Source organism: Mirounga leonina, unplaced genomic scaffold, assembly GCF_011800145.1.
Source record: "Mirounga leonina isolate KUSES-001 unplaced genomic scaffold, KU_Mleo_1.0 Mir_82, whole genome shotgun sequence".
NCBI classification, from domain to species: Eukaryota; Metazoa; Chordata; class Mammalia; order Carnivora; family Phocidae; genus Mirounga; species Mirounga leonina.
The window spans coordinates 26543571-26658489 of NW_023270825.1; the positions used below are offsets into that span (position 1 = coordinate 26543571).

General features: G+C 38.5%; 1 protein-coding gene and 1 pseudogene across 4 annotated transcripts; one reads left to right on the forward strand and one right to left on the reverse strand.

Moving 5' to 3' along the window:
• Positions 1 to 19372: 19372 nt before the first annotated feature.
• Positions 19373 to 95823, reverse strand: YLPM1 (YLP motif containing 1). 4 transcript variants are annotated; one of them, XM_034992614.1, is made up of 21 exons: positions 94802 to 95823; positions 85980 to 86216; positions 84858 to 85037; positions 83118 to 84112; positions 64897 to 67017; positions 62184 to 62304; positions 55231 to 55651; positions 55025 to 55117; positions 53419 to 53533; positions 52804 to 52922; positions 51398 to 51552; positions 49648 to 49710; positions 49235 to 49354; positions 48812 to 48988; positions 48649 to 48732; positions 48279 to 48362; positions 44326 to 44406; positions 41129 to 41180; positions 35963 to 36093; positions 21725 to 21907; positions 19373 to 21399 (listed from the first exon to the last, which is right to left on the reverse strand). In XM_034992614.1, exons 1-20 carry the CDS (start codon positions 95672 to 95674, stop codon positions 21761 to 21763), a joined length of 6369 nt encoding a protein of 2122 aa, XP_034848505.1. In that variant the 5' UTR covers positions 95675 to 95823; the 3' UTR covers positions 19373 to 21399; positions 21725 to 21760. The 4 variants fall into 4 exon arrangements, 3 of the variants coding, with proteins under 3 accessions (XP_034848505.1, XP_034848504.1, XP_034848506.1); XM_034992613.1 differs by having other exon boundaries at positions 53419 to 53614; positions 94802 to 95674; XM_034992615.1 differs by lacking the exon at positions 94802 to 95823 and adding an exon at positions 90060 to 90264 and having other exon boundaries at positions 20984 to 21399; positions 53419 to 53614.
• LOC118002458 lies at positions 56122 to 57893 on the forward strand (annotated as a pseudogene).
• Positions 95824 to 114919: the final 19096 nt, after the last annotated feature.

Genomic DNA, 114919 nt, shown 5'->3' on the forward strand with positions numbered 1-114919 from the left:
CCCTGGGAACTTGCCAGCATCTCTGTATCTGTAAAGCCAGGTTGTGAGGATTAAAAGATACTCTGTCCTAAAGTACTCTATGAACTGTTACTCACTACACAAATGTTAGTTTTCTCTCCCCTTGGCTTTCAGATAAAGTTATCTCGTGTGTGTGTGTGTGTGTGTGCGTGCGTGTGTTTTATTTTTTTTTTTACAAATTGCTGGTTTTCGTTACCTATTTATCGAGCTCCACTTTGCTAGACACTTTCAAATACATTACCTTTAAGCTTTTCACTCTCAAAAGTAGATATTCTCTTCATTTGAAAAATAACCAAACCCAAGTTTGAGAACTGTGAGGTAACCTGCCAGAGTATAAGGCTAAGGCGTTTGGAAACTCAGCAGGGATGGTCAGGAACATGGAGGAACCTAAGCCCTTCTGATGCCAGACTACATGTGGGACCACCTCCTGCTGCTTTTCGTGATCTCAAACAGGCCACCGTCCCCAGGAAGCATCCAGCCCTGATGGGGCACTGTCATCTGACTCCCCCTGCCTAGTACTCAGGAATGCTTCATCACCCAGGATTTCCACTGATCATGCCAGCATGCCCAAAGCAAACTTGCTGCCGGACTTGAGTGTTGCTGTTCATTCATTCATCTGCTGGGGGTTTATCAGCGGGACAACCCAACTAGGCTCTAGAAGATCAGTGCAATTGATGCCCCAACCTCTTAATGTGCAGAAGAAACTAAACTTCAGACTTGGAAGCTGGAAGGGGCCTCAGGGAATTATCTGGCCCACCATGCTGAAGTTAGGAAGGAGGGAACTGAGGTCCAGACAGTCCACTGGCACAGCCTGTGCAGAGTCTCACAGATGATGAATGGCATCACTGGGAGGAACGCAGCATCACACACAGAAAGAGAAATTGTCCCACTCCATAAGAAAACCACAGGCCATGGTCACCTTCCAGATTAAGGAATTCATGAAATCAACATTTTTTCTTCCCCTACTGGCTCAACACAAATTGTGACTTACTCTGAGCGTATAGGCAAGACCTGTGCCAAGCTGAGTAACTGCATCTGTCTTCTACACTGGTCAGGGCCACGTCTTGTAAGCACTGCAAAGGTGTGCAGGCTGGGGGGGCCACACAGAGCTCAGGGCCTGTCATTCTGATTAAGGGATGTCTGTGACTTCTTTAGCTTACTTCTTCCCCATCTACATAAAACAAGTTTCTATATTCAACTACCCCCACTTCCTTGACTTTTTGGGTGGGCTGGATCAGAGGCAATAAAAATCCCTAAATTATTGCTAGATGTATCAATATAAAAAGGTATGAAAATTGACTTTCTTTTGAATTTTCTCCTACTTCAAACAGCTGAGAAGAAAACCAAAACAGATGGATTCAGCCCAAACCAATCGTTTCAGGTTGCTTTAAGGTTATTTGTAAACGTCCTTCAATATATCCAGTTGCACTGAGACGATCTTTGCCATATTTTCTCCCACAATGTTCCCTTCAAAAATGAAGCAATCTCCAAACCTAAGTTTAGAAGTAGGCGAGCACTGAGTATCCTGAGCAAGGGCAGTTATCTATGGTTGGAGATGGCAGAAGAACCCACTATCCAGCGTGCTACTACATAGCTCTTGAAGATATTCCTGGGAAACAATTCCAAGTTCACATGATTGTCTGATACAGAGCAGCCATTTTCTGTCCCAAACCTGAAATTCATTAGCGTGTGCTTGAAAGATTAAACTAAGCCACCTCCAGGGCAGTGAACCTTGTCCCAGGGACCAATTAGATGAAATGTACAAGCTCAAATTGAAAACATTTGTGTACTACAGTCCTTCCAGAAGTGTTCTCTAACCACTGACCTAAACACAGAAGAATGTATAAATATACATGCTCTGCCAACACAAGAATTATAATTTTTTTATATTTTTGTTTCTACCAAGTATTTCTCTGTTGGGAACACATTCTGAGCTGGTTGTTAAGTTCTTTTAGCTGTCATAACATTACCAAAGATCTGGCCATTCTTTCCACTAAGGTATATGTGGGCACTATTTTCTCCCAAATTAGACATTTTCAAAGTCTGGTCAAACACTGCATAATTGTCTAATCCTTCGATGGTAGACAGAAGGACCTGGACTGTGGTTTATGACGATGGCACTATTAGGGAGTTAATGCCCAATTAGCGACTAAGAGCAGGTAGTTAGTTGGCTATTGCATGCAGGAAAAGGTTCACTAGGAACCTTATTGCAAACATGGCTTCATATATATACACAGCTCCAAACTAGATCTGCACAGTGGGGACAAAGGCACTTCCTGGGCATATGGACGGTGCCTGAACTGTTTCCTTTCCATCCAAGGAAGGCCAAAGCATACAGGGCTGAGGGAACAAAGCCCTCTTTAATAAGGTTCTGCACCTCAGCCCCTTCACTTTATGGAGGTCCGCGGGTCCACTCTAAAAAAAACCCCTGTCTTTGTTTTTAGTAACAAAATACAGAATCATCAGAAAAAATAATTTAAAATAAGACTTCTATGGCATAACTTTATATGTACCTTTAGAAAATATTTCTTTTAAAATCCTTATAAAATTAGCTAAAATTATGGTAACGAGTTTCCTAAAGTCCTATATATTCTAGATTTTCATAGTCTTTGATTCTAGCTCTTTTCTTTATAGTTTTGACTCTTTGCTCTGTAAAGTAGATCAAAAGTTTCATGTTACATGCATTCAAAACAAAATAGAAATTTTAAAAACCCTTTGATGTTTTTTATACACACTCTATTAGGCATTTGCATAGATGTCACATAATGCAAGATCATTTTCTCAGGACTGAGAAAATAAAAAAACAATAATGAAAGAGGGATGGGTAGGACAGAGATAAAGAACAGGTTGGCTAAAATAAGTTACAGTTCTATCAGGCTGATGATTAAATTATGCACATTTAAATTCAAGGAGTGCTCTACAATTCTTAACAATTGTTTCTGGGCTTGATGCTTTGGGGAGAACATAAGCTTGTGAAAATAGAGCAAATATAATACTTCTCATGAAAGTATAAAAATATTCTTGGTCAGATTTAAGTATATATAACACACACTGTAAAGAATCAGCTCTGATTATCTATTTCAGAGTATTAATAATACATGGTGTATCTCTGAGGTAGATGATACTTACAATTAAAAAATATGTATAGTGCTCACCTGTGGAAAAAGATAATTCATGAGTATTTTTCAGGGGTGCACAGTTCCTATCGACCAAGAAGGAACTCTCCCAGACTATACAAATCTAAGTATGCAGGAGTTGAATGCTCAGTCATAAAAACAACAACACAACAACCCCCAAACCCCAGATGTTAGTTTCCAGAAGAAGAAGGGAATGTCTGAGGAAACACTGAGGGCAGGTAGGCATAATGAAAACAGTAAGAGAACATCCACCCCAAGCCTTACCAGTTCACACATCTACCCACTCTCTGAGGAATCTGCCTCCTCCTTCACCAAGAGTCTTCCGGGTTGTTCAGTTTCTCACAATTTCACCCCTTTATGCTCACAGACTTGCTTTGTTATTTCCAAATTCTCCAGTCACCCCTCAAACACACATCAGGTCCTAGTCTTCCCTTTGAACCACCCCTCCCCTCCATTTACTGACTTCTGTGGCTCAGACTCCTATTCCTTGATAACCACTTCTGGCCTGGAAATTTAGCTTTGGGCAAGAATGCTGTCTCTACCCTAACCTTTTCCCCACCTTATCCTCAGGGATCTGATCTGTCACCCCCCCCCCCCCAACCCCTTCACTTTCCTCTCCACCAATACCTTTCTTAAGAAGAGTACTTCAGTTAAGTGCATGAGCCCTGGAGCCTGGTTTCATCCCGGATGAAACCAGGCTCAAGTACCTACCAGCTATGGATCTCTGCAAGTTACTCTCTTGGCCTCAGCTTTCTCATCTGTAAAATAGAGATAATAAAATAGTACCTACCTCACAGTACTGTTCAAAGGTTTAGGTAAAATAATACACGTGAAATTCTCCTGCCCATCCCTAGTGCACAGAATGATGTTAGCTTCTATTATTACTTAGCAGTCCTGAACTGTTAGCAAAGCCAGGAATTTGCACTGCTTTACAGTGGAAAAAGAATTCTTAGCTTAAGAACGGCACTGATGTGTGATGTTATGGATATAAGACATATTCTGAATTTTGTTTTTATTATAACCATGCAGTAAAATGCACAAATATCTGTGGTGACAGCACAAAACTAAGCTTTAAACTGAGATGTTACTGTTTTCTGAGAGGGAAAGGAAATCCAGCTAAAAAAGCCTTGTACTATAAAGTCTGTATGCATTCCCTCATTTACTCTATAACAATCTTATGCTGACGTGTCTACTTGGCACCTGACATAACTACTATTGCTATTGGCTGGTTGGTTACTAAAGGCTTGTCTTTTACAGGCTGATACATTACAGTCTGACACCCTCTTAACTATAAGCTTAGTGACTAATGCAGTATTTCTAAAATTATTCAACTTGCCATCTTTAACAACTGTTTTTGGGGGCTGTATCAATGTCCATTGAATAGGCTGTGTGGCTTGAATATTTTCTTGATTAACTCCTGTACAGTTGTTCAAAACATCTTTGCAGGTGTTCCACTCCTTAAAAAGTTGGATGGGTTTATAAGGGGAGCATATACTGACACAACCATGTTTTCCCTCTCCTAACGTTTAAAATCTATGTTCAGGATCACATTTCCATAAAGGTAAGCTTGCGTCTTTATTGCAAATAATCTGGCCCCTTTTCTGTTGTGTTTTTTTTTTTTTTTTCATTTTATAGTCGTTAATGTTGATGACCTTCCTCCTCTGCTTTTTCATGAATGTGGGTTGGTGATTATCTTTTTCAGAATATTTAAGACTCTTAATGTTTTTTGGCTACTCTGTTCCTAAATAAATTGACTTTTTCAAATCCAGTGTTATGAGACATTGGGATTACCAATTTGATGCTTTGCTGAATTCTTACTATATTAAATCCCTAACAAAAACCCCACAATTATGCCTGGTGGCATGTATTCTTTATAAATACCCTAAAGCTGCTTTTGCCCAAGATTACTATCTTGATGTTTAGACGCTTCATTTCTCATCACCTACCCCATTACTTCATCAGAGCCGAGCTTACTGGACCAACCAGAATTTTCCAACCAACCAACTCCAGAACTCTTCTCTCCTTTAGAACTCTTGCTAAAAATGGTGTCAGAAATAAGTTTCCAAGAAAGACTGGGGTACAGGTATTAGAACAAAGCACACATATAAGTAGTTTTGCTAGATTGTAGATTTATCAGCAAATCCTGGAAACAAAAAGTTTAATGACACAGAATTTACATTCCTAAACACCTTAGTTTTGATATACTAGGTGCAAAGACAATTAAGATCTTCATGCCATGTAAATGGTAGATAGGATTATATATCCTTAAGCTTTGGAGACAGCAGTTACCTACAAAACACAAGTGAGGCGGAGTTTAATATATTGACAGTGCTGAGAAGATGCTATTGACTCTTTCCATTTCTTTATTACAGAATCATACCTGTTCACTTCAAACACATCAGGGCATTTCTCCGGGGGGCAGTCTTCTGTTTCAGGAACTACACAAATGCACCATTTATTGAGCAAGTCTCAGATGTTCTAAAGCTTAGCAGAGAAGGAACTTTCTAGCATTCAGTCCATTGCTGTTGTGCCAGAATTGGTGGATTTGCCCCCAAAATAAAGACCAATAACAGATTTTTATGTTTGGGCGTATAAATTTATCATTTCACTTCCTTCACATGAAGTGTTGGTTTACCTCCTTAAAACACAGTCCTTGATAAATACACCTTTAATGATGATTACATTAAAAAAGTCACTTTCTGTTGCAAAAACTAAGCTACCTACCTCCACAAAGCAGTAGTCCCCCAACATACGAAGTCCTGAACTCAAGCTGGTATGGGACTGCAAGCAAAGTGATTCATTCCATACCCCTTAATAGTTCTTCAAACCCCACATGGAGCACAGTATCTTGACTACAGTGGTGTTACATGAAGCTATGCATGATAACATTGCACAGAACCAGATACACACACACACATACACGCACGCACACACACACACACACGTGCTTTTAAAACTAAAAATCTGAGTAAGCTCTGTGGAGTATTCCAATGTCAATATCTTAGTTTTGAGACATCTCTGATTTACAGATTTTACCATAGGGGCAGACTTGGTTAAGGATGCATGAGAACTTCCCTGCATCCTATGTAACTTTTTTTTTTTGTAACTTCCTATGAATCTATAATTATTTCAAGATACAAAGTTAAAAAAAAACACACACACACACACACAACCCGTGTAGAATCAGACTCTTTGATAGAGTTCTACTGAAAGCCTGATGTCTCCTAAGAAAGAAGCAAATAAAAGTCCACGCCACCATAAATGAGTGCTTTTATAAGGACATTTAAAACCACAAATAGGGCGCCTGGGTGGCTCAGTTGGTTAGGTGACTGCCTTCGGCTCAGGTCATGATCCTGGAGTCCCGGGATTGAGTCCCGCATCGGGCTCCCTGCTCGGCGGGGAGTCTGCTTCTCCCTCTGACCCTCCTCCCTCTCATGCTCTCTGTCTCTCATTCTCTCTCTCTCAAATAAATAAATAAAATCTTAAAAAAAAAATAAAAATAAAACCACAAATAACTAATTATCTTAAATACCAAAGCAGGTTAATTTAATAAGATACATTCTACCTTCTTGATTAAATATCAATTTTCATTTTGTTAGGGTTTATTTGGTTTTGTTCTGCGTACACAGATAATTAGAACTATCAGCTAATTCTGCTCTCCTCGGAATCAGAAGAATCATAGAAAAATAGCTTGTCCCGCCTACCCAATGCACTTGTCTTCTCCCATCTATGACTCCTCTATAAATCAATCTTCTCTAAACTTTCCAGTTTAAATAACATTGTACCACAACTCACTTCTATTGTTAGGAACCTTCACCACAACTGGAAATGTTGTGGCTTGTTTTCAGGCCCAGGGGCACATATATGTTTCACATTTAAATCTTGGCTTAATTTGCTCCCAGGAAGCCAGATTCTCCATGTGCCTCGACTGTTTGTCTATCAAGCACCTTTGGAAATTGCATTAACTTTCAAGCTATATGGATTTTATTTTGCACTTAAGGAGTTTCATTAATTGTTACTGTTATTAACAAGTATCCTTCCAACAACTCCAACATCTTCCACACCTGCAAGTACTAACAGACCAGGGCCTTTGGAAATTATGATTACTGAACTTACCTTTAGATGGAGATGGAATAAAATTAAACTTCTCCTTTGGCCCTCTGGTTCTCAAACTTGGCTGCACACTGGAACTACCTGGTGGGCTTTAAAATTACCAATGTGGAGGCACCTGGATGGCTCAGCCAGTTAAGCGTCTGCCTTTGGCTCAGGTCATGATGCTAGGACCCTGCATCAAGCCCCGCATTGGACTCTCCACTCAGTGGGGAGCCTGCTTCTCCCTCTCCCTCTGCCTGCTGCTCCACCTGCCTGTACTCTCTCTCTAATAAATAAATAAAATCTTTAAAAATAATAATAAAATCTTTAGGGCTAACTTACATTTAAAAAATAAAAATAGAAATTACCAATGTGGGGGTGCCTAGCTGTCTCAGTCAGTAGAACATATGACTCTTCATCTCAGGATCATGAGTTCAAGCCCCACATTCGGTGTAGACATTGCTAAAAAAATAAACTTTAAGGGATGCCTGGATGGCTCAATTGGTTAAGTATCTGACTTTGGCTTGGGTCACAATCTCAGGGTCCCAGGATGGAGCCCTGCATTGGGCTCCCTGCTCAGCAAGGAGTCTGCTTCTCCCTCTCCCTCTGCCCCTCTGCCCCTCTGCCCACTCATGCTCGCTCTCCCTCAAATAAATAAAATCTTAAAAAAAAACTTAAGGGGGCGCCTGGGTGGGTCAGTCAGTTAAGCATCTGCCTTTGGCTCCAGTCATGATCCCAGGGTCCTGGGATCAAGCCCCATATTAGGCTCCCTGCTCAATGGGGAGTCCGCTTCTCCTTCTCCCTCTGCCTGCCGCTCTCCCTGCTTGTGCTCTCTCAAATAATAAAATCTTAAAAAAAAACTTAAAAAACTTTTTTTTTTTTTAAATTACTGATGCCTGAGTCCTACCTCTAGACTCTTAATTGTATAAGGTATATGTATCTTGAGCCTTGGGAGTTTTAATAGATTCCCCAGGTAATTCTTATATGTAAAGCTTTATAACTAACTGCTCTACCATACAGCTTTTCACATGGAGCGCTGTTTATATTTCGCTGTTCTTCCAAACACACATACATAGAGAGTACTCCTATGTTCAAGTGCTTATGGAATCTAAGCAATTATTCAACTAGAACCTTACCAACTCTTGGTTTAAGGCCACCATAGTCAATACGCTTCCCTGACAATAAACTTTAGGAATGCCTTCCAGAGAGTCCCTATCGACACACTCAGATTCACATCTAGTGAAAGCAGAAGGCTCTTATCAAAAACAGAACATCCTCAAAGTATATCCTTTAAAAAAAAAAAAAAAAGATTGAGTCGTGTTCACAGCAAAATCAAGCAGAAGATACATAGATTTCCCATATATTACCTGCCTCCATATAAGCACAGGCTCCCTCATTAACATCCCCACCAGAGTGCTGTATTTGTCACAACTGGTGAAACTACATTGATACATCAGCATCACTCCAAGTCCATAGTCTTCCTTAGGGTTCACTCTTGGTGCTGTACATTCTGAGTTTGAACAAGTGTAAATGACACGTACCCACCATTACAGTATCATACAGAGTAGTTTCACTGCCCTAAAAACCTCTCCCTTCTAACTAATCCCTAACAACAACTAATCTCTAAGGTCCTCATAGTGTTGCCTTTTCCAGAATGTTGACATTTTCCACTATGTCATATAGTTGGGATTAAATAATGTGTAGTGTGTGATTCTTCTTTCATTTATTAATATGCATTTAAGTTTCTTCCATGTCTTTTGATGGCTTGACAGCTCATTTCTTTTTAGTGTTGAGTAATATCCCATTGTTTGGATGTACCACAGTTTACTTATCCTTTCACCAACTTAAAGACATCTTGGTTACTTCCAAATTTTGGCAATTATGAATAGAGCTGCTATAAACATCCATGTTCAGGTTACTGTATAGCCATAGTTTTCATCTCCCTTAGGTAAATACCAAGGAGTGTGATTCCTGGATTATATGGTAAGAATATGTTTATTTTTCCAAGAAACTGCCAAACTGTCTTCCAGAGTGGAAGTATCCACGTTGCATTCTTATCAGCAATGAATAAGAGTTCCTATTGCTGCCCATCCTTACCAGCATTTGGTGTCATCGATGATCTAGATTTTGGACATTCTAATGGTATATGTGTTGATTTCATTTGCATTTCCCTGGAGACATATGATATGAAGCATCTTTCATATGCTTATTTGCCAACTGTATATCTTTTTGATGACTGATATGTTAAATTCTTTGGCCAATTTTAAGTTGGGTTTTCCTATTCTTGAGTTTTAAGAGTTCTTTGTATATTTTGGATAATAGTCCTTTATCAGATATGTATTTTGCACATATTTTCTCCCAGTCTGTGGCCTGTCTTTTAATTCTCTTGAAAGTGTCTTTCATAGAGAAATTTTAATTTGAATCAAGTCCAACCTATCAATTTTTTCTTTCATGGGTTGTCTTTGGTGATCTAAAAAATCACCACCAAACTCAAAGTCATTTAGGTTTACTCCTCCTATGTTATCTTCTAAGCGCTTTATAGTTTTACATTTTACACTTAGTTCTATGATCCATTTTAAGTTAACTTTTGTAAAGGGTATAACGTCTGTGTCCAGATTCAACTTATTTGCATATTGATGTCCAGTTGTTCTGGCACCATTTGTTGAAAATACTATCTTTGCGGGCACCTGGGTGGCTCAGTTGGTTAAGTGTCTACCTTCAGGTCAGATCATGATCCTGGGGTCCTGGGATAGAGTTCCATATCAGGCTCCCTGCTCAGCAGGGAGTCTGCTTCTCCCTCTCCCTCTGCTTCTCCCCCCGCCTGTGCTCTCTCTCTCAAACAAATAAATAAATCTTTAAATAAATAAATAAATAAATCTTTAACAAAAATACTGTCTTTGCTCCACTGTATTGCTTTTGCTCTTTTATCAAAGATCAGTTGATTATATTTATATGAGTCTACATTGGGATCTCATTTCTGTTTCCTTTATTTATGCCTATTGTCTTTTTTGTCTGTTTTTGTCTTGATTACTATAGCTCTATAGTAAGTCATGAAGTCAGGTAACATCAGTCCTTCAATTTTGTTTTTTCAATATTGTGTTGGCTATCCTGGATCTCTTGCCTTTCCCTATAAACTTTAGAATCAGTTTGTGAATATCCACAAAAAAACTTGCTGGGATTCTGACTGGGATTGCATTGAATCTATAGATCAATTTGGGAAGAATTGACATCTTGACAATATTGAGTCTTCCTATCCATGAACATGGATTATCTCTGCATTTATTTAGTTCTTCGATTTCTTTCATCAGAGTTTTGTAATTTTCCTAATATGGATCTTGTACACATCTTGTTAGATTTGTACATGAGTATTTTGTTGTTAGGGGTACTAATATAAATGGTATTGTTTTAAATTTCAAGTTTCACTTGTTTATTGCTGGTACATAGGGAAGCAATTGACTTTTATATATTAACCTTGTATCCTGTAACCCTGCTATATATATTAGTTCCAGGAGTTTGTTGATTCGTTCGGATTTTCTACATAAATGATAGTATCTTCTGCAAACAAAGGCAGTTTTATTTCTTCCATTCCAATCTGCGTATCTTTTCTTTCCTTTACTTGTCTTATTGCATTATCCAGGACTTCCAATACAATTTTGAAAAGCAGTGGAGAAGGGACATCTTTGCCTTGTTCCTGATCTTAGTAGGAAAGCTTCAAGTTTCTCACCATTAAATATGATGAAATATGTTAGCTGTAGGTTTTTTATAGTTATTCTTTATCAAGTTAAGGAAGTTCCCCTCTATTCCTATTTCACTAAAGGTTTTTTTTTTTTTTTTTATCATGAATGGGTGTTGGATTTTGTCTAGTGTTTCTTTTATATCTGTTTATATGATGTGATTTTTCTTCTTTAGCCTGTTGTGATGAACATGAACTAATTTTTGAATGTTGAATCATATCTTGCATACCATCCCACTTGGCCGTGGTGCATAATTCTTTTTATACATTGTTGGATTCATACATCATACATCATACAATGTTGGATACATTGTTGGATTTGCTAATATTTTGTTAGGGATTTTTGCATATACGTTCATGAGAAATCTGTAGTCTGCAGTTTTCCTTTCTTGTAATGTCTTCGGTTTTGATAATCAGGAGAATGATGGCCTCACAGAATGAGTTAGGGAATATTCCCTTTGCTTCCATCTTCTGAAAGTGATCATAGGAAATTGGTATAATTTCTTCCTAAAGTGTTTGATAGAAATCCCAGTAAACCCATCTAGGCCTGGTGCTTTTTGTTTTTGAAGGTTGGTAAGTATTGATTTGATTTCTTTAATAGATACAGACCTATTCAAATTGTCTTTTTTTCTTTTATGAGTTTTGGTGTCTTTCATGTAACTGGTCTATTTCATCTAGGTTATCAAATTTGTGGGCAGAGTTGTTCATAGTATTCATTTGCTATCCTTTTAACGTCTATGGGCTCTTTAGTGATGTCCCCTCTTTCATTTCTGGTATTAGTTATTTGTGTAAAGAACATTCTTTTTAAGTTTATTATTTATTCAAGTAATCTCTACACCCAATACGGGGCTCAAACTCATGACCCTGAGACCAAGTGGCACGTTCCTCCGACTGAGCCAGCTGGGCACTCCAAGAATGTTCTTTTAATAAAACTTTTAATACCTAAAAAAAATGAACTAGATTCTCTCATGTCAAGTGGGTATTCCAGATTTGACCAAACTAATACTTTTTTTTTTTTAAGTGAGGGTACGGTATCAAACCTGTATTTTCCAGGATTATTCAAACTAGTATTAAAGATGTGTGATGTGAGAAAATATTTTCATAGCACCTGTGGATCCAGTCGTCATAATTCCAAACGGAGAAGAGAAAGAGTTGGAAAAAAGAACTTCACGATTAAGAGAGATAATCTTCTCAACTGAAAATTTAATTTCCCTACCATTGAAACACAGTACCTATTCCCAAAAGCTTAATAGTCTTGACCTATGTATGGCTACTACCTTGAACCTATTTTGCTTATCCTTATCAATTCCAAATTTATTCAAAAGACTGAATTCAAATGAGAGCAGCATAAAAAACTGGATTTTAAAGTACTAAGAAAAAGAATTTTTGATATCCCAGCCATTAAGTTAGGACTCTTTCTAAAACATACATACAGATAATTATTAGGAGGACATAAAAGGAGAAATTGTTTCCCTATGGCCCAATAATTAAATTCTTCTGTATTTTCCCTGAAAATTTTGAAACTATGCCCCAAAAGGGCATTTACAAGAATGCTCAATGTAACATTGTCATGACAGTGAAAAGCTGTCACAAATAAGAGAAATAATCTGTTATATAGATATCATGGAATACACACATACACACATGTATATTTATGTGTGTGTGTGTGTGTATACACACAGACAAAAGGGGTCTGCAGACAACATGTAAAGAATATCACTCATGTAAAAAAAAAATAAAACTATATCCTTACAGGTACATATATATGTATATAAATGCACAGAAAAAGATTTAGAAAGCCACATACCAAAATGATAACAGTAATTATCTCCAAGATTTTAAAATATTTGTTGCTTAATGGGGTTTTAGTATCTGTAGTATTTTTTTTTTTTAATAATGAGAATGAATGAATTCATATTTTATGGCTGGAATAAATGTGAAAAAGATAATGCCCCAAAACATACTTTAAGAAATCAAACATAGCAAAAGTATACCCACCTTGACACTGACAGGTACCAACAAAGAAGCTTTAATGACATCCATCCTCTTTCCCCAGTAGAAATAGTAGAAAGCAATGGAGAGTTATAAGGAGGACATTCTGGTCAAATTCACAGCTGGGTATGGCTGCTCAGCCGCTCTGCTTAACCAAAGGGAATTCTTGCTGTCTTCTTTCTCTGGGACAAGTGTGTGCACACTATTTAATTGTGCATACACAGGTGCTTACCTGCCATCTTGATGAATGGAGGCATGGAAAGGATGTCACCCAAGGAGGATGCAATATACATGCATCCATGTGCCAGCAAGCAATGAACAAAAAATAACTTATTGCAAATTCAACATCAGTGTATTATGTATGTATTGCTATCTGGCTAAGTGAAAACAGAATTATTTACTCCAAAATATCAGTTACAAGGTACTGGTCAAAACATTTACATGCAATCTATGTACTATAACCTGATGTTTCCTCTCCTATGGACACCTTCTTTACAGTAATCATCTTTCATTTGTCTTTTATGATATACGTAAGAAGTCCCAAAATGATGGCCTGTAGGTAATATGTGGCCTCCAGCTGGCTTGATTTGCCACTACTCTATTGTCCTCATCATATTTTGAAAAGACTGCATCTCATAAAAATCCAGCTTTCCACTTTTATCTTCATCTGGTTACATCTGGTTTACCTTGCTTCATGGCAACCACTGTCTGGAGAAGAACAATCTCATTGAGATAGGGCAAGCACTCTGCATCTTCTCAGTCCCCACCATGCCCTACTGCCTCCCAGGCTGAGAGCCAGTTGCCATTATCATTCTGCTTCCACTGCTGATTTTCTCACAGTAGAGTTAAGAAGAAAATGAACACTTGTACTTTTATCTCTACCAAATGTGGGAAAAGTAAAGATACATAGTGTAGAATGTTTTGAGAAAAACTGGAAAGAGAACATTTTTCCCATGAGAATGAAGAATATTCCTACAGGTCTAATTTGCAAACAAAGTATGTTCCTGATGAAAGAATAGAACATGCCATTATGGAACTACTGACCAATTCTCTCACTTATGTCTTCTTGTCCATAGCAGGCATTTGAACTTGTGATGCGTGGCTTATGTAACACTTACAGAAATGCCACCAACTGGAAGATACAGAGGCAGTGAAAAAGCAAACTCAAGAATTGGAGTACTGTGAATTACACATATGTTTACTTATATTAATTAACTTTATATTTAAATCCATCACACCAAATCTAAATATGCTTGTTGAGCACCAGCTGTACATAACAGGTACTGCATATTAGGTGTTATAAGGATGGAAGAGGAGCAAAAATATAGTGCTTACCCTCTAGGAGTTTGCATTTGGGAATGGGAAGGGATGGGGAAGAAGGACAAGACAGGCATATAAGTTACTCTACTAGAAAGATAAACTAAAAGGAGATCATAGATCTATGGATGGACACTTCTGTTGCTTCCATATCTTGGCTAATATAAATAATGCTACAATAAACACAGGGGTGCATACATCTTTCCTTTTTTTGGGGGGGTAAATACCCAGTAGTAGAATCACTGGGTCATTTGATAATTATATTTTTAGTTTTTTGAGGGGCCTCCAAAGTCTTTTTCTACAGTGGCTGCACCAATTTGCATTCTCATCAACAATAAGGTGCTAATAATGTTGTTCGGTGACAGATGGTGACCACAATTACTGTGGTGAGCACTGAGTAATGTATGGAACTGTTGCATCATTATATTATACACCTGAAACTGTGGATATTAATTCTACTTAAAAAAATTAAATACCTGAAAGCCACATGCAAAAAAGAAAAAAAGAGATCACAGGGCAAATCAAGCAAAACCCTGTGAGAGCTGGAAGGAGGGAGCAAACCAGGAGGATCAGGGAGAGCATAGCTTCAGGGAGAAAGGAGCATGTGAGCTGGGCCTTAAGACACAATTCCTAAAGGAAACGGGAAATTTGAGGGAAAGCTGAGGGTACAGTAAATCACACAGTGTGCCTGCAGTGTAGTGTACGTGTGGTAAGAAGAGTGGAAGAGGAAGCTGGCAAAGTCGCTGGGATCATGTTACTGACAGACTTGACTGCCAAGCTGATGACTTGTCCTTAATAAGAGGGGTAATAGGGAACTTCCAAGTGAAAGAGGTTAAGATGCTTGTCATTGGAGCTAGAGCAAATAGGCTAGTTACACTACATAAGAAATTACAAATTACAGAAAATAAAACGTAAAACATGATTTCCTTTCCCCTGTTCTTACACAATAATTACTCATCAAATTTTAAACTGTGATTAAAAAGAGGTATCAAACAACCTAACAAGTAACACATGAGACCCCAAGTGTATAGTTATACTTGTGGGAGTGCAAGGGAGATGGTTTCAGAGGTAACCAACTGAATTATGTTGTTCCTGATATATTTACACGTGAATGTACTTCCAGGTCCACAGAAGTTAGAAAACACACACATGTGCACATGCATGCAACACACACACTAGTGGAGCATTCACCACCCTAGAACTTATGAAGGCCTCAGAGAGAAGGGATCATAGTTAAGGGGAAAAAAAGTGCCAGGTGACCAGGAAACCCAAGTTCCAGCCTTGCTTTGCCACCAAGTAACCGTAGACTTTGAGCAAGTAATTTCTCTTCTTTCAGCCTTAGAAACTTCCATCTCTGAAATGAAGGAATTTGACAGGAATGAGCCCTAAGGTCTTTCCAACTTCTCCTCTAAGTATCAAGAGTTCCAAACTGGCAGCCTTCAAGTCAGAAATGGCAGGCAAACTGCTCAGGCCAAAGCATTTGCAAAAAAACGCAACCAACCAAACCAAAACCAGAATAAGTTCTTAGTGTCCAAACACTGATTTCACATAAAAGCCCAGATTTTGCACTTTTCTCGAAAACCCAGAAAATCGGGCAACAAGCACCCACATCCCTACATGGCCACAGTCTGCTGTGGCTGAGCAGGCGCTGCCTCCCCTTTGACCAGACCTACCTTGTTCTCCAGCTTGCCAGTCTCCACCCTCTGACTCACTCCTTTGTTACCTGTCCAACTGAGTTAAGTGTGTGGCTACTGCCACGCTCATGGGAGACATCTCCTCTATTCACTCAAGAGATACATGAGCCATGCACCGAGCTAGCTAGATGCTGTAAAAGAAATAAACATTAGACATATCTAAGAATTAGAACTCTCCATCAGAAATAATAGGTGTGAGAGGGATTTCAAGTTATGGTGGAAGAGATTACTTCAATTCTTGAAATACAGGAAAAGGATCTGCAATCTAGATCAATATTGTCAAAACAAGAATGTGCATATTTGGTAGAAAGTGTAAGCTTCTTAAGTAGAAGACTCAAAGCCAAGTCCTTCCCTATATAATAAACCATTAAATCTACAAGCTCTTCATAGGATCACAGATGCAAGGTCCTGCTGGCAGGCAGAGGGCTGTGCATAACTGCAGAAGCTCAGCTCCACTCAAGAGGATGCTCATTGACTATGGTTTAACGTGAAAGCAATGGAGCCTGAGAACAGAACCAGATCAGTCACTGAGGTGCATAAATATCCAGATACAGAGGACGGTGGCCTAAGGATTTAACTTTCAGTCATGTGTGGACGAGGGACTCATCAGAGTCTCTGGCCCTCTAAGATGCATCATGATTCTTTGCTTTGTCAGAATCCTATCATGCAGGATTTTCCAGGAAATAAGATCTGCCTTTGTCATTTCATTATGGCATTTCTCTTGATAGTTCACCCCTCTGCTGTGCTGGCTCTTAAGCACCTGTCACCCTCTGAAGATGTTTATGTAAAGGATGCCATTGCTACTGTTCCTTCATTGCTAGAAATTAGGCAAGCACAGGAAGTGGCAGAGTGACGATGATGTATGAAATTCAAACTTTATAAGAGCAAAAGACAGCACGGATATCCATCAACAGAAACCTGGTATGTTAAATCGCATGATACGGTATTCTGCAGCTGTAAAAGGAAAAAGGGATGGAATGCTACTGAGCAATACAAAGGAACAAAGTACTGATACACACGACAACTTGAATGAATGCCAAGAGAATTACGCCATGTAAAAAAAGGCCAAAAGTCTAATCCCAAAAGGTTACATCTTAAACGATTTCACTTATATAACATTTTTTAAATGATACAATTACAAAAATGGAGAACAGATTAATGGTTGCCCCTAGAGATGGGGAGGTGTATGTGGAAGATGGGGGTGGATACACAAACCTACACATGTGATAAAACTGTATAGCGATATACCTACACAATATATATTCCATGCCATGAAAAGAACAGAAATATAAGTGAAGCAATTGCTTAAAATTTTTCAGTAAAGCTCCTTATAATACAAAGGTACCTATGGGAAATTAGGGAGGGGGGGGAGAGAGGAGGAAGAAAAAGGAGAGGATAGAAGAGAGAGGGAGAGAAGAGGAGGAGGGGGAATATTCCGAGAATGGGAATGTTCTATACACAAAATCTGAATGACCTCTAAGACACACTATTAAAAGAAAATGGAAAAATATGGTGGTTTGCGTAGCACTCTACCATTTGAGTAAACAAAAACAAAAATGTTAATACTTAATGTTTATCCACAGAATTTTTCTGAAAGGAAACAAAAGAAACAGGCAACACTGGTTACCTCTATTGATGGGATGTGGGAGGCTCAGGGTTGAGATGGGAGACTTTAACACATAGCCCTTGAACCTTCTGAATTTTATACCACATGGATGTATTACTTATTCATAAAATTACCATTTTCTTTTTCAATATATGAAAATCAAAGCAAATCCATGCTTCAGCGTCTTCACCTTTGTACACACCTGTGGTCTGGCCACTGCTTTCTGTTATTACTTATCCCCTCTGGGTACTTAGTACTTAGCCTTTGTACCTAAGCCTCTTAAGACGCCATACTGGTTCTGAAGATCAGTTTCACAGCTTACCTGAAAATGCTTCTGAATTATTACTCTTCCAACACACACACGCGCGCACACACACACACGCTGCACTATTTCATATGACATAGCTCGATCTATAGTAGCTGACTATAAAAGATGACAATGATCTTCAAGCCAAGTGAAAATTTTAGATTTCAAAAGCAAAAAAAGGAACAAGTCCAAAAGTAATAACGACGATGATGACAGCTACCAGTTTTTTACCTTTTAGTCTGTGCTTGGTACTGGGCCAAGCGGCTGACGAGCATCATCTCAATTTACTCCTCACAGCAACCTTTGCTAGGTAAGTTTTGTTACGTTCACTATATAGATGAGGAAATGGAAGCTCAGGTAGTTTAAATTATTTGCTTAAGGTCACATAACTTCTGAGAGAGGAACTTGAACTTGTACCAGGGTCTGTCAATACTAACAATGAGGAATCATTCTTCTGTGGCTTAGTAAAATTCACCTCAGTTTTGGTAGCTCTAAACTGTATCTGAAACAACCATACAGTCTCTTTGTAGCTGACAACTTGTTACTTTTACAGTCCTACCAATAAGCCAGGCTCTAGACACCAATATTACCAAAATACCTGCAATTTGCACAGTCAGCAGGATAAAATACTTAACATAAAAGCTGAGACACCTCCGAAGTAAGAAAACCTAGGTTGAAATTTTTAGTCAATCCAATTCAGAATTTAATACTTGGTTTACCCAAACAACCACCAGAATTCTTTCACAAAGGAAAGAAATCCCACCAGAAAATTTAAGACTTTTGTCTCAGTCAATAAACTTCTGAATTAATCATTGTTATCTAAATCAAATATAACTTCTTGAAAATTATGTGCATCAAACAAGTGTCAACAAACAGACTACTGTGTATAATTTATGGCTTTTGATCTTGTAATCAGTCACAATGTATTTTGAATAGGCCAACTTACCCCTAAATAAAATATTTTCTAAATAGAAAAAATTTCTGCATCTCATCAAGCAGAGCTGAATCACTAAAGTGAGATTTTTCACATTTAGTTTAAAAGATGTGAAACATTAAAGATACCAGGAACTTTCCCCAACACCAGATTATTCTGTATTAAGACACAACACAGGATTTTAAATCAACTTAATGTGATTAAAATAAAAAATTTAAAACACATACCATGCAGTTTTCTGAGATAAGGGAAACAATGTTAATAAAACAACAGTAAAATGCTAGCAAATAAACGGAACCCAAGCTTGGTCTTCTGTATTCCAAGGACATCTCTTAATAAACTTAAAATATTTGTGTTATCAAGGCATTTTCTACCCATACTAAATTTCTCTAAGTTATCCTTGGGCTTTCTAGTCTATTCTCTGTCTAGTGGCAATGCAAATTCAAGAATTTTTTAATAGTCCCATTAGACTAACAAAGTCAAATATCAACTGACAGTCTCTATTACTTTCTTTTTGGGGACTAATCTTTTTTTCATTAATCTTCTTTCATTGAGGTTATTTTGTTAGACCAACTTTCTAAAGTAGCCAACATTCTATGTTCATCCCCTAAGGTCATGTTAATCTGTATCTTCCAAAAACCAGCAGAGGCCATTTCTGACTCTGTTCCCTCTTCCCTATCCCCTTTGGTATAAGATCACAGACACAAAGCCATGGCTGCAACGCAAAAATACAGCAGATTTAAAGTGATTCTTGAGTTATTACCACTTATTTCATTGGCATTCTGAATACTGTTAGAACTTAAAAAGGTTAAGAAAACTAAAGTAAAATATCCTCTATATGCTTCCATTGTCTTCTGAACTAGAGAACACATTCTGGAAATACTGTTTTTGTTAAGACCAGACATTTGGTAGATTCAAGTGGGTCTCTGTACAAACAATAATTCTATTGGCTATCTTGTGATGTACCTTCATTCAACATCATAAAAGCAGCTGAGAAAGATGGGTACATAGAGGTGTACTGTCGGCCAATAAGCAACGAGAGTAGCTTGTTAAATACTACAGACAGTGGAAGTTATCTAATGTAGGAAATTATACATTCAATATTGACTTGTTAATGATCTCAAAGCCTCTTACATGTAAACATTCAGAACTTCGAGAAGATAGAACAGAAAGTTGTTAGGATTCCCATTAGTCTTCAGTACTGTAATTTCACATTCTTGAACCCAAAGTTATACTATTTGAATGCTAATAAATATAATTTCTGGTCACACAGTACTTAATGTAGGTCATAAAATTAAAAGGTTTTTGTCCATAGCCCAAAAGTGAATATTTCAAAATATTCAAGCCTTTTGTGAACAAATTTACACTTGCTGAGTTGGATTACAAAGTGGAAACGGTGTGTGAGGAAGAAAGCTCCTCTCTGTCTTCTCTCATGTTAGAAAATGACGTTTTTTTCTTTGCAGAATGGAAAAGGGAAAAGAGGTTTTGTTGCTTTTAAAATGGAATGATATTTGGGTTTTAGCTCTGTGCATTTCTAGGTTCCACCCGGTACTATCCACGAGAGAGGAAATTCTGTGCAGAAGTCCACGCTTTCCAATAACGAGCAATCTGGGAAGAACCTGAAAACTTGACAGGCTTAGAGGCTGCCTGCCAGAGGGCTGCACATCTCCGTACTCGTTCTCCCCTGCAATCTTGATGAAAACATCAACCATTCAAGTTTAGCAATAAGGCAACAAACTCCTGAGTTCTATGGAGTACATCAGTTCTGCCCACCAGGAATCAAAGCCAGATGAGGGAAAAATCAAAACATAACATAGCATGAGGGGAGAAAGTGAAAAGAGGGAGGAACAACAAGAGGATCAAAAAAATAAAACAATAAAACATCATGCTATAGAACTGATGTACTCCAGGGAACCACTGAATATTTGCAATTGTCTCTACTGGTCTTCAACACGCAAAGACAGAGAACGAAATCAGCTATCAAAGATCACTGAGCCTTCCTTGTGTTTACAATATGTGCTATGGAATCACTAAGCTATATAACATTCATCAGGAAAGAGATTTTGGGATGTTCGGCTAGCACGTAATTAGAACACACCATATTAAAAAAGCAATAAAAAGTAAAATTAAGAAAACAAGAGAAAGGGGCCCATGCTGTATAGCCCATGAATCTCATCGGCTTTATCGTGAAAGTTTATTGTTTTTAATCCTAGTACAATCAGCTACCAGTTACATACAGTAAAAAACAAAAACAGCCACAAAGCAATGATGATAGAGATAGTCTGTGACATTGTACAGCGGAGGAAATATTTTCTGTTGGAATCCTCCAGCAGACCCCCACCTGGCTTCAGCAGTTAAGCTATCACTCCCTCCCTCCCCAAAATAGTTAAAAAGAAAAATTAATGTCTTGCTTGGGTATAGCAAGATTCTAAGACCTCTTGGGGACACTGGAGAACTTTAAAAAAACTAAAGTGGTAGAAACAAAACAAAAACTGAAACGTGGAAGGCAAGGTGACACACAACGAAGCTCCATGAGGCCGTGGCTTCAGATCACCTCAAAGCGAACCACCTGGAAAGAAAAGAAAAGGCTGTCATACCACGAAACAGCATGCACAAAGTTCAGATGCCAGTATCTCATCACTCCACTCCTCCTCAAATCTACAGACTCCAAGCTTTTCTCAAGTCTTATATTAAGGGAGCCAGGTTGCAGAAAATTGCTCCCTTTTCCAACACCCTGCATTGTAAATGTTGGCAAGTAGCACATACTTACTCTGTTAAGAACCAGAAAATAATACAAGAAGAGAAGCATTTTTAGCAAAGCATGCTGTCTCCTTTATCTCAAACCCTTCAAAACAACCACACAGTAGGCTATTTATATGACTGTGCAATCTTACCTTAGAGGAACAATGACTCCGTTCAAAAACTAAGTATCATATATATTTGGTTCGATTGAGGGCTTTTTCAGCCAGGTGACCACTTTCATCTGTGATCTTCTCCCAATCAGTCTGTCCGACCACAAAACCTATGGCCCTTTTCCTATCTGCGTCCTTCTTTTCTTCCAAGTCTGCCCATCTCACCTAAAAAGAACACAGCGTTAGGTTGGGCTTTAGGAAAAATCAATATGCAACGAGCTTCTTCACTCTCTCGATAGTCTAAGGGGTAGGATAACTAATCTGAAACTAAGAGATAAAAACATTAGGAATTAACTGGGGAGAAGTGGAGAAAGCCATGTATCTTAAGGTACAGAAAGAAAATTCTCTGGTCAGTCACCAAGTCCTAACCCTTCCAGCTCCTGAACAGTTCAGCTCTCAGCTCAGTCCTGGCACCTCCATTTCCTCTGTCCCTCCTTTCTGGTTCGCTGATCTTATTTTTCCCTCTGCCTAGTCTTCCTACCTTACATGCTCACTCCCTCCAATCCATTCTGCCAGAGTGATCCCCAAATACACACTGTTGTGACTCTCACCTGCTTTAAATCCTTCCCCTGCCTAAAGAATAAAATCCAAGCACACAGGTCCCTCTGGATCTGGCCCTGTCTACTCTCCAGTGGCATTTCTGGGCAGTGCCTACAGCCTTTTATATAAGCAGTACAAAATTACTTCTAGCTCTCAGAGCACACTGGGCCATTTACCATCTCTGTAATCGTGCATATACTAGTCTCCTTCCTGAAATGTCTTTGCCTTAACCCTGTCCACCTGCTGTGAGTCTAGTCATCAACCACTGCTTTATCTTTCTTGTTCTTTGCCAATCAAATAATTAATCAATCATTGCTTCCTTAGAGCTACTTCTGGATTTTGACATGTTTACTTTTCAACTTTCACACTATATTGCAATGATCTATTTATAGACCTGTCTTCCCTAACAGACTATAAATACCTTAGATCAGTGGACTTTTATTTATCTCTACACAATAAATATTTCTTAAAATCTAATCTTAGAAAATAGGAAGCCGGTATTACTATTTTCATTCATGAGATAAAGAGATGAAGAGATGGACTCAACTGCTGGCATTTATGAAAATACATAGATTTTAACTACAAATACATAGATCAGGGATATTTCCCATTGGTTGGTATTCTGATATTTTTAGAATGTAAGCAGATACATTTTGAATTTTAGTAACATATCAAACATAGAGTCTTATATTAACAATTAAAAAAATAAGCAGACATATTCTGCAAAAGTTGAAATACTTAAGGAGAAACTATGAAACTGTGGACATAGCACCGTCTACAGAGATTGTTTTTTTTTTTTAAGATTTATTTATTTGAGAGAGAAAGAACAAATGCACATGTGGGAGGGGCATGGAGAGGGAGAGAGAATTTTTTCTTTCTTTCTTTCTTTTTTTTTTAAAGATTTTATTTATTTATTTGACAGAGAGAGCGAGAGAAGGAACACAAGCAGGGGGTAGTGGGAGAGGGAGAAGCAGGCTTGCCGCTGAGCAGGGAGCTCGATGTGGGGTTCGATCCCAGGACTCTGGGTTCATGACCTGAGCCGAAGGCAGATGCCCAATGACTGAGCCACCGAGGTGCCCCAGGACAGAGAATTTCAAGCAGACTCTGCACTGAGCATGGAGCCTGACATGGGGCTCGATCTCACAATCCTGAGATCATGACCTGAGCCGAAACCAAGAGTTGGATGCTTAACTGACTGTACCACCCATGTGCCCCCAAGACTGTATCTTAAATATAGCTTGTGATTTATTATCTGTGACAAGGAAAGAAAACCAGAGCACGCATACTCCATGTTCTTCACACTGGACACAGAAATGCATTACTGCTCTTAGAGGTACACTGACCTTCCCTATTATCATTTATAGGACTGGTAATGAAAGGACTAGGCTTCTCCAAAGAGCACCCACTTGGTCAAAGAGAAGATACGTAGTAACAGGAGTGGGAAAAATTGATAACACAACTCTTCAAAAAAAATTTTTTTTTGAAGATTTTACTTATTTATTTGACAGAGAGAGAGAGAACACAAGCAGGGGGAGGGGCAGAGGGAGAGGGAGAAGCAGGCTCCCCGCTGAGCAGGGAGCCTGATGCAGGGCTTGATCTCAGGACCCTGAGATCATGACCTGAGCCGAAGGCAGACACTTAACTGACTGAGCTACCCAGGTGCCCCAACACCCAACTCTTTTTAAAGTAGATTTTTAGTGTGTAGAAAACCTAAATTTCCTTCATGGACTTTAGTTAAAAAAAAAAAAAAAGCCTAAATCTTAAATAATGTGGCCTTTTGTATACAGAGATCTCTGGGCTTTCGGCTACATATTTATGCTCATTGTATTTATTTTGATAGATTCATACACTCTCTCAGTTGCCCTTGGGATCAAGGGGACACATTTTAGCAAAAGATGATTATGGTTAAGGAGGATGAAGGATGGACAGATTGTGGCCACTGAGGAAAGAAATGGTAACTAGTCCACAGTACATCCTTAGCACAGAGTTAAACATACTGGTCAATCTCACCCTGAATAAACTAAGAGCTAACTTTTAAGTCTGCAGCTTACATTAAGTCTTTAAAACTCAGATAAAATAAAGAACATAGGATTAGAAGAAAAAGTATGTAATTTTTTTTTAAGTTTTTTTATTTATTTTTTTTAAAGATTTTATTTATTTATTCATGAGAGACAGAGAGAGAGAGAGGCAGAGGGAGAAGCAGGCTCCCAAGGAGCAGGGAGCCTGATGCGGGACTCGATCCCAGGACTCTGGGATCATGACCTGAGCTGAAGGCAGACACTTAACCATCTGAGCCACCCAGGCGCCCAAAAGTATGTAATTTTTTTAAACAATTTTATTTATTTATTTGACAGACAGAGAGAGACAGGGAGAGAGGGAACATAAGCAGTGGGAGAGGGAGAAGCAGGCCCCGTGCCGAGCACGGAGCCTGATGCGGGGCTTGATCCCAGGACCCAGGGACCATGACCCGAGCCGAAGGCAGACACTCAATGACTGAGCCACCCAGGCGCCCCAACACCCAACTCTTTTTAAAGTAGATTTTTAGTGTGTAGAAAACCTAATTATTTAAATATTATTGCTTATTTTTTAAATAAGCAATATGTTTTGGCATAAATGCCCACAATTTTAAGTTGAAATTAAAATATTTTGGAAACTACTGTATTTTGTTCATATCTCTAATATACACTGGTGCTATATTAACATTATTTATTTACATCTTGGACTCTCCACTTAAAGGTCTGCTCTTTAAGAGGCCTCATCCACAGACCTGACACACACTCAACACTGTCGAATGAATGAATGATTACCAAAACACTAAATATATCAGGGGCAGAATAATGACTTTCAACTTGAAATGGTTTCTTTCTTTTTTTTTTTTTTAAGATTTTATTTATTTGACAGGGGGAGTGTGAAAGGGAGAAGCAGGCCCCCTGCTGAGCAGGGAGCCCGATGCGGGGCTCAATCTCAGGACCCTAGAATCATGACCTGAGCCGAAGGCGGACACTTAACGACTGAGCCACTCAGGCGCCCCTTGAAATGGTTTCTTTCTTTTTTTTTTTTTAAAAGATTTTATTTTATTTATTTGACAGAGAGAGAGAGAGACAGCTAGAGAGGGAACACAAGCAGGGGGAGTGGGAGAGGGAGAAGCAGGCTCCCGGCCGAGCAAAGAGCCTGATGCGGGGCTCGATCCCAGGACCCTGGGATCATGACCTGAGCCGAAGGCAGATGCTTAACGACTGAGCCACCCAGGTGCCCCGAAATGGTTTCTTAAATGTCGGTGTCTCTCCTAATCTTCCTAGAGGTACTTTAACTGAGACTTTACCTTTTTTTTTTTTTTTTTTTTTTTGCCATTTATCTTAACCATTAAAAAAATGTGTAATACAGAAAAGTCTTGACTAACACTCAAAGGTTTGAGGTACATACGTTTCAGCCATTGTCACTAAAAATATTTCTAAAATGTGTGAGTCCCACAAACAAGGGAACTGCTCACGTTCCAGTCATCAAAGAAACACAAAGTCCACTTAAGCTACCATTTTATGCTCAACTAAGCAACTGAAAAATTTTTTTTAAAAGATTTTATTTTTTGACAGAGAGAGTCAGCAAGAGAGGGAACACAAGCAGGAGGAGTGGGAGAGGGGGAAGCAGGCTTCCCACCGAGCAGGGAGCCCGTTGCAGGGCTTGATCCCAGGACCCTGGGATCATGACCTGAGCCGAAGGCAGATGCTTAACGACTGAGTCACCCACGCACCCCTTAAGCGACTGAAATTTTTAAAAAATAAACTATATTTTAAAAATCTAGCCATTTTGGTAAAATTCTAGTATGATCAACCCTACAGAACTACCTTTTTGTTATAGTGGACATTAATCCTAGGAACCTGCCTGGTATTTGTAAAAAACTCAATTATAGAGAAAGCAAGAGACCCCAGGAAAGGAACAGTTATGAATTCTGCATTCGTTGCCACCTGCAGGATCTCCTTGTTGTCTGGTGTTGATTTTGGTGAGTGGTTTTAGAGTTAAAAACTATTTGAAATGAGGATGTGAGGCAGGGGAGGAGAGTCAAAGATAAGCCACTTCAAAGAACTAGGATGTGGGGGTTAAGAAGATGGCAGCAAAGTAGGCTTGCCTTGGCCCACAAATAAAACTAGGTAACTATCAAATCATCCTAAATACCCCAGAAATCGATCTGAAGACTGGCGAACAAGCTGCACACTAAAGGTAGAGAAGAGGCCACACTGAAGAAGGTAGAAAGTGTGGAAAGGCGGTTTGGGAGAGAAACAGATGGTGGCTGCTGTGGCCGGGAGGGAAGAACGAATCCCCATAGTAATTGCCTTGGAAAGCAAGAGGGGCTGAATTTCATGACTTCTGGCAACCAGCGGAGAGTTTTAAAGGTCAGCAGGCTTGGCTGGGAGAGAGCCCTGAGGGCATTGCCCTGCTCTTGGAGAGAAGGAAGGCAAACATACAGCATGGAAACAGCAATCTGAAGAGTGCCTGTGGCATACAGTGGGAAGGTTATTTGCTCATCTTGGAGCACATCCTGGAGAGACAGCATTCACAGAGAGAGAACCCTCTGGAAACAAAGGAACCGGCCAGCGCCGTTTCCCTCCCCAGCGCCATTTCCCTCCCCTGTCCCTTAGCATAAGCACAGGACTACCTGGGCTACTGAGCCCCCCAGTCCCTCCACCGCGTGCACTCTGCTGGAATTGCCTCTCCCACTCACACTAGCCTCAGTTCCAGTGAGCGGAAACCCTCTCCCAGAAGACTGAACCAAACCCTTGCTCATACTGCCATCTCCTGAGGAGGGAGTTTTGCAGAGCTTCAGTTCTGGCAGTGGTGGCGACAGGTCTCACTTCACAAACAGACCAGAGCACACCTAGTTAAAATGTACCACATTCAGGCCAGGGACCAAACACTGCCCACAACTGGCAAAGAGCCTCTGCAGATAACTGGCCTGAAGGATGAAATGACCAGGAAAAAAGAGCATATGCAGCATACACTCCCAGAACTGCCAGGCCCTGGAGAACAGGGGACACCACAGAACAGGGCACTACAGGACCTCTTCTTCATAAGGCCATTACCCTCAAGAATGAGAGATGTAGCTGACTTTGCTAACACACAGAAAGAGGCACAGAGACTTAGACAAAATGAGAAGACAGAAATTTATCTCAAATGAAAGAACAAGGATACAGCCAGAAATCTAAGCAAAACAGATATAAGTAACATGCCTGATAAAGAATTTAAAGTAATGATCATTAGATACTCACTGGACCAGAGGAAAGAATTGAGGACATCAGTGAGACCCTTAACAGAGACAGAGAAAGAATAACATAGCAAAGATAAAGAGTACAATAAATGAAATGAGAAACATGCTTGAGGGAATGAACAGCAGGATGGAAGAAGCAAAAGAACGAATTAGTGATCTAAGGAGACAGAGTAATGGAAAGTAATCAGGCTGAACAAAGGAGAGAAAAAAGAATTATGCAAAATGAAAACAGTCTTAGGGAACTCAGTGACTCTATCAAATGTAGTAACATTCTTTTTTTTTTTTTTTAAAGATTTTATTTATTTATTTGAGAGAGAGAGTGAGAGAGAGAAAGAGCACAAGAGGGGGGAGCGGGAGAGGGAGAAGCAGACTCCCCACCGAGCAGGGAGCCCGATGCGGGACTCGATCCCAGGACTCCAGGATCATGACCTGAGCCGAAGGCAGTCACTTAACCAACTGAGCCACCCAGGCACCCCAAATGTAGTAACATTCTTATTATAGGAGTCCCAGAAGAAGAAGACAGAAAAGGGAGACAGAAAATTTATTTGAAGACATAATAGCTGAAAACTTCCCTAATCTGGGGCAGGAACTCAGTGACTCTATCAAATGTAGTCACATTCTTATTATAGAAGTCCCAGAAGAAGAAGACAGAATAAGGGGACAGAAAATTTATTTGAAGACATAATAGCTGAAAACTTCCCTAATCTGGGGAAGGAAACATATTCAGATCCAGGAAGCACAAAGAACTTCCATCAAAAATCAATAAAAGCCGATCCACACCAAGACATATTGTAATTAAACTGGCAAAATATAATAATAAAGAAAAAGTCTTAAAAAGAGCAAGACAAAAGAAGGCAGTAACTAACAAGGGAAAACTCATAAGGCTAGCAGGAGATTTTTCAGCAGAAACTTTTCAAGCCAGAAGGGAGTGGCATGATACATTCAAAGTGCTAAATGGGAAAAATCTGCAGCCAAGAGCACGCTATCCAGCAAGGCTATCATTCAGAAAAGAAGGACAGACAAAGAGTTTCCCAGACAAACAAAAACAAGGGAGTTCATGATCACTAAACCAGCCCTGGTTTAGTGATTTCTATTTAACAGAAATATTAAAGGGGACTCTGAGTGGAAAGAAGAGACCCAAAGTGACAGCATAAGGGTAGGAAACACAAAAGCAGTAAAAATGAATATTTCTGTTAAAAATCAGTCAAGGAACTCACAAAATAAAAGGATGTAAAATATAACAACAAATATTTAAAATGTGGGGAGGAGAGGTGAAAAGAATGGGTTCAAACTTAAATGACCATTAACTTAATATAGACTGCTATATGCAGAAGAGGTTATAAACAAACCTAATGGTAACCATATATCAAAAACCACTAATAAATACACAAAGAATGAAGAGAAATAAATCAAATATATCACTAAAGAATCAGCAAACCATGAAAGAGAGAAAAGAAAGGATCAGAGACTATCTCCAGAAACAATCACAAAACAAAAAATAAAATGACAACAAATACATATTTATCAATAATTACATTGAATGTAAATGGACTAAATGCTCCAATCAAAAGACATATGGTGATGGAATGGATAAAAAAAAAAATGAGACCCATCTATATGCTGCCTACAAGACACTCATTTTAGACCTAAGGAAACCTGCAGATTGAAAGTGAAGAGATACAGAAATATCTATCCTGCAAATGGATGTTAAAAGAAAGCCAGAGTAGCAATACTTAAATTGGACAAAATAGACTTTAAAACAAAGACTGTAACAAGAGACAAAGAAGGACACAATATAGGAATGAAAGGGACAATCCAACAAGAAGATATAACAATTGTCAATATTTATGCACCCAACAAGGGAGCACCTAAATACATAAAACAGTTAATAATAAACATTAAGGAACTAATCAATAACACAGTAATAGTAGGGACTTTTTAACACCCCATAAATATCAATAGATAGATCATCTAAACAGAAAATCAACAAAGAAACAATGGCTTTGAATGGCACTCTGGAACAGATGGATTTAACAGATATATTCAGAATATTCCATCCTAAAACAGCAGAATATACATTCTTTTCAAGTGCATAGGGCACATTCTCCAGAAGAGATCACATATTTAGCCCACAAAACAAGCCTCAACAAGCTTCAACAAATTCAAGATCACAGTCACCACACATCTTTTCTGACCACAATACTATGAAACTAAAAGTCAACCACAAGAAAAAATCTGGAAAGAGCACAAATATGTGGAGGTTAAATAACGTGCTACTAAACAATGAATGGGTCAAATAGGAAATAAAAGAAGAAATTTTAAAAGTACATGGAAGCAAACCAATGAAAACGAAAATACAACAGTCCAAAACCTCTGGGATACAGCAAAAGTGGTTCTAAGAGGTTAGTACAGAGCATTACAGACATACCTCAAGAAGCAAGAAAAATCTCAAATAAACAACCTAACCTGACACCTAAAGAAGCTAGGAAAAAAAGAACAAACAAAACCTAAAACCAGAAGAAGAAAGGAAATAATAAACATGAGAGCAGAAATAAATGATATAGAAACTAAAAAAACAATAGAAAAGATCAATGAAACCAGGAGCTGGTTCAATATCAATCAGTATCAATTAAATTGACAAACCTCTAGCCAGACTTAACAAATAAAAAAAGGAGAAAGGACTCAATAAAATCACAAACAAGAGAGGAGAAATAACAACCAGCACCAAAGAAATACAAATAATTATAAGTGAATATTATGAAAAACTATATGCCAACAAATTGGACAACCTAGAAGAAGAAGTGGATAAATTCCTAGAAACATATAAACTACCAAAAGTGAAACAGGAAGTGACAGAAAATTTGAACAGATTGATAACCAGCAAAGAAAAGGAATCAGTAATCAAAAAACTCCCAACAAACAGAAGTCCAGGACCAGATGGCTTCACAGGCAAGTTCTACGAAACACTTAAAAGTTAATAACTATTTTTCTCAAACTATTCCAAAAAAATAGAAAAGGAAAACTTCCAAATTCATTCTATGAGGCAGCATTATCCTCATAACAAAACTGGAGAAAGACACCACTAAAAAAGAGAACTACAGGCCAATATCCCTGATGAACATAGACGTAAAATTTTCAACAAAATACTAGCAAACTGAATCCAACAACACATTAAAAAAATCATTCACCACAATCTAGTGGGATTTATTCCTGGGTTGCCAGGATGGTTCATATATGCAAATCAATCAACATCACATCATATGATCATTTCAACAGATGCAGAAAAAGCATTTGACAAAGTACAACATCCATTTATGATAAAAACCCTCAACAAAGTAGGTTTAGAGGGAACATACCGCAACATAATAAAGGTCATATATGAAAAACCCACAGCCAATATCATCCTTAATGGGAAAAAAGGGGGAGCTCTTTCCCTAAGGTCAGAAACAAGACAAGGATATTCACTCTCACCACTTTTATTCAACACAGTACTGGAAGTCCTAGCCACAGCAATCAGACAACAAAAAGAAATAAAAGGCATCCAAGTCAATAAGTAAGCAGTAAAACTTTCACTATTTGCAGACAACATGATACTACGTAAAGAAAATCTGAAAGACTCCACCAAAAAACTGCTAAACGAATTTAGTAAATTCTCAGGATACAAAATCAATGTGCAGAAATCCGTTACATTTCTATACACCAATAATGAAGCTGCAGAAAAAGAAATTAAGAAAACAATCCCATTTACAACTGCACCAAAAATAATCAGACACCCAGGAATAAACCTAACCAAAGAAGTGAAAGACCCAGTGTACTCTGAAAACTATAAAACACTGATGAAAGAAATTGAAGATGACACAAAGAAATGGGAAGACATTCCAATTCTCATGGGTTGGAAGAACAAATCTTGTTAAAATGTCTATACCCGGGGCGCCTGGGTGGCTCAGCCGGTTAAGCGTCTGCCTTCGGCTCAGGTCATGATCCCGGGGTCCTGGGATCGAGCCCCGCATCGGGCTCCCTGCTCCGCGGGAAGCCTGCTTCTCCCTCTCCCACTCCCCCTGCTCGTGTTCCCTCTCTCACTGTGTCTCTCTCTCTCAAATAAATAAATAAAATCTTAAAAAAAAAAAAATGTCTATACCCAAAGCAATCTACACATTTAATGCAATCCCTATCAAAATACCAACATCATTTTTCACAGAACTAGAACAATTCTAAAATTTGTATGGAACCACAAAAGATCCCAAATAGCCAAAGCAATCTTGAAAAAGCAAAAGCAAAGCAAAGCTGGAGGCATCACAATTCTGGACTTCAAGTTACATTAAAGCTGCAGTAATCAAAACAGTATGGTACTGGCACAAAAAGAGACACACAGATCAATGGGACAGAACAGAAAACCCAGAAATGAACCTACAAGTATATGGTCAATTAATCTTCAACAAAGCAGGAAAGAATATCCAATGAGAAAAAGACAGTTTCTTCAACAAATGGTGTTGGGAAAACTGGACAGCAACATGTAAAAGAAAGAAACTGGACCATGTTTCATATACAAAAATAAATTCAAAATGAATTGAAGATCTAAATGTGAGACCCGAAACCATAAAAATCCTAGAACAGAACACAGGTAGTAACTTCTATGACATGGGCTGTAGCAACCTCTTCCTATGTCTTCTGAGGCAAGGGAAACAAAAGCAAAAATAAACTACTGGGACTACATTAAAGCAAAAAGTCTGCACAGCAAAGGAAAAAATCAACAAAACTAAAAGACAACCTATGGAATGGGAGAAGATATTTGCAAATGACATATCCAATTAAGGGTTAGTATCCAAAATATATAAAGAACTTATAAAACTCAACACCCCAAAAACAAATAATCCAATTAGAACATAGGCAGAAGGTATGAACAGACATTTCTCCAAAGACACACAGATGGCCAACAGACACATGAAAAGATGCTCATCATCACTTATCACCAGGGAAATGCAAATAAAAACTATAATGAGGTATCACCTCATACCTGTCAGAATGGCTAAAATCAACAGCACAAGAAACAGCAGGTGTTGGCAAGGATGTGGAGAAAAAGGAACACTCATACACTATTGGTGGGAATGCAAGCTGGTGCAGCCACTGTGAAAAACAGTATGGAGGTTCCTCAAAAGTTAAAAATACAACGACTCTATGATCTGGCAATCGCACTACTGGGTATTTACCCAAAGAATACAAAAACACTAATTCAAAGGGATACATGTACTTCTATATTTATAGCAGTATTATTTACAATAACCAAATTATGGAAGCAGCCTAAGTGTCCATGAATTAATCAGTGGATAAAGATGTGGCGTGTGTGTGTGTGTGTATAATATGCGTGTGTGTATATATATAATGCTAAGCGAAATAAGTCAATCAGAGAAAGACAAATATCATAATGATTTTACTCATATGTGGAATTTAAAAAACAAGATAAATGATCAAAGGGGAAAAAAGAGAGACAAATCAAGAAACAGACTCTTGGAGCACCTGGGTGGCTAAGTCAGTTAGGTACCCGACTGTTGGTTTTGGTTCGGGTCATAATCTCATGGGTCCTGAGATCGAGCCCTGCATTGGGCTCTATGCTCAGCAGAGAGTCTGCTTGAGATTCTCTCCCTATTCCTCTGCCCCTCCCCCCAGCTTGTGCTCTTTCTCTCTCTCAAATAAATAAAATCTTAAAAAAAAAAAAGAGAAAGAAGAAAGAAAAGAAGAGAGAAAGAAAGAGAGAAAGAGAGAGAGAAAGAGAGAGAGAAAGAGAGAAAGAGAGAAAGAGAGAAAGAGAGAAAGAGAGAAAGAGAGAAAGAGAGAAAGAAAGAAAGAAAGAAAGAGAGAAAGAAAGAAAGAAAGAAAGAAAGAGACTCTTAAAAGTATGAAGGACAAACTGATGATTACCAGAGGGGAGTGAGCAGGGGGATGGATGAAACAGTCAATGGGGATTAAGGAGTGCACTTGTCATGATGAGCACAAGCTATTGTATGGAAGTATTGAATTACTACATTGTACACCTAAAACTAATATAACACTGTATGTTAACTAACTGGAATTAAAATAAAAACTTAAAAAAAAAAAAAAAAAAGAACTAGGATGTGCACAGCTTAATTCTTTGTCCACCCAGCTTACAAAGTAAATTATATGGGATCACATACTCCGTAGAGTAATAGTTATTTGACTAAAAATAAACTAGAGAAAAATATTTCTCATTTGAGATTATTCACTGTTACTGAACTATGCCAAATTATTATTCCCAAGGAGGAGCTATTTCTACTTCTATTGCCCCAACCTTTAGACTGGAATAGGAGGAATCCACACAGGTAGAGCCCTGGGTGGAGGTGGGCACACACAGAAGGCCCCCCCATCTCCCTTTATCCTCCTCTCAAGTCACATGGACAAGGGTGGGCCTAGGGACTGTCTGAAGTATTAAAAGAGCTTGGAAAACTGGAGTTCTTTGTAATGTTATCCAGTGTAATGAAGTGTTACTGGCATTTTTATTCCCCTTCAATAAATACTCTTTCAATATTAAAAGTACTGAAGAAATTCATAAAAAAGAAATGATGTGTAAAGATAAAGAAGTGATACACAGCTTCATCTTAATTAAGGAAATGCAAACAGATCCCATTTTTGTCTTACCTATCAAACTGTCAAAAGTTTAAAAGTTTGATAATAAGCACCTTTGGTCCAAGTGTGGAAAAACAGGCATTTACTTACATGTGGGTGTATAAACAGGTGTAACCTTTTTGGAAAAAAAGTTCACAGTATTTGTCAAAATGATATATCATACTCTATAAGATTGCAGCTTTAGTGCTAACTATCTACCCTAGGGATATACTTTTAAAACGATGGCAAGAACAGGGCACTGGGTGGCTCAGTTGGTTAAGCAACTGCCTTCAGCTCGGGTCGTGATCCTGGAGTCCTGGGATCGAGTCCCGCATCGGGCTCCCCGCTCAGTGGAGAGTCTGCTTCTCCCTCTGACCCTCTCCCCTCTCATGCTCTCTCTCACATAAATAAATAAAATCTTTGAGAAGAAGAAGGAAAAAAAAAAAAACAAAAAACGATGCCAAGAACAGATGCACCATGACTTTCACCATGGTTATTTATAGTAACAATACAGTGAAAACAGCATCAGTATCCACCAATAAGGGACCTGATAAATAATTGTACAACCAAACAATGGCATATTATGCAGCTATTTAAAAAGAATGGTAGGTCTGTATACACTTATATAGAAAGATCAAGACAAATTAGCTAGAAAAGGCTTATCCAGATCATATATAATATGATCTTTTTTTACTTCGTTATTTTGTTTTAAAGGATATACACAAAGGTCACTTTTCCTGAATTTGATGTCTATGTGGAAGGCCTACGCAGTGTTTTGGTTACATTTCTCTGCTCCTTTTCACAGCAAAACTTCATCAAAAAGGTGTCTCCATTTGTTCTATATTTCATTTCTTATTACTTCTTTAGTCTGCTCCAAACTGGCTTGTGCCCTTCAACTCTCTAAGAAAACTTGACTGATTATTGATCGATCATCAATGATCTCCACGTTGCCAAATCTAAGAGTCATTTCTGTGCTCCCAATTTACTTGCCCTCTCTGTATCATTTAACAACTGACCACTCTTTACTTCTTGAAACATTTACCTCTACCTGAATTTCTAAATTTTAAGGTCCTGTGTCTTATTATCATTTCTAACTTAAATGGTCCCTCACTGACCTCATTTTTTAGTCTCAAACTGGACTCCCCCAGTTTTCTCTGAGTCAGTAAAGGGCACCCGACACATGGAGTGCTTATGGCCAGAACCCTGAAGATTCACCTTTGGTTCCATCCACTCCTGGACCCTCTATACCTAATCCATTAAGAAATCCCGCAGATCCTTGGGGCGCCTGGGTGTCTCAGTCGGTTTAGCGTCCCACTCCTGATTTCAGCTCAGGTTATGACCTCAGGGTTGTGGGATCAAGCCCCTCGTCGTTGGGCTCTGTGCTCAGCGGGGAGTCTTCTTGAGATTCTCTCTCTCCCTCTGCCCGTCCCCTGCCCTTGCTCACTCTCTCTCACAAAAATAAATAAATCTTAAAAAAAAAAAAAAAAGAACTCCACAGATTCTCTTTCTGCACCTGGCTATTCTGCCCCATGACAAAACAGCACAAGGGGCCATTTCAAATTCCGTTAAGGTTGACAACATGCTGGCCATGAGATTCTCTTCTCCATTTGTGAAGTTACCTGTACATTTTAATCTGATCATTTGTAAGGTCTGACTCCTTTTTTTTGATCTGTAATATGATACAGTATAAACTAAATCACTCTACAAAATAGCATTCATATTCTTATCTGCCTGTAACTTTCTAAAACCAGATGCCTAAAGGAGCCCTTCATCTAATGGCAATTATTGACAAAGTCTCTTACTCTCTTCTTCCCAGGTTCAGAAGCACGAGTGTCATAATCATCAGGGAGCTGAAGATAGTCCTCCATTCTGCTGGCAATTGCTTCCCAGTCACGCTTCCTTTTAGTACCAGTTCTCAAGCCATCCAACTTGTCTGAGGGACAAACACAGAGCCGCAGCATTAAGGAAGAGTGTGAGTTTGCATACAACACACAAACAAAGGAAAAGAAGTCTGGAACACTGTCAGAGGGCAGATCCACATTTTTGAGCAGCACCACTTGCAGATCCCAACTATCTTCGTGGCTGAGATAATAGTTCTGTGCAATTTCCATTGTTTATTTGGTGTTCACACTGGCAGGCATTACATTACAATGTTAAGTCACAAATACGGGTAGAGCAAGAAAAGTCACTTGTCTCCTGGCCTCCCACCCCACCAAATCACACTTCAGCTCTCATGTTCTGAAGGAAAATGCGAAGACGGGTTTTTCTAAAAGCTATTTCTTCCACTCTTTTTTTTTTTTCTTTAACACAATATTAACACCACCCATTTGATCTGCAACCACGTGTGATACTGTGTCATATGAAAAGTAAGTAGTACCAACAACTTAATGAGCCAAGCTAATGTTTAAAAAGGTTTTAGATTAATAGCTCCTTGGGATTTTGACCAGTGTGCGAGGATTCGCCATGAGTTAATGTTTCTGAGTAAGTTGATTGTACAAATCACATTCTTTGGTTATACTATGAAGTGCTATTGACCATCCTGAGGCTAAGAGCTAGTCAGTCCAAGTGACCAGATCTAAATTTTCTTTCTGAATCCTCAATTTGAGAGGGCTAGGCTTCCCAAGGGCCCCAAACTGTAACTAATTAAATGAAGAGAGATTGTGGATTCAGAAATTATGAGACAGGAGTTTAGGTGTCTTCAAGAACAAGCAATGAAAATGTGTAGTCATTTTTAATTGGTTGTTAATACTGATTTTGAATTCCCTATGTGAAATATGAGTTATATATATTTTTAGCTACATTGAAGCACTAAACTTTTGAATCATCTGTGATTATATACACACACTATTATTAAGCAGGTCAATAAAAGAAAACCTAAAAATGTCAGAAATACACAATAACCACACTTCATTAAACTCCATAGAGGGTGCAGGGTGTATATATGATAAAAATCTGTTAGGCACCAAGTTGGGGAGAACTTGATATGAAAAGGAAAGTACAATGGAAGCAGTGGCAGGAGAGAGGGTGAGTTTATGCTTCAAATGTAAAAGATTCACACACAACTAATTGTACCATACCATACAGGCTTAAAAAACCAGTAAGATTTCACATACTTGGCAAAGCTTTTATTTCCTAAAACCCTCCCCCATAAAAGCAGTATTACTGAAAAATCTTCAAGCAAACTACAACACTTTACAAAACTCAATAAATTTTAATCATCACTTTGGAAAAACTTTTAACATGGATGAGTTCAACACAAACAGTTTCCTAATCTCCTCTGTAAATCACATGCTATACCAAATGGCTCTATCTTCATGTGTATGACAGGCCGTATTATACAGATTCTTAAGGAAGTGATCTCCTGAGTGCACAGGGACGAATATTATGGTATTAGAAAACCAATGAAGTCCCACAAACAATAAAACTGTTCTAGTTCCACAGCATACAGTATTACTAGAAGAGTAGGAAGCTCTAACACACTTAGTAAATAAACCTCAGAGGATTTCCAAACTTAAGATCAACTTTGACATTAACATATTTCAAAGGAAAAAATTCATATCTGAATTCCAAGAATAGAGCATGGCCAAGGCAGCAATGCAGAAGGGCAAGTGTGAAAACTGCAAGAACATTTCCTCAGACACTGGGTATGTGACAGGAGTTACAGACCAGGAGTCCCATATTTGCAACATGGAGGATCAGAAGAGCATGTACTTCTAGTCTGAACACCCTTGTTTGTAATGTTTAATTTGAAATTTCATTGTGCACAGCATGTTTAAAGCTTCCTTCTTGGGGCTGAAGAAAGGTTCATACCTCTTCCACATGGCATCCTGAAAACCCAAACACACAGATGTATGGCATAAGGTGAGGGAAGAGGAATCTGGGGTGTTAATTACAGAAGACGGCTGGTGTCCCATACACCCATACTAATGATTTTCAGAGGTTTGAATTTCAAAAGATGAAGTTTTAAGATGAAGATGAAGGTCTAAACATCCAACCTGGGAGGGTCGCAGAATTTTCCCACATCTTCAGAACAGTAAATATTATACAGTACAACCGAAAGTTTTTGCAGATACATCTATGCATTTTCTAAACATAAATGGTGTTTCTGAAAATTTGTTCATGGTAAACATACAAGGGTTATGTGCCTATATGAATAACTGCATTCCAACTGTTAAGAGATGAAACTGCCTGACATGTAGAAGGCTAATACACAATAACCGATAAGCAGAGACAAATGACAGATGAGAAAAGCAAAAGTACTTGGTATGGAGAAACCTACATTAGGATAACACTCTCAAACCTTCTTTTGGTTTCTCACAATTTGAGAAACCAAAATTGTATCGTCCGAATTTAAGTAGCTTCAATGCCGAATCTGAGTATCTGATGTGGCATGTTAACACCCACCCTTGTATTAGGGTGCCTGTGTCCCAGCTGAGAAGGGGCCAGTCAGGGGCAACTGGAGTGGGCCACAGGCAGCCGTTAACAACTCCACAACACCCATGCCAGATGTATTTCAGGCCAGTTCTGAACCTTTCTATAATTACACCACTTCTGATGTAACACTCAAACACCGGCTGAACTGCACACTGCACTTAATGAACACAGATCAAGAATCTGCAATGAGATTTAACCAGCTGTACGAAAGGTAGACAAGTACTTTCTCATTGGCAGACTCATTTGTGAATCAAAACTCCCCAGGTACAGATTTAGCTCTTCTGGCTCAATGTGTGACACTGATGAAGCTTAGTATGTTTCCATTTCGCATAATCATGTTACCAAAAGTAATTTAAGAATGTTGGTGAAGTACTCAGAAAAATTAATTGTACCTGGTAATCAAATCTATTGAATTTGTTATGATAAGGAAGGCACCATAAATAGGTTAATTCTCTGATGAAGCGCCTCATGTTTTAGAGAAGAATCTTCGTCTCATTTGGCTACATGGACCAATCTCAAAGAAGCAAGCACTTTCAAGAATGCTCACACTCATTTTGCCTTCCTCCACAGGTAGATTAGCTCTCAAGATAACAGAGTGGTACAAAGTGTCGGTCTTTGTCTGAAACATCACTGTCACTCTTACTAAAACAACAGCAGCAGCAACAGCAAACATGGTGGGTTTATATTCTAGATTCATTACTAGACCTTCAGTGCCTTTAACTGAAATGGTTTATTTAACAAATCCATTGCTGGAATTAATTGCCTAACACTCTTTCATTAAGATGGACTGAATTTGCATAAAATGCATTTTCTGAGAAGCAAATGGTAGACAGGCCAGAATTTTTTCCAGAAATCAAGAAGAAGTTTAATATCATATTTTCTTGAATACTCATCACAGCTAAACTCCATTTTCCTTTCTCTTTAGAAATTAGAAAGAAAAACAGAAAATGGACTGGCTTGAGTTTAAAAAAGCATTATCATAGATCATATGTTACATGATGCCTCTGAACATTATGTGCTTAGCTAAAATATTGATCACTTTAACAATCCTCTTGTCTCTTTATTTATGATCTCTTTTTGCCCCAAAAGGTAATTGCTACTTAGAGAACCAGAAGAGGGAAATGATGTTACAGTATTACAGGTTATTCTCAAAATATAGTATAGAACTTCAAACAGACTTAATCTAATATCAAAATGAACATTATCTAAAGCATTATTATTTAAAAAGTAATTTGTGATTATTATTTTCCCTCACATTTAATTGCACTTAAACATTTACAAATGCTTTAAAAGTTTAGAGGAAGAGATCACTAAGATTTCCCAAAGAGGGAAGACTAGTTTAAGAATATGTCAGTAAGCACATATAATGTTCACCTGCCACACATCAGAAAAAAATCCTAGACTTTATATCAAAACACCTATCCCAATAATGGAGTAATACTAAAGTTTATGGAACTACCTTTTACATAGGACCTAGTAAACATCAATTGCTAACATGATCAGTTGGGCAAAATAAAAGGCAGAAACTTATGCAACTTGTGTAAAATGCACTCCTCTTACATCAGAAACACAATGTATCCCAAACAGTGAAGCAGCTAAATGACTCAGATTTGTTCTATGAACTTAAGATATTTAGATGGTTACTTCAGTTTTAGAGTAACAGCATGATACTAGAAGAGAAACACAGAGACCGACGGTTATACTTCGTACATTAGTAGGGTCAATCTTCCAAAAAGTCCTTATCTCATTTTTTTTAGATTATTTATTAATACATCTTAGTCAATGTAATAAATGATTCTCTTTAAGTGAGGTGGGGAAAAAAAGAAAAGAAAAAACGTTTTGCAATTATTACCATGAAATATTAGAGGAAAATCCACTGGATATGTTTGATTTTCTGCTTGACAGACAACCTCACATTAAGCAACTCCAACTTTTGATTTAGACAGTAATTTTAACCAGTTTACCTTATAATCTGCCACTTAAAACAAGTTGAAGGAAAGAATCTTATAAAGTAGGCTCCTCAAAAACCTGAATAACATACCTACCTCCCCCCACCCAGAAACTCTTATTATACAAGGAAAATAACTGCCTTTTAATGAATGTTTAAACTTCAATATTTATTATGATTACTACTATTATTTCCCAAAGTATTCATAATCAGGTTCAGCTTTGGACTGCAGTTAAATATTCTTTTAAAAAAGCAGAAATCTCATCAGCACTAACATTTCTAATTAATATAACAGAATGGATTTTAGAAGTGACAATATTTTATTGCTGAATTCAGCACACTTCCGCTTACTCTAAAACCTTGAAGTGATAGTGAAGGCAATTCTTGTAAATACTCTTCTTTCACTCTGTCACAAGATATAACTAGTTAAACTGAAAGCTAGCGAAATAGACTGAGGATGTAAGGTAGGCCAAAAATCTTGGTTTAAAGCAGAAATTTGGGGAAATTTGTTCTTCTTACAGCAGAAAGATCTATGACCATTACCATCAGGTATCACATATAAAAACAGGAAAAAGGAGATACCCACCTAGCTTGGCCTCAGATGTGTCCATCTCCCATTTGCTTTTCGGAATGTAACCCTAAATCGCACACAGAGAGAAGCTCGAAGGGTTAGAAAGAGACACATACATGCATATCACTGTTGAACTGGAAAAGCATTAAAACTGGGAACGGATTCAGTTTCCACTCACTAGTTTTATATATATATATGTGTATATATATATCCTTAGGGAAAACACGTTCTCATTATCTCTGAAGAAACTGAATTACCCAATTCACCCAACTTCACTGCCCGGATTTCAGAGTAGTCACTTCAAAATAGTATCATGAAGGCGCTTTGAGGCAGCTACAGTTCGGGACACACAGTTGTAGTCCGAACAACAGCTGGACAGCAAATATGGTGAGGACGTACGGTCGTTACTGTGCTAGTATTAATACCATTCAGAGTAGCAGAGGATTTATAATAACTAGCTATTTTTCTAAATACAACTGCGATTCTCAAGTGATAGTAGCCATGAGGTACAAAGAGTGTTCTTCAAGACAGCTACTTTATATTGCAGTGTAATTTTCAGTACTCGAAAGAAGAAAACATGGTATCACTGAACACAACTATGAAGTTCCAACTTCATTTAAAAATGACTCAACCCATTTACCGGTTAGATCTTACAAAGGCTGTTTTTTACTGAATCAATGTGACAGCATTTCTTTTTCATTGGTTGGAACCTAGATTATTATTTTCAATGTCTTTTAAAATGACATTTTCCTAATACATGAAAAACCAGAAATCTCCACAGGCAATTTACATTTTATTTAGTAAAAAAAAAGACCTGGGTGGTTTATTTCAAACAAAGTCCCATACGATTTTCAAATTTCCCAATATACCTATTTAACTATGTAGTAATCCTTTCGGCTTATTCACCTAGCAAGTGTACGGTTATGATTCCTCTTTTCCTTCACTTGGACTCTGTTCTCTATTAGATCCTAACATACAGAACTTTAATATTAGGGCTTATTATATAGAACAGATTCATCACAGGTGTCAGCATCTTCTTTTAAGAATCAGTGTCTCTACTCTTGGGAATATCCAAGTTCATGGAACAGACTGACACAAAGGGAGGCTGGAAAGGATGCTGAACGCTTCATGACAATAGCTGCTGGGTAAGAGTACTGGAGCATCAGAGTTCTTCCAGGAAACCTATAGGTGTGGTACACTTCTAGTCTTTAAGCCAGACTAATAATTCGCTTTCAACTTATTAGGTAGTACTTCAGGTTACAAATCATACCATCTTTCCCAAATACATTTCTAGAACAAACCAAGACAAAGCTATGCTGAAATGATGGCGCTAAACGTACTGATGAGATCTGTACAAGTGATATCTCAGAAATCACCTGAAAACCTTGAGCAGCACTAGAATAACATATTTATAGATTCTGAATCATATCTACTAGGTTCACTGAAGCGCTAAAGAAGGAAAAATATCATACCAATGATCCCCCAAAAGGATTCTCTTAACCAAGAAAAGTTTAGATTCCGCCCAGTTGCAGTCATCAGTACAAAGCAGAAAATGCAAAGTTTATTGAGAATTCCATTAAAATGGTCTGAATGACATTAGACTTGCTCTTAACCCTTTGGTTAAAATTCTCCAAGAATCTTTTACTCTTGGAATAGAACCCAATAGTAGAAGACCTGGATTCAGCATTTTTGAATGGGTTAAGAGAAGTTTTATAAAGATAAGCAAAATGAGTATATTAATTTCCTCCTGCTGGAACCACCCTGTTCTTCCTTAAAACTGTATCATCTTCTCACTGGTTGAAATGTTAGGCCACTTGGAAATAAAAGAGATAGTCCAGCAGGGTAGAGTTCTAAGGCTTCCTTGCCATGTTTTTTGATGTAATAATAGAGTATTACAGTGTGTTTCACTTTTCAAAATAAGTAGCACATTCAATTAAAAGTTCCGAGCTTTGACCTACACCTAAACAAGTCAGATGTTATGAACCATATCCTGAACTGAAATCTCCACAAAAGGAAGACGGAGCTTCAGAAAGCTAACATTATAGACTTCTCACATGATCTTTCTAGTACACACGCTGCAAGTAGCTGAAGAGGTCATTAGCCATATTCCAGAACAGCGTGGGCCTTTAAATGAACTTCCTGCCTACATTTTAGATCATATATATCAAAAAAAAAACAACCTAATTAAGAAAAAAAATTTTGTTTAAAGAAAAAACATACTGAGACTCAAATGCAATTAACTTTAAAGCTTATTTTTTAATCCGCATATGAAATCTAGGAATGTAGAGGTTGACACCATCTCTATGTACACACAGTTTCTTTTCAGAGTCCTCTATATCACACATGGGTTTGATGGGACCACTCCTTAGAGAGTCTGTATTCTCTAGGGTAGGAATCAGGGTTCTCGCTTTGTACATTTCCAGAAGAATATGAGAAGCAGCTTTAGCAAGGGCTGAAGTATTAAATAAACCAAATAATATTTTGAATTAAAAAAGCAACACTGTTTCAAGGCATTGCTAATCTCTGTGCCTCATTAGCAAACACTGAAAAGTAACATAATTCTACAGGTCGCATATTTTTCAATGACAGGGTAAGGCAAACATCTCTACAGAGGTGTGATCAAAAGCATTTACAGTAGGTACACGGGAACTTTGAACTCACACTATGGAAGCCTCTAATCAGCCTAAACAAAATGCATTGCCTACACACTCAAATCATTTTCCCAATCACTTAAAAGGATAAAATGCAGAAGAACAAATCCAGCAGTCAGTGACAACCCTCTGCCTCCTCATTCTAGAAGTTCTTCTGCCTCAGTTGACAGCAACTCAATTTTGAAATCTCATAGCAAAGAAGAGACAATTATGCATATGTTGGGTAGGCTGTACCACATATCTGCTGGAATGTAAGAATGCCCTTTCATATGTAATTGATTTTCTTAAAAAGTATACTCCCCTAAAGCCACCCACAAGTAGATGAGTGAGTACAGGGTAAGTTTCTTAGCATTCTTAAAATTTTCGTGTAACAACACAGTGGAGGGTTCTTTTGGTCAGGGGAAAAAGAAAAAGTATCCAAATGTCTCCTTGAAGATGATTACGGAAACTTTTACCATTAAGGTGTAAATCAACAGTAGTAATCTGACCATAGATCTGAGATTAAACCCTTAAAAATTTTAATAGAGACACTTTGTTCAAAGTGGTTGGTCTGTCTCCTACCAGTTCGCTTTCCTCTTCCTCTGCATCTTTCTTTTCTTCCTTCTGTTCTTCGATATTTGCATCAAAATCTTCCATCTCTACCTATACCACCCCCCCCCCAAAAAAAAAAAAAGATGCGTTAACATTTAGGAAAATGTTGAGTCCCTCACTGAGATCTGAAACAGCACAGGTGGCCAAAGCAGGACAGCACATAATCACTGTTACATCCTAAGTAATTTTTAAACCCTAAACTTTGCAGCAGAACTTATAAAAAGACAGACTGATAGTCCTGCCTTTCATTTTCCCGGGATATCCAACTTTGTAATTCCTTATGAAGCTGAGTATAATAATCTATGCTAAGTTGATGTTTATCCGTTTTGAATGCCTATGATTACTAGGATCTCTCTTTAAAACCTTTAGCTAGTATTTTTCCAATCAAGTAAAACATGTGTATGATTCCAATTTCAAAATGTAAGAAAGGGTATAGTGAAAAGTAAGATGATGATTGGGCGCCTGGGTGGCTCAGTCGTTAAGCATCTGCCTTCGGCTCAGGTCATGATCCCAGGGTCCTGGGATCGAGCCCCGCATTGGGCTTCCTGCTCCGCGGGAAGCCTGCTTCTCCCTCTCCCACTCCCCCTGCCTGTGTTCCCTCTCTGGCTGTGTCTCTCTCTGTCAAATAAATAAACAAAATCTTAAAAAAAAAAAAAAAAAGAAAAGATGATGATGGTAGCTTGGCCCAGAATGGTAGCAATGCAAATAGAGAGTAGATGGATTAGAGAAGTATTTATAAGGTAAAACTGACAAAACTTGTAGCCTGACTACATGCTGGAGGGTTAAGGTTGAAAGTCTGTATAACAGAATAAAGAGCAAAGGATAACAGAGAGTAGAGTCAAGGTTTCAACAACCAAGTGATTGGTGGGTCTAATTACTAAGATAGAGAATACCAGAAGAGGAACAGGTTTGTATGAATTACACAGTGGACAGGTTGAATTTGAGATGTACTAAAGTAACACGTTTTTTGGTAGAGAATTTGGAAAATAATGGCAGAATTATAAAAATCACCCATAATCCCTCCACTAAGATATAATTAGTGTTAAGATACTGATAAAATTCATTTGATTCTTCACAATTTAATATTAAGGGCACATATGTGGCAATCTAAGCTACCGGAAAGATTATCTATAATGTGCAGAATGGTACGATCCTAAGATAAATAGAGCCCTAAACAACTCCAACATTTTAGGACTGAGTAGCAAGAAAAGCCAGCAAAGGAGACTGAAAGGGATGGCCAGAGAGGCAAGAGGAAAACCAAGAGAAGGTGGACTCACAGTAGCCAAAAAAAAATGTTGTAAAGAAGGTAGACATGGTCAACTAAGTCATATGTGGCTGCAAAATTAAGCAACAGAAGTGAGGATTATCTATTGTCATGGAAATCTTTGCTGAGAAAGTATCTGGAGAATGGCTGGGGCAGAAACCAGAGGAAATAGGTAGAGAAATGGCCTTGGGAGGTAAAAACACATAAAAACACAATGACAACATTAAGTATGGAAAACTCTCATTCACAGGAGCTCAAACCAAACAGAAGTACACAACTGATTAAAAGAGAAAAATCTTTCCTTTTCCATGATAAAGACTTACTTTCACCAAATTAATAACTGATTTAGGCATAAATTATCAATGAGTGAAAATCTGGTGAGGAATAGACTATTAACAAAGTATCTCCCTACAGATTATTACAAAGGATAAAGGTAGAAAAATTTGGGGGCGCCTGGGTGGCTCAGTTGGTCAAGCGACTGCCTTCGGCTCAGGCCATGATCCTGGAGTCCCTGGATCGAGCCCCGCATCGGGCTCCCTGCTCGGCAGGGAGTCTGCTTCTCCCTCTGACCCTCCCCCCTCTCATGTGCTTTCTCTCTCTCATTCTCTCTCTCTCAAATAAATAAATAAAATCTTTTAAAAAAAGAAAAAAAAAAAAAAGAAAAATTTGATGGATACCACCTGAATCAAGTGATCAACATTTAAATCACCAGGAATGAAATAAATTGACATCATATGGCTTCTGATATGATGCACTAAGGACCCAACATCACTTATGTAGCATTCCTGGTAATGTTTAACCTAAAACGAATCATGTGAAAACAACCAGGCAAACCCAAATTGAGGGGTATTCTACAAAACCACTGGCCTGTACTCTTCAAAAATTCTTTGTCTTTCCGGACAATGACATGGCTGAGGAAGTATTTTTTTATATTAGGACTATATCCTGGATTTTTAAAAAATTGCTGTAAAGCACATTATGGGAACGTTTGGTGAAATGTGAATATGGACGATATATGAGATAATTCAGGAAATTTAATTCAGGAAATTTGTACTACTTAATGTAGTACTCTATCAGTGTTAAATTTCCTGAATTTGATAATTGGGACTTCTAGTTTTGTAAGAGAATGCCCTTGTTCTTGGGAGGTACATACTGAAATACTGTATTGGGGTGAAGGGTTAAGGGTTATGAGGTTTACAACTTAACTCTGAAACGGTTCCACAATCACAGTGATAACAATAGTAGTAATAAGAAGACATATATATTTATGTCACATCCATCAAAATCCTAGAGGAGAACACAGGCAGCAACCTCTTTGACCTCAGCCACAGCAACTTCTTGCTAGACACGTCTCCAAAGGCAAGGGAAACAAAGCCAAAAGTGAACTACTGGATTTCAATGAGATAAAAAACTTTTGCACAGGAAAGGAAACAGTTGACAAAAACAAAAGACAACCGACAGAACAGGAGAAGATATTTGCAAGTGTCTTATCAGATAAAGTATCCAAAAGTATCCAAAATCTATAAAGAACTTACCAAACTCAACACCTAAAGAACAAATAATCCCGTCAAGAAATGGGCAGAAGACATAAACAGACATTTCTCCAAAGAAGACATACAAATGGCCAATAGACACATGAAAAAATGCTCAGCATCACTCCGCATCAGGGAAATAGAAATCAAAACCACAATGAGAGTATCACCTCACACCAGTCAAAATGGCTAGAATTAACAACTCAGGAAACAACACATGTTGGCGAGGATGCAGAGAAAGGGGAACCCTCTTACAATGTTGGTGGGAATGCAAACTTCCCAAACTGGTGCAGCCACTCTGGAAAACAGTATGGAAGTTCCTCAAAAAGTTGAAAATAGAATTACCTTATGATCCAGCCATTGCGCTACTAGGTATTTACCCCAAGGACACAAATGTAGTGATCTGAAGGGGCACCTGCACCCCAATGTTTATAGCAGCAATGTCCACAAGAGCCAAACTATGGAAAGAGCCCAGATGTCCATCGACAGATGAATGGATAAAGAAGATGTGGTATATATAAACGATGGAACATTACTCAGCCATAAAGACTGAAATCTTGCCATTTGCAACAACATGGAGTTAGAGGGTATTATGCTAAGCAAAAAAAGTCAATCAGAGAAAGACAATTATCATACGATTTCACTCATATGTGGAATTTAAGAAACAAAACAGAGGAGCATAGGGGAAGGGAGGGAAAAATAAAACAAGATGAAATCAGAGAGGGAGACAAACCATAAGAGACTCTTAATCACAGGAAACAAACTGAGGGTTGCTAAAGGATGGGGGTTGGGGGATGGGGTACCTGGGTGATGGACATTAAGGAGGGCACTTGATGTAATGAGCTCTGGGTGTTATATAAGACTGATGAATCACTGACCTCTACCTCTGAAACTAATAATACACTACATGTTAATTAAATGAATTTAAATGAAAAAAAGAAGACATACATATCTATATAGAGAAAAATGTGGCAAAATATTAACAATCAGAAAATCTCAATGAAAGTTGTACAGGTGTTCTTATACGATTCATGCAACTTTTCTGGAGTTTAAAATTTGTTCCAAATAAAAAGATGAATAAAAAAAAAGGTCCCTTTTGTACTGCTTTCAAGGCAAAGGCCACTCACCTCTTCAATAGCAGCATCTTGCAGCAGAGAACGAATGTCCAGACGCATCATATGACGAGGTGCAGTTTCCCAGTGGTCAGCCATCTATTGCAAGATTTAGGAGGTCAAGTTATCTCGAGAAACTACTCAAAGAAAGACCAAGTGAGCATTTAAGACAAATTTAACTAATGCTGTGAAATCTAACAGGCCAGTTCCTAGAAGGGCTAGGCCACACCTCTTTCACTTAGATACAAAGGATAAGAATCATTTGTTAAGAAGGTAGAAAAGATTTTCTGAAAGTAAAGGGGATAAACAAGAACTTCCAGACAACAATGATCATACAGACAAAATGAAGTTTAGAATATACACTTCCTATGTTTCCAAAAATCACCTTATTTATTTCTTTAAGTTTTCTTCCATGAATATTTCTTTTGCCACAAGTCTGGTTATCTGCACTCATTTCAGCCAAATATACCTAAGAAAGAAGGAACAGTGATTAAGCAAGCAAATGCAACACTTACATGATAACACAAAGTACTCTAAAGTTCTTTTACCTCAAAACCCTTGGTTTTTGCTGCACTCCAAAACTGGTCAAAATGTCTAACTCTGTCATTGATGGCATCCAGGATGATAAAGGGGAAAAAGCCATCATCCAGAGTCTTTTTGAAAGTTTTGAACATGCTGGTGCGGTAGGTCTCCTCCATCTCAGCTTCATATTCATATTCCATGACCTAATAAGATACCCCAAAAGAGATATGGAGTTAACAAAAACAAAGAACCATCCTAAACCTCTTCCCTGGTTAGCCTCTGGACAGAGATAACTTTGTAGTCTTTCCTTCACACCTAAGTACTAAAGTTTGTGTTCAAAAAAGAGAAAATTTTCTTTGTCTTCAAAAAAGCCGCATTACTCCCTGAACATGTTTTCCTTTCAAAATTATTAATGAATCAGAGTACAATCTGAGAGGAATATGCCATACCTTCTTTTTCACTTTCTTTCCAGAATCTGGGTCTTTTTCTTCTTTTTCCACTTCAGTGATGAAGTAATCATCTAAGCTTAGAACTCTGGGTGCAGGTCCTCCAAATTCTACCTCTTTATCCTAAGAATCATACAGTCAAGAGAGTTAAAGAGAACCTATAGAATAAATTAATGAATGCTCACAGCAAAGTTCCTTCTCATGGCTAAATAATATGCAATCTTCAAATGGTGGTTCAAATCGAGCAGAGGCAAAGATATTTGTTTAAGCAGAACAAAATGTTTATGGGACAGCATCTCCCACATGCGCCAATAGGAATGGATCAAACGGGAAATACCAGTATCAAAATCACGCTGCTTGCTAAGAAGGCAAGTGGCTAACAAAAGCAACTGATTTTTTGGCTTTCCCATACTCACTCGAATAAGTTTTGCAACATGTGTCTTTCCACTGCCAGGCAGTCCTCTCATTATAACAACAATCTGAAACACAATGAAAAACCAAAAAATCACTCAGAAAATATTTTTTTACAATGATGTCTTAAGTGACATATTGTTTTCCAGGATACACCATATGACAGGTCATGAAACAAACCTTAATAAATTTGGAAGGACAGAAATAATACAAAGTATGACTCTGACCACAATGGAATGAAATTAGAAATTAATAGTAGGAAAATTTGAGAAATTCCAAGTATGTGGAAATTAAACTCCATACTCCTAAATAACCAATGGCTCAAAGAAAGAATTTAAACATCAGGAAATACTTTGAGATAAATAAAAATACCAAAACTTATGGGATGCAGGTAAAGCAGCGCTTATAAGGAAGTTTATAGCCATAGTGCCCATATTAATAAGAAAGATCTCAGATCAATAACCCAACCTTCACCCTCAGACGTTGGAAAAAGAAGAACAAACTAAACCTGAAACAAACAGAAAGAAGGAAATATTAGGGCAGAAGTCAATAAAATAGACAACTGAGAAACAATAAAGAAAAATCAATAGAACCAAAAGCTGGTTCTTTGAAAAGATCAACAAAATTGACAAACCTTTAGCTAGACTGACTAAGAAAAAAGAGAAAAGACTCAAATTACTAGAATCAGAAATGAAGGATGGAACACAATTGCCAACTTCACAGAAATAAAAAATTGTTATAAAGGAATACTATGAACAGTTGTATACCAACAAATTAGACACCTTAGGTGAAATGGGCGAATCCCTTGAAAGACAGAGACAACCAAAAATGACTCAAGAAAAAATATATAATCTGAATATACCCATGACAAGTGAAGAAATTAAATCAGTAATTAAAAACTACCTGCAAAAAAAGCGCTCAGAGGCCCACATAGTTTCATCACTAAGTTCCAACAAACATTTAAAGAACTCTTTACAAGCTCTTCGAAAACACAGAACAGGAAGGAACAACTCCCTACTCATTTTGGGAAGCCAGCATTTCAAATCAAGCAGATATCTAAAACCAAAACACCAAAACGAGACAAAAACATCACAAGAAAACCACAGATTGTCTCTTATGAATATGGATGCAGAAATCCCCCAAAAGTACTGGCAAAGAAATAGACTCTTAAGTATGGTGAACAAACTGATGGTTACCAGAGGGGAAGAAGGTGTGGGGATGGGTTAAACAGATGATGGGGATTGAGGAGTTCACGTGTCCTGATGAGCACAGGTGATGTATGGAAGTGTTGAATCACTATATTACACACCTGAAACTAATATAACACTGTTTGTTAACTAACTGGAATGAAAATTAAAACTTAAAAAAAAAAGAACATACACATTTGGAGGTCACTAGGAAAATAGGAAAATAAGCCCAAGCAAATCAAGTCTCCTAATTCTCCCTCTTTTTGTTTCACATGCCATAAAACTAAATCCACTTTCCTCCTCTTCAAAATAAGAGCAGTTAATGAACCTCTTATGAACTGTTTTCTAAAGTTTTCAACATCTTTTTTTGCCAAGCAATCAATCTCTAATTTCTTAAATTCTATAGGGTAAGCAGTTTGAGATTAAATGATGATTTGGAGATGGTAAGATGCTTTGAATCTGATATTACCATGTCACAGAAAAGTAGAGGAATCCTATTCAGGATATGAGAAAGATCTCCTATCAGCCTCTGATCTGCAAGAAAGCTAGTCAGCTACATGGGACTCACTCTCTCAGGTCTGCTCTCTCGGCCAGGCGGTTTCAAAATATCATCCACATTCTTGGATTCGGGTTTCTTCTCGACCCGTGGAGCTGGAGGTGGCTGGTGGCTTAGTGAAGGAGTTGGCAGGGGCATCCGCTCCTCTGGGTAAGTTCTTCGTTCTCCTAGGAGGCCAGCAGTTGAACAAAATGACTATTTATATGGTGATTATTTTAAATTTTAATTCTCTTCACTCATGCTAAGGTAATATAATATAAAATCATGATTTGGGGGCCACTTTTAACCTTAATGAGAGAAAGTTTAAAGGAATGTAAATCTATTAAAATCAAGAAAATGAAAAGATTTAGGTATGATTTCAGGCAAACAGAATGTTCTGAAAAATACCGAAATCATCTTTGTTTGTATTAAATTTAGGAAAAAGTTAAGCAACAGGACATGGAAGGAGAATAGTGCTTTGTTGGATAGTCCCAAGTATGATTTTTATAATCTGTCTGTAACTTCAGCTTTACAGTTTTGTTTTTTTTTAAAAGATTTTATTTATTCATGAGAGAGAGAGAGAGAGAGAGAGAGGCAGAGGGCGAAGCAGGCTCCCAAGGAGCAGGGAGCCCGATGCGGGACTCGATCCCAGGACGCTGGGATCATGACCTGAGCCGAAGGCAGACGCTTAACCATCTGAGCCACCCAGGTGCCCCAGCTTTACAGTTTTATGAACAAGAGTCACCAGCTTCGGAAAGCTTGTTCTTACAAACAGGTATGTGTTTCTAGCTTAAGTGTATAGTGGTGAAAAACCAAAAGCAACCTAAATGTCCAACAATAAGGTTTTATATTTTATCCACTCAATGGAATATCATAGAGCCATTATTATAGTAGGTTTACAAATAGAAAAATGTATATCGTACAATATCACTGGGAATAAGCATGATAAAGAAATGATATATACACTTTGATTACAACTTCACTGATATGTACATGAAAAGAGAATGATAAGAAATATACAAAATTATAATAGTTGTGTAGGTGGTGGGATTTTAACTGATTTTATTTCTGTTTTCTAAATTTCTTTAATAATACAAAAGAACAATTTATGTTTTCTTTCATTAATTACATTATTATTTTTTTTTATTTTAAATTTAAAAAAATTTTTTTTAAGTAGGCTCCATGCCCAGCATGGAGCCCAACTCGGGGCTTAAACTCATGACCCTGAGATCAAGACCTGAGTTGAAATCAAGAGTTGGATGCTTAACTGACTGAGCCACCCAGGCGCCCCTGCACTGCTATTTTTGATAATAATGTTGCCATCTCTGAAAAATCTGTGAGTACACGTTATTGAAAGTTTAAATCCATAGCTACAGTGGGAAACATCTCCAGTGGTTTGCATTCTCAACATCCTCATGGGTAATAAGCCACTGCTCTACCTCCAAACATGGATGGTCCTTCATAGGCTGGTCGGTCAGACTTTCGGTCATAGGATGGCCTATCAAATCCCCCTCTTCTGGATGAGGAATGGTCTTTTTTGTCTCGATATGACTGAGTCCTAGAAGATGTAACAGGAAGTGCTTTAGAAAATAAAAAGAAAAAATGGAGGTCTCTGTCTTACAATGCAGTATTACTATCTGCCCAATTTTCTCCATGTGTAGTTACTACACATAGTAAATATTTTTATTTTTATTTTGCTTTTCCATTTAGATCTGCCTTGCATACACACATCTAAAGAGTTCATGAACTGCAAAAATACACTGTATGCCTACTACTTAAGTAATGACTGCACCTTTATTGACAATACTATTTCTTTTCCTTACTGGCTATCTCCATCTCCCATTTAATTCTCTGGAATTCAAGCTCACAAAGCTCAAAGATCTAGTTTTCTGAAGATTGGTCTGGAACTGTTCTTCCATCTCCACATTATATATACACACATGTATAAGAAGAATACATCACTTACTGAATTTCCTTTAGATACAATGACTTTTGCTGAACTTAAGTCTATGGTAATTTGTACACCTGGCAAAAAGATATTTTTCATAACATACCTATCATCTCGAGGTCGGCGTTCTCTATCAAATCGATCCCGGTCATAGTCAATCACACCCCGATCCCGGTCTCGGTCTCTGTGTGTCTCCCGATCCCTTTTGAAATCTCGATGATCTGCCATGACATTACTCTGACGATCAAAATAAGGCTCACGGTCTCTGTCTCTATCATAACGGTCACGTTGGCCTGTGTGCTCTATGAAAACAATTAATACAAGGTAAGAGCTACACCCCCTTTTCTGAATAAAAGCGGAAAGATGAAAATCTAACTTTAAAACTAGTATAAATTATTGTTCTAAATTCAACTTATGAATTTTTTAACTATATTAAAGGGAGGCCCAGATAATTTTTTTTTTTTAAAGAATTTATTCATTTATTTGTCAGAGAGAGCACAAGCAGGGGGAGCAGCAGGCAGAGGGAGAAGCAGACTCCCTGCTAAGCAGAGAGCCCAATGTGGGACTCGATCCCAAGACTTTGGGATCATGACCTGAGCTGAAGGCAGACGCTTAACTGACTGAGCCACCCAGGCGCCCCAGGAGGCCCAGATAATCTTATTGAAAGGAAAATCACATGAAAATTAGGTCCTAAAAAGGTTTAAAAATACTGGTCTCTCAAACCACCACACACAAGTCAGAATGACTAAAATTAACAAGTCAGGAAACGACAGATATTTTTGAGGATGTGGAGAAAGGGGAACCCTCCTACCCTGTTGGTGGAATGCAAGCTGCTGCAGCCACTCTGGAAAACAGTATGGAGGTTCCTCAAAAAGGTGAAAACAGGGGCGCCTGGGTGGCTCAGTCGTTAAGCGTCTGCCTTCTGCCCAGGTCATGATCCCAGGGTCCTGGGATCGAGTCCCCCATCAGGCTCCCTGCTTGGCGGGAAGCCTGCTTCTCTCTTTCCCACTCCCCGCTTGTGTTCCCTCTCTTGCTGTGTCTCTCTCTCTCAAATAAAATATTTTAAAAAATAAATAAATAAAAGGTGAAAATAGAGCTACCCTATGACCCAGCAATTGCAACACTGGGTATTTACCCCAAAGACACAAATGTAGGGATCCGAAGGGGCACCTGCACCCCAATGTTTATAGCAGCAATGTTCACAAGAGCCAAACTATGGAAAGAGCCCAGATGTCCATCGACAGATGAATGGATAAAGAAGATATGGTGTACATATACAACGGAATATTATGCAGCCGTCAAAAAAGAAGTCTTGCCATTTGCAACGACATGGATGGAACTAGAGGGTATTATGCTAAGCGAAATAAGTAATCAGAGAAAGACAATTATCATATGATCTCACTGATATGTGGAATTTGAGAAACAAGGCAGAGGATCATAGGGGAAGAGAGGAAAAAATGAAACAAGACAAAACCAGAGAAGGAGATAAACATAAGAGACTCTTAACCTCAGGAAACAAACTGAGGGTTGCTGGAGTGGAGGCGGGTGGGAAGGATGGGGCAGTTGGGCGATGGACATTGGGGAGGGTATGTGCTATGGTGAGGCACTGTGAATTGTGTAAGACTGATGAATCACAGACCTATACCCCTGAAACAAATAATACATTGTATGTTAATAATAAAAAAAAGTACTGATCTCTCTGGGACTCCTACCTGTCTCAAACGTTGATCTTTCAGGTAGTGGATCTGGGCGCAAGGTTATTCTTTCTCCATAGGGTATCTGTTCAACTTTATTAGTGGACATATCTGGTGAACCAAGTCAGGGAAAAAGCATTATTAAGAATGAAGCTTAAAGAAGACAAAGCTGAAGCTAACAATTTCTTGAGAATCCCAAATACAAACCTGTCACCATTACTCACCTCGGCCATGGCCATAATCAACAGTCTGTTGCACTGGTGGTGGTTTGGACATTGGTGGCATACCCATAGGCAATGGGCCAGGAGGGGGAATGGAAGGGTGAACATGTGGGGGTGGTAACACTGGAGCAGATGGAATTGTTCCAGTTTCTGGTTTAAATTCTGAATTCAGTCCTTGTTCATCATTTGTATCCCAGAGACCATAGAAAGAATCTTCATCCCAGCGTTCCTGTTCCACAGCTGAAGTTTGTGGCTTTATCACTGGAGGAGGAGGTGGAGGCGGAGGAAGTGGCGGTGGTGGTGGTGGTATTGGGATAGGCGGCCTGGTCACAGGAACAGATGATCTTGCCGGTGGAGCTGAAGGCCTCACAATTGAGCCTGGTGGTTTACCCATAGGAGGGGGTGGTCTATAGGACCCTGGAGGCTGGAGAACAGAGTAAATGCTTTAGTGGATAAGCATACCATCATGTTTTCACACATTAGTAGAAATTAAAATCCGATTCTCCATCCATAAAAGGAAAAGTTGATAAACCGGAGTCACTCAAAATTAAAAACTTTCTGTTTTAAAATACACCATCGGAGAGAAATATGCAAATCATGTATCTGATAAAGGACTTATACTTAGAATATGAAAAATTTTTATTACTTAGTAAGACAAACAATAGAAAAAAATATGGGCAAAAAATTTGGACATTTCTCCGAAGAAGATACCAGAATAAGCACTTGAAAAGATGCTCAACATCATCAGTCATTAGGGAAATACAAATTAAAACTATAATGAGATACCATCTCATACCCAGTAGAATGGCTGTAGTTAATAAAACAGACAATAACAAATGATGGCAAGAATGTAGAGAAACAAGAACCCTCTTAGATTGCTAATGGGAATGTAAAATGGTGCAACCACTTTGGTAAATGACTTAATACTTACTCAAAAGGTTAAACATAAATTTACGATACACTTGGCAGTTCCATTCCTAGGTCTCTATCCAAGAAAAACATATCCACCCAAGGACTTGCACGAGTATTCACAGCAGCATTATTCAATGACCCAAATGTCTATCAATTGGTGAATGGATACACAAAACATGGTATATCCATACAATAGAATACTACTTGGCAATAAAAAGAAATGAAGTGCTGATTCATGGATGAACCTTGAAAACATTAGGCTATCTAAAAGACATGAAAGACCACATATTGTATGAATTCCATTTAAATGACATGCCCAGAAAGACACATCTACAGAGTCAAAAAAGTAGATTAATTGTTGCCTGGAACCTGGGGTAGGAATGAGGATTAACTGCAAACTGGCAAAAGGGATCTTACTGGGATAATGAACATGTTCTAAAACGGGGTAATGGTGATGATTGCAGAGCTTGGTAAAATTTACTAAAAGTCACTGAATCACACACTGAAAATGGGCAAATTCTATGCTATGTAAATTATACTTCAATTAGGTTATTTAGAAAAAGGAAAAAAAAACTGTCTTCAACCTTTTGTTAGATTGGGCTGGTTGGCTCTTGCTATTGCAGTGGTGACCCACTTCATCCTGTCTGATATTCTTACATCTGGAGATCTTCATATTTCTCTAAGCTCTCCCACCTAGATACTTAAGCCTAGGGCTTTTCTTACAATCACGCTCTTTGGATGCCTAGGTGGCTCAGATCGTGATCTCGGGGTTGTGGCATCAAGTCCCACGACAAGCTTTCTCTCCCTTTCCCTCTCTGCCTGCTCTCTCTCAAATAATAAAATAAATAAATAAAATCTTAGAACAAACCAATCTCACTCTTTTTCTACCCTCAACTTAGCAACAGGAGTGTGGATCCAGCTAAGCCCCAATGTCCGCCTTGCCCTGAAGCACCCAATTCTAAGGACTCTTCTCCAATGCCTGAGATTTATGGGCCTGAAGAAAATTATGCATCCTTGCAAATATCATCTGCTGAGACACCCTACATGGAGACTGTCTCTCCTCTTCCTCCTTCCATGGATCTGCTTATTCCGGACAGCCCGATTCTTCCACCAGTCCCAGAGTAAAACTACTACCCACTTCTACAGAGGAAGGAACAGTGAAGAAGGAAGATATGGCCCTGGGCAAGAAACAGAAGATCAGAACCCTGTCCTCTCAGACCCAACTATATGTACTCAATGACAGATTTCAGAGACAGAAATACCTCAGTCTACAGCAGATCCAAGAACTTCCCAACATTCTGAACGTTAGCTATAAGCAGGTTTAGACCTGGTTCCAGAACCAGAGAATGAAATAAGAGGTGGCAGAAACACAACTGGCCAAACAGCAACAGCGTGACTCAGGACAGCTCAGCAACTACAGAACACCCAGGCTTCTCTTCCTATCACTAGGGATAACTGATAAACACTTCTGGAACCTTTCAGTATGGAACAACCATTCCTGCAACAGTCAGACCTGGTGTCCCCAGGCCTGGAACAACAATTCCTGAAACAATCAGCTCCACAACTGTGGAGAGGAATTCCTGCAGCCCCAGATCCAGTTCCAGTCAACTTTGGTCAGTGATGTGGAGTCTATCTTAGAAACTGCTAGGGAAAGCCATGGTGTAATACAGCAAACTGCTAAGTATCTTAGCACCCAGCAAATAATGGATTTATTCCCAAATGACTCTGTGAACATAGAGCCTGGATATGTGTGACGATGAGTATATTATTCAATCTCAATTTGGGCAGTGGCTGTATTACTTCTCCTAGGATTTGTCTTTTAGGGTCCTGTATCTCTGCCTTGATATTCTGTTTCTCACTATGCTTACTGTGTCAATTGAGGGGATATGAATGGAGTATAATCAAAGAGGTTTCAGTAGCATTGGCTGCTATGGACAATGTAGCATGTTTCTGGCTACAGATAACTAGATACAATACTAATTTGGATATCTTTAGGCTTTAGAATCTAACCTCAAGAATAGGAAGTAAAGAGGCGCCTGGGTGGCTCAGATGGTTGGGCGTCTGCCTTCGGCTTGGGTCATGATCCCAGGGTCCTGGGATCGAGCCCCACCATCGGGCTCCCTGCTCAGCGAGGAGCCTGCTTCTCCCTCTCCCTCTCCCTCTGCCTGCTGCTTCCCCTGCTTGTACACTCTCTCTATGTCAAAAATAAATAAAATCTTAAAAAAAAAAAAAAGAATAGGAAGTAAAAATACAAAGGTGTGTGATGAAGGATTATTTGTATTTTCTGACATTGTGAGGCTTTACTTGTTAATAACCTCAATTGTTGTGGTGAAGGGTTAAGCTATAATGTGCTTCATGGATTTCCTCTGCCCCTTGTGTTCTTTTACTATAACTCCTACTTTGTACATTATTCTAGTATTTGCAGAAAGATGTTTTGTATTTTAATGTATTATGATAATAGTACCAGTTGGTTGGTTGGTTTATAGGTTTAAGTACAAATAAATAAAATACCCACTTAAAAAAAAGTTGTCCTCAACACTACCATCCCCTCCCCCCAATGTACCACCTTCTTTTTCTCTGTCCTAGTTAGGGAGTTAGCCACTTAGATATAAATGTCCCAGGTCCACCCCATAACTACTGAATTTCTGTAGGGGGAGATCCTAGCATTAGCTAAAAACAAAACCTCCATGAATAATTCTGATGTTGACCACTTGGTTAAGAACCTCTGCTATAAACTATCTTTCTCACTCTGGTGACCTATCTCTACAAAAAGAGTGATTTCCAGTGAGAGAAATAAACTCTAGCTAGCCTCCTCATTTCTATTCAGTTGTCTGGTTGACAAGAGTAGTTTGTGGCAAGATTGGTACCAACATACAACATCAATACCAGGAAACAACAAAACAAAGAAACTGAATGGGACATTTAGTAACCTCTCCAAGAGGGAGTGCCACTGTAGCGTGCAATGTTCACATTTGTTTTCCCAAAGCAATCACCAAATGTCAACAGAAATGTGTATTAAAGAGATAGCAGAACCTCTCAACAGATAGGTCCTATCTACTCAATATTGAAATCCAGTGGTCAAATTTTATTTTAATCTTTGCAAGCTTGATTCAAATGGTCACTATACTTTTCTCTTAGTTCACTGTGTCTGGTTTGTTTGTTCTTCACTGACAGCTCTTTTAGACCTTCTATAGACCAGCCAACAATATATATTACTTACATATTTACTCATGTATGGGCTGTACTTTAAAAACAAACTTTTTGAGTAACAAAATGGATTTGGCCAATACATAAGAAATGTTGTTTAACTAGAGATAGCTACAGGCTACAGTTAAAGACAAAGGGTTACTACCTAAGAGTAAACATTCGATTATGCCATTTTAAACTTCAAGAAAATGCCAATATAAGACAAAAACTATCGTGTCTGGAGCTATCCAGGCCTGTTTCAAATATCTTAAGAACTTTTGAGACTATGTCTATAAATAAAATAGAAGGTGTTTTCTTCATACTACACAGTGAAAGCAATAGATACATTTTTTAAAAAACAAAACATCCCTACAGTATTTATATGAGAAAAGATTAATATCTACATTAATAATATAAATTGGTAAGAAAAACCTCAAGAGTCAAAGAGTAAATGGGTAAAGAACAAAATAGAATTTTTATAAGAATATAATTAATATGTAAAAAAAACCTCATGTTCACTAATTATCAAAAATGCATATTAAAACATTTTATTAAAACTATTAAATCTACCAAAAATATTAAGTAGCTGATACTTGCAAAGCTCTGGTATACATCTTATACAACTATTTTCAAGAGCCCCTGGTGTATTCCAGGAATCATTAAAAATGTCCTTATTCTGTAACTGAAGTATCCCACTTTGGGAATTTAAGATTATTATTATTATTTTTAAAGATTTTATTTATTTGAGAGACAGAGAGTGCATGCACAAGCAGGGGGAGGGGCAGAAGGAGAAGCAGACTCCCCGCTGAGCAGGGAGCCCAACGTGGGGCTCAATCCTAGGACCCTAAGATCACGACCTGAGCCCAAGCAGACACTTAACCTACTGAGCCATCCTGGCACCCCATGAGCTCTGTTTAGAAGGAAAGACAGACGAGGTAACAGACAAAATACCACAGGATAATGGCTATGACGGAGGCTTGTACAAGATGTTAGAGGGGTACATGTGAAGGCAACCATCTTACACAAGTGGAAGGGAAGATACAGAGTTGAGTTCTAAAAATGAACAAGAATGAACTAGGTGGAGAAGGGGATAAGAAGAGAAAGAAAAGAAACTCCGGCTTTAGAGAACAACATGCATGTGGCAAAGGGATGGAGAGGTAAGAGACTGGCACACTTGCAGAGTTGTAAGAAGCTCCATGTGGAAGGAAAGCAGAGTGTAGGAGAGTGATGGTAATGGTTAAGTAATGGTAAGTAGAGGTCAGGCCAGGTCAGGAAGAACATAAAAGGTCATGCAAAGGACTCTAGATTTTATCCTGAAAGCCATGGGGGAATAGGGAAGCATTCTAAAGCCAGGGTGCACAACAGAGTGAGATTTATGTTTTTGCATGTCCAGTTGGCCAGAGGTCCCATCAGTGCTGTCTAAAGTGAAGCACAAGGGCTCCTGGGTGGCTCAGTCGGTTAAGCGTCTGCCTTCGGCTCAGGTCATGATCCCGGAGTCCCGGGATCGAGTCCCGCATCGGGCTCCCTGCTCAGCGGGGAGTCTGCTTCTCCCTCTGACCCTCCCTCCTCTCATGGTCTCTCTCTCTCAGTCTCTCTCTCAAATAAATAAATAAAAAAAAATCTTTAAAGTGAAGCACAAGAGTACAGAATGGCACTAGAGAACTTTTTGGGGTAATGGAAATTTTGTTCTTCTTTATATTTGTCAAAACTCAACCTATGTAGGCTTAAAATGAGTTATGACATGTAAATTATACCTCAATCTTTGATTCAAAAATATAGTAAAATAATCACTCTAGTAGCAGAATGGAGAATGGATCAGAGGGGAATGAGATGGGGAGATGAACGAGGATGTTTCTTAAATAATCTAGGCAAGAGCTGATGAAGACTAGAACTGAGGTTGTGGGGAAGTACAGGACAGTATATCTGAACAATATTAAAAAGGTAGTAAAATCAATCAACAGAATGACTGGCTATGGAAGGGTAGGACAAAGGAAAGAGTTAAGGCTGACTTTCAGGTTTCCAGCTTGGGTGACTAGGTAATGGTGAGAAGAAAGAACAAATTTAATGGAGAATGATAAGGAACTCCACTTTGAATATGCTGAGTGACAGGATACACATCCGGATGCTGATGGATGCACACACAGGTCGGGACATGGGACATGGACAGGTGACATCATGGTGGCCACTGGTGCTAACAACTATGTATGAGTATTATGTGTTAGATTGGGATGAAAGGGAACATTGAAAAATGAAGAGTTAATTTCATGAAATGGTTTGAGTTTTTTTCTCTAGTGTTGTTATAAAGTTATTTGCATGAAAACATTTTTTAAAGCCCATCACTGGCATAAAGGTAAAAACAACAAACAACAACAAAAATGAATGCAAAACAAAGGGAGAACTTGATCAAACAAGTCTTTAACAGAACTTTACTGCCTGAACTGGGGCATAATGTTTGATCTCTTCTGTAGCTGAGGAACCAGTAGCCCGAGGAGGTGGGGAGACTTGGAGGCTCACAGGAACAAGGTTCATGGGGAGCCCCTGCACTGCCCAGATGAAAAACAGGACTATTTGAACAAAAGAGATTATTAGGAAAATTCTACAGTTTTGTGAACATGAAGCCATGTAGCTCAGGTGTGCTTGGTGCACTTATCAAAACCTAGGAGAAAAATGCATCTGTCACACTTCTGACCACATTTAAAAGATTTTCAAAGGTCAATTACCATTAGCTTTTTACTTTCCCCAAATTTACATTTTTTATAGAGGAAATTTTATACTTACTACAATAGAAAAAAATCAAACAACATATAAACATACAAGGTAGGAATCATTTCATTCCCTGAACACACATTTTCCCATACCGGGTACATTCCAGGCCTTGAAGATGCGTTCTGCAACCTCGCATCCTGGGGCGGCAGATGGTCAGGCATCTGGGGATCCGACCCAAAGTCTTTCATCTTTTGAAGCTGTTCTTTCTGTTCCCTGTGAACAAATAAAATTGCCATGGTACATTAAGGCATGTTTACTCCATTCCTAAGTGACTACAATTGATATCAAAGAACAAAAAAGAGACCTAAACACCTAGTTCTAAAACCCTCTACAGTGCCCACAGAGCACCAGCAGGGTAACACTCTTCTTGCCTTTATATAGCTAACTGACCAGTCATCTACAACCTATAAATGACTACAAATTATTAAGGATCTTCAAGGGCAGAATCTACAATCTGCCTCGTTAGTCTATTCTAAAATATCATCTACTTGTCATATTTTTCTTTCATTGAACAAAAAGTTCTCTCGCTATGTTTTTTGTTGAAGACTCTAGACCAGTGGTTGCAAAATGGTGGCCAAATATGGCCTAGAAAGTTTTTTTAAGTTTGCTTTCACATCAGTTTTTAAAATCTGAATTAGCTGCCATTATTTACAAAGCAAAATATTTCACATATAAATTCAAATTTTAAAGGGATTTGGTAATAATGAATGGGCGTACGTTTCCACATGTCAACAATGAAATGACTGGAGTAGTGGCTGTCCACTTTAGATGAAGCAGTTTGCCACAATCCTCATCACACTCAGTAAGTAGAGTTGTACTGGCCCACTTTCACTCATTTTAGTTACTTGTCTGGTTCTTCTGGGTATTTTAGTTTATGGCCCTACTGTATACAGTGAGAACAAATGTCAGTCTATACGCTTACAAATAATACTTCATATTCCTAAAGAGTAATTCTATAACTCTTCATGCTATTCTTCAAATCTCTGGTCAAATTCCCTTTTTTTTTTTTTTTAACTTTTCCTTACAATGCCCACCTTAAAAGCAGGTGTAACATCTATAACCTCTTCAGACCTTTTACAATTTTTTCCTTACATTGGGTGTAGTGACTCAAATAGATACAAAATAAGGGTCAAATATAAAGTTTATTTTCTGCCTCATATAAATCATATTATGACTTTATACCAACACAACATAGCTTACTTGTATTCAACTATGATAATTCCTACCCATCACTTCATATATTTTAATTATGTTTATGTTGCCTAGAAAGAGCTTTATAAAAAAAGATGGTGAAGAAGAAGCACCTTTTATCCAGCATTTCCATATAAAGCAATAATGGAGAAAAGGAAATTTTAAAAAAGAAAAGGAAAGAAACCTTGGCAGCTTGGTAACACCAATCAGCTTGGTGTTCTCCATAAACAAAACAGATTTTAGAGCTGGACAGACTGCATTCAAATTCTGGGTTTGCCACTGATTAGCCAAGTGGACTTAACCTCTCTGAGCTTTAGTGTCTGTGAAGCGAGGATCTTTGCAGGCCTTTGAGATAAAAGGATTTGAGACAGGAGGACTGAGATAATATACACTAAACAATTAGCACAGTGCCCCGCACACAGTGGGGATTAAATTAAAGGTGTCAATAATTTAAAAGTGAACAATGTAGTAACTAAATGTTCTCTAGCATGCTTTCACATCTTCTTCATGAGTAATCTGGAAGAGTCTAATCTCTCAGAGCATATCTTCTATAGACAGAAATCTGCTGTGCTGCCTGAGATACCAGATCTCTCATCTTGACCTACAGGTGTTTTTCCTCATTATACTTTTCTAGTCATAAAGCTTCAGTTATAATTTCAATTGATATAGCCTACAAATGTAGACCAGAATTGAAAAATGAAGGAAGCATAATACACTGGAATATATCAAAAGCTAACCATTAATTTATTTTCTCAAAACACTGTTAATTCCTAAGAAATTACTCAAAAAGCTGACAATCTATCAATGACTCCTAAAATCTTATCTCAGGATTTGGTTGGTTTAGGGATTAAATGAATATATACAAAGTACTCAGTATAGTTCCTGGCACATAGTAAGCATGCAATGTTAGCTTTTTTTTTTTATTGCTACTACCTGGGAAGCTTTATATAGATATCTATACATAGTTAGGTGATTGCAAATCAAGAAATCCAAGATCTATTCTCCATTTCACAAAGAAAATATTTGATTATGCACTAACAAGTAACATCCTCAAGTAGAGATATCTGCTTCTAGTTATAAGGAAAGATAAAACACCCAGAAAGAAAGTATCAATGGTTAGACAAATCTGAGGACGCTTTCAGGTAAACCATTCTTAGCTTCAACAGAGAAAAACCTTACAGCACTTTCCAAAGTTTTTATCAAAGATTAGTGAATACGAAGTCTATCAGATCTAAAACCAAAGAACAAAAATGCCTCCTGGAAAAAAAAAAAAAAGATATGTTACATATGAGCTCTGTGAAGTCCAGAGCACTGGAGAGTTGAAGTTGGACACCTGAAACATGCACAAGTATAATGGTATGTCAGCAACACATTTATAAAAGCCAAGAGTGGTTATCAAATTTTCAGATTTCAGGACATAAGCTTACAATTAACACAGTTCCTAAATACATATCCTAACCCTAAAACAGCACCAAATGGCCAGGTTACAAATTTAAAAATTACAAGATAAGAACTTGAAGCAAAATTATTCCATTCAAATATATCACATCACTTTAAAAGAGCAGTCTGCATGTGGTTTTGACTAAAAGAAATGATCTTAAGTAGTCAACTTACCGAAGCATTTTCAGTTCTTGTGCAGCTTTCAAAATGATTTCGTGCTGCCTCTGACTGAGAACCATTACCCCTCCAAGGCCTTGGTCAGAGTCTAAGTTTGTATCCGACCCCATCATTTCAGAAGAATGATGTGAGGAGGGCATATGTTCCGCCATGGGGGAATGTCTATCCACATCAGATGGGTACCATCTGTCTGACAACCGTTCTCTTTCCCAGTCCATTCTGTCAGGGATATAATCTCGCTTTTCCCGCCATGTATCTCCTCTTTCTGGATACTCTCGGATTCTCAACTCACCCCTATCACGAAAATCTCGATCATACCCATGGTCTCGATTTCTTTCTTCTCTCCATCTATCATCCCGATATCTATCCAAAGGTGGAAGAGGTGGGAGGGGTGGTAAAGGTGGAAGAGATGGAATATCCCGTTCATGAAACTGTGATTCTTGTTCATCCAGTGGTCTCCCATAATCTCTGTCCCACTCATTATCCAAATTTCTATCATACATATCCATGGGTCTTCCAATCCGATCCACATCCCTGTCCAAGTCCCTGTCCATTTCCCTGTTGTAGTCCTCATCCATATCCTGATCTCTCTCCCAATCATCCCACCAAGGGCCTCGTCTATCTCCATCATGAGATCGAGATGGTGGTGCTGAGAACCTGTCCTCTCTGTTATATGGATCTAGTGTATCTTCTTGATAGTCACGTTCACATTCTCTCCAGTATCTTTCTCTATCCCAATCATCAAGTCTTTCTCGTTCCATTGGAGCATTTCTACCATCTAATGGGAACTCTTCATGCCCTCTCTCTTCTCCATGGTTCCATGGAGCCCTAGGAGGCTCATCTCGGTGATATGGATACATTTTTTCCCCACCATCTCCTGGTTCTGGTCTAAATGGACCTCTGTCACGACCAAAATCTGGTCTTCCCAGTCCCCTTTCCCTACTGCCAGGCCCTCGAGGTGGTCCCCTCTCCCTACTCCCGGCTCTTCGTGGTGGTACTCTCTCCCTACTCCCAGCCCTTCGAGGAGGTCCTCTCTCCTGACTGCCAGCCCTCCGAGGTAGTCCCCTTTCTCGGCTGCCAGCTCTACCCCTGTCCTGGCTGCCTTGCAGACCACCCGGCACTTTCTCCCGACTGCCTCCTGGCCTCATCAACCCTCTGTCTCGACTGCCTTCTCCTCTATTCATCTTCTCTCGACTGTCTTCTCTTCTACCCATCATCTTATCACGAAAGTCTTCTTGCTTGACCAACCCCGGGCCACGGCTGAGTGCCTGGCCTCGACCTCTATTTACTAGTCCTTTATCCCGTGTGTCTTCCATTCTGCTTTGCCCAGGACCTCTGTAAGATGAGCTGCTGCCTCGATTACCTTCTAACCTATTATCTCTATTATCTGGCCGAGGCAGCCCTTTCTCTTGGCTGTTTTCTGAATGGGGCAGACCGATACCCAAAGGTTTAAAATCATTATCTGCAGTTAATGATGATGACGTTGTCACTGCTGCTCCTCCCTCCATCCCCCCTGGTTTTGAGGGAAAAGCAGATTGAGAAGGTAGAGGTTTATTTGCAAGGGATACAGGCTGAGTAACAGCTTGGGCTTTGTCCATTTGAGTCTCCATACTTTGAGAATTCTGGTCCCAATTAGAAGGCTCTATGGGCCCTTCCGAGACTTCGCTTTTAGGTGGCTCTTGTTGAGAGTCGCTTAGATTCTCATTTGACTGAGCCGCCTTGGCATCCTTTATATCTGTAGCAATGGAAAATGTAGCTGACTGCATTTTAAAATTCTTCTGCTGGTTACTATTGGTGTCTGCTAATTGTTCTTTGTTTCCTGAAAGAGGTTCTGCTTGTGATTTAGGTTGCTGCTGATGTTGCTGTCCAAAAGCTGGCTTGGGGCCTTTCCACTGTGGTCCACTCTGTCGAGGACTGAGGGATGTATTGGGGGTAATATAAAACTGAGATGCTGGCCCCCGGGGAATCATTCCCCATTTGCTTTTAGTGCCCTCTGTTGGGTGACCTTCATATCTGGGTCTTGGCCCATCGGGGCGATTTCCTTCAAAACGAGGCCCTTTGGGTCTCGGTCCTTCACACCTTGACCCTAAATCCTCAAATCTTCGAGGACCATCAAATCTACAAGTAAAACAAAAGATATTACTCAAGACAGTAAAGCAGAAAAAAAATATTCTCCATGTAAGAATATTTAAGGCAATCGTGCCTTAGAATCTGTTTACAAAAATGACTCTTGTAGTCATCATATAAATCCTGAGGCATCTATCTTAGAATCAGTACGCTAAAATGGCAGTGCTCAAAAGGTCTCAGGACAGGCTTTGGAAATCATGTCAGTACTATTGTAATTCACTTCAAAACATCTCCTGCAGCAAGTCACTGATATACTAAGTTGTTAAAAAGCAATTATAAACATTGTGACTTAGTAGACAGAAAAGTCCACTCATTTTTAATGGGGAAAAAAATGCCACAGCTAATTCTGAGAGTACTTTCGGAGTTAAAATATAACTAAAAACTAAATAGGAAACAATCAGAAAGATAATATAGGATGATTATAAATATTGTTGGAACTAACATTATCATCTGGACTAACTGACAAAAATTCAAAAAGACAGTAGCCAGCTGTATCTTAAGAGTTCACCCTGACATTTTAAAGTCTGGACAGTGCCCTGAAAATTTGCTATGGACCTAATTGCTCATTCTGTAAATTTTTAGTGCACATCCCCTGCCAAGCACTATAGTACATCCAAGGGATATACAAATAAAATGTCATCTGTTGCCCTCAAAGGGTTTACAATGGAGGAGAAAGAGAATCTAAGTGTAAATAAGGGGCAATGACAGAAGTCTATCTGCATGTAACAAGGGCAACAGAGGAGGGGATGTTCAATTCTACCAGAGTTGGGAGGGGGGGGGTTGCTGTCCAATAAAGGCTTTATACAATAGATGATGCTTACATTAAGTCTTGAAAGACAAATTCTCTGAGGCCAGGCTAACAGAGCATATTGGCGATAAGGGAAATGGGTGGCAAGGAAGTGGTTAAGGAAACACTGTGAGGAAAGGCAGAGAAACACACACCAGCATGGCATGTCTGGAAGTGCAACAGTTGAGTATGGCTTTGGCAAAGAGGAGACAGATTAGGGAGAGCTGGGAAAGGAGTGGAAAGGGAAGGAACTAAGAGACAAGGCAAAGAGTAGGCAAGAATCAATCTCTAGGAGACCTTGTATGCCTTGTGTAGCAGAGACTACTGGTGCCCCTCCAATGGCCATTCCCCCTTTTCCTACAGTAACTGAGCCTCTTCATTTTTAGATGGACACAAAGCTAGCCAAACTCAAGACTGACTCTCTTTCCCAAATTCTCCTGCAGCTAGAACTTGTAGCCATGTTCTTGCCAATGGGCTGAAAGTGAAAATGACCAGCACATCCTTCTGGGTTATACCCTTAAAGGGAAGGGCACATCTTCCTCTTCACCCTTTGATTTTTCATGCTGGCTCGGACATGCTGGTGAAACATGTTGGACCATGCAGATAAGAGCAATATACTAGGGGATGAAAAGTAGCAAATTAGGGGCTCCTGGGTGGCTCAGTCGTTAAGCATCTGCCTTCGGCTCAGGTCGTGGTCCCAGGGTCCTGGGATCGAGCCCCGCATTGGGCTCCCTGCTTGCCAGGAAGCCTGCTTCTCCCTCTCCCACTCCCCCCTGCTTGTGTTCCCTCTCTCGCTGTGTCTCTGTCAAATAAATAAATAAAATCTTAAAAAAATAAATAAATAAAAAGGAAAAAAAAAAGAAAAGTAGCAAATTAGAAGGAACCTGGCTTCTTGACATTACCATCATATAAGTGTGGAGAAAGAATAAACCTCTAATTTATTAAGGCATGTGACTTTAGATTTGTTACCATAGGTGAATTAATTTAGCTGGGTAAGAAGTTGGGAATTACTTAATGAGACTTAGAGCCACTACAGATGGTCTGATTTTTAAAAGACTGCTCTAGCAGAAAAGTAGCAGATGGATAGGTGGGAAAGTTTACTGTAGATTGTTTCCACAATTTGGGTAAATGAAAGTGAAGCCTGTTCTAAGGCAGTGACTGACATGAGGATGTAGAGGAGATAAAAGTGAGAGATGTGAAAGAAGGTAAAATGCATAGGACTTTCTAACAGGTAAGATTAAAATGACAACAAAAGGGAAGAATTTAGGATGATTCCAAGGTTTCTGGCTTAGGCCTAAACGGATGGTGATACCTTTCATGCTTTTAAGGAGAAAGAGAAGAGTTTTTTCTCTTATTTGTTTCGGAAATCAATGAAGAATAATAAATTCAGTTTCAGATAAAACATTTATTTCCTATCCCTGTTGACATCAGGCTTTGCTGGTCTAGAAGTCTTTTAGTTTCAAAGGCAGGAATGCTCCCATCAGGGGAGACAACAGTAACTCCCATTAAACTCAAGTTGAGACTCTCACCTGGCTACTTTGGGTTCTGAATCAACAGGCAAAGAAGGGAGCTATTGTACCGGCTGGGGGTGATTGGCCCTGAGCTGCAAGAGGAAATTGGGTTACTACTGCACAATGAGGGTAAGGAGGACTGTCTGGAATGGAGATCCTCTAGAACACCTCTCAGCATTTCCATGTCCTGTGATTAAAGTCAATAAAAAATGACAATAACTCAATTCAGACAGGACTGTCAACAGCCCAGACCCTTCAAGAATGAAGGTTTGGGTCACTCCACCAGGCAAAAAACCAGGACCACCTGAGGTGCATGCTGAGAACAAAGGGACTACAAAATGGCTGGCAGAAGAAGGTAGTTAGTTATAAATACCAACTATGGTTACATGACCAGTTGCAGAAAGGACCATAACAGTTAGGAATATTTCTTCCTTAATTTAATATGTTTAAATATATACATATGTATTAGTCAAACATCTTTGGCTGATTTTTCTTCCTTATCATCTAACATAAGATGTATTAATAATAGTTAATTTTATATCTCAGAGTTTAAATTACAGAGTATCAAAGAGAGAGTGTGACCCAGCTAGAAGAATGAAGATTTCTCCAAAGACAAAAAAGGGACTTTATATCCTTTTCTGGGGAATAGGTAAGAATCTTTCTTCAGTTGTCCAGGGATAAATATTTCATGTCAGATGCAGAAATCTCCCTTGTGACCCATCCTAATCAGAAACATATAAGGGAACTCTGGGAAAGGTACTACAGCCTAGCCAAATTGACAGAACACAGAGTCATCACAAGGAATTTCAATATACATAAACCCATTATAAACAGAAAAGGGACCGCCAGCAGATGAGAGTTAAAGAGCAAACATGAGTGGTAACATATGGAGCAAGAAGAAGCTTAGAAGTTTGGAATGCTGGTAGTAGAAGGGGATGCAATAAAAATGGGCTGGTTTGCTCACAGAACCCCAGAGAGTCAAAATTCTTAGATACCATGAAGGAGAGGAATAAGACTTCCGGGCTAAAAATAGTAAATTAAAATCTATATTCATGGGGTGCCTGGGTGGCTCAGTCTTTAAGCATGTGTCTTCGGCTCAGGTCGTGATCCCAGAGTCCTGGGATCGAGCCCCACATCGGGCTCCCTGCTCTGCCGGGAAGCCTGCTTCTCCCTCTCCCACTTCCCCTGCGTTCCCTCTCTCTCTGTCAAATAAATTAAAAAATCTTAAAAAAAAAAATTCAAAATACTTATAAATAAATAAATAAATAAATAAATAAATAAATAAATAAATAAAACCTATATTCAGAACCATCAACCAGACTTTCTTTAGGCTGAATGTCCCTAAATTCTTGAATCTGAGGGCCCTCTAACAGTAGCAGTTCTTTGCCCTACCACCTAAAACAAAACCTGAAGTTACTGAGTGGGAGCAACAATAGTTGGTAAGTTCCCCACATATACACAGAGCTTCCAATTAGCTTGTCTGTGTCCCCCACACTTAAATATAAATGGATATTTATTTTAATACCTAGATATTTGAGGAATGTCTCCAAAACAAAAGGAAGAGACCAAAGGTAAACAAGGCCATAAATCTGGAGAAAACAGAGATAATGCAAAAATCAGAAGACAACTAAAAAAAAACCCAAAAGCCCAAATAATATCCTCAGATTCTTAAAGGTACTGTACCTATAAATCAATTTGCTATATATAAAAAAGGATCAGAACCAAAAGAACTACAGAAATTTTTTAAATTCTCCAAATAAAATGCAATAAAAGGATTAGTAGTATCTCAGAAAGTACAACCAAATGAAAAAGAAACAAATATAATCAATCTAGCAGGTCCAGAAACCTACTAATGAGGAGTTCCAGAAAGAAAAAAACAGAAAACAAGAAAAAAAATTAATAAAGAAATAGGATAAAGATTTAAGAGTTAAGAGATTCCCATGTCCAGACAGAAAGGGCCTAGCTCACTAAGTACCCAGTATAATTAGTAAAACAAAACAAAACAAAACCGACTATAAACTTTTAGAATACCAGAGGAAAAGTTTCTGGCAATAGGGAGAAGTCAGCTAAAAAGGAAAAGAATCAGAACAGTACAGCACCTACACTAAGTGACAGAAGAAAATAGGATGATGACCCTAAAACCTTGAGGAATAATTATGTTCAACTTCAGTGTGTAGTATGTAAATGGTGTTAAACAGTTTGGTACTGGCATAAAAACAGACACACAGATCAATGGAACAGAACAGAGAGCCCCCCCGCCAAAAAAACCTGCACATACACAGTCAGTTACTTTATAACAAAGGAGCCAAGAATATATGATGGAGAAATGGAGAAAGGACAGTCTCTTCAATAAATGATCCTGGGAAAATCGAACAGCCACATACAGAAGAATGCAACTATAGTGCCATCTCACACTATACACAAAAACTAACTCAAAATGGATTAAAGACCTGAAAGTAAGAACCCAAACCATAAAACTCCTAGAAAAAAACATAAGTGGTAAGCTCCTTGACATGGGTCTTGGCAATGATTTTTTGAATCTGATATCAAAAGCAAAAAGCAAAAATAAACAAGTGGGACCACATTAAACTACCAAGCGTCTGTACAGCAAAGAAAACCATCAACAAAACAAAAAGGCGACCTACTGATTGGGAGAAAATACTTACAAATATTATATCTGATTAGGGGCTAACATCCAAAATAAAGAACTCACACAACTGTAGCAAAAATACAGACAATCTGATTAAAAAATGGGCAGAAGATCTGAACTGGTATTTTTCCAAAGAAGATATACAGATGGCAGGAGGTACATGAAAAGATGTTCTACATCATTAATCATTAAGGAAATGCAAATTGAAACCACAATGAGATATTACCCCACACCTGTTAGAATTGCTATTTTCAAAAAGACTAAAAATAACAAGTGTTGGCAAGGATATGGAAAAAAGAGCTCTTGCACACGGTTGGTGGGAATGTAAATTGGTGCGGCCACATGGAAACCAGTATGAGGGTTCCTCAAAAAATTAAAAGTAGAACTACCATATGATACATCAATTCCACTTCTGGGTATTTATACCTGAAGAAAACAACAACAACAAAAAACTAACTTGAAAAGATATATGCATCCCCATGTTCACTGCAGTATTCACAATAGCCAAAATATGGAAATAACCTCAGTGTCCATCGATGGAAGAAGGAATAAAGAAATTCAATAATGAAGTGAATATTATTCAGCCATGAAAAAGAATAAAATCTTGCCACTTTTGACAACATGGATAAACCTTGAGGGCATTATGCTAAGTGAAATAAGTCAGACAAATACTGTATGATCTCTCTTATATGTGGAATGTAAAAATAAATAAATAGAAAAAACCTCAAAGATAGCTCATATCTATGAGATAGCCCATAGATACAGAGAACAGGCTGGTGGTTGCCAGAGGCAAGGGTGGGGTATGGGAGAAATGGCTGAACTAATTTTGTTTTTAGTTTAAATAAATCAAAAAATTTTAAATGCTCAACTTCAAATTCTATATCCAAATTATTAATCAAGTGTGAGGTTAGAATAAAAACATTTTCAGACACACAAGACTCAAAAAATGTACCTACCTCCAACCCACGGTCTCCTAGTAAGTTACCTGAGCATGCATTCTGGGAAAAAGAGACACTAAACCACAGGAAGGCATGAGATTCAGTAAACAGTGAATCCAAACCAGGAGGATAGTCAAGGGAAATGCTGGAGTAACAGCCATATGGCAGATATTTTGGGCAACCAACCACCCAACCCAGCAGGTGAAAAGAAAGAAGACGCATAAATTTGGGAGAGAGATCTCCTCAGGAAAAAAAGAGCTGGTGTTTTTGAGACTGGGGTTGGAGAATTATTTTAAACATTTTTCAGGAAGACAATCGGAAATCCTAGAAAAGTCATTACACTAAAGAAAATATAATTATAACACACTGCTTATGTCTACAGCAAACATGCTTTACTTATCTAAAAACAGTGATATAAATATATTAGACAGAGAGGGTTAAAGTAGTGTAAGAACCAATCTTTATGAGACCTGGAAGTAAATATATAACATTTAAAATGTGTAAATCAAGAAAGCAGAAGCATATTATTTAGTGATAGGAAGGTAACTACCAAAAGAAACAGCTAAAGAATTAAAAGATGTCATTAGAAAACACATCTAGGCTGGCTGTTCTGCTTGATTTTTTAAAACTTTATGTATGTACTGCTTTGATAAAAATGTAAAATGAATTTCTTTAAGTGGCACAGAGAAATTAGCCCTAAAGAGGAGGAAGAAGGGCTTCTTCTGAGGCTAGAAGAAGAAAGATGAGGGTAGTAAGGTAAGGTAAACAGAAGGGCAGGAAGTGAGTTTCACTGGGCCTGAAAGCCTCGATTTTCTCTGGGAGGCAGGAAGCTAAAATAAAGATACAAAGCAAAATAAAAATGTTTGCGGAGACAAAGAAAGCAGCACTAGTACAGATGGTCTCTGCAAAGTGGTGAAGGCTTGGCACAGTTATCGTTGGGCAAAGGGAAAGGAGCTGACCAGGGATTTGTCAAAGGATGCACCTCAATGCTTAGGATGGAGGCCACTCATTTTCTTATTTACCTATTTATGATACTGTTTCAGGGCTTGTGATGGCTTAATTCCTTTTCTTGAAGTTACATTTATTAATTCAAAGTGCCTGGAAAAACATCTTAAATCATTAAAATTGTGTAAAGCTATCTGCTTTGTATTTAATTCAGCAATCATTAGTTCATATAAGTGATAAGAGGAGACTATCCTCCACAAGGTACAAGAGTCAGTAAGAACCCTTGTCCACTCATTACCCAGTATTATGAGCAAATCTGAATACAAATGAACTGCCTTCCTAACCAAACTGTGAATGCCTTCAGAATTTTATCCATAACTGAGACATTCTGGCATAAGCAACAGTGAATGAACACCTGTCAGGCACTATGTTAGTGCTGGAAATAAACGGATACTTAACTCAAGGAGTTCACAGTCCACGGGAAGAGTGAGGCAACTAAATCAACAATTAGCACATAATTTGATAAAATGGGACATGTTGGCCTTGTTCACTGAGGTATCCCCAGTGTCTGACTCACTGAAGGATCTCAACACATAATTACTGAAGCACTCCCTGCCCCATAGGGCAGGAAAAATAGGAATTAGTAAAGCAAAAACTGACAGGAAAGGGATTCCAGACAAAGAGAAGAGCATGTTCAAGGCCAGAGGAAAGGATAAAGGAAGGAAGAGGCACTAACAGATGAGATAAGGAAGAAGAGAGCACAGTGGCAAGGTTATAAAAGTTAAGGAACTCATTACTCAAGGCTCATGCCTGCACATACATATGCAGTTTCCTGAAAGGGGAGGGCGCTTTGCTTTCAGATTAAACTGCTGATCAACAGCCAAAGGTCATCATTTTATTTTTATTTGGGGGGTGAAAATGTTAAAGCAATTGAAATATACTTTCAACACTACATGTAAATGGCCATTATTTATCAATACTGCACTTCCAAATTTTCAAAGCTCAAGGATGTAATAACAAATGTTAGACTATCAAAACCTTTTGTATTTATAAAAGTAAAGAATTTTTAAGCCTTTGGAAAAGAAATATATTAAGAGATACTCAATTTAAAAGTGTGCACAAAAATAAGTCATATTTACATCAATACAATGAAATGCTATGACCTTTTTAACATAAAAACATTTGAAATAAAGTACAAACATAGCATATATTCACTAAATACAATCACATAAAAACACATGCATTGCCCATTGATCAGATGAAAAGAAAAACAGATATTTGGTGTTTAAATATTTAGAAAATTTTTGTACAGTTAGGCATTTCATAAACTTCTAAAAAATAAAAACCCTAAAACTAGGTATGAAGCCATTAGAGGTATGTATAAAACTTTTAAGATTTGACATAAAAAAACAGACTCCAAATTGGGTATAAAAACTTAAGAGGTATGCAGAAATACAAATACCCTTAAACAAGATAACATCTTATTGTCACAACAGTTACTAACCATACTCAAATCAGCTGACCATGGGAATTACAAAATATTAAATTCTGGAATCAAATTCCTGCCCTTTTAGTTTTCATGTGAGATAATTTTTCTAATTATTTTCTAATATGTATAACCAAGATCCTAAAATCAAAATTCCCCCCAAGAGTAATCTCTATAAATAGGAACAACCATGACATAGGAAAGCATAGAGTAAAATTATAGTGTTTAGAATCCCTTGCTAATCCTAATAAGACAGGTACAGAATGGAGGAGGTCCACAGTTTTAATCCGAAAACCAATCAAAAGGTATGTGTGACAGATCAGAAGCCGAGATATTACAAAGATGTCAATTCTTCCGCAAAATGGTCAACAGATTCTATGCAATGCTCATCAAAATTCCAGCAGGTTTCCGAAAACCGACAAGCTGATTCTAAGTATCACAGGGGAAACAGAGAGGACCAAGAATAGTCAAGTCGCTCTAGATCAGGGGTCAGTAAACTATGTCCCATGGGCCAAATCCAGTTAAGAGTGATTTTTTACATTTTTAAAGGTGAAAAATAAAAGGAAGAAAGAAAAATATTTGACAGAAACCAAACATGGGCTGCAAAGCCTAAAAATATTTACCATCTGGCCCTTCACAGAGAAAGTTTGCCAACCTCTGATCTAGAAACACAGAACTGGAGGACTTACACTAAGAGATATCAGGATTTATCACAAAGCTACAGTAATTAAAACAGGACACTGGTGCAAAGATGGACAGATAGAGTCTAGAAACAAATTCACACATATAGTCATTTGACTCATGATGAAGGAGATACTACCAAAGTAGTAAGGAAAAGATGACCTTTTCAATAAATGGTGCTGGGCTCAACTAGTTAGCCATATGAAAAATAATAAACCATGACCCCCTACCTCATACCATACATTAACAATTCTATATAGATTGTTGACCTAAAAATAAAAGGTCAAACAATAAAAGACAGCAGATAAAATAGGATAATGTATTTATGGCCTTGGGGTAAACAAAAATTTCTTAAACGACACAAAAAAGTACTAACCATGAAGGAAAAGATCAATAAATTAGACTACTAAGTTAAAATCAATAATTTCTATTAATCAATAATTTCCATTAATCTTTGGGGTTCCTCTGGGTTCAGTGGATCCTAATTTTAGAACTGTTTTGTTTTGGTTTTTTTAGACAGTCTATTATACTCACACTATAGTACAAAGAGAATGGCTAAAATCAACAACACAAGAAACAACAGCTGTTGGTGAGGATGTGGAGAAAGGGGAACCCTCTTGTACTGTTATTGTTGGAATGCAAACTGGTATAGCCACAATGGAATGCAAACTGGTATAGCCACAATGCAAACCGTATGGATGTTCCTCAAAAAGCTAAAAAGAGAACTACCCTTTGATCCATGAATTGCACTACTAGGTATTTACCCAAAGAATACAAAAGTACTAATTCAAAAGGATACATGCCCCCCAGTGTTTACAGCAGCATTGCCTACAATAGCCAAATTATGGAAACAGCCCAAGTGCCCATCAACTGATGAATGGATAAAGATGTGTGTGTGTTTGTATATATACATATACATACATACATGCGTGTGTGGTGGAATATTACTCAGCCATAAAAAAGAATGAAATTTTGTCATTAGCAAAAATGTGAATGAAGCTAGAGAGCATTATGCTAAGCAAAATGTCAGAGAAAGACAAATACCATATGATTTCACTCATATGTGGAATTTAAGAAACAAAACAAATGAGTAAAGGGAAAAAAATAGGCAAACCAAGATAGACTTTTTTTTTTAAAGTAGGCTCTATGCCCAACATGGGGCTTGAACTCCTGACCCCGAGATCAAGAGTCCCATGCTCTATCGGCTGAGCCAGCCAGATGCCCCCCTTCAAGAAACAGTTTCTAACTATAGAGAAAAAACTGATGGTTACCAGAGGGGAGGTGGACGGTGGGGGGTGGGAGGGATGGGTTAAATAGGTGAGAGGGATTAGGAAGTGCACTTGCTGTGATGAGCATCGGGTGTTGCATGGAAGTGTTGAATCACTGTATTTTAACACCTGAAACTAATATTACACTGTATGTTAACTGGAATTTAAATAAACACTTAAACCAAAATATTTTATTTAAAAATAAAAAACATGACTTTTTTCTTATAGGCTTTCCCAAGAACAAAGAGAAAATTCAGCTCTTTAAAAAAAAAAGAGAGAGAATAAAACTTATATTATCATGGAATTACTATATGGGTCCATTAGATCTTTTCATAAATTTAAGATACATTATGAGATCCTAAGTGACTTTTTTTCTGTATCTTAAAACATTCTGCAATTTCCTTATCCTAGAATTAATTACTCACTCATCATTGCTTATCAATTATCCCCAACTATGCCAAAAAAGATTAAAATACAAAGATAAGGAAGGAATGATGGATTTGCCTAAAGGATGAAGCAAAGGTGGAAACAGCTGTCACCTCACCCTGCTTTGTAGTGCCCAAAATATTACAGCCTATTTTTAGGCTTCACTGAACACAATTGAGAATTTAGAAATTTTCATTTCCTGACTAGAATGGCAAAGAAAAGTGAGAGAGAAAGCTGTGTCAAAATAAAAAAATAAACAGAGACAGAAGCACTCTAGTCTCTAATAAACATGCGACACTGATCATATCAGTAAAATCTCCAACTGTAAGTCCTCAGATGACAGTACCCTAGATTAATATTCTCTACTCAACATTCGATGAGTGAACAATATATTTCTAAGGACAGAAAGGAAATGTACTCCCCACATAGTTATTAAACTGTAAGGATGTCATTACATAATATTTTGTGCCAAGAAGCTGGACCATTCTGCTTTGCCAGAAGAATGTGTGACAGGATTATTTCATCTTTTATCTTTACGTTTATGTGCCAAAATTTACTTGATGCAGAGTTTTGCTCTTGTAAAATTTTTATAAAAATTTCTAATAAATTGTTTTTCACTATCCCTTTACTGTTACTTCCATAAATTATTTGTAAAATTACTTTAAAATGTGAAAAGTAAAAAGGGCCCGCTGGATCTATATGGTACTTTTTTTGGTATAGTGAGGATAAGAAAGACAAAGGGCTATAGAGTAAGAAATAGTTGAGACAATCTAGACAGAATGATATCTAGTATGCATAATGAACTCCTACAAATCAATAAGAAAAATACATAACCCAACAGAAAAACTGGGAAAAGACTTCAATCAGCATTTCATAAAAGAGGAAATTCAATTTAACAATAATCAAATGGAAAGAGAAGGTAACCTCATTTGTCGTCAGGGAAATACAAATTAAAGCCATGTTACAATACCACTAGACATCCACCAAAATTGCTAAAATTTAAAAATTTAACAATACCAAGTGTTGAGGAGGATGCAAAAAAACTGCTGGCGAGAATGTAAATGGACATAATCATTTTGGAAAACTGTTTGACAACATCTATCAAAGTAGAACCATACATACCCCCCAATCAAGCAATTCCAATCATTGGTATATTTATAAACAAAATTAAACACACACACACACACACACCCTGAAGGGACACATACAGTGCCAAAAGACACAAAGCAGTGTTCTTCATAATAACAAAAAAACTTAAATGACCATCAATAGTAGACTAGATAAACAGATTGGGGTATATTCACACAATAAAATACTGTAGAGAAATGGGAATGAACAAACTGCAGCTACACACACCATGGATGAATCTCACAATAACATAATGTCAAGTGAAAGACGCCAGACTCACAAGAATACATGCAGTAGGATTCCATTTATATAAACTTGAAAAACAGGCAAAACTAATCTATGGTATAAAAAGTCAGTATAGTGGTTATCTTTGGGGTGAGGGAAAATGGGAAGGGGCACGAGGAGGACTTCTCAGACCCTAGTAATCTTTATGTCTTGATCTCAGTAGTGATAACATGAGTGTGTTTACTTTGTGTAAATTCACTAGGCTATACACTCAGGATTGTGCACATCTCTGCATGTTACCCTTTAATAAATAAATTTTATGACTGAAAAATAAAAGGTTCTGGGAAACCAACATCCACTGACTTAACAGTTTATTAGAGCAGTGGTAGTCGTCTAGAAGACCTGATGAATCAAATGATACACATACATACACACAATTTCAAAACAGCTGTCCCAGATGCTCCACAGTGTGGTATTTACACATGATGCAGTTCTATCACTTGGCTTTTTGGAAACCTTCACAATTTTTAGACAGCAGCCTAAATTTGGATTTTGCAAAAACTCAAAGTAATTTACATTATTTTAATAGTGCATTATTGGTAAGTCAGTTATCTGTGTTCTCCATTCTTGTTTTTCTACCCAGCTTTGTTTAAAAAAACAAAACAAAACAGAGTGGCTTACTGCATCAGTTACGTGTTTATAGCAAACTCTGAATTCAACTAGTAAGAAAAATTCGCAAGTTTCCTTGACAGTGTGGATTATTCCTACCTCAAGTCTCTTTCACTCACCAGCTTCTCACTGATTTTTTTTTTTTAACCTAGTTACACAGGAGGAAAAAGAACCATGCCTGGGCAATAGTCACAAACTATACTCAATATGAGCTAAGTGAGCAAAAGAAGTAGAAGGGTAACAGAAATGGAAATGACATAAGCTAAATTGGGGAAAGGCTTTAAAAACAGGGTAGAGAATATGAGCAGGATCCAATTCAAAAACAAAAAAAAGCCATCCTTATGAAAGTTACAGGTGAAAAAGCTAGAGAGGAACATCTTATATCTCAAAGCAATATAATCAACATTTATTAAGATTTCGGCAGACTAGAATGTTGGCCCAAACCTAATTTAGATGAAATGTAAAATAAAGTCTTAGAAAAAGAGAAAAACAAAACAAAACAAAAAACACCTACACAAGTTCGGGATGAGAGAGACTTGGCTTAATAACAGCTAATGTGAAAAAGACCAGGGAAGCCAAATTGATTTTAAGCTCAACATGAGTCAACACTATGACGGAGCCGACCAAAAAAAGCAATTTGTTCAGCTATACATGTACATTATTTATAACAAAGTTGGTAACAGGTTCTATGGTTCCTTGCATCTGAAGGAGACTGACAAATCCAAGGCCCTTCACAAGACAAGGAGCAATGTAGCAGGAGGAGGCTAGAACCAATGTTAGTGTGAAAAGAAAAGAAGAATCTGAGTTTCTGTGACGGCAGAGAAGAGCAGGTATGGCAGGATGGGGGAGACCAGAGGGCACTGTTTAAAGAACTGTAGGGACATGCTATAGAAGGGGGATAGGATAATTCATTATGTGTTACACCACAGAGGCAGATCTAGAATCGACAGGCAGAAGTGAAAGCAACACATTTAGATTCAACACAAATAAACTTTCCAGAAAACTGTCAACACCTTACGTGGTGGTATTCCTTATCACAGTGCCAGTGTTAAGCAGAGGCCATCAACCACTTGTCACAGGAAGTAAAATGAACTCAAAAGTGGATCAGGGGCACCTGGGTGGTGCAGTCCGTTGAGTGTCTGACTCTTGGTTTTGGCTCAGGTCATAATCTCAGGGTTGTGAGGTCAAGCCCCACATTGGGCTCCACGCTCAGTGCAGAGTCTGCTTGGGACTCTCCCTCCCTCCCCCTCTACACCTCCCACCCCCCACCGCTCGCACATGCTTGTTCTCTCTCTCTCAAAATAAATAAATCTTAAAAAAAAAAAAAAGTGGACCAGATGGCCTTGGATTTAATTCCATCTCAATCATTTACTAGCAATGTCATCTGGGGGAATTTATTTAGAACCTCTCCAAATCTCAGCTTCCCTTATATGTTTACTTCATGAGATTATGGAGAAATAATAAGGCAATATGTGCAAGACCCAGGGTGACACACTAAAATGCAACACAAACATGAGCTGCTATAGAGGGGATACTGCACTAGATAATTGCTAAGATCCTCCTAGCAGTGAAATTATTAACTGTACCTTAAGGTAAGAAAAAACTTAAAATAGGTCCTAAATTTACAAGATTGGGTAGGCAAAGACAGTAAACATTAATATGATAGAAAAAAAGGGAGCAGAAGATCTATGTTTCACAAGGTGTTAAGAATGTACTTTTCTGATAGCAAATTAGTCACCAGATCTAAAAGGCAATGCTTAATCCAAGAGATAAGTAGGAATTCTAATAAAAAAGTTACACATGCCAAATAAATCAAGACTACAAAATGCACTTGCAATCACTGACAGTATGAATATCACTGAATCATGGCATTAAACACAGTGTTTAACTAGTGCTTTTGCTCTGGGAACCTCCCGGATTCTGCTCCCACCAGGTGTGGACTCAGGCTCTACTCTTCCAGTTACATGATGCTGAGCAAGTTACTCAAACCTCTCACCCCCGGTCTGTAAAGGGTAAATGTAGGGTATCAACCTGCCTCGTTCACATGCCACCTCCTTCACAGGTGCTGAGAAGACTCTATGAGATAACACATGTAAATCCTCTGGCAAGGCTTCTGGCACCCAGAGGAACTCATGTTAATTATATGTTGCCACAGAGGCAGATCTAGAATCAACAGGTAGAAATTACAGCAACACATTTAGGTTCAATGCAAGAAATAAACTTTCTAGAGAACTGTCAACACCTTATAAGATGGTGGAGTTTTGTGCCATGTTTTTTTAAGAGTTATAAATTTGGGGAACAAATAAAAGATATATTTTGTTTCCAAAAGTCAAAATTAAGGTTAAATTAAAAATGATAATATAGATACATTGACATTGAGACGGAAAACTAACCAATGTACTGACGGGTAGAAAAAGCAAGTTTACAAGACAATATGCTCAGTATGATCTCATTTTTTTATGACATGTATTTTTTAAATTACTATCTCTAGATTGTGGAATTAGGTGACTTTCACTTTTTAAATATTTTCTATACTATCTAAATTTAGTATAAGGAGTATGTATTTCTATCACAAGTTCCAATCGGAAAAAAACATGATTGATAAGGTTTCTCTATAGGAAAATTAACATTTAGGTCAACGTTGGGGGGGAAATATACTTTTACAAACTTGGAAAAGTGAATTTAACACTTTTTAAAAAGCAAAAAAAACCTTAGACCACTAGTAAATTTTTCTGTGTGCTTTTCTAAAAAAATGTGGTTCAGACAAAAGGAAAACATCTCCCAAACTGAGGGAGATATACGGGGAATAAGCTCCAGGGGGGCGGGAATTTTGTCTGCTCTGTTATAGTTACTGCTATAAGCACAGAGCAGGAATAAATATTTGCTGACCAAATGGATAAAAGTCCTATTTACCCTTATACTAAATTTTGTTGCCTATTTCACTAGAATATTGGCTTATTCATCTTTATCTCCAACATCTTGCGTGTTATCTAACAAAGAGAAGTTACCAATTCAGTTATCTGTCTAAGAAAAAAACCAAAAAAGATAAAGTTAATAAATATTACTTTTGAAGCTAAGAAGTCAATAAGAAATTGATAAACATTACTCTAAAACAAGACATTCATCCTGGACTATAATTTCTACATGTAGGATAAAAGCAGTGACATCAAAGAAATGGGGGCATGTTACTATTTCTAGATTTTATTATGTTATGTCTAATAAGTGAACAATACTAACATTATTAACTGTAAACCAGGACTGTATAGAAAAGTACAAAGAGAATATAAAAATCAGCTTTTTATACCATCAAGGCCTACTCAGCATAAATCAACAAAAAAGCCAAACCAAACCAACCAACCAACCAAAGGCAGACCTACCTTGGGCCTCTTGGGCCTTCCAAGTAACTGCTTCTAGGAGGATCTGGAAGCAGTCCACCTGACCTCACTGGCATGTCCTTGACTCCAGTGATTGGCTGAGATGGAGCAGCTGAAGACTCCCCAAGTCCTTGCTCAGATGAGAATGAACTATATGGCAGAGTAGACTTGCTCAGAGGGGTTTTAGAATTCACTTGTTCGGATGGGCTAACAGCTGATTGCAATGGAGGATGGTAGGTTGAGGGTGGGCCTGAACCAAAAGACACAGGAGTGGGAAGCAGTGCTGGTCTAGGTTTCTCTGGAACCTGTGAACTCTGAGAACTGGAGGCTGGTGGGATTGGGGCTGTTGCTAACTGAGGAGGTATCCCTTGAGGGACCCCCGGGGGAGGTAATCCTGGAGGAGGTGTGGCTAAAGACAATGGTGGGAGGGGCAGGACAGGCGGAGGTGCCGTTGAGGAGAGAGCCGGTGGGGGAAGAACGGGCGGTGGCCCCGCAGAAGAGAGGGAAGGCGGGGGAAGAACGGGCGGTGGCCCTGTAGAGGACAGAGATGGAGGCATCACAGGTGGGGGCACAGAGGTTGGCAGAGAAGGTGGCATCACAGGTGGGGGCATGCCAGGCGGTGGCACTGAAGCAGGCAGGGCAGGGGGCATCACTGGTGGGGGCAATGATGGAGGCAATACCGGAGGGGGCATTGTTGGTAGAGGTGGAGGCATCTGAGAATACGGAACGAAAGGAGGTGGCATTGACATGTTCCCCATATACTGGTTCTTCATGTTCTGAAATGAATTGACTTTCTCCTGGAGATAGGTCTGAGTCGCTTTCATATGTCCCTGCCATGTTTTCCACTGCTTCTCATACTCCTGAAGCTGATCTTTATGAGGATAAGAATGGAGCTGCTCCTCCCACAGCTGAAACTCCCGCTCCCATTCTTGGTAGAGATGTTGAAACTGTTGCTGCTGCATCTCATAATGCCGCAGCTGCACGTCTACAGACATGGTCTACGAACAAAGGGGTGACAATTATTTCAAGACATTCATGTAAGAGAATTAATCATAAGTTAAAATATTAATGAATCAAGGGCATTTGTAGGCTTAGGAAATTAAAACGCTAAAGACTTTGGGAGGCTAGTAAGGATAAACTTGTTACATCTCCTTAATGATGATCATTCTTTCTTCCTTTGACTCATTTCTGTAAGTTACCACAGAGTTGGAGAAACCAACTAAACACTAAAGCAAATACCTATCTCAGCAATGATTGTTTTTCAAGTTTTTCGTATCACCATGGATCACTTTAAGAATCTGAAAAATGATCTATTACTACAGACATACAGACGCAAGTTTGTGTCTTCAAGATACAAGAAGAACAAGTATCTTTTGTGGTGTATTTCCTTAGGTTTCTGTGGTGGTTGCGGTGATCTTTTTGGTGGATTTTTGCTTGTCTGTCACTGAAGTGATCTGTAGGCAACTTGAAACTACGTGGTAAGAATCTCTGGTTCTTAAAACCCTTAGCAACAGTCCTCTAACGCCTGCCTGGGTTGACGTGACCAGAAAATTCCACCATACCTGCCCCATCCCAAGAGCATTTTCACAAAGCTGTACTTCCCAAATCCCGGTGATCTGGACCCCCCTCGGAAACACCTAATTTAATTTCGCTCCCTGCTCACATTTCAGTCTCTTTCAGGAATAACAACTCCTTGGGGTGACTTGGGGCAACGTCCCCTGTGTGAGCTGAGGAAGCACTTGCCTGCATATGTGGCGGCTGCTGTATAATCTGCTGGTACTGCTGGAGGACCTGCTGCAGCTGAGTGTGTTTCTGCATTATGCCCTGATACTGGAAGCCAACTCGGTGCTGCTGGTGCTGCTGCCAGTGTGCTGCCGCCGCCTGCAACTGTTTTAGCCTAGCGTCTTGCTCCGGGTCTTCGGACTGAAGACGAGAGAGGGAATACACGTGTACGTAAGGAACAGAACGGCAACCAACTTAACAAAAAGCCTCAACATTTTCTCAAGTATTGTGTTACAGAGTCCGGCAGGTCTACAACTCTGGCTGACTGAGAAAAGTTATTTTATGTTTGGACAAAAGACCTGGCTCTACTTACACTCTGGATCATCAATACTAATAGAAAGGAGCTATAAATTCCATAGTCTTCATTGGAATAATCACCTCACTGCTCCTAAACAGGGCAACCATTTCCCCAAAAGAGTCCATTTACAGCCACACCCTTTGCACTCTATGAGAAACCTTTTCCTTTTTCACATTAGCCACTTTTAACCAATAGACTACAATGTCATCATTATGGCTCAACAAGGTTTCCCCATAGGCTCTTGGGAGAACAGATACCTTTGGACCGAAGTGAGAACTTTCCGTGTGTACTCAGTTAGTATGTTAAGTGACAAGGATGCTCACACTGAATGCTTCAATAGCTCTGTAAGACAGCCACTATTTGAATATACCCATTTTGCAGATGAGGAAATTGCAGCACGGAATGGTTAACTCACTTGTGCAGAGTCCCTAACACCAGCCAGTGGCGGTGCCTCGACTACCGCTTGGGCAGTTTGACAACAGAAGCTGAAGCTCTTTACTACTGCCCTGTGCTGCCGATATGAAAACACCCTGGAATCCCTTTAGTGCTTAGAGAGCCTCAATTCCGAAGAGTGTCTAATTCTCCACTCACTTCAACCATCAGAAAAATGCCTTTTCTCAACTCCATCAGGCATTCATCGGATTTTCCCGTATCAGAATTTTACATGTACTTATTAAAAAAACCCACATAAAAACATATATCCATTTTGACAAAGGTATTTAGAAAAGAATCAGAACAAAAGCTAAACAATTTCCTAAACACCAAGCAATTAATTTTATGGTTACCTGGGGTTCCTCAGGTGGGAGAGGAGGTGGTACCTCCTCATTAGGCGGTGGTAACGGGGGCTCCTCAGATGAAGAGGGTTCTGGTACTTGACTGGTGGCAGGTACTGTAACTTCTTCTTTTACCGGCTCGGGTGCATCCTTTGCTATGACAGGACCTTTTTTGTGTCCTGGCAAATGCACTTTTGTCCTCTGCTGCAAACTAAGCAGGTGCTGCCGATACCAATACTGCTGCTGTTCCTACAACAGAAGGCATTTTTAAGAATTTTAATTGAAAATCTATATATCTGCAACTTGGTACTGACAGAGACCTGCATTTGTATTTGTGTTCACATGTCTATATGTAAGAAAAGGTGAAGCTGGACTGTGAAAGGTAAATAAGTAAACAAGATCTTTCAATTCCTCCCCCAAATTTATACACTTAAGTTAAACCATACATATTAATTCAACATGCTTCTCTACTCTTTCAACACACACACTTTTGGAAGTGTGAGCAGTCTTTTTGATAAATGCTCAGAGGAAATCCTTTCAGTATTCACAGCTGCTTGTTTTTAACCTGCCGTAGGCTGCTGTGGATTTATCCAAGGGGTCTTGTAATTAATGAATATAGCCAAATAGTTCTGTCTCTTCTCTGCCTTCTCTCTCCTCCAGTGCTCTTCCCTCTTTTAAACACCTGTTGCATGACAGCTATATACACATAAATGAGAATATACTGCGTTTTAGAATACTATTTATTTTAAAAGTCTCAGCTTTGTCTTCCAAATTATACTGTAATTTAACTTTCTGGAAGCTTGTTGTGTGCTTCCACTTTGAAAAAGTTACAGCAATAACAAGTCTAATGCAGAAGTAATTAGAAAATACAGCTGATCCTCATTATTCATGGATTCTATATTGGCAAATATGCCTACTTGCTAACGTGTATTTCTAACTCCAAAATCAATACTCAGGAAACTTTGGCTGTCATTTGTGGCCATGTGTAATAGAGCACTGAAAAATCTGAGTTGCCTGACTTGCACATTTCCTGCTGTGGCAGAACAAGGCTATGCTCTGCCTTTTTGTTTAGCTCTCATACTGTAAATAAGTGTCGTTTTCATGGTCTATTTAGGACCACATTTTTCAGATTTCTGTGCTTTTTCTTGGTGACTTTGCTGTTTAAAATGGCTGCAAGCATAGTGTGGTGCGCTGTCTAGTGTTCCTAAGTGCAAGAAAGTTGTGATATGTTTCACACAGAAAATCTGTGTGTTAGATACTAATTTCATTCAGACATGCATTACGCTGTTGGCTGTGAGTTCAACGTTAACGAATCAACAAAATATATTAAATAAGGTGTCATTAAACAGGAACACATATAAAACTAGGTTATGTATTAACTGGTTGATGAAAATGAGACCAAACCAAAGGCTCACATTTCCCCTGGGAGCAATGGTTTAGTATTCACTAATTCAATGTTCTTGGCAACTTTATGGAACACAAATACCTCAAATAAGAAAACAGACTGTACAAATAAGCAATAACTAATTAATTAAAATCAATAAAAAATCTTACCACTCAGACATAACTACAGGATCTTCATTTCCCAGTATTCATTACATAACTCCCTATGGTTACAAGGTTGCATAAGGAAAAAAGTTCTCGTAACACTAAAATATTCACTCACGTACTACCCTTTATACTTCCATAATTAACAACAGCATGTATTTCTACTACAATTATAAGGATGCAGGATTTTATGAAAGTGATATTGGAGAACTTTGGAACCCATTACTGATAGCTGAGGATCTAGCAGAAGTCCTGCCAGTTAACAACCAAAACATTTTTTATAACAGGAACTGCAAAAGAGGATGATATGAATGTCAAAGGTTGATAACAGCCCCTAAGAAAACTGATAAATCTCTACTTTTTTTCAATATATCCAAAACCAAAATAAAAGATGATATACAATATTGCCATGTAATTTTGTTGGTATTATGACAAAAATTATAGTACAGAAACCAAATCAACACTATTCTTTGTTCATTCTAAGACTCAGCTATCCCTTACGATTTTAAGCTTTGTTTTTTAAGATTGTGTCCCAAATCAAATTTTTTACTTTTTACAAAAAACTTTTGGTACCTGTGTTAAATGGATTCGTTTTGCTTAGATTCACCGGGATTCACTATCTTTGGGTAACCAGGATTTCCTATATTGTTAATATTTTATTACACATCCTCTCCAGTTTCCCACATGCAAACAAAATGCATAAAATATATAAATATATACTCTTTTCTCACTAAACATAATATTTTATTATGTTTTTTCGCTCACAGAATCTAATTTTCTTGGAAGAGAGCTGTCTCAAGCTTTTCTTATATCCTACCTGGTGCTTAAGCATAGTGCTGGAGCACAGGAGAATGTCAATAAATGGTTATTGATCAAGTGAAGACTTCCCTTCCAGGCCACTCATTTCTATGACCTGAAACTTGCTCCAAACTATTGGAAGGAATAAATTCCATCTCACTACCTACATCTTGAAGTCTGGGTTATGATTGGGCTATTCTGTTTTTAATTACCATGTACATAGCCATCAGCTCCAGAGATATAATTACTTTTCCTATTGAACATAAAAAAAAAAAAACCCAGCACACTGACCACGATAGTTGACAATAACGTACTATTAAAACATTTTCGGGCGCCTGGGTGGCTCAGTTGGTTAGGCGACTGCCTTCGGCTCAGGTCATGATCCTGGAGTCCCGGGATCGAGTCCCGCATCGGGCTCCCTGCTCGGCAGGGAGTCTGCTTCTCCCTCTGACCCTCCTCCCTCTCATGCTCTCTGTCTCAAATAAATAAATAAAATCTTTAAAAAAAAAAAAAAAAAAAAACATTTTCAATTTTCTTCCACTATTTTATGAAAATAGCAACAGGCTTATCTTTCAGCTTAAAAAAACTAATAAACTCAGTCTCTTTCAAGTACAAGTTAAAAGTTTCCCTTGTTTTTAGTTGCTTTGAAAGCATCACTAAAAGATACAAAGCATTTTCATAATAAACTAGAAGCCATGGCTACAGACATGGAAGACTGTACAGATCTAGATTCTTGATCAATTTGTACGTACCCATCTTATTGTCAATGCTTCCCATCTTCGTCTTAGACCCAGTCTAAGGTTAAGAACCTTATTAGGAGCTCGAGTACTTGTTGATTTGATGACAGTATGCACTGTAGGTCAATTTCTATTTTATGTATGAACCCAATAAGCAGAAACCAGATCTAATTCAGTCCTAGGACTAGGCTTCGGCACATTTTTAAAGCTCTACAAATGAGCATCATTCAGACATGTCCTCAGTGACCCAAAGAGAAAAATGATTTATCTCTATTTTACAAAGGAATAAAACCTGCCTGGACTTCTAATGAAGCCAAAGCCAAACCAGTAGCCAGTTTTTCTGATTGTCCCATCATATCAGACAACTCCATCTCACATGGGATGTTAGTTCTCAGGTAGAGGAAAGTCATTGCATATGTCACATTCAAAAAGATTGAACAAAGAGAGTTAAAAAGGATGTAAGAACTATTTGTCACAAATATCACTGTCGAAAAGATGCTAACTTATTCAGCAAGCATTTACTGACCACTTGCTACCAGTACAGTAATAAACTAGGTACTAAATGATTTTCCAAGCAGGGAAAGACAAAGCAGAGAATGTGTGAGGTGGGGTGGGGAGGGAGAGAGAAAGAGAGAGAGAGAGATGTTTTAGAGATTAATTTTGGAAGGTTGCCTTTCCTATCCAGGTTATTATAAATGCCTATAACACTAAATGTACTATGTCCTACATCCTAAAGCAAGGGGTGGGGAGAAATCTGGCAAAAGAATGGTTTTCCATTTTTAGACTTATTTAAAACATATTTATTTTCAATATTTTTGAGGTTCACATTCCACTCCAGGAAATTAAGGTCACCAGATAATCTTAGTTCCATCTAAAAAAAATTAAAATTAAAAAATAAAGCTCCTTTACTTCACCTCTTCCTCCAGCTCCTGCCCTCATTCTCTCTCTCTCTCTCCTTCAGTCAAACTTCTTGAAAGAGTGTCTATACTCACCATCCCCATTTCCTCACCTTCCATCACTCCTCAAATCAATGCAATATGGCTTCAGTCACTATGAAACTGCTCCTGCCAAGGTCAACAATAATCTACATGTCAGTAAATGCAAAAGATAACTCACAGTCTTTATCTTGCTTGACCTCTCACTGGTAGTGACACAGCTGACCACTCCCTCCTAGAAACAGTCTTCTTTGCACTTCTGTGGGACTGCACTGTCCTGACTTTCCATCTACCCATTTGATCTTTCTTCTCTTGGTTCCCCCTAGATACTGAGATTCTGCAGGGCTAGGCTCAATGTCCTTTAAACTCTATCCTTACTCTACACACACTCCTCAGGAGACCTCATCTATTTCTGTGCCCCAAATACCATTTTTATGCTAATGACTCACAAGTCTGTCATGTCTCCGAGATCTCACTTCTAGACTCCAGACCTGTATCTAACTTCCATTTGAACATCTCCATTTGGAATCATGCGGCTCAAGGATCTCAAACTCAGTAGGTCTAAAACTAAACTCATCCTTTCACATTGTTCCCAAACCTGTTCTTCCTCCTCTTCCAACTTTTCCTTTTTTATTAGTAAATGGGATCACCCCCTACCTGGCAAGTCTACTCCAGAAACTCAGGAATCATCCTTGACACCTCCCTCTCCACTACTACTCAATCTCCAATTAGATTCTAGTGCACAAATATTTCTCCAGTCTTTCCACTTCTCTCCATCTCCACTATCACCATCCATCCAAGTCCAAGCCACTATTACTATTATCTCTTGCCTGGATTATTCTATTAAGTATTCTCTCTAAATCACCCTTGCTCTTCTCAATTCCACTCTCCAGACAGCAAACACAATGAGTTTTCAAAAATGCCAATTTGTCACATTCGACTATATAAAATCATTTGATGGCTTCCTCCTGCCCGAAAGTCCTCATTGGCCCTCCCTGATCTGGTTTGTGTCTACCATTCTCACCTTGAGCTTTCAGTAAGCCTTACTTTGAATGCTATCTGGTTAATTCCTACTCATTCTTCAGGTTTCACTTAATATCACTTACAAAGGGAGGCCTCTTCAATTAGGTTACAGCTCTCAGCTACATCCAATCACTTAAAAAATATTTGTTCTTCACCTACTACATGCTAGACCCCTGAGCAAGGCACTGTAAATACAATGGTGAGTTTAAAACCAGAAAACAAACAAACAAACAAAATCCCTCGCCTTTTCCCATTCCTCATGGAACAATCTAGTCATATTGTGTATTTTATAATCCCACAGCACCCTGTACTCCTCTTACTTATTAAATGTCTTGTTCTTCCCATTGAGACAAGTCAATGAGGGCAAGTGCCATGTCTTATTTTCTTCACCATTTCATCTCTGGTACTAAACTAAGCACAGCACTTGGCACATAGTTGCTACTCAGTAACTACTTGAATATTAAATGACTAAAAATTCTAATCCAAGGTAACAGCTTTACCTTGGATTTGAGAATAAAAGGATAAATAAAGTCACAATTTATGAAAAAAAGGCTAGTATGCACTTTACCTAGCCAGTCCTTTAAACACACAGAAAAGTTAATTCTTCAAAAAGACACATTCCATTATATTACCAATGCTTTATTCTGAAAACTAGCAATTAAATGGAAGAATATTAAGCACTTATCCTATCTTTCCTATACCAACTGTATTTCCAATTAAATAGTCCTAGTTCATGAAAGTTTTTCTTTACAGAATTCCATATAGTAAATGTAAAAGAAATGGTAGGAAAAAATCACCATGTAATAACCTTCAATGAAGAACTAATTTACTTAGGCAAAGACTATCAGTGGATGAATCGCCAGATGAGGCAAAATTGATGGAAAGCTTTACAATGGAGGGACCAGACGGTAAACCCCTGATCAATCTTGGCTCCACTAATAGTGGGACAACCAGGCACTGTATGTCTCCTGATGGGATGCAAATGAAATACATAGCACCACCCTGGTTATGAAGTACACTTGCCAAAAGAGAGGTGAACTTAAATCTAAGCTTTCAGAGTTTACCAGAAATGTGAAAGAGAGTAGAACAGGTCAAATGATAAGAAACCAAGAGAAAGCAGACAAATCCAGAATGTGGGACATTCTATAGAACAACGGAAATAGATTTCTCAAGTTCAATGGCATGGGGTAGAAAAAGAGAATAGGAGAGACTAATCTGTATGAGGAGTTCTCAACTGAGGGTGATTTTAACCCCCAAGGGATATTTGGCAATGTCTGGAAACATTTTTGTTTCCCACTGGAGGTTGCTACCAAAATCTAGTAGTTACTGGTCAGAGATGCTGCTAAACATCCTACAATGCACAGGACTGTCTTCCACAACAAAGAATGATCCTGCTTCACAATGTCTGTATTGGATCCTGATCTGAATAAACCATCAAAACATGACTGAGTCCACTGGGGAATTTTAATATGGATGCTATCAAGGAATTATTTTTAATTCCAATTAGTATGATGAGACAATAGGGGAATTCTGAATGGGTCAGGTATTAGATGATACAAAGAAACTGTTGTTACTTTTTGTAGATGTTATAATGTATTTACCTAAGAAAAGGTCCATTTTTTTAAAAAGATGACTAAAATTGTAGAGATGAAATGACATGAGATCTAAGATTTGCTTTAAAATATTTCAGAAGCAATAAAAAAAAAGGCATAGGTGAAGTAAACATGATAAAATTTTGACAGTTGTTGAATCTGAATGATGGGTTTAAAGTAGAAGCCATACCATTTTCTCTACTTTTGTGTGTGTTTATAATCTTTTGCCATAAAAATTTGTAATGACATATTCCAAAAATAAAATATGAACCAAAGAATAATAAATTTGCAGAAGGGTTCATTGTCAGAGATTGGCACTGGTATGAAGAAAACCTGTGTGATCTAATAAGCCAAAGTATCCTAAGTCTAGAACATGACCACTCTTGTAGCTTATTCAACAAATCTCTGTGGAGAGCCTACAATTTGCAAGGCACTGTCCTAGGTGCTACAGAGGATAAGAAGATGAATGAGATGGTCCCTGTCTGCAAGGGACTTAAAATCTGAAAAACAGAACCAACCAGATAGGTGAGCTCAGGGATGGCTTCACAGAGACCCTGATATTTGAGATGTACCTTGAAGAGAGGGTTGAGAGAGTTGGGATGAATTCTAGACAGAGGTAAGAAAGCCTAAACAAGCTTACAAGGCCCTTTTGGTCTGGCCCCCACACTTCTCAAGCCTCACCTTCCACTCTTTTTTTCTGGCTCTCACCAAAGAATTGGAGGCAATGAATACTCAAAGTACTGAAAGAAGTTCAATACAGACAAGGGTGCAAAGGCAGAAAAGCAAAACCAGCAAACCAGTGTTCATGTATTTGTATTAAAGACGGGTCTGGTTCCTCCTCCCCTCCCTCCAAAAACAATTCATTTGTCTCTCAAAAGGCCAGAAAAAGTCTAGTAGAGAGGAGGATATGGATGTTATACTTTGGCTTGGACTAACTCCGAGAGTGACAACAAAAGCACTGGGAATTTCAGAATGGGTTGGGAATGGGGACAGAAATTTCATCTCTATAATAGAGGCATCTGGGGGAAATAACCTGGTGGTGTAAGCCAACAGAATCCCTTATTCTCCTATTGTACTCCAGCATCACAAGTGTTTTCTCCTGATGATGTGCCAAGCACAACATCTTCCTTAAAACAACTTGCTTGTGTTCTTAATTTCTAATGACAAACCATTAGAGTACCACATCCCTATCTTTTGGAAATCTTTTATATGTAAATCTGAGCTTGTAGACTAAAACTCTCTTTTCATTAGGGAATCTAAGGTAGATTAGTAATTGCTAAAAGTGTCTATTTTAAGAAATCATAACAAGTTATTTATTCCACTTTAGTTCTATCTTTTTTCTTAAGGGAGGAATTCATTTGTTACTGCTATCCTATCCATCTTTGCTCTGTAGGAAACATCACTTAAAACAGAAGTTTAGAGGAATGGCTCTCTCATGAAGCAAGACATACCACTAACTTTATTTCACCTTGGCCAAATTCCAAGGCAGTTACTCTGGAGTGAATGGTAACAATGCAATGCAGCAAACTGGTTATGTCTTAAAACTTTCTTTAAGTGATGTGAGAAAAGGACGTATGGATCCACTCCTTAAAATAACCAAGAGACTCCCAAAAGGGTCAAAGGTGAAAAGACTTCCTATGTACCTCATATGTATCTATATGCATAATTAGGATGCTCCTGATAAGAACAAGATTTCCATTCCTCATTTGCTAACACTTAGGGAATTCACGAAGCTGACAGCTATCAGTGGCCCCTAAATAACTTTTTAAAGAAGCTAACTGGTCATAAGGTTTGTATATATTTCAAGTATCAGCCGTTTGGGAAACTTCTTTTTTATGCTGCCTCTCAAATGGAAATTTGAGTTTAAAATAGAATTTTAAAAAAACAAAGCGCTTTGCAAAAGCAACAAAATCTAGGAGGTCGGTCAAAGGGAACCAAAGAATATATCTGATTAGTAACTCTCCAGCCACCCCACTACTCTGTGGCGTTCAGAAACATCTTCAAACACTGTTCTTTTAATAATCCACATTTAGCTACTTGAAAAGCTACGATGTCAGACTTCTGACTCTTAAGGAATCCTTTGGAGTGTAAATTAGCTACTCATTGTGTTGGAATTAGCCTAAGCACGGGTTAAAGCCCTGAGGCCTGCTCACTTAGGGCCCTCTAGGTGAAAGATGAGGCTCAGGCTGATGCGTTCTTACCTGTGGAGTCATTGTTGAGGGATCTGGCTCCGGGGCAGCTTGCTGTTCAGCACTCTTGTTCTTGGCCCCACTCTCCAAAGGCTCTTGCTGGACAGTTGTCTTATTCCCAGAAGGGGCGGACGGTGGTGGTGGAGCTAGTAGTTGGGATTTAGAATGGCCCTGGGAGGGGCGGGAAGGAGATGCCTGAGAAGGGGGCAAGTAGGACTGGGAATGGCTCAAATAGGATTGCGAGGAGGAAGAAGAGGAAGAATAAGAAGGGGTGGGCGCCAGATAGGATTGGGAAGGTGGGGACTGAGAAGGGGACGGCTGAGCGGGAGGCAGGTACGGCTGAGACGAGGCCGGGGGGTAGTACGAGGGTGGCGGCTGAGGTGGGGGCATGTAAGACTGAGACGGGGGCATATAGGACCCCGGCGGTACAGGGGGAGATTCAGGGGGGGAATCCAGCTCCATGGGAACCAAACCAGGAGACCCATCTCGTTGGTGGTGGAGCATCTGGTGTTTGTACTGCTGCTGCTTCTGATAGCTGAGGGCCGGCCCAGGTGGCGGGGGCATCGGTGGCGGCGGTGGCTGCCAGTCCCCGTAGCCGCCCCCCGGCATCACCGGCGGGGGCGGCAGGGGGGGTGGAGGAAGGTGATGGGGCTGGAGCACGCACTGCATTTGCTTCTGGTGCATCTGCTGCAGCTGCTGGAGCTGCGCCAGGTGCTGCTCGCGGAAGCTCATGAAGCCCGAGGAGGAGGGGGCCGCGGGAGTCGTCGAGCTCGAGTACCCGGGCCCCGGCGAGGCCTCAGGAAGCGCCACCGGCGGTGGCGGCGGCGGGACCGGCGGCGGCGGATAGTGGCTGCTCCCGCCATACCGGCCCCAGTTCGGGTACATATCGTTGAAGGCGGCGCAGGGCTCGTCCCGGCGCCGTTACTCGTCGCAACCGACCTCCAGGAGCTGCGGCGGCGACGGCGACAGCCGGAACTCGCGGCGCCTACAGGCCCCGGAGCGTGTAAACGGAGCGCGCCACTGCGCCGGCGCTACCGACCTGGGCCCGCGACCGGGAAGGCGGGGACGGCACTGGAGCGACTACGCCTGCGCAGTAGCCACCGAGAGGAGAACAAAGGCGAGATAGAGCGACCCTTTGCTTGGTGACTCTCGGTTGCCATCTTCCTTCAGGTTTGGATAATGGACGTGCGAGTAGAATGTTCTCATAGAACCGAGGAACCATAGAGTCTCACAGCCGAAAGGGGTGGTAGAGATCCTATCGTTCCACGGGTTCGTTTTTGAATGAAAAAAAAAAAAAAAAAAGATTCCATTCACAATAGCAACAATCTCAACAACAACAAAAAAGCCATGAAACAAGTAGGAATAACTCTAATAAGAAATATGTATAATTCATATGAAGGAAACTACAGAACCATACAGAATCATATCCGAGGGGAATAAATTAGACTTGAAATAATGGAGAGGCTTACCATGATCCTGAATGAAAAGGGAAAAATTGTAGAGATGTCAGTTCTTCTCAAATTAAATGAATAGATTTAATTCAATTCTAACAAAAATCCAATTGGGAACAAATCTGTGAAGAATAGAAACATTCTGAAGACAGAATGTAAGACTACACCAATTCCTGCAGGTATATGAAAGGTAACATCTGCAGTTATTGTAAAAAGTGAGAGATGGAATTCTTTAGAATAACTAAATGCATAAAAATTCATGTTGGAGAATCTCAGTCAAAGCAAAGATAGCAAAAACCAGATTAAAAGATTGTTTGGAGAGGGTGACCTAGAAAGTAATCCAATCTGTCAACATAATACTCAACTTTGGCTTGAGTGAATCACTGAAAAACAAGGCTGATACACACTGAATTCTGGAAAGAAAAAAAAAAACTATCTAACTCTGAGAATATTAAGTGTGTCAGTGTGTCAGTTGTGCACCACTTAAAGATCTGACCTTCCTTCCGTCTTAGCAACCCAGATCTTCACCTCTCTTAGGAGGTAGATGTGAGTGGAAAGTGGGGCATCTAAGTATCTTTCAGAAGAGTTTTCATTCTCAAATAGGAATTTAGCTGCATTTCTCTTAGTTTTTTATTGAAGTATAACATATATACATAAAATTAAACATCATAAATGTACAGGTTAGTGAATTTTCACAAACCAATCACCCTGTGTAACTAGCACCCTGGTCAAGAAACAGAACATTAGGGCCGGGTCAGATGCCTGCCTGCCCTTGTGCCCCTTCTTTTCCCTAAAAGAGAAAAGGAAAAGAAAAAGAAAAGAAACAGGACATTGTCCAACTCATAAATCCCACTTACTTGCAATTTTAATATTTTCTATTGAAATTCTTTTGAAAATATTAAAAATACATGTAATTTACTATAGTAATAGCCTAAAGGAGACTATGAGATGATCATCTCATTAGATGAAGAAAAAGAATATGATAAATTTCAACGACCATTCATGATTTTTTAAAAATCTTAGCAAACCAGAAATAAAAGGGAACATCCTAATCTTGCAGAGTATTTATTTTTAAAAAATACAGCAAACATCACACTTAATTGTGAAAAGTTGAAAGTTTTCCCACTGGGATCAACAACAGATGTTCACTACCATCACATCTGTTATGGATTGAATTGTGCCTCACCCCCCTCCCCCAAATGTTTAAGTCCTAATCCCCAATACCTCAGAATGTGACTTTCTCTAGAAATAAGGTTGTTGCAGATCTAATTAGTTAAGATAAGATCATATTGTAATAGGGTCAATCTAATATGATTAGTGTCCTTATAAAAAGATGGCCATGTGAAGACACAGACACACAGAGAGAATGCCCATGTGTTGCTGAAAGCCGAGATTGGAGTTATGCAGCTGCAAGCTAAAGAGTGGAACAAATGGAATTCTCATACACTGATGGTGAAAGTGTAAATTAGGACGACCATTCTGAAATACTATTTGGCAGTATCTACTAAAGCTGAACAGACCCATAGCCTATGACCCAGGAATCCCACTTCTAGGCATATAATGAAGAGAAGTGCATGCATATGTTATACAGAAGATACGTACAAGAATGTTCATAGCAGCACTACTTGTAATGGCTGAAAACTGGAAAGCAACCCAAATGTCCACCTACACTAGAATGTATAATGAAATTGTGGTACATTTATACAAGGGAATACAGAACAATGAAAATGAAGAAACTATAACCACATGCAACAACTCAGGTGAATCTCACAAACATAATGTTGAACAAAAGAAGCTAGGCAAAAAAGAATATGTACTGTATGTTTTCACATATATAAGTTGAAAAATAGACATAATTGATATGCAATGTTAGAATTCAGGATAGTAGTTACCCTTGGGGTGAAGAGGTAGTGATTCAAAGGGGGCATAAAAGGCAGCTGCTGGTAATGTTGTTTCTTGATCTGGGTGCTGGTTACATAGGTATGTTTTTTGTTTGTTTTTTTTAAAGATTTTATTTATTTATTTGACGGAGAGAGAGAGCACACAAGCAGAGGCAGAGGGAGAGGGAGAAGCAGACTCCCCACTGAGCAGGAAGCCCGATGCAGGACTTGATCCCAGGACCCTGGGATCATGACCTGAGCTGAAGGCAGACGCTTAACAACTGAGCCACCCAGGCGCCCACATAGGTATGTTTTGTTTGTGAAATATTCATCCAGCTCTACCACTTATGATTTATGTACTTTTCTGTTTGTATAATTAAATAAATGTATCTCCAAGAAACTTTTGGAAGATAGAAGTTCAAAAGAATATTTACTGTACAATTGGCTTTACATGTAGTTCGAAAGTAGGCAAAATGAAATGATAATGTTAAAAGTGAGACTGGTGGTTGCCTTTGGGGAGAGGAAAAAGGTAGTGGCTGGAAGGGGGTACAAGTAGGGTTTCTGAAATGCTAACAATGTTCTATTTCTTGAACCAAATAGTAATTCCACAAATATTTGCTTTGTTAAGACTTATTGAACTGTACATTTATCCTTTGTGCTTTCCTCTTTGTATGGTTCACTTCATGATTTTTTTAAAAGTTAAAAAGAAGTGGGAAGGAGGAAAGTGATAGTAGTAGAAGACAGAGAAAGATGAGATTAGACGGAGGGAAGTAAAAGGTTTCTCTTTGCCTTTTCCTTTCCCACCTGGCATTGGTAGGTTCTAGCTGTCCTGTCCTCTATTCCATCCCTCAACAACCATGGGTCTTTCAGCACCTACTTGGGAGACAGCACCTTTGTTTAAACAGGCCCTTCCACATTCCCCTCATTGTTTAGATAAAGATAAAGATCCAATTGGGAATTGTTTTAGATGCTATAGGAAATCCTATCCTCTAGATTCTTACTCTCAGGGAACTAATATATAGTTGGTTACTCAACCCTTCTAGCCTGCACACTTTTCAAAAAGTCATAGCCATCTTTTATGATACAGAACCCCTATCCATACCAGAAAATTCTTGAAAAGAAGCTCTCCTCAAGACATTTTAGTGACACTGATTTCACACTATATGACCAACCCTGGGCCAAGTTATTAGAGATGAATTTTACTAATCTAGGATGAAAAAAGCAACAACAAAAATAAAGTGCTCCTATTCAAAATGAACTAAGGGATGAATTGAAGCACAAATCACACAGAAGGTTTTGTGTGGGAGACTCCAGAGCGGGTTAGCTCTTGTCAGTGCTGTCAAAGTCAACTTGCATGAGTCTTCTCTGGTCTAGCTTTATAACCCAGCTGTACTTCTTTCTTGTTATGTTTCATCCTTGCTGTTGCTACAGGGACTTGGGTGAGGGCCGGGAGGAGGGGGTGGCATTTGAATGGTTAGTGGTTTGAGGCCATATTCTGATTGGCTGATGGCTTACATGCCATTTTGAGGAATAAAAATCTCTGCTAGCTCTTGCAGCTTCTATTGCTCTAAACAACGGGATCTAGAGGCAGATTGTCTACTATTGGACCTATGCATCCTTAGGCAGGCAATTCACCAGGATTTTGGATGGATAATGTCTAGACTTAAGAGTAACCTGGTCACACATAACCTTGGCAATGTTAGTGTTTCTTCCCCTCCCTATTACAGAATCATGTTCTCATTTTATCGTAAAGAAACTCATAGGTGTTCATATGTAATCCCAATTAACATGTAGCAAGGCCTTCCAACCATTCCCAATGGATCACAGTTTAGGAGAGCCTGGAACATGAGGGTGGTTGTATCCATTACAGTTCTTTGGATGTTATCCATAGCAACAGCTGAAACTTAAAAAATGTTATTGAAAAGATACTGTGGGAGTCACGCAATAGACAAGAAGGTCATTTAATTAGATCTAGGAGTAGGAAAAAGCCAAGGCAGGAGCTATTCTATCATCAAAGCTCTGGATGCTATAAGAAACAAAGTTCAACTTTTTTTTTTTTTTTAACCTTTAGCCACTCGGTGCCTTTGCAGATATATGCGCTGGTAAGAGGAAGGCTCTAGAAGAAAGAGCCTCCAATGTTCCCCTTATCTTCTATAGCGAAAGGGCTGGGTACTCTGATCCAAATCCTGCATACAGTTTGGGGAAAATGTAACACTCCAAAATCAAACCAAAACAAAAAAGTCTGGATGCTGTTAGGAAGGCAGAGTGGATGTGGATAAGCAACAATAAGCATCCACTACCCTGGGCCACTGTTGTCAGGCAAATATGCGTAAGGACAGGAGCATAAAAAGGAGTTTAGCAGTATAGATCAAATGCAAAAAGAACATCACCAGAAAGATCTTGAGAGAGAACAAACACAAGCCCTCTGAGCAAGGGTAAAATTGGGAATGACTTTAAAACTGAATAATTAATGTATTAATTAGGATGCAGTCTAAGCTGCTATAACAATGAGACACTAAAGTATAGTGGCTTAAACAAAAGTTCATTTTTCACTCAAAGGACAGTTCAGAGGTAAACAGCCCAAAGTTGCCATCTTCAATATAAAGCTTCCATTTCTGGGTTCAAAGTGGCTACTCTGGCTCCTGCCATCGAATCTGCACCTAGCCAGTAGGCAAGTAGATGGGTTAGGGAAGCATACCTTTTAAAGAGCATGCCTTTTAAGGTAAGGACCCAGAAGAGATACATATCACTTTCAGTTACATCCTGTTGGCTACAACTTAGTTGGTTGGCCTTGCCTAGCCTCAGGAAGGCTTGGAAATAAAGTTTCCACCTGGGGCAACACAGATAAAACTCATGAGATATATTATTAAGGGAAGATGAAAGAGAAAATACCGGGGACAACTGGCAGTATCTGTATTCAAGTACTGAACTTGACAATACCAAGTTCTAATGAGGCTGTGGAGCAACGGAAACTCTCATATACTGTTGATGGGAGTACAAATGTGTACATAAAGAGTAATTTGACAATATCTATTATCACTGAAGATATACAATGCCTTATGACACAATTTCACTTCTAAGTATATATCGGGGACTAGGGATACTTTTATATATATGTACAAGGAGGCATGTAAAAGAATACAGCCCTGTTGGTAACAGCAAAAGTTGGAAACTCAAATGACCATCTAGAGGAGAATGGATAAACAAAATGTTTAATATTTGCACAATGAAATATCATGCAGCAATTAAAGTGAATGAACAACAGCTCCACCTATTACCATGGATGAATCTCAGAAACATAACAACAAAAAGACTATATATACAGGAATGTGCCCAAAAGAACTGAAAGCAGAGATTTGAAGAGATATTTGTAGACCCATGTTCATAGAAGCATTATTCATAACAGCCAAAAGGTAGAAACAACCCAAGTGTCCATTGACAGATGAATGGATAAACAAATGTGGTTTATACATAGAGTGGAATATTATTCAGTCTTAAAAGAAGGAAATTCTGATACACTGCAACATAGATGAATCTTGAACATTATGCTAAGTGAAATAAGCCAGTCAGAAAAGAACATATACTGTACGGTTCTACTTAAATAAGGTACCTAGAGTACTAAAATTCATGGAGACAAAAAATAGAATCATGATTGATAGGGGCTGGGGGAAGAGAGGAATAGGGAGTTGTCGTTTAATGGGGACAGAGTTTTAGTTTGGGAAAATGAAAAAAATTCTGGAGTTGGATGATGGTGATGGTTGCACAACAATGGGAATGCACTTCATGTCACCATACTGTACACTTAAAAATGGTTAAAATGATAAATTTTGTGTTACCACATTAAGAAATACTATATATGATTTCGTTTATAGGCAGCTCAAAAACATACACCTTACAAACATATAGTCAGGGTATTCAAATGATGGGTAAAACTATAATGATAATCAAGAGGACAAAAATGCAAAATCCAGGACCATGTTTACCTCAGAGGTGAGGTGGAGTTGAGGGAAGGGAATGTAATCAGGGAGGATTACCTAGAAAGTTTCAAAGTTATGGGTAACATCCTTTTTCTTAAATTGGGATAGGGTGCAAGGGTGTTTCTTTTAGTAACATTCTTTTTTTAAAAGATTTTATTTATTTGTGAGAGAGAGCGCGCATGCGCGAACAGAAGTGGGGGTGAGGGGCCGAGGTAGGGATAAGCAGACTCCCTGCTGAAAAAGGAGCCTGACCCCAGGGCTCGATCCCAGGACCCTGGGATCATAACCTAAGCTGAAGGCAGATGCTTAACCGACTGAGCTACCCAGGCCCCCTACTAATATTCTTTATACCTTAAATATACTCTATATATGCAATATTTATATCATACAATGTTTTATAATTCAAAGGCATATTTAAATATATAACATAAATTGATACCCTTAAATGCATAAAGTATTACATACTTTAATTTGGGAAAATTAAAGGAGAATGGAGAAATATTAAAGTGGGTTGAGGAAGAATTAGAAAAAACTGTTGACACTTGTTCTGTGCTCTAAAACATAGTTTCAACTTGTGTAATTCTACCTCAAACTCAAGTGTTTGAGAATGAGGTGTAGTGAATACTATTGTTTGCCTCCAGAACATCCATTTTCTTCCTTCTTCCTTAATAAAATTCCAATTTTGCTCATGTGTTCACATCTCCCCATATATATCCCATGTCACTCAGAAAAAGCTGACCATCTCCAGCTCCATGAATCATGATTTTATCTTCCCTCTTGCCATTTATTGGGAGATTCTGTAGTAACCGAATCAGCACATGACCTTTCTTTGGCCACCCAAGGGTTGGCATCCACCCAAAGTTGATACAATCATACTGAAGACAAGGATTTTTATTACATGATTGGGAAAGAAGCTCTCTTTCTTTCCAATGGATGTGAACAAGGAGCTTGTTGCTCCAATTGCTGTTTACAGCCAACTGGGGGGTTTGATGACAAGTTAAGAATTGAGGGATCTAGAACTTCAGCTGATTGTACTGTGTGTAGAGCTACACTACCTTTGAAATTCCTGTTATTCAAGATGCATTTCCTTATTGTTTGCACTGAAAGAGCTATAACTTAAATCTGGATATATATTCTAAGGATACATATGGAAACAGGAATCTCAGACACACAGTTGGGCCCCATGGAAACTCAGAAACTCTACTAGGCACTACAAGAAGGGCTGCATATGTGGATCTTACAGAGATTGGAATGTGTTTCAGGATCTCAGTGGTGCTTAGGACCCAAAGTAGATGTAGCTGTTACTCCCTCAGCGTTAGGAGGTTCTTGATCAATTCCTACCCTGGGACTCCAACATTGTGGTACTCTGGTGTTAGATGGACCGCTGCTTTTATGTATGGCTTCTATTCTGTCTATGACTATTCAACTCTTCATGTCTTTGGATCTAAATTCCCCAAAGAGAGGATCTACTTCCTTAGGACAGAACTTTCCTAACAGCCCACCTCATGATCTCTTGGCCAATCTGTACATTGGATATTTGTGGGTAATGTGCCCGTAACTTTGACTTAATTAACAGAATCAAGTTTGTGATCATGAAGGACCAATTTGGCAATTTATATTGAAGGAACCTCTTAGAATTGACCTATGTGTGTGCTATTCATGCTAGGCTTCTGTTCAGCACATGGATGGATTAATCACTGAATAACTTAGGCTCAAAGTTTTTTCATCATGTCAATCTCAAAATCTTTATCCACAAATGGTACCTGTAATGCAACATCAGCCCTTATCTTTGCTGGAACCTCTGATACCTTAATTACATATCTCAATCTTTTATTTCTATAGCCCTCTCAATTCCCAATTTTTTATATATCTGTTAGTCAACCTTCTTGAGCCCCAGCCCCTTGACTGGTCCTTAACCCCCAGTTCACTGCTCCTCTCAATGGTTTTACTTCTTTTCCTATCAATCCTTTAACCTATGTTATGTCAATTCAATCTCTCTTGCATGCATCCTCAACTCTTTGTTCTACTGTGGTACTTGACCTGTAAATTTCCCCTATAGCTTACTGAACTTTCTTTTGCTGAATGGTTATGGAGAAACCACACAGCATTCAATTAGTACTACTACTAATTCAGGTTCTGCAGTCCCATCTGAGTTTTCATCATTACTTTGCCATCATTTTATATCATCGACTTCTCCCACTCAGTACAGTAGCTATTTCAATCCTTCACCATTTTTTTTTTTATTTGTGAGAGAGAGAATGAGAGACAGAGAGCATGAGAGGGAGGACGGTCAGAGGGAGAAGCAGACTCCCCGCTGAGCAGGGAGCCCGATGCGGGACTCGATCCCGGGACTCCAGGATCATGACCCGAGCCGAAGGCAGTCACTTAACCAACTGAGCCACCCAGGCGCCCCTCAATCCTTCACCATTACCTCAAGCCCTGACCCTCAATAAATGGCCTCGCTTTCAACTTTACAGAGAGAGACCAATAGGCACAAACTCCTTCAACTTCTGCTCACACTCCTACATACTAATCTTTACAGGCAGCCACCCCAGCCTCCTATCCTCCAGTTTTGAGTGGCTCTTCTCCCGTCCCAAGTTAATGCTGGTCTTCATGTTCTAAATTCCATCCCTTGACACTACTCTGTCAGTTATATTTTCTCTCTACTGCGTGTTTCACTTATTTTTTTACTTTTTATTTTGAAAAATGCCAAACCTAGAGAAAAGTTGTAAAAATAGTAAATAAACACCCCTCTACCCTTCATTTAGGCACATCATTTGTTAACGTTTTCTCACATTCTCCTTCTTCCTCCTCCTTTCTCTCTCATCTATGTATGTATGTATGTACGTATGTATGTATGTATCTATCCATCCATCTTTCCCCAAACCATCAGTTACTTGAAGACACTGTGACCCTTCATACATAAACCTTCAGCATGTATTTCCTAAAACAAGAGTATCCTTACATGTAATTACAATATAATGTTCACGCTAAGGCTATTTAACATAAATATATTATCTAGCAATCAGTCCATATTTAAATTTCCCTAAGTGTCCCAACAATATCACTTATGGCTTCTTGGTTTTTTTGTTTGTTTTTGTTTAAAGATTTAACTATTTATTTATTTGAGAGAGAGAGAGAGAGGGAGCAAGTGGGGGGAGGAGCAGAGGGAGAGGGAGAAGTAGACTCCCCGCTGAGCACAGAGCCTGATGTGGGGCTTGATCCCATGACCCTGAGATCAAGACCTGAGACAAAATCAAGAGTTGGACACTCAACTGACTGAGCCACCCAGGCACCCCTGTTTGTTTTGTTTATGCGTGGAGCCCAACACAGGGCTTGAACTCATGACTCTGAGATCAAGACCTGAGCTGAAATCAAGAGTCAGATGCTTAATGACTGAGCCACCTAGGTGCCCCCTTCTTGTTTTTTTTTTTGTAATTCAGAGTCCAGTCAAGGATAACACATTGCATTTAGTTGTCATGCCTTGTTAATCTCCTTCAATGTAAAATAGTTCGCCACCTTTTTTTTTTTTCCCTCTCTCTCATGATATTGACATTTTTTAAGAATCCAAGCCAATTCAGGTCATGATCTCAGGGTCCTGGGATCAAGCCCTGCATTGGGCTCTGCGCTCAGTGGGGAGGCTTCAGGATTCTCTCTCTAAAATAAACGAATCTTAAAAAAAAAAAAAAAAATCCAAGACAATTTTTGCAGAATGTCCCTCAATTTGGGGTTTGACAGATAGTTTCTTCATAATTAGATTCAGGTGAAAAAAATTTAATTTGGGGGACAAAAATATTACATGGGTACTGTATCCTTCTATACTTCACATCACATTGTATCCTTCTATACATCACATACATTATGCCAGTTTATCATCTTAATAGTAATATCAAGTTTGATCATTTGGTAAACTAATCTGTAGGGTGATACTCCCAGGCTCTGGAAATATCTTGTTTCCCCCCCGTTTTCAACCAATGGTTCTAGCATTCACTGATGATTCTTGCCTGAAACAGTATTACAATGGTGATTATAAAACAACAATTTTATATTCCTATCATTTCTTCTACACTTAATAGTTGTCATATTCCTATATATGAAAGGTCTCCTATCCCATTTTATTTGTTTATTCTTAGTATCTTATGGACTCATGGATTCTTTATTAAAAATCAGTATGGGGCTGCCTGAGGGGCTCAGTCGGTTAAGCATCTGCCTTCGGCTCAGGTCATGATCCCAGGGTCCTGGGATCGAGTCCCACATCAGGCTCCCTGCTCAGTGGGGAGCCTGCTTCTCCCTCTGTCTGCCGCTCCCCCCTGCTTGTGCTCTCTCTCTCTGACAAATAAGTAAATAAAATCTTCAAAAATAAAAAAATAAAAATCAGTATGTATCAACATGTTGTACACCTTAAATTCATACACTGTGTATCAAATATAGTTTAAAAAATCAATGTGATAATCCATAACTGTCATTATTAATTTTGATGATTAAACTGTCTCAAATGTGGCCAGCATGAGCCTTTTCAAGCTGGTTCCTATTTCTTTTCATAGGTCCCCATCAGTTTTTGAGCACTTCTTTTCATTTTTCTATAATTAAAAAAATTCCTAATCATGGAGAAAGACCAAGATGCTGACATCATAGGCTCCTGAACTTCCCTCCTCCCGTGGACACACAGAATGTACACACAAAGCAATTGCCTCAGAGAAATTCAGAAACTAGCTGAGTGACTACTATACATCAGGCAAAGGAGAAATACTCACCTCACAAAGGGTAGGAAGGGCTGAGACATACTGTCATCATGAAGCTCATCCTCAGCATAGCACCAAATTGGGAGGGAACCCCCAAGTCCCATCTTCTTCCTGAGGAGTGAAGGGTTTGGACTACACATCTAGTGCCTCAACTTTTAAGGCTTCCACACCAGGGATGGGTTCCCAAAACACCTAGCTCTGAAAGCCAACAGGGCTTATGTCCACAGGCCTGTATCAAACAAAGAAGCAGTTCTTAATGGGAATGGGACTTCCTTTGATAGTTAAACTTTCATTTCAGACTGTGTATTGCTTTGATCTTATATCTATTTTTTTTTATTGTACTAAAAACCACATCACATTAAATTTATCATCTTTATCATTTTTAGGTGTACAGCTTGTGAGTGTTAAGTATATTTACATTGTTGTGCAACAGATCTCTACAACTTTTTCATCTTGCACAACAAACTCTATATCCATTGAACACTAATGTCCCCTACCCCCCTCTCTTCTGCACCTGGCAACCATGTTTCTACTCTGTCTCTGACTTTAGCTTAATTTAGATACTTGATGAGTGCAATTATACAGTATTTGTCCTTTTGTGACTGGCTTATTTTGCTTAGAATGTTTGATATTTATCCATGTTGTAGAATGTAACAGGATTTCCCTCTTTTTAAAATCTGCATAATAGTCTGTTGTGCAAATATACCACATTTTCTTTATCCATTCATCCATCAATGGATACTTCGGTTGCTCCCACCTCTTGCTTATTGTGAATAATGCTGTAATGAACATGGGTGCGCAAGTATCTCTTTGAGATCCTGCTTTGAATTCTATTGGATATACACACACAAGTGGGATTGCCAGATCACATGGTAATTCTATTTTTGATTTTTTTGAGAAACCACTATACTGTTTTCCATAGTGGTCGTACCATTTTACATTCCCACCAACAGTGAAAGTGTTCCAATTAATTGCATATTGACTGCATCCTTGCCAGCACTTATTTTCTGTTCTTTTGAATAGTGGCCATCCTAATGGATGTGAGGTGGTATCTCACCATGGTTTTAATTTGCACCTTGCTTATGATTAGTGATGTTGAGCATCTTTTCATGTGCTTATTGGTTATCTGTGTATCTTTTCCAGATAATTGTCTACTCAAGTCTTTTTGCCCATTTTTAAATTGGGTTGTTTGGTTTTTTGTTGTTGAGTTGTAGAAATTCCTTATAATTCTTCAAAAATAAAAAAATTTTAATCCCTTGTCAGATGTATGATCTCTAAATATTTTCTCCCATTCCAAAGTTGGCCTTTTCACTCCATTGATTGTTTCCTTTGAAAGAAGGAACTGTTTAAATTTGATGTGGTTCCATTTTTCTATTTTTGCTTTTGTTGCCTGTGCTTTTAATGTCATATCCAAGAAATCATTGCCGAATCCAATATCCTCAAGTTTCCCCCCATGTTCTTTTAGTTTTAGGTCTTATGTTTTGGTCTTTAATCTACTTTGAGTTAATTTTTTTATGATGTAGGAGTCATTTTTCCTTCTTTTGCATGTGCATATCCAGTTTTCCCCAGTACCATCTGTTGAAGAGACTGTCCTTTTCCCATTGTGCAGTCTTAGCACCCTTGTCACAAATCATTTGGCATTATATGCAAGTGTTTATTTCTGGGCCTTCTATTCTGTTCCATTGGCCTGTAGCTCTGTCTTTATGTCAGTACAACACTGTCCTGATTACTATTGCTTTGTAGTGTGTTTTGAAATCAGGAATTGTGAGGTCTCCAACTTTGTTCTTATTTTTCAAGATTGTTTTGGCTATTTGGGATCCCTTGGGATTCCATATGAATTTTAGCATTTTTTTACTATTTCTGCAAACAAATATCATTGGGATTTTGATAAAAATTGCACTTAATCTGTAGATCGCTTTGGGCAATATGAACATTTTAATGATACTGAGTCTTCCAATCCAAGAACAAAAGGATGTCTTTCTATTTCTTTGTATCTTCCGATTCTTTTAGTAACATTTTGTAATTTTCAGTGTACAAGTCTTTCACCTCCTTAGTTAAGTTTACTCCTAAGTATTTTATCCTTTTTGATGTTATAGTAAACTGGGATTGTTTTCTTAATTTCTGTTTTTGAATCGATCATTGTTAGTATACTGAGGTGCAACTAATTTTTCTATGTTGATTTTATGTCCTGAAACTTTGCTGAAATATTAATTCGTTCTAACATGTTTACAAGTGGTTTCTTTGGTACACCTGAAACTAATATTACACTGTATGTTAACTGGAATTACAATAAAAACTTTTAAAAAATGGTTTCTTTAGGGCTTTCTACATATAAGATCACATCATCTGTGAACAGAGTGAATTTTTACTTCTTCATTTCCTATTTGGATGCCTTTTATTTCTTTTTCTTGTCTAATTATTCTAACCCAGACTTTTTAGCATGTGCTTTACCAGTTGATACAGGCTAAGTTATGCTACAGTAATAAAAACAAACAAAAAGCCAACCAAATCTCATAGCTTAAAATAACAAATGCTGATTTATCATTCACTCCAATATTCCCATCATTAGGCTGGGATCCAGGCAAAGCAAGTTTCCATCTTTGTTTTCATGACTGTCAAGAAAAAACAAAGGGGGCAAAGCTAATCACACAATGACTTTTAAAGTGTCTGCCTAGAAATGAGTATGTCATCTTCACTCACATTGCCACACCTAACTTCAAAGCTGGTGGGGAAGAGCAGTCCTACCCTGGGTCCATAAAACAGAGAGTTGGAAATATTTGCTGAACAGCACAAATCAACTGCTACACTCCACCCTTTTAGTTACCAAATATTGAGCTCACTTTCTCACTTTCCTTACCAGAGACCAACCCCCCTCCCCCACAGAGACATCCTCAAAATCTTGTCCAGTCATGACATCATGCTCAAAGTCCAGGAGATCTAGGTAAAGCATATGTATATGTAGTATATCATTATGTACTATATTTAGTAGTATCATTATCAGGAGGTGTGGCTTTTTGTGATCTAAAGACCTATGCACCAAGAGGGCAAATTATCTGCCCTCCTATACCAAATACACAATTGCTGGAACAGGAACAGGACAACCACAGTGAACACTCTCACTCAGAAAAAGAAAGAAAAAAGAGCACATAGAAATGACTGGTTTCCAGCAATTCTGTCTACAAGATAAGCCACACAAGGTCACCTCGGTTTCGGGATAAGGAATTCACAAAAAAGGCTAAAAATAAAAGGATAGCCAAAGGTATATAAGGCAAATGCATTACAAAAAAGAAAAAAGAAAGAGAACGCAGAGATCCTGTTCTTAGCATCAGAAAAAATAGAATTCAGGCCCAAATGCATTAAATGAGACAAAATGGATACAATATAATGCTAACGGCTACAATTCACAAGAAATATATCAGTTATGAGAACCCACGCACAAAATAACACAGTAGCAACTTTCATCAAGTGGAAACTTTAAGAAGTACAAGGGGAAATAAACAAAACATACTAATATTAGGAAACTAATGCATTCCTCTCAGCTTGAGACAGATCAAAGAGTCAAAGTAAGAAGATACAGAAGACCTAAACAATCAAGTAGATCTTATGGATAAATATCAAAACTTTTACCCTGATAATATCCTGATAATAGAGACTGTACCTCCTTTCCAAGTGTACATGGACTGTTCATAAAATTGATGTTATGCCACTAAAAAACCCTCTATATTTTCCATATTGCATATTCAAACAGCATATTTTTTATCTTTTCCCATCTTTTAATTTACCTAAGTATAAGCTATGCACAACAAAATGCACTCATTTTGTGTACATGTCAATGCATTTTGACAAATCAATATATCCAAGTAACCATCACAACAATAGAAATACAGAACATTTCCGTAACACCCCCAAATTCCTTTGTATCTGTACAGCCAAACTGCCATCCCCACCTCAGGTAATTAATGATTTACCATCACTATAGATTAGTCTTTTCTAGAGTCTCATATAAATGGAATCATATAGTATGTATTTTTTTGTCTGGCCTCTTTTGCTCAACTTGATGATTTTAAGATTCATCTATGTTGCTGTATCCGTTCTTTTCTTTTGTTGCTAAATAGTATTCAATTGTGTGAATGCACCACAATTTATCCGTTTACTTCTCCATAGATACTTGGGTTGTTTCCAGTTTTTATCTTTTATGAATAAAGATAATATAAACACTGGTGTACAAGTCTTTGTGTGAATATTGTTTTCATTTCTCTTGGACAGATTTCCTAGGAGTAGAATTACTGGGTTGTGCAGTAAGTGTATTTTCCTATCATGTCCAACTGTTCTGTGTCATTTTGTTTTAGGCGTGTTTTGTAATATCACACAGTCATAAAATTTAAAAAATATCCAACCTGTGCAGTTGTCTTCTTTTTTTTTTTTTTTTAAGATTTTATTTATTTATTTGAGAGAGGGGGAGAGAGAGAACACACGAGCGGGGGAAGAGGCAGAGGCAGAGGGAGAAGCAGACTCCCCGCTGAGCAGGGACCCTGATGTGGGACATGATCCCAGGACTCCTGGATTATGACCTGGGCCGAAGGCAGACGCTTAACCGACTGAGCCACCCAGGCACCCCTGTGCACTTGTCTTTTAATAAGAAAACTTATTTAGTCACATTTATCATGACTACTGTGCATTTGAACCTTTCTCTACCATCTTACTTTATGTTTTCTATTTACCATTATTTCTTCTTCCCTCCCCTCTTCTGCATTTTTTTTCTCTTTCCTTTTTCGATTTACAGATAGCAAAATATGCAAATCTCCAGTGATGCAGTTCATTGGGTTTTGACAAAACCTGTTTTGTTTTTTTGAGTTTTTTTTTTAATGATTGAGTTCCCGTTTTCATTTCTTCTCTCTGTTGGTTGAGAAGACATATATCTTACATTAGTTAGGATTACGTTTGACTATGCAATCTAAGTAAAAACCAGGTTGGCTTTTCCAAGGTATTGGCAGATATGATCACTCAGTTTCAAAGCATACATTACCTAACAGCTCTCCCACAGAAAAAGAGAACAACTCTCCAGTAAAAGCTCTGGTTAAGACTATTTGGCTTGAGTTTGATCTCCCAGGTTTGAAATAATCGCAATGGCAAAGGGAATAAGAATATTCTGATTGGTCTAACCAGGAAGATGAAACATCCATATTATGTGCTGGGGTAGGAGTGAGCCACAATCCAGTCCTATAACAATGGTTTTCTTTAAGAGGAATACTGTTAGCAGAGAAGGGAGGGTAGGAAAAGAATTATTTTCAGACCTTTTACTACCCATATATGTATATTACCATGTAAACAGTTGTATAATTTTGTGGTTTAAAAAAAAGTAAAACAGGTATCACACCATATCTAATTGTTCTACGAGTTGCTTCTTTTTAACATTAGGTCAAGTAAGTAACATAGCTCTGATTATTATTAATTGTGGTAAAATATACATAAAATTTACCATTTTAGCCATTTTTAAGTGTATATAGTTCAATATCGTTAAGTACATTTATAGTGTTGTGCGACCAATCTCCACAAATCTTTTTGTCTTGGAAAACTGAAGCTCCATCCTCATTAAACTCCCCATTCCCCGCTCCCTCCAGCCCCTGGGAACCACCTTTCTACCTTTTCTCTATGAATTCAGTTATTGTAGGTACTTCATAAGTGGAATCATAGTATTTATCTTCTGGTCTTATTTCACTTACTCAAGGGTCATCTGTGTTGGAGCATGTGTCAGAATTTCCTTCCTTCTTAAGGTTGCATAGTATTCCACTGTTTGTATATACCAATTTTGGTTATTCGTTCATCTATTGATGGACACCTGGACTGCTTCCACCTCTTGGCTATTGTGAATAATGCTGCTGTGAATATAGATGTGCAAATATCTCTTTAAGATCCTGAGTCGATTCTTTTGTATATACTCAGGAGTGGAATTGCCAGATCATATGGTAATTCTATTTTTAATTCTTCCAGGAATCGCCATACTGTCTTCTCTAGTGACTGTACCATTTTACATTTCCAACAGTGCACAACAGTTCCAATTTCTCCATATCCTTGTCAATACTCATTATTTATTTATTCTTAATAGTAGCCATCTGAATAGGTATGCAGTGGTATCTCATTGTGATTCTGATTTGCATTTCCCTAATGATTAGTGATAGTAAGCATCTTTTTATGTGCTTGTTGGTCATCTGTATATCTTCTTCAGAGAACCATCTATTCAAGTCTTTTGCCCATTTTTAAATCTACTTCTTTTCAAATGCTCGTGACATTCCACAGTATAGCTGACCCTTGAACAATATCGATTTGAACTGCATGGGTCCACTTATACATGGATTTTTTTTTATAGAGTATTAGAAATATTAGAAATATTTGCTCTTCCTTATGATTTTCTTTTTTAAATCTTTTTTTTTTTAAAGATTTTATTTTTATTTATTTGAGAGAGAGAGAATGAGAGACAGAGAGCATGAGAGGGAGGAGGGTCAGAGGGAGAAGCAGACTCCCTGCTGAGCAGGGAGCCCAATGCAGGACTCGATCCCGGGACTCCAGGATCATGACCTGAGCCGAAGGCAGTCGCTTAACCAACTGAGCCACCCAGGCGCCCTCCTTATGATTTTCTTAACCTTTTCTCTAGCTTATGTTATTATGAGAATACAGTGTATAATACATGTAACATGCAAAATATGCATTAATTGTTTATGCTACCACTATGGCTTCCAATCATGAGTAGGTTATTAGTAAGTTTTTGGGGAGTCAAAAGTTATACTCAGATTTTCAACTGTGTGGGGCATCAGTCCCCCAACCCTTGCATTGTTCAAGGGTTAACTGTAGAGATGTAACATAGTTAAGATTCTTTTGATGGGAATTTACATTCTTCTCAATTTTCCTCTATTATAAACAGTGGTGAAATAAGACGCTTCTAGATGCTTCCTTGTTCCCATGTGTGAATGTTTCTTTACACATTTATATTGTACTTATGTGCTTACGTCACACTAATCATGCATATTAAAGAAAATCACCTGTATAATACCTATAAATAACCCAAAAATAGAACTGGGCTCCTTGGGTATCTGTAATTTTTATTTTAATGTCTCTTGCCAAACTTCTGTCTAAAACGGTTATATCTATCTGCACTCTTCTCAGCACTGCATGACCACTCACTTCTTCATACCCTTGTTATATATATTGGAAGATCTTTTGGTCAGCCACTTGTCTTAATTTGGGGGGGCTGCCTTGCACAGAATCTGTAATTTTAATATAGTCACACTTACCAATCTTTTCTTTTATGGCTTTTACATTCTCCATCTTATTTAAGAATTCTGTCCAAAGATTATAGGCATTCTGTGTTTTTTCTAAGACTTCCATAGCTTAAAAAAAAAAGTTCAGATCTTTGATCCACTTGAAATGTATTCTTATGAAGGATATGAAGTAGGAATACAAAAACTTTTTTCAGATGGATAGCCAACTCCCCATTATGATACTATAATAATCACTGACATTTACTGAACAATAATTAAATTGTGTCATGTACTATTCGGTTTCATTCCATCTTACCAGGTTTGTTTTGAGAATTAGACAACACATTTTAAAGAGGGAGCAAGGAAGGCACCAAATGGTTACGTACTATGCCCAACTCATACAGATAGTAACTGGTGGAATCAGGATTCTAACCCCACTAAGAATTACTCCACACTATTTGGCCTTAAAATTTCCTTTTCCCACAGATTTGAAATACTGTCTTGATAATATACCAACTTGCCATAAATATATCGATCTGTTTACGGACTTTCTATTCTACTTCAATGATCTATTTGTCTATTCTTACACTACCTTGTGACCATTTAAAATATCTGATCTTGTTATTCACCTTAATTAAAATTTTAATAAGCTCCTATTGACCTCACAATCAAGTCCAAACCCTTTAGTATGTCATATAAGGCCCCCTCCCAGCCATCTCCTACCCCTGGAGTCTCAGATGTGGGTACGATCTCTTTCTCCTATGTTCTAGTTAGAAAAACCTTCTAGTAGTTGTATGCGCAGGCCAAGCAATCATTCCATGTTA

Excerpts from the sequence above, each read along its gene's own strand:
- YLPM1 (XM_034992613.1), bottom strand. The coding sequence starts at position 95,674 with ATGTACCCGAACTGGGGCCGGTATGGCGGGAGCAGCCACTATCCGCCG. Across the intron at positions 86,217-94,801 it reads CCTCAACAATGACTCCACAG|GAACAGCAGCAGTATTGGTA; the intron begins GTAAGAACGCAT and ends CTTCTGTTGTAG. Across the intron at positions 85,038-85,979 it reads TCCCACCTGAGGAACCCCAG|TCCGAAGACCCGGAGCAAGA; the intron begins GTAACCATAAAA and ends TCTCGTCTTCAG.